A 101,271-nucleotide genomic window follows, 5' to 3' on the forward strand; every position below is an offset into this window, starting at 1 on the left:
TTTAAAGAGATTCTCAAGAACAGTTGCTGCAATCTGTAATGTGTAATCCCTCTATCATCTGATGAGATGAGAAATTTTCGTGAGAGCGACTAGTCAAGAAGTCAATGCTGCATTTTCCACAAAATCATGAGTCATCAAACTTTCTGCATATATTAATAAATTCACATTTCTTTTCCAAACGTGTCCCGTCACTTTCCTATTCCCCTGCTTTTCCAATATACACAGCATATATGCTTTGATACTTCAAACTAGATCTGGGAGCACCGGTATATGCAATGGGATTCAGCCAAACATCGCTCCAGGGCTATTGGTCTAATTTGATCTGAAGTGTTGTAAAGAAAGTTTCAGAGAGGCGCCGGTGTGTGCGCACGTAAACCCTCCACCTTTGAAGTGGTTTCTGAGTACATCAGTCGTGCCACAAATCCATAAAAAGAGAGAAAGAGATTAAAACAACCATAAAAAGTCTTGTATAGACATACAGCAGGAAATGGGACAAGCATAAAGCTGCTTTATTCTACACTGTGCTTTATTACTGGGCTTAAGCGGAAACGCGTCATTCAGTAAAATTACAAAAGAGAGTCTAGGGACCAGAGAAAAGTGTAGTTGAGAACAGGGCAGGAGCTGCGGCAGCAATCCGACTGCTAATACAGCTCAATCTCATTGTGATAGGCTTGGCAAAAATCCACAGATACCACCCAGCACGCTCAACTGTGCTCAAAATGTCTGGATTTGTTTGTTTTTTTTACCCCATTTTACTGCATTGTTTCTGATGAGTTGAAGACAGTTAGTGCTAATGAAGAAAGGCTATCAAACAAAGAGTTGCGGAGAGTCTGATGGATTAGTGCAGTTTTTCTTCCTTTTTTCCAGCGTGTTTGAAAAAGCGGTGAAGCAAATCGTTGTTCTGACAGACGGATGGAATCGCAGAACAGAAGAAAACAGCAGACAGTTCTAACAGGTGCAGCACACCAGTCCTTCATGAGTTCTACATTCTCCATAAAGGTTTACCCTGATTCTGCCAGTTGCATTGTTCCATTGTGTCTCACAATACAAAAACATGTAAAAAATATATTTGAAATAAAAAGCATCGTTTAAATGACAAAAATGATAATCGGTGTGGTTACAAACAGAAAAAAAACAGAAAAAAAAAAATACATATATTAGTATTTTAAAATGAAGCAATAAATAAATAAATGAACAAATGAGTACATAAATAGGCAAATAAATAGCATGTTGGCAGCAGTTCTGAAAGTGACGTGGATTAAATGTGATTGACTCTTCTTATGTTCCGTGATTAAATACCTTACAACCATAATGCATCTCTAAGGACTAGAGTTTACCTGCTTTAATCCAGTTTCGTTTTTTGTCTTTAAATTTTTTTTAGTCATCCAGTCCTTCTAGATAGAAGTAAAAGATTATAAAATATTCAAACCTATATACAGAGGAACAGAGCAAAAAAGAGAAGAAAAAAAAAACACATTTACAGTATATTCAGTAGTTCATGTATATACTTGTATATATTTATAATAAAATTTCTGTTCTGTCTTCTTGGTTTTGTCAACTCTACATTTCCAGATTGCTATGTAAACAGTTGCAGCTGAAACGGTTAACACGGAGGGAGCTTGATGGGCGTGAGACAGAAAGACAGAAAGGGAGAGAAAGACAGGTGACACTGAAATCCAACAGACGGAATGCATTACTTGCAAACGATCCTGGAATACCTGAATGATCATGTGTCGGAAAGATCTAGAAGGCAAAATGCAACATTCTCGGAACCCGTCTGAAGACGCGTCGATTCAGAACTGAATTCCCCTTCGAAATGAGGTGAACTGACTACTGCTTCCCCCCCACCCCCCCACTGTACAGACGCTTTACTCTGCGGTAAAGCAAATTAACCAGCTCTGAAATTATCATATATTTACAATAGTGCCATCTTGTATAATAGAGCAGTTGCAAAGCATAACCAAAATGAAAATCCTCAATTAGCAATAAATACAATGGTAAATTCTCACGTTCCATCCTCGACCCTATCTAGTGGAAAAACTTCCCGCCAATCAGTCAGAACTCCGAAGCTGCGCGTGTGAACGCAATGTGATGCGGATTCTGACGATACTTGTGCAAAACGTACATAATGCCCACTTCATTGTAACCATAAGCAGAACGTCGAGTAGGTGTATCTGTAAATGGCGGTGTCAAGCTGCACAGCACAGGTTTGTCATGTCAACAAATATTAGAAGGCTTCGCTGTTAGCTGTAGCTATAGTAGTTGTCTTTTTTGTTTATTTTTCTTTCTTTTATTTTTATTAAGAAGAAGAGTGTTTCTGTTGTTTTGACATCATCATCATAATAATGAATGGCTGCTAGCGGTGTCGTAGCACAGTGCTGCCAGGTGCAAGGACGCACTGCTGACGATTCGACGGTAAACCGATAAAGCCAGCGCTCGGTTCGAGTGAATAACGTCGTTTGTTTGCGAATGTTTGCAGAGGCGGAGGGCGGATATGTCCGTATTCTGTACTATTTCGTAATGATCCTGATTCTCTTGAAACTCTCAAACGAGAGGAGGCCATTTTGCATTTGTAAGTAGCATATACACATATATACACAAACTGAATCTTTTTTTTCGTTTTTTTTTTTTTTTCGTTTTTTTCTTTGAATGTGTGTGTGTGTGTGTGTGTGTGTTGGCGGATGCGGAACGTTATATCGGATCGAGAGGAATGCCTGCAGATTGCAGCTGCCGATTTGAGATTCTTCCCAGTGGTAAAAGTCTAAAGCAGAGCAGATGTTTCAAACTCTAGCTTAAATCTACAAAAAAATTACAGCTCTACATATTGAATAGCCGGTTTCTATATATACACACATATAAAATATATGCATATAAATACATATATGGGTTTTGGGATTAATATCGTGTATGTATCCATATATATGCTGTACAGGTGCATAAATATGAATACATATTGCTTGAACGTCTGCTATACATATACATATCGTATGTACGTTATATATAAACAGGATTGTTTATCTCAAACCTCTTTAAGATGGTCTCTTAACTACAAGGTCAGGACATAAGATAGAAAAGGTAAGGCTGCATTATGGAACAACCCTTCCCATGCACCCTTTCTCTCACCACAGAGAAAAACTAGAAGAGAAATAAAAATAAATATTCTTCATTTTGAGCAGTAATTGTAAACTAGCGAAGTGAGCGGCCTCGACGGACCATCGGAAATAGTTCTGCCAGTATTCAAAAGCATATCAGCAATCTATATGTATGCATATAGTCATATATGTTCTTTTTATACATATATCTTTTTTAAATACAACTCTAACCGATTGGCACAGCAAGAGATGCAGTGGTCCGATTATGTTACAGATATGAGTCTTTTTTTTTCTCTCTTTTTTTTTCATTTGTGATAAAAAGGTTTGGTCATTTGGTCCCTACACAACTAAGGAATGACAGGTAAGTCTCCCAGCGGACGGAGGCTGCGGTTTGTGGCAGCCGTTGCCCCTGGAAAAGGACAGGCACTCCAAGAAAAAAAGTTGGCCATCCCGAGTCGAAGCAAGTTCGTGTCCTGAATTGTCACTTCCTTCCAAAAAGTTCTGTCTTTCAATTTTTTTTGTTCTTTTTTAATCCGTTTTGTTGGTTTCTAAAACAGTTCTTTAAAAAGTTTTCCCAAAGACGTGTTCAATATTACATGATTTCCATCTAAAAGTCTATCTTAGTTTTAAAAAGTGTTTTTTCCCCCCATACTACTTATTCGTAGATTCAGAGCCTTCTGAGGGCTTACATTGTTTTTCTTTTTTTTTCTTTTTTTATATATATATATTTATATATATATATTTTTGTGTTGGTCTTCAGTAATGTGTCCTGTGGTCCTGCAAAATAAGGGCTTGGGGGTTCAGAGAAGGGAGTACGGTATGGTCCAGTTACACCGCAGCTCCCCTGAGTTAAACACTGAAGTCCAAAAAGGTCCATTGAGCCTGGTGGTGGTGGTGGTATATCACGCGGCTACGTCCTCCTCATGTCCTGCTTCAGCTGTACTGTATCCCCAGCCCCGATGATCTTGATCTTGTTGTTTTCAAATACATTTGGCATGTTATCAACATGTGTTCCAGCTCTACAAAACCTGGGAAGCAAACACAAAAAGAACAGAAGCATTTAAAGTTGGCATGAAATGAAAATTTCCCACCCTATATTTTCAAAAAAAAAAATTGGTAAGCCGTTACACATGGATTTACCTCAAAATACAGAGGAAAAGATCTGTTGCTACTTTTGTTTCAGTGCGGCTTTGAAGACCACTTATTGTGGCTTTTAGTTCATGTCTATTAGCTTTTTGATCCATTGCTGGCGTACTAAAGTTGACGAATCACTTTTTTATTTTTTAAAATGATCAATTATAAATAATGTTAGTAATTATTTATAATAATTATTGATGTTTTATTTGTTAATATTAATGCAATTATTATTTGTATAAATTATATAATTGGTTTAATTATAATTTATCATAATTATATAATATAATTATTTTTCTCTTCAGGGAAAATGGTTCAAAAATAGATACATGCCACATATACATATTTTTGTATAATCACATCATGAATTTGCATTAAGAGCTACTAAACTAAGGCTATTTAAAAAAAAAAAAAAAACACCTTTGGTACATCCGCAACTTCTTGTTTGTTCTTCAAACCATTTGATCACGATTTTATGCACCGCAAAAAATCATTTTCTTAATTGATAAAAATAAATCTAAACAAATCTTACGTCCAGATCCAGATATTCTCTTAAAATGTAGCTTTTTTAAAATTGTTTTAAGGACGTATAGATCTTTTTACCATAAAACAAGATAAAAACACTGATTAGCTAAATGATTTTGGCTGGCTGGAAGAGTTTTAATGTATCAGGTCAGTGTCGAGATGTGCAGGAGCCGTACTGTGTCGTCCACAGAGGCGGAGATGGCTCACTAGCTTTGTAAGTAGGTAATAACTTGGCCCAGTAAAAGGCATCAGCAGGGTAAATTAATGACACATCATTGATTTTCCATCTTCATTTAGATGAGGAGATGTGAGATGATATGAGCTACATGGAGACGACTAATCTTTCCCCCTCTGCCACAGTCCTTTTTAATATCATTTGCTGTTATACTGCAGGCTTAAAGTCAAAATGAAACCACATTCACAAGCCATTTTACTCATGTAATGTGACATTTCAGAGTGAAACTACATATCAGTAAGAAAAAAGACAATTTTATCATTTAAAACTTTATTAAGTAAAATAACTAGCTTCCGGCCAAAAGAACCGTGCAAACGAGCGGATTCCACTTAAGTCTAAAGCGCAACTTATGCGAGTAATGCGACGTACTGCTGATATTTACACTACGCCATGACGCACTACGCTACATCTGACGTCACAAGTTGCGTAAGTTGCACTTTAGGCACTGTGTATGGCCGTTTGGTCGGAAGCTAGAATTTTACTTTGTAACGTGTTAAATATGGATATTTTTCTTACACAAACGCATGGCTTCGCTTCAGAAGGCCTTTATTAACCCACCGGAGTCGTGTGGAGCACTTTTATGATAGATAGATGCACTTTTATTGCCATTATAAAGCTTGGAAGAGCCAGGACATTGTTTAATATAACTCAGATTGTATTCGTCTGAAAGAAGAATGTCATATGAACCAAGGATGACTTGAGGGTGAGTAAATCATGGGCTAATTTTGATTTTTGGGTGAACTATCCCTTTAACTAAACCAATTCATTCACTTGTATAGTATGTGTGTGTCTTTTGGCTCCAAGGTTGATTTGGCTGACCTGTCGTTCCCTGTGCGCAGCGGCGGCCTTCACCCCCAGGGTCAGGGGTGGCTGGGGGGAGGGACGGGGCTAATATGGGCGGTTGGCGTCCTTTGGCCTCTTCAGCTGCACTTTGAGTCTCTTCATGCCGATCTGAAAGCCGTTCATGGACTGGATGGCGGCCTGAGCGCTGCCTGGGTTATCAAAGCTCACAAAGCCTGGAGAATGCAGGGAGAAAGATGGAGACAGAGAGGACGACAGGTTAGCACCAGATGGATGAGAAGGTAATGCAATGGACAGATGGACGTTAGATAGGATTGAGGGAAGGTGGAGTCGGAGGGGGTGTGAGAAATGGGTCACGGTGAGGCCAGAAATGATTTTATGATAAAGAATGAGGTGAGCGTGAAATGAAGGGAGGGAAGGGTATCAAACAAGTTTACTTAAGTCACCGTGACACATATTTACCAGATACATGTTTAACATTCAACATATATGCACAATCAAGTCAATCAATACAATACAACAGCATACATTTGATACACAATAATCAGAAGCACAGAAAACATGCAGAACCTAACACAATATTCATCCACTCCTAGAATTAGCGAGAAGTTAGCCAGGAGTCCTTAACTCTTTCCCCGCCAAAATGTCTGGATTGGATTCAGAACGATGATCAAAAACATAGATTGGGTAGATTGAATCCATCAACAGCCTCAAGGCTTGCATATTCCTATATCTCGTCCTGGGTCGACATTCATTCGGTAACGTTTAGCAGTTTTGATTTATTTAATGTTTAATGCTCGCATGTGTGTAAGCAATGCTTCTATCGCTTGTTTCTTCTTCTTTTTTTCCGCCTGTGTTTTGATCCGGAGATTCTGTACTCTTTCAGAAGATGAGTAATAGCGCACCCTAACGTATAACATGAAACATTGGAAAATTCCTTCAATGGCGGAGAAGCATTGTGTAATTTCCGTCAATGGCAGGGAAAGAGTTAATAACATGCAGCATACAGAAAAACGAACTACATTTTTTTAGAGGCATGAAATTAGTTTAGCTTTGAGCAAAATAGCAGTTTTTTCAGTCATACTTTTTTTATGTTTTATTTTTTTTCAAAATGTCTGTTAGCTTTGAAGCCATCTGTTGCTAATGAATAATTGTCAATTACTAACATATAATTTATTATAATATAATTTATTTTATATATTATATAATATTATTATCTTCTCTTTTGGGAGATTGGTCCCAAAATATTGATAACATCATCTTAGCCTGCTAATATTCAGATATCTCCAAAAGTACTGACATTTGAATGAAAATTGTATTTCTACTACGCAAGCAACAATATCATAAGCTGCTTTTAATAAGTTATATACTTTAAAACCATATTAAACTGCTTGCTTGAGTAGGGATTTACTCCTGTGTTATCATATTCCCTTTTTAAGCAGAAAGTCTGTGTGAGACAAATAACATTTTATAGAACAAAATCTGTGTAGTGAAAAATTAATCGTTCTTATTTTTTCAAAGTGTGCTAGCAGCATATTGATAGTGTTGAAGCTAACAAACATGGACTAAAACAAAGCTTTGATTTTATGGGGTCTTGTAGCTATTTGTTAGTTGTTTGTTAATTGGTAGAGGAGCTTCTTAAAACGGTAGCTTGAATTATGACAAAAATGCATTATTTATTATTATGTATTATATAGTTTTGTAGTTATCATATTTTCCGTTTCTGGCGTATGGTGTAAATCAGCTTCAATCAGCAAAACTCCAGTTAACAAATTATTTCTCATCTATTTTCTCACTCACGTCGCTCTGTCTTGAGGTATTGTGATCATTTCAGCTGGCTCAGCATTTCAGATCATCACGTCTGAGTCTCCGAAACACCTCCTGCTAACTGCGTTTATATTAAGTTGAAATCGAATAGCGGTGTGTTTGTTCATGCATGGGATGCCTCTGATAAGTCAAGGAGCCAGTGAAGCTGCAGATAGCGCTAATTAAAATATAGAGGTTCACATTAGTCACAAGCGGGACACACGAACACGCTTCCGCAGTTTCTCCTTCAGCCTCATGTCCCGTGCTGATTAAAGACATAAAGATGCTACACTACATCTTCTTTTTTTCCCTTTCATTTTCCATTCATTCTTTTTTTCTGTTTTAAGCCAGGTGCACACCGTGTGATTCAGATTAAATGATGTGACTTCAGTGACATTTTAAGTGTAAAATATACAAATTAGCTACTACTTTGCTTGTGTCACCAGTTTACATTGCAGTTTTCACACAAAACATGTAATAACACCAATCTAAAGTGAAAAACTGCATTAACCCCAATTGGAATGCCAAGAGCGTTTTGGACATTATGTTAATGTGACTGAAAGGAACACCAAATACTGAAAGATATTTGGTATATGTTGCAGACAAGGTCAAATCCACAATTTAGATGGTCAGTTCTAGATAACCAAAATGCTAATATTCAGCGTAAAGGTAATATATCGCCCTTTGGTGAACATGTCATACTAAGCGATCTTAATTTAGCCCTACAATTCCTAAAATGTATCTCAGATGGCGAAATAGTAGCGAAAAGCACACAGTGTGCACACGGCTTTATTCGAAAGCTTCGCTGTGGTAGAGAAATGAGGTAAAAATGTTAATAGTGTGAGTAGGAATGAGAATAATCTTCACAGGTGTCTTATCATTTTTACCCACCAAAGCATTTACTTTGGTTTGTCGCCCGATCCACAAACACTTTGGAGGAGATGACATTACCGAAAGGCAGGAACATCTGCATCAGCTCGCCGTCCCCAAACTCCTGAGGAAGGTGATAAATAAACAGGTTACAGCCCTCCGGCCCTGGAGACAGAGAAAGAGAGAGAAAGACAAGAAGGATTGTGGGATACAGAAGATTAGAGAAGCGGTTAGACGGGAGAGAAAAAGAGCAGGTAGCACAGAAAGAATAAATGGAAATGAGGGGAATAAAGAGAGAGAAGGCAAAACAAAGACGCAAATGGCAAATTAGACTTGGCAAAGAAGAAACTATTGAAACAGTTTCTCTTTATTGAGCAGTTGCCCTGGCATTTGAAAGTAGCAATTCGCTCCATAAGTTGTATAGATGAAATAACAGTGTACAAACAAATGCTCGGTGTGACACTTCCAGGTTCTTCAGGCACTCTTGAAAAGGTGTTTTAGATTAGCTCTTCCTTCAAACTGAGCCTTAAATGAACAAAAAGTGCAGCTAAGTGGAGCTAAAATTGGTTTCCAAAAGATTATTGGAGATGTGGGCTTCTTTAAATTGTCATCAGGGTAAAGAAAACTCCTTGATTTGACAAAGAAATATAGTTCACGGGTCACTGTCATCATGATTTTCTCTGCTGAAAGAAGACCTGACTGACCTTGAACATTTCATGAAATCACTGCACTTACTCCCATCATAAAGTTTTGAATTTCTTGAGACAAATAAGGCTCAGTTAGACCACAGACCACCATCCAATGGGAATGACTGCAGCATATACCGGCCGTGCAAGGACATGCAATCAAAAATAACGTGAATTTATTTTGTAGATATAAGTCTGCAATATGTAATTATATAATCAAAATGGTCAGCTATTGAGTTTGATCAATGCCAATTGACTATTATTTACCACTGGAACAAATGTGTAATTAACAAGTGGTATTTTTGCTATTTTACTTTTATATGCATCATTTCTCAGGCTTTAGAAATGTTGTGTAATGTGTTCTAGGGTGCTTTTGTATACCGAATGAACTTAAACTTTTGCTTACGATCTAAAAAGAACCTGTGTAGATCACTGTCTAATAACTTCAACATTAACAAACATTCCAACATTCTATAATGCATAACAGACAATGGGAACTGCAGAAATGAATCACTTTATCTATACGTGCACTGCATTCAAACACGTGCTGTACAGAAGAGAAACTCTACAGTTGGCAAATCATGAACATGGCTGGTTGTTGAAGATGCTTCTGTATAGTTTAATAGCAGCCACTGGAGGGAGACGAAACCACAATCTTGAGTATAAGAACACCAAATTTAACTTAAAAGATTATTCTAGGCTATTTCTTAAACTTAATGTCTGTGGATCTGTAATTTTGGCTTGTCCTGTAGGGTTTGCGAAACTCTTTACTGCTAGGCAAATCTATTTACTGTAAACAGTTTCCAGTTTGTTTACACACAGTGAGAGACGAATCAAAATGATTGTCTGTGGTAATCAATAGCACACCAGAAATGCGATCCATTGATATAATATAATATTCCTACCAGTGTCACATGATCCTTCAGAAATCATTCTAAAATGCTGATTTGGTGCTCAAGAAACATTTATAATTATCAATATCGAAAACGCTTGTGCTGTTTAATATTTTTTTCATGATAATTTAATGAACAGAAAGTTCAAAAGAACAGCATTTATTTGAAATAGAAATCTTTTGTAACATTCTAAATATTATTACTGTCACTTTTGATTAATTGAATGCATCCTTGCGGAACCAAACTTTTGAATGGGAGCATAAGCGGCACATAACAATCAATACATAAAAATCTCACTTTAATAGAACATCTATGAAAAGCCAATTACGGGAAATGTCACAGAGAGTGACCACGTCGAATCTTTCACTCTCACAGGTGACATATCTGGCTGCGACAGACTCACCTTCTCTCTGTTGCTGAGGGATGATGGGAGGCGGCTGGGGAAAAGCCTGGCTGATCTGTCCATATGCAGCGGGGAAGGCTGCTGAGACACACACACACACGCCAATGTGTCAGATAACCCCACACACACACTTCACACCTCTTCTTCAAGCACACGTAGACACAGTGCATGCACTTTTTATTAACTTGGAAGCAGGAAAATCACAAACAGCCTCCTTTTGAGTGACAGACCTGCATATTGTTGGACTCCAGCGTAGGCCTGCTGTAGGGGGTCTGCTGCAGTGGGACTCTGAGCTGTGGAGAGAGAGAGACGAGAGCCGGGGTCACTGAGTGCGTTTGAGTGTGTTCGGGCAGAGCTGTGCGCGGGGAATGAGCTTACCTCACTTCCCTCCCCCTCACCGTTCACCCACAAACAATTAAGCCGTGGCGCTCGCGCGGGACCCTGCCAAGCTTCTCCGCTGCCCGAGATTTGGAAAGACAGCCGGAGAGTGTATGGAGGACAATATAGATCTACAGCTCTACACGGCACATCAATCAGCTGAGAGCTTTCACAGTAATAAAGGCAATTCAGCCCCGGCCCGCGACGCTCCTGTTCTAAACACTGATGCACATACTTACAGCCTGGTAACTTAACGCTGCTAAAACACTTACAGGTAAATACTGCAACATCCACGCTCTGGATTGTGTGTTCGGAGCTCATTTGATGGACATGTGAGTAACTCTTTCCCCGCCATTGGCAGAATTTCCTTACATTTATGAGGGTATGTTTACACGACATTGTTATACTAAAAACTTTTTCGCGTAAACAACAACGTTGTCAAAACGGTCCCTTTTCACATGGATCTGCGAAAATGACTAAAACGCTGTATTATGCTGCCAGGCCAGTAGTTGGCGATGTCACTTTGTAAAGAAAAACTACGCGCATATAGACTGAACACGTAATACAAATGCACGCGACATCACGGTTTTCAAAAATTTCCGTTTTTTTGTTGTTTACACTGGGAGACGATACCCGTTTTCAAAAGCTTGCATTTTCAGACCCCCGAAATGGCGTTGTCATGTAAATGAACTGCCGAAATGCATAAAAAGTTTTCTGTTTTTAGTTGAAAACGGTGTTGTTTAAACAGCCCCTGAGACACTTCCCTGCCATTGACGGAATTTTTTACCGTTTTTTCTTTACGTGTTTTTACTGTTAAACGGTAGGGGTCGCTATTACGCATCTTCTGAAAGAGCAGACAATCTCCGTGTCAAAACAGTAATTAAAACACTGCTTATGCACATTGTATTTTTTGGGAAAAAATGCAATTTTATCAGCTTTTTGTTAAAAATGTTGCTTTTTTTTTATTAAACTTGCACAAATTCAAGTGTTGATAAGAAAAAAAAAGATTGCATAGTGCTAGAACAAAATGTTTTTGTTCTTTTGTGAACATTTTTAAAAAAGTTGGCAGTGGCTGGCAACTTCTTTTTTAAAATGCTGGTGGGGAAAGAGTTAAAAGTGAGGAGAATTCAGCCAAAAATGAACATCCTGTCATCATTTACTCACTCTCATGTTCCAAATAAGTATGAATATAAAAGAAAATGAACACGGCCTAGATTTTCAGTGAATTGCGCTGCTCTGGAAAACCTGATTCTGATTGGTAAATTGCATCATTAAGATGCCATATATTTCCTAATATTCACCATTGTCCATGGCAATGCTATATATCAGACCGCTTATCTGGGTAGCTGAAAGTAATGCAACTTTCACATCTCTCGTATCACACTGTAGACTTGCACACTCTTGTTTTATACAAATGCAACTAACACTATTGTATATTTTAATAATTGAATGTAGTGAAAATGACCTCAGAGAACTTCAGTATTAATATTACTGTAATATTGCAATGTTTGTTTTGTTGCTAGGCTGATTTTTCACTGAATGGACTTTTTTGTGGACATGGAAGCTTTATGAATAATATACAGGCAATATTATAAAACAATTATTGTGTTACATACATGTCACTATATTCTTTTGTTTAATGAAACAGCATGAACAACATGAAAGTGAGGATGATGATGAAATAAAATAATGTTCTTTGGAGAACTATCCCTTTAAGGGGTTCAAGGATAGTTGTTGGTCCTATGGTTTTATGGGCATAGCGGGTTTTTTATTTTATTATTTGAGTAGAAATGTATGTAGGTGAATATGTATAGTTCTTTTGGTGCATATAAATGCATTAAAATCATAAAAAAAAATTAAATCATAAAAATCATAATTTTTTTTTTTACTTCTTACATCAAATATTTTGAATAAGTTTTCTCCAATTGGAAAGGAAACCACAATTTTAAGCCATTTTAGAGCATATACAAAATAAATATGTATGAAATAGCAATTTTAATTTATTATTTATATATGGCCTTTTTGTATAAAAAAGCGTGAACAACATGACGGTGAGAAAACAATGATATAATTAGCAATTATGAACTATCCCTTTAAAGGGAACACAGTTCAATGGGGGTTGTTTTGTAGTGGTAACTAAAAGGTGTAGGACTGAACTCCAGAAGGTGTGAGCTAACACCACCGCGCCCTTGAGTGAGTCACTTTAAATGAAAGCGTCTGCCAAATACAAAGCATGCACATATAACTATAGCCACACTACAACAACAACAACAAGTCACTCTACAAAGCTGACGACACCAAACAAACATGAAGAAACTACTCACGTCTTTCACTCCCTCTGTCTACCGTAAACTGTATGCACACACACACCAAACACACACAGTAATACGACACTAACGTTTGAGGGAGTTCTATACCTTCTGAGAGAGACGACAGGAAGCAGCTTCCCTGAACCCCAAAACAACTTCTCTGTGCCACGCCAAGGCCGCCCTTCTCCGAGTCTTCCCTAAACACCACTTCCTGCAAAACTGGGATACAGCCGGGAGACAGGCATTTGCTTTTCTCTGTGGCACTGGACATGAATACCACTCCACAACACACACAGACTCGAACTGTGACAGCTGACAGCCGACCGCTGGCCATTTCACAACTCCGCATGCACTTTTCAGATAAAGTAGCTTGGAGAAACATTTAATAACATGTTTTTGTGTTTAATAAAAGACTGCTGAGTCATCAAATAGAAGAACACTTATATTGCTAAACACATAAGTAAAATGCTTTATGTGCAAACATAAAACTTGATTATACTGCAAGAAATACTGTAATTCACAAAACCAGAGCTGACATTAATCGTCAGAAAAGGATGATGAAAAATGTTAGTGTTATACTTAGCCATGTATTTTACTGTTGCAAAAAGTTTGCCTATGGAGTTTTTGAAATATAATTTAAGTCGGTTCAACGCTATTAAAATCTGGCAAAATTCTGCTGTATATCTGTGGATGAGAGTGTGTAGTACCTGGGTAAGGATGGATTCCATTGGTGAACATGGCCTCCGCTGGGGCCTGTCCGTTGGCCTGAGGAGGAGGCAGCCCTGTGAAACCGTTCACACTGATTGGAGATGGAATGCTGGTCACCGTGGGAGCCGTGATGCCAGGGGGCGTGCTTCCACCTGGGGGCGGGGCCAAGGAGAGGAGACAATATTTGAAATATTCATAATAAATACGTAATGGCTTTGCTGGGAATAGAGAGTTTTTAAGAATATTTTTATTTTAATTTTTTTTAAGTTTTATTTTTGCATTTTACATTTATTTATTCTTCATTTCATTACGATGATGATTCCACTGATTGGAAATGCCTGAAGCTCAATCAGATTGAAGTTTTAAGTTTTAAATAAATATAATAATAATTAATCATGTGTTATTTATATAATACATTAGTTTCAATTTTACTGAACAGAGCATGCTCTTATAAACCATCTCATCTGTGGCTCTTACCAAACACGACAAAAAAAAAAAAAAAAACTATTTTTTTTTTTACAATGACTCAAGAAGTGAAAAATGCATAAATGATAGCCATGAATAATTAAAAGACTTAAAGGAAAAGTTCACCAAGTTCACTCATTTACTCACTCTCTATTCATTCACCCTGTATTACTTTCTTTCTTCTGCTGAACACAAAAGAAGATCTTTTGAAGAATAAGGGTAACCAACTGTTGATGGAAATATGGACTTCCACAGTATGGAAAAAAATAAAAATACAATGTAAGTCAATGGGGTCCATCAACTGTCTGGTTACCAACATTCTTCAAAATATCTTCTTTTGTGTTCAACAGAAGAAACAAACTCATACAGGTTTGGAACAACATGAGGGTGAGTAAAGAATGACAGAATTTTCATTTTTGGGTGAACTATCCCTTTAAGACCTGTTCACACCAAGGGTGATAAATATAACAATAAAGATATAGATCTAAAAATCGTTCTAAACATAAAAGAATAGCAGAGTCAATACCACAACTATGACAGCTGCACAGAGAAACAATATCAATGAAATCACTTCAGAATGATTTTTTCCAGCTGATGAACGATGAAAACTTTGGCAGCCAATCAGAACCCACCAGACTTTAAAGAGCTCGAGCATTTAAAGCAGCAGACGTAACTGCAGTGTGCGCTTAGTATAAACAGAATGATTCGTCTGCTGGTGTGGACACTAATATAGTTATGGTTATAGTTATTGTTTTTGGTGTGAATGGGCCTTTAGTCTGGGAAAGTCTCTGTGTGTGTGTGTTTCCTCACCTGATGTTGGGGTCATGGGAGCCCCAGGGAGGCCGTTGATGGTGGCCATGTGTTGCATCTGTGCGGCAGCAAAAGCCGCCATAGGGCTGAGATATCCTCCCTGACCCACTGATGCCATCAGCGCTGCCTGCTGCTGAACCTGACGGAGAAAAGCCCACACACACACACACACACTACTTTAACTATATGTAAGATAACATAATCATATAATGATAAAAGCAATGTGTATAACAAGACTTTAGAGTCGACAGATTTTTCCACTGAGATGCTGCAGTTTTGTTGGAAATAGTTTATAATGAGAGAGAGAGAGAAAGAGAGAGAGAGAGAGAGAGAGAGAGAGAGAGAGAGAGAGAGAGAGAGCTCTTGCCTGTGCATAGGCACCGTACGCTCCAAACTGCAGGGCCATCGGATTGAAGATGCCCATCTGACCGGCCATCTGCTGCATGCGTCGAATGGTCCGTTCCTTATCTGTGTCTGCAAACTTCACCACCAGGCTGGAAGAAGCGCCCTATAACACACACACACACACACACACCAATTGAGGATGCTTTGTGCCTTAAACGTGCTAATGATACAAAAGTGCATGATCAGATGTGCTGGCACTCACAGGCATAGTTTGGCTGCCGTGTAAAGCACTAATAGCGGCCTGAGCTTCTGCATGAGTGGAATACTTCACAAACGCACATCCTGAAGAGAGAAAAACAGTCAAAAACACCCTCTTCAACATTTACAGACACTTCTAGACCAACATATTTTATTTTTGGGAGTTTCTCTACCTCAGTCCTGGGACAAGAAGCCGTTTTTTGAACTCCAAAGTTATTTTTGTATTACATATTATTAGTATTTTATATTATGTATAAATTAAAAAACAACAAAAAACTATATGCAGACATTTTAGTTTTTTTTAACTGACCTTTAAAAGTGACTATGTGACCCTGGATCACAAAACCAGTCTCAAGTAGCACGGGTATATTTGTGGCCATAGCCAACAATACATTGTATGGGTCAAAATTATCGATTTTTCTTTTATGCCAAAAATCATTAGGCTATTAAGTAAAGATCATGTTCCATGAAGATATTTTGTAAATTTACTACTGTAAATATATAAAACATTTATTTTTGTGAGTGAATGCAGCACAATCGTAGCCTGGGAAAACCCAGACAACTTCCGGCAAATTCAGATTTGCTCGAGAAGTAGTCTGGCAAAGAGCTCATTCAAGCCCATTTCCATGGCCTAGAAATCGCGCCACCAATCAGAAACGTTGAGGCGGGCTTTACACAATGACGATCGCTCTGATTGGTTTTAGGTCTATCCAATTGCGCCCAGAGGCATTTGAGCGACGTCCGTTCAACTTTTAAATGCATTATTATATTCAAATTGCAAACACATGAGGACAGTCTCCATGAAAGACCCACTGGCAGATGAACGTGCTACTACATTTCTCTCCGAAACGGTAGGAAATTAAATTAGATTTAATAGAGGATTTTAACTGTGACACGATGATTGACAGGGCAGTTTAAGTGACAGGATGCACGCGACAGATCCGTCCGATAAAGATGACAAAGTAGTATGTCCCAAAGCTTGCCTACTTTTTTGCTACACATTCAAAAGTAAATACCTTTTCTTCACAAAAAGAGTACATACTTTTATGGCGTAGTGTAACTTAGGCGAATTGGGACGCAGCATATGGCTTTACACGATGACGATCGCTCTGATTGGTTTTAGGTCTATCCAACTGCGCCCAGAGGTATTTGAGCGACGTCCGTTGGTGACGCCCCTTTGGAAATGATTTGTCTATGGAGCTTTACCAGACCATAACTCAGTTACTACTGAGAATGGTCTGGTTTTAACCAGGCTAGCACAATCGCGAACATAAATGGACAACTTTAAAGGCGATTTTCTCAGTGTTTAGATTTTTTTTGCACCCTCAGATTCCAGATTTTCAAATATATTGTATATTGGCCAAATATTGTCCTATCCTAACAAACCATACATCAATTGAAAGCTTATTTATTCAGCTTTCATTTGATGTATAAATCTCAATTTCATAAAATTGCTCCATGTGACTGGTTTTGTGGTCCAGGGTCACATATATTCTTACAAATGCTTGTGTGTAAATATACATATAAAATATATATGTTGTGGCAGTGAATCATTTCAATATTGAAAATCCATGGCATTTACAGTATATGATAAAAATATAATAATTTAGCCATGATACCATATCACAAAAGCTATAGGAATAGCTTAATGTAAGTTAATAATTTTTTTTAATTATTATTATTTAAAAAATACGAAACATTTTCTTTTGGGAGCAGGTTTTGGGTTAATCTATAATAATTTAATAATATTTGTATTATTATTAAAAAAAAGTAGAAGTCTATGGTATGTCACTGTTTAACTAGATAAATGTATGTGTATTGCATGTTTACTCACTGCCGTATCCAGTTCAATTCCCTCTGCACCCTATAAATATGTGCCTTTTTTTTTTAAACTCTGCCTTGTCTTGAGTTTAAAACATGCAGCAGTGACACATTTTATATATATATATATATATATATATATATATATATATAGAGAGAGAGAGAGAGAGAGAGAGAGAGAGAGAGAGAGAGAGAGAGAGAGAGAAAGAGAATTGGACTGAACCCAATAACCTTTGCTGTTTCCATCAGGACCTCTGAGGATGGTGCACTCCTCAATGCATCCGAAGGACTCAAAAAGGCGCCGCACGTCGTCCTCACATTGCTGCTTATTCAGCATGCCAACAAAAAGTTTTCTGTCTTCTGAAACAAACACAAAGAATTCGTTACATATTATACAGGACAACAACTACAGTACATCTATCTGATGTCTTGCTGCTCATTTCAATAAATCCACACGGATTTTATTCTAGTTTTACTTTATTTTAAATGCTGTTTGCATTTTCCTCAGCATTTGCAATAATTTCAGAGCATTTTATTATTAAAGATGGTAGAATCTTATAATACAAAAAAAAAAAGCATGAGCTAAGTACTGTATGCAAACAAAAAAGCAATTCAAAAATGCAATAAAAAAAATGCAGCAAAAACTTATTAAAAGTCCTAAAATAAATAAAAGCTCTTCAAACACCTTCAACTCAATCAATCCCTTTTTTATCCACCTAATATATCTTTCCTGTGTCTAAATCCAGCAATCCACTAAGATACTTGTTGGTGCTACTGTCTAATGAAATGAGTTTATGAACGAGATATCTGTGGAGAACCTTTCGTCTAGTCGATTCTGCCACCTCAGGAGTCCTTGTTTATTGTTTGTGCTTTTATTTATCAGATTATGTAGACATTATTGAATTACACATCAGCGTGAGGAGAACAAAAGCGGTATTGTTTCAGGGTTTTATTAGGCTGTAATTGCAGTGTCAATGCTGCATGTTTTAAACTCAAGACAAGGCACAGAGTTAAAAAACAAGGCACATATTTATAGGGTGCAGAGGGAATTGAACTGGATACTGGATACATTTATCTTGCTATATAAACAGTGACATACCATAGACCTCTACTGTTTATAACAAAGAATCTAAATATAAAAGTATAATTCAATTATTATATATTAACCCGAAACATGCTCCCAAAAGAAAATGTTTAGCATAAAAAAAAAACAAAAAAACATTAATATTACATTAATAAGCTATTTCTATATGGTATCACAGCTACATTTTTATCATGTACTGTAAATGCCATGGATTTTCAAAATTCCAATGATTCACTGCCACAGCATATATATTTTTAAAGATGATTTGCTAATGATTTAGCAATTTTGTTTGTTTTAATATATTTCTCAGACCTTTTGTGTAGTGCATTCATGTGTAATCACAAGAAAATGTGCTTTAAGCAACTAAACGATCTGTTTAATAATGCTAGGGGGTTTGCATAGGTAAACTTTCTTATATCATTACACATGAAAGTGTATGTGTAATGTATGTGTGTGTTTAAGTATGATGGATGGTGCAGCAGAGATATTAATGAGCACTATTGTGTGTGTTCATGTGTTTGTCCACGCCCTGGTGCTCACTAACATGCTCTGACAGGGTGCCCTTGCCCAGTCAACAAGACTAATCTCCAGTCCAGAATGTTTACAAGTGCGCCGTATATGCGGAATAAGACAAGCACACACACTACATAGGCAATCACAGGCTAAATCAAAGGTATAAAGGTAAAACGAATAATAAATAAAATGGGTGCATTTTACAAATCTAAAGTTTATGATATTTATAAATAAAATAAAATTTTAGCCAACAATAAGCACTTAACTCAAATAAGTATTAAATAGGGATGCACCGATATGAACATTTTGGCCGATACCGATAACCGATATATTGGCCGATAAATCAAAAATGTAAAATTTTAACCTGGTTACAAAAAAAGTCTCACCATTAAAAGCCATGTCCCAAGCACACAATTATAATGTTCTCATTATAATTTTATATAGCCTATATGACAGACTTGCGCTGCACATGTTGCACTGAACCATATTTTCCTTTTTTAAGAGATTCCAATCATATTTCACGCAATTCAAAACCATCATGGCGAACAGTGTGCATCTGAAGTGTCTCAACTGAAGGAAGCAATCCATTATTTATCGGCTTTAATATATCGGCCAATTTTTCTTACTGGGCCGATAAGATTAAAAATGAAAATATATATGCCGATACCGATATGGTGGCCGATATATATCGTGCATCCCTAGTATTAAATAATAAAATAAATAACTAGAGAACTGGCTTGAAAATGCCATCTCATGAAATTTGTACAATGAACATTTGTTCATATTTGACATACAAAGATGGATTGTTAAAATTCTTTACAATTTAAAGGTACACTGTGTTATTTCATCAGTCAATCGTGGAGGTCTGATGATTGATATCTTTTGGCAACATTAATTCTAAGAGTGAAACGAGTTCTAGAGAGAGAGAGCACGTGGAGATTCGCGAGTGCACAGCGCACAGAGCCCTGAGACCACTGTATTAGAGAGTGCGCATCCTGTTTTGTGCGAGAGTGAAGGAAATTCATCTGTGAGTGGAGAGATTTGTGCTCGCACATTACATGAATGCGCTCTCGGGTCATTTGTCGTTAAAATAACGCCATAGAAACTGCCTCAAATTAACTATAAAGATGAGAAGTCATGTTTAAAATGGAGAATGCCCCATGCCACTGCTCTGCGCATTGCCCCCTATAGGAGGCTCCCTGTATTGCCTATGCCAGGATACAGAATTTGAAGAAAAAAAGGCCTTCTTCCACTTGGACAACAAATGAAACCAGCAGTCTGATACCCAAAATATGTAAAAAAAGACACGCTCTCGTGGTAATTCGCACGTATTTTACGAGGTGGCTAATTTGTACGAATTCATACGACCTCACTTGTACGAATTTGTGCGATTTTTGCTAAATCGTACATATTTTACGAGTTACCCAATTCGTATGAATTCGTTCGAATAACCTACCCCTGATCCCGCCCCTAAACTTAACCATCATTGGGGTTTAGACAAATCGTACTAACTCGTATGAATTCGTATGAATTGGTCGTGAGATAACGTTGGATTATCCCAGCTAATAGGGAACATTCTCAGAACTTTGGCTAACGTTTTGGCAAGGTTCTCTAAAAGTTAAAAACTAACATTATTAATAACGTTAATAGAATGTTTGTTCAAAATGATCTGGTCTTTAATAATGTTCTCAAAATGTTAGCACAAAAAAATACAACATTCATGGAATGTTTTTTTCTGAAATGCTTTAACTGGGCATTTGTTCATAGAACATTCAAAAGTAACATTCCCAAAATGTTTGCAGAATTATAAAATGGAATGCTCCCTAAACATGTGTATAAAAACATTTTTAAAAGATTTTAAAAACTGGTCATTTTGATTGTTGAGAAATAACGTTTTCAATGGGAATGTTAGAAAAACATTCATAGAATATATTTTTTTGTAAGCTGGGATGCTCGATTTAAATAAACATGTCCTACGTGTAAATCACACTGTGCACATTTCCAGATAATAGTGAGATGCTGTGGAAAAAAGCTATTTTGTTTAGAAGAACAAGTCTTTCGTTTAGTGTCTCTAACCAGTGTCACCAACTGTTTCTTTTCATTCTCTCTGATATCCATCCTTATTTCGCTCTTATGACCACTCCTGCCTTCTCTTTAACTCTCTTTCTGTCTCTCACTTCCTTTCCTTGTCTTTCCCACTTTGACCTTTAGCTCTCCCTCTCCATCCCGGCGTTTCACTTTAAATGACTAGTGAATGGATCGGTTGGGTACGGCACATCAGTTTTGCCAGTGGAATCAGAGGGCTTTGCAGGGACATATATTGCGTTTTTACAGGGCTAACAGGGGGATAAATTCAGCTGTCCATCACCATGAAGACAATTGATCTGTCGAGTGTGAGTAAAGGAAGACACTCTCAATTAGAGAAAGGAACACATGGCATGAAATGAAAGGAGAGACTGTGAAGGAAGGAGAGGTGCCTCTATGTGTATGTCTCGTTCTCTCTGTGGGTCTATCAATCTTGGTTATCTGGAAAACCTGACCCAAAAAGGAGGAAAAGACGAGCTATCTCTTACCAAACTACTTCCACTCTGTCTGTAAGTGACGCACAGACACTGTCAATGCACAGAAACTCAATCTCACACTCCCATGAACACAAACACACACACACACACTTAAAAATAAAAGCTTAAAAAAATGTCTCGGTTACGTGTGTAACCCCCACGTTACGTCGAACATGACCGACTGAAAGGGAACACGCTTTACAGTCGGATGACAAAGCAGAACATTTTAAATTCTATAAATATTTTAAGCGAATATGATGTCATAGGGGAAATGTAAGTTCTTGTTATGTCGTAAGATACCCTTTTAAATTCTTATGATGTCATAAAGGAACTTTTAAAGTTCTTACATTGTAAAAATAAAAAATGAAAAACAGTAAGTTTTACAAGAAAATACTATTTCAGTCTTTCTATTTCAAAATGTCATATTTGATTAAATATTACTTGCCATTGTTTTTTTTATTTATTATTTATGCATAAATTACAAAAATTATTAAATTTACTAGCAATTTCTAATTGAAATTTTTTCAAAGTAAATGATACACTATATTTTTCAGTGTATATATGATGTCATAGGAAAACCTTTTTAAGTTATTATGATGTCATAGGAGAACCTTTTTAAGTTCTTATGATGTCATTGGATAACCTTTTTAAGCTCTTATGATGTCATAGGAGAGCCTTATGATGTCATGGGAGAGAATTTTTAAGTTCTTATGATGTCATAGGAGAGCCTTATGATGTCATGGGAGAGAATTTTTAAGTTCTTATGATGTCATAGGATAACCTTTTTAAGTTCTTATGATGTCATAGGAGAACCTTTTTAAGTTCTTATGATGTCATAGGAGAGAATTTTTAAGTTCTTATGATGTCATAGGAGAACCTTTTTAAGTTCTTATGATGTCATAGGAGAGAATTTTTAAATTCTTTTGATGTTCTTATGAGTTCTAGTCACTTGATATCTAGTCTCTAGTCAACCTATAATATAACATAAAGAACTCATTAATAAACTCATAACAAATTAATGTATTCTATTATTAATGTAATTTTATTAAAAACATTATTTCGTGTGATAATATTTCTATACCCACAGTCATTGAAAAATGCTAACAAAAATACATTGCCACGATAATCAAAATGATCAAATAATCAAATTTATTTAAAAATAGTTTTCTGATAATTGATATCTTATTATATTCATTTTAACACTGATAATTCTTCTCTCACTGAATGTGTATTTCCCATCACAACACAAAATATCTTTAGTATTATTTTGTTTGCTTCAAAATAATTCATTTTAAATAGCATAATGAAGAGGAAATAACATAATTTGAGTTTTGAGGAGGCATAAATAAAATGACTAAGATTAAATATGATAAACCGTATTCGTTTTGCCATTTACACTTTTAAGAACCATAAAATTCAACAAACTGTCGACATTTTTTGGTCTTTCCTACAACAGTGCATGTCTATACAAAAGTGTCTGTGTGTGCATCAAAAACTGTAAAACTCAGGAAAGTGTTTCTCCCCGCACCTCCGTGGAGGGCAACAATCCGACAAAAGGAGTGACGACACTTATGTAAGGCGTGTGAGGGCCGGCCCAAGATCCTCTGGGGCCTTGTATGACTGTCAGGTCTCATCGAGATGCGTCATTATATGTGACTCTTAAGAAGGGGACATCTACCGGTAATGGTGACACTGATGTAGTGTGACATGAAGGTGGGGAGAGAAATAGAAAAGGAAGAAGAAAAAAGAGGAGTGGAAATCTACCTCCCCTGCTCTCACTGTCAGCTGGCTTCACCTGGATTGGCCTGTTCATCTGTGCAACACAAAGAGAAGAACGAGGGAGGGGGAAAGACAGGACAGACAGAAAGAAGGGGAAAAGACAAGAGAAGACATTAGATTTGTAGCACAAAACTGTGAAGTGCGAAGTGTTCACATTTGCAGGTAGTATCAGTCACTTGTGTCCATATAACATTGGACGAAATGCCCAAAACACAAAAAGCTACTAGTAAGTGTTTTGTGAGCTTAATATGTTAATTCATAAACTTATTTCATGTGATAGTTTTTACATACCCATAGTAATTCTTTAAAAAAAAAAAAGGGTAAAAATACTAAAAGATATAAATATTTTGCCATAAAAACAAAAATAATCAAACGCATATTAAAAAGTTTTCTAATAATAATAAAATTAATTTGAACGACAATTCTTCTTTCCATGAATTTAGATTTTCCCATTACCATTTGCCTCGAAATAATTCATTGTGAATGGCATAATGAAGAGGAAGTGACATAATTTGAGTTTTGAGGAGCCAAGTTCAAAGTTGTTCAGTTGCTCATTTAATATTCATAAATTGTTCTTCTTTTATGCTTGACACAATTTCTCAAGGATAACATATCCACCCTGGCAAATCTCATTTATTTGAAACTTCTATTAATAGAAAAGTAGTTTGAATGCTTAAAAAAGAAGAAAGAAGCCATACAATCACCATAACAGGTGAGCTGGAGCAATTTTGGTTTGAAATGTTCCTCCCAACAGAATATCTCAAAATATAATTTATCTTGAGATGGTGTGAAGCAATTCATTAACTATATAAAAATATTCTTTGTCTGAGAGAATAATGGACTTAAAAAATTCACCATAACAACTGGAAAAGGCAAATGTTTCATAGACTGACTTATTTTTACTGCTTTCCAACAGTGAAAGCCAGAGACACAGAGCAATACAGAACGAAATATTAAAAGAAATGCATGCTACACTCAGCACAATACACCTCATTTATATAAGCACATTTGCATACGCCCGTGTTTATGTGTATGAATGGCACCGGGATGCAAATGTGTGTATCTGTGTGTGTGAGATCTCACTAAAAGACGTTCACAATCATAAAGTGTTTCGTTCTGCTTCCTTCACTCGTGGCAGATTCCCGACTGACTCTGGCTCAATAATACATGTAAGCCATGGAACGGTCTGCGGCAATCAATTTTTAATAATGCCAATTGTCACGCTGCCAGCGGGAAGGAGACGAGAGGACCCGTGCACTGTGGCGGATCCTGGCACGATGGCGTCAGCGCTCTCTGGGGAGACACAGGGCTCTGCCCCCCAAAATAAGACACAGACTCCACTTCTCTATCGCTCACCCGCAGCAGTTTACTCACTATCTGCTTCACGCGCCACTTTAGATGAAAATGAGTTGTGACGTAGTGGGTAACTTTTAATGAGCAGCTCCCTGTGCTTCACTTCCGTGCCTCCTCTCACTTCTGTGTGCTGCATTGAAACAAAAAGGACAAAAAGTCTCTGGCTGCTAAAAGACAAAAATAGAGGAAGCATAATGGCGCCGTACAGTACAGGACAAGTCAGATTTATCAAATCACAAAATAAAATGTTCCTTGGATCCCCATCCACTTGTATGAAATTGCACTTTTACTTGGTTTAATAAAAAAGGCATATTGTTACCACGAGCCATGTGATCACGACTCATTTTAGCTCATTATTTTTTTATTCTATCATTGTGGCCTTTCATTTTTCAATAAAACAGCGATGATGGAAATATAAATGTCGTTTTTATCACTTTTTTGTTCAATAAAGCAGCTTTCATTATTTAACAGAAAAAAGTGACAAAAAATGCAGTTAATGTTTTTCCACAGCCTACACTAACTTCACTGCTAATATTATTGACTCCTTTATCGTGTTTCCCCTCATTTTTCAACGTACTTTGGACAAAAGCATGTGCTAAATTAAATAAATGTGTTGTTCCCCTTTACTTAACATTATTAAAAGTGAAAGTTTGATAACAATAAGCATAACATTTTTATTTTTGTGATGGCAAAGCTGAATTTTCAGCATCATTAGTCCAGTCGTCAGTGCCATATGCTGCTGAAGAAACATTTCTTATTATTATGAATCACGATAACAGCTGTGCTGTTTAATATTTTTGTGGAAACTGATTCATTTTTTTCAGGATTATTTGATAAAAAGATCAAAATGTAATTATTTGAAATAATTTTTTTTCTAATAATACATTTAACTGACCCCTAACTTTTGAAAAGGTATTGTACATTTAAGAAATGAAGGATAATGAATGAATGAATGAAAGAGAAAAGGAAAGCAAGGAGACACAACAAACCTCTGAAAGAGAGTATAAATGTTGCGTGTGCATTTCTGTGCTCGTCCTTGCTTTTGCATATTAATGATAAACTAATTTAATAGCCTGCAATGCCAATTAAACCACCAATTATGTTTATTAAAATCATCTTTCAACTGCATATTTTACTGGACTCAAAATGACTCGTTTACAACATAAAATACCCACAGTGCACCTGGTCAGCGCACCTGTGGCGTCCTGGCTCCGGTCCAGCAGCTCTGGGGCTTCTCACTTCATAAAGTTCACTTCATTTTTTCAGACCTGATCACTCACTCCTTATTTTTCTCCATCCCCAGCATCCTCCTCTTTTATTGGCAGTAAAGCCTGGCTAATGTTTTTAATGTGTTTTGATGCATTATTTATTTTACCATGGCTGCTGATAGTGAGGGCAGAGGGAATAGTGAAAAGAGAGAGAGGGAGATTCGGACATAGATCGGGGAGCAGAGCAAGGTCACACACACACACACACACACACACACACACACACACACACACACACACACACACACACACACACACACACACACACACACACACACACACAGTCTCGGTATCCCAGCAGGCCTCTACTCCACATACATTTTAATGTTTCCCTCCCAACGGCACAAATGGACTCTGCTATGTGTGCTAATTGCGTTTCCCCAAGCAGAATCTCACCACACTCATACAAGTGTTTCTCTCTCACACACACGGAACACACACACACACACACACACACACACACACACACACACACACACACACACACACAAATGCTAGTAAGTTTTTGCAAGCTTAAATATGTTTGTTCTTTTAAAAATATTATTTATATGTGAGGATTTTTACATAAAGTCATCGAAATTCTTTTACAAATGAAAACGCTTAATATGTTAATTAAAAATTAATAAAAAAATATATTAAAATATTATTTATATTTATATTAAATATTATTACAAATATTTTAAAAAAGATGTAAAAAATATATTAATTCAAAATTAATCAAAGTTATTCTATTAAAATATTATTTATATGTGATGATTTTTACGTTTACATCTCATACAGATTCTATTACATATTAGAAGGCTTAAATGTTCTATCAAGAATATTATTTATATTATATTAAACATTATTCAAATATTATTAATATGTGTTGATTTTTACATGCCCATACAATCATCAAAATGTTATTTTACAAATTAAAAAAGCTTAAATATGTTACTTCAAAATTAACCATAAAGTTATTCTATTAAAAATATGATTTATTTAACATTATTAAAATATTATTAATATGTGATGATTCTGACATGTCCATACAGTCATCAAAGTTATTTTCCAAATTTTAAAAAATGAAATATGCAATTCTAATGTTATTCTATTAAAAATATGAGTTGTACGTATTTTTAATATTATTAAAATATGATTAATATGTGATTTTTACATGTCCATAAAGTCACCGAGACTTTTTTTAACAAACGGAAAAAATCTTAAATGTTCATTCAAATGTAATCAAAGTTATTCTGTTAAAAATATAATTAATATTTAGATTAAATACTATTGAAAATATTATAATAGTAACAAAAATCCATTGCCATGATAATCAAAATAAACAAATTTGTCAAAAAGCTTTCAAAAAAAAATTAGATATTAATATTTGGAGAGCGTTTCTGACACACAGATGTCGTTTCTGCATCCCGACAGGGAAACATGAAATGCCCTCACATTCCCAGGGTGAATCTGACGTTCATGTGGAATGAGATCTTGTGCGCATTAAAACTGAACGTGATGGCATGTCATAAAACTGAGCTGAATGAAACATAATGTGGCATTTGGAGACATTTGTCATTGTGCTGCGCCACAGGCTTCCACATTACTTCCGAACTGTGATTTCAAAGGCCCCTAGAGGACTTTCATCCGCCACAGCTAGATGGCAGCATTGAGCAGGACAGTGTCTATCCTCTCTGAGCTCCACATCACACATTCTGAGAGGGCAAAACCTTTTACACAAAGGAACGGCCTCCCGCACACATACGCACAAACACAAGCACGCAAATCCACTCACATACACACTAAATCACTCAGGGTTCCACGAAATTACCTCTTCTTTATAAACAGGCCATAGCAGCACAAAAACACTTTTATCTCTCTTTCTCTCTCTGTACCTCACCTCACCAGAAACCTTCTGTCTCCATCTGTACAGACCTCGCCGTCCGTATCTCCGCCACTGAGCCACAGCATGGCTCGGCCTTATGGTGATGTAACTCTGGCACACACACACACACACACACACACGCTGGGCTAAACGGCCACAGAAACGTACGTGTGGGTGTCACGTCTGCGCTGAGGGAGTATCTTCCACCACGGGGTGCTTTTTTCCTCCTGTTAGCCCATCTAAAGCGCTCCAGAAAGCTACACACCACCTGCATGTCCAATTCTGCATTATAACGCTGCGTCTGATGTTCAAATGGATGTACAGTAATATAGATCCTCTCTGTATGGTTTAGAAAGATAAAGTCTTAGCATGTTTTGGCACCTTGTTAGCCAACCAACACCAAACCCCATTGACTTTCACTGTATGTATAATAAAACAGATGATTTTCAAAATATCTTCTTTTGTATTCCACTGAAGAAAGAAAGACAGGTTTGGAAATGATGACAGAATCAATATTTTTGGGTGAACCACCCCCTTTAAGGCAACTTGTGTTTATGAAGCTTAACTGGTAAGCGACAGGAAAATAGAAATAGCAAAACCAACTTTGGTTATGTAAAATATCCTATCTGACCCTTTCTAGCTGTGTTTAGATGAATGGAAAGCATGCAATGAATAATCTATCACTTTTCCTCTGCTCTCCCGGCGAAAAAATAAGTATGATGAATATCACAGCCTTTATATTCAAATACTAAAGGCTTGGCTGTCTGTAAAATACTGTTACAGTGAGCTTTTAAAAAGCCAGGCTTTTAAATTACAGTCACGTCGCGAGAGCAGAGAGCAAACTTTTCTACAAACTAAGGCAGAAAAAAATTCAAAGTTCATTCTCACAGTAGGAACAATAATATTCCTTTCATTTCCCCACAAAGGGATGAGCGAGCTCTTTCTGGGTTTGTGGAGGAGGAGGTAATTCTTGAAGGATGAGATACCCTGCCTTTGTTGTGCCGGGCTCAGATTGCATTGAGAGTCATTCAAAACACGAGAGCCAGCAAACAAATACTAAATAAAAAAATAAAGATAAATTATAAATCTGAAGTCTTGCACAGAGTACACCGCAGAGTAGCAGACCTCTCTAAGAATGACAAGGTTTCAATACAGCGGGCTCCAAAAGACGGAGACCACAGAAAATCAGGGATTTTTTTTTGTCATTAACCTTAATTTGGATGAAAGTGTCTGCAAAATGAATACATTTAAATGCAAAATAAACAGAGTTTTAATTTTTGATTTTGAGATATCCTGTAAAATAATAATAAAAAATTATATATATATACTGTATGTATATATATATATATATATATATATATATATATATATACACAAAACCAAATTTATATACAATAAAAAAGGCCTTATACAGAAATACATTATACATTTTATTTATTTATATATGTGTATACATATAATTATTATTATTATATAATATAATGTATAATATATTAAATATGAAAATATATTTTAAATTTATAACATGGTCTATCTGAATACGTGATTCTGATTGGCTATATATATATAAATTGTGTTTAGAAAGTTTAATCTAACTTATTAAAATAAAAAATCACTGGTTTTGAAGTAATTAAACTCACAGCTTTATGTTCATAGAGAGAGACGCTGAGCAGACACAGGTAATTCACACACACATCTCTCATCTCTCTTGATAATGAATTCAAATAAATGCTATAATTCATTCATTCAAATAAATGTAATCTTAAGTACTACTTTATCTCTTTGTTTGATTCAAACGCTAGATCTAACAAGCTGTAACTGACAAAAATAAACGTTAATTTTACCCTATACGGTCAAATATTACGCCGCAAAATCAGTAACAGCTTTAAGTTGTCAATTCTGGCAAATGACCATGGTAAAAGCGGGATAACATGACTAACTGTGCATCAAATGACTTAAAGGGATAGTTCACTTTAAAATGAAAATTCTGTCATCATTTACTCACCCTCAAGTTGTTTCAAACCTGTAAGAATTTATTTTTTCTGCTGAACACAAAAGAAGATATTTTGAAAAATGTCTGTAACCCAACAGTTGATGGACCCCATTGACTTCCATAGTAGGAAAAATAAAAAATACTATGGAAGTCAATGGGGTCCATCAACTGTTTGGTTACAGACATTTTTCAAAATATCTTCTTTTGTGTTCAGCAGAAAAAAGAAATTCTTACAGGTTTGAAACAACTTGAGGGTGAGTAAATGATGACAGAATTTTCATTTTTGGCTGAACTATCCCTTTAAATGCGCTCCACGTCGTGCATTAAATTCGTTTAATGCACAGCTAGCCGTGGATTGTCCCTTACATATTGGACATTTAAATAGCTCTCTCTCTATATATATATGTATATGTATATATTAGGGCTGTCAATCGATTAATTTTTTTAATCGCGATTAATCGCATATTGTCATGAGTTAACTCGCGATTAATCGCATTTAATTGCACATTTTTTTAATTGTTCTAAATGTACCTTAAATTAATACTTTTCAAGTTTGTAATACTCTAATCAACGTGGGCATGGATAAATATAGATGCTTTATGCAAATGTATGTTTATTATTGAAACCATAGTCAATATAGAGCATAAGGATGAGATGTTTCAAAGGTCACAGATGTTTTTCAAAGAACTTGTTCATGTCTATTAGACACGTAGAAAGAACAAAAAAAATGGCAGGTTACCATTACTTCTCTTTCTTTGCACTGAGCAATTTACTAACACAAACATGTTTAGATTTTTGCATGACAGGGCAGCTCTTCTGAAAATGCTAAATGTACATTTATTATTTATTAGCCTATTACATTGTAGTTTGTCTCTCTCTGTGCCCATTTTGATGAAGCTAAATTCTCAATAAAACTGTTTGGTATATTTTACTGTTTCTGTTGTCAAACAACGGAATGAATTTGAAATGGTGACTGAAACGCGACCCATTAAGACATAACCAGCTCTCCCTTCCAAGATGTTAAGTTAATCTGCACAAAAATTCTGATAATCGAGCCGTCGTCTGGTGAAATCAAATTCACATAAGATAAAGACAATATCTGTGCTCTGATTTCGGCTATACTTGTAAAAATAGAGAAGCAACATAATATCTGTGCTTAACTGAGATAAAGCGCTGCTCCTCCGCGCGAGACGCAGAGAGAGAGAGAGAGAGGTGCGCGCGCGCGCGTGCTGAGAGAGCAGTACCGGCGGTACCGGTAGATTCTCAGAAACTAAATAAGTTTTGGGCGCTTTGTTGAAGGGAAAAAATCGCTAAAGGGGTCTGCAATGTCGCTAAGTTAGCAACACTGTGTATCTCCATTTCTCCAACTAGGGGTTGGGCCACGGGTCAAACAGAAAATACGCGCTGCGTTAATCGCACGTTAAAAAAATTAGTGCCGTTAATATGATTTTGCGTTAACGCGTTATTAACGCGCTAACTTTGACAGCCCTAGTATATATATATATATATATATATATATATACACCCACTAACACACACATCTCTATCTCTTCAATGAGGAAAGTAATCTGTTGGGAACACGTACAGCAACCTCCACTCAAACACAATTTCCACTTGGCACTCTCCAAATGTAACTTCCTGCTTCTTCCAGGAACCTCTCCTTCCCATTCAGCACAGCCTTATTTCACCCAGAGCACTAGGGGCATCTGCTCAAATTTGGATTTCACTGAATTATTAAACCACCACATTGCCTATAACTCACACTCATTTTCTTTCCCTCTCTCTCTCTCTCTCTCTCTCCCTCCCTCACTGCAGCATGTCCTGAGGTAAGTCTTTAAAGCGCCGGAGTCCCGTGGCGCCTTGTAACCTTCCCAAACGACACGGATGGCTGCCTCTTTAAACCCCTGCCACCGTCCTCCTCTTCTCCAGGCGCCCGGGACGCCCGTAAAAACCCTGCGCGTTTTACACCTCCCGCAAAAGTGCTTTGCACCTCGAGAGCTTCCGAAGGGTTTCATTTAATGATCCAGGAGTGTAAAATAGCGCATGCTTTGGAGGCACGTCTATAAATTGTGTCAAATGAAAATGAGACAACTTTACCGGAGGGGGGGGAGACAGGAAAGTGCTCTTTCAGGGCCCGACCCGGTGTGAATCTGCACAGAAACTTCACCATAACAGGTGCTTTCTGACGCGCCTGGATAATTAAGCAGGAAAGACAACGAGATTTGCGCACTTTATTGTGAAAATGACTAGGAACTTAAACGTAATGTCATGCAATGAAAGACATCAGCTAATCGAACCCAAAAAGACATGAATCTGCCGTCTGCCTGTGAAATATTGACATTCAAGGTTTTTTTTTCCTCTAATCTTTTTAGTTCTGTTTCTGTGTCAATTTTTTCCTTTTCAGTTTGAATGTCATTAAAAATGACACAAAAACAGCATTCCCAACTGATTTAATTTATACAGTGACATTTAACAGAATATTTGTTGGGAAATAATGTAGGGCAGGATTTTATGCACCAGGATTTGATTGGATTATGAAATATGTTAGGCTTTAACATTATTGGTAAATATTATTCATCCCCGCTCATGAGGCCTTGGTTACATCAGCAAAAAAAGGTTTCTCACGAAATCATGCACAATAAGACCAAACATATTATTTAGACTGTAAATAATGCCATATCAATCTAACATTGTTCTCATGTTTATGAATAAGCTGTATTTAAGTGATTTCACTTTGTATTTTTTTCTTTAAAGTTTCTATAATATTGTTCTTGTGCTTCAGACTCCTAATTTCCCCCGTGCAGTAAAGTAACAGAGTTTTATTTTCCCTATTTATAAAGTGCAACAGGAACTTGAGGTGAGACACACTCTAATGGGAATAAAGCTGAAACTGGATTTGAAACGAGAGATCATTCACCTTTGCCTGTGAGGCTGTCTGAAAGTGAATAATGCCTATTTGATTTGTATCCTGTGACATTATAATATATAAACTCAACTTCGAAACACAAACACACGTTTTTGTTATAGACCTCAACCTGATGTATTACTGAATATATTGAAAGTTTTGCACAGCAACAACACATACAGAAAGAATTTCAAGTTAATAAGCTCATTTATTTTTCAAACTTAATTATGCACAATTATATGGTTAATTGATTCTATTTAGATTTTTTTGTTGACCAATATGCAAATATTACGGTACACATATTAGTAACAGACAGTGCTGGGTAGTAACTGATTACATGTAATCTGGATTATGTAATTAGATTCCAAAAATTATACTTGAAATTAGATTATATTAGATTTTAAATTAATAATCAGACTATAGTTAGATTTTTATTAATTTCATGATTACTTAATATTCTCAAAATTCATAATTTATTGATTCTTTTTAAAAATCTTTTTAATGGTCCTTTCTAAAATAGCATATTGCTCATGTATGTTCAGAAAGGCTTCCAGTTCTGTGGAATTACACAAGTCGGGGGCCACACAGCATAACAAATAAAAAATTAATTAATTTCTACCTTTTCATCAATTTATGAACATCAACATCAGATTTAATGTAATTAAAGTAGTCAACTTTTTTTTTTCTCTTTGTACTTTTGTATATTGTATCCTATTCAAATGAGATAAACAAGTAAAGGCTAAAAGTAATCTAAAAGTAATCCAAAAGTAGTCAGATTATATTACCTAAAATGTGTAATGTAATAGATTACATTCCTAATTACAGTTTTCATCATTTAATTTGTATTCAGTAATGGACTACAATTTGTAAGTAATCTACCAACTGGTAACAGATTAACTGTCAATTAATAAAATAAACTTTCAGCTTTTTCCACCTTTTTTAGTACCAGCACCGACCTCTTGCTCTCTCTCTCTTCTGATCCAAGTGTTTCTCCAAGCGTGTGTATCAGTGTGTGTGTGATGAGCTCATTAAAGTTGGGCCTAATCCATTAGAGAGGCAGATTACACATCACAAACACACACTCGCTCTCCCATCACTGCATAATTACACATATGAAAGCAATAAACAGCTGCAATAAGCTGCCTCCGGTCATTATGATAGTGACGATAAAAAGTGAACATTTATTTGACAACACGGGGAAAGAGAGAGACAGACGTAGAGAAAAAGAAAGAATATGTCCCTCTTATTACATTACACCTCCTCCCGCTCTCTCAGTAATGCAAAGCTTTGCGGTGTGTAGCGTAAAGCCTTGGTTGCAAATAAATCCTGCATTCTCTCAGAGAAGAAAACATAAATCACAGCACAACACCCCCTGCCTTCCTTGTATTTGCTTTTACTTATCTAATGAATAAAAAATGAAAAACAAGCCCAAAAACTGTCAAATTGGGGACTCTCTCTCTCTCTATCCTCCTCCTCCTCTTTTTGCATTTCCCAGTTTCTTTTTGTCCTCTCACTACCAAGACACAAAAGTGAAGCCCTAAGTGTACATGCATAATTGCCTAGGGATTATTTATGAGCTTCATACTACTAGGCCACTTGTGGTGTCTTGCTTTTTATATACTCTTTTCTTTCTCTTTCTAAATGCCCTTTGTCTCTTTTCTGCAACTTTCTTCAAAATGAAATCAAATGCACAGTTAGACTGGCGGGCCATTTCCGTTCCTCTAAGTCAGGGTTCACCAATCTCGGTCCTAGAGGGCCGCTGTCCTGCAGAGTTTAGCTCCAACCCCAATTAAACACACCTGAACCAGCTAATCAAGGTCTCACTAGGCATACTAGAAACTTTCAAACAGGGGTGTTGGAGCTGGTTGGAGCTAAACTCTGCAGGACAGCGGCCCTCCAGGACCGAGATTGGTGAACCCTGCTCTAAGTAAAACAACATTTTAAATAATAAGTAATAAATTAAAAATAAAATAAAATTTGCAATGTAGAAGTCACGTGACAAGTCAATCAAATTTAAAAATACATACAAAAATTAAAAGTCCAATGTAGGAGTCATGTGAAGAGTCAATAAAATAAATCAAATCAGAAGCCAGATAAATATAATAGATGTAAAAAAAATAAAAAAATAAAGTGCATTTTGCTGACACATGCAAAACATCAAAAATATATTTTATATAAAAAATATGTGGGGTAAAACCAGTGACTTCCTCACTTCTGCCATAAATGGGTCAAAAGTGGATCATGTGACCCATCAAACCTTGCTGTAAAGGAATAAGAGAGGTTGGGATGGAGTGAAAGCCACCATCTGACCTTGTATTCTCTTTCCAGTGTTGGAAAAGTCAAACGGGTGGAGGATGGGTGGAAACAGAGTTGTAGAAAAGAAAGAATGGGAAAGTGAGAGAATCGCGGCACAACTACTGCAAACGCGACGGAAGACCACAGTCTTATAGAAAGTTGTCAGGACATCACAAGCCACCTCTTCTCTTCTCCTCGTACCGCATAAGCATTTTTCTGAGAGAGAGAGAGAGAGAGAGAGAGAGAGAGAGAGAGAGAGGCCACAGCAAACCCAGTCCTCTGGGACTATTTAGCGCTCCTACAGCAGTAAGCAATCATTACAGCAAAGAACTGCCTCGCTTTAAATGGAGTTAAACACACGGACCGGAGCAGATCATCACCCACACCAACACATACAAACAACAACAATACATGCCCTTTCAATATTCTGACATGCCCAGGCATGAACACACACACACACACACACACACACACACTGGAGGGTCTTTCCATCATCAGACACCCAGTTGTCTTCATTGTCTTGTAAACTTGATTAAAAGTATATTTAACCCAGAAATGAAAAATCTGTCATTATTTACCTGTATGACTTTTTATCTTCTGTGGAACTCAGAAGAAGACTGTAATGGTTCATGCTTCCTATTTAATTCATGTAATGTTAGCTTCAAAAAGGGACACAAAAGCATCATAAAATGACAAAAGCATACATATATCTACCAATTCATTAGAAAGATGATTTGAAACGGACATTATTACAACTCTCATAATGTGCCAGGGAAAGCAGGGTTTCAATGAAATTGTTTCATGACACTAGTTATATTTTCTCTGAGTTGTGAGCTTGCACTCTGAATTAAATACGACGAGAGAGAAAGTTTGAGCAATGAGCATCACAAAATAATAGAAAAACAATAAACCAAAATCCCATCTTTCTTTTTTTTATTGTTCTAGCTGGCTGTAACAATAAACTTTCTAATTCATGAGCAAATGTCTCCTATGAGCAGTTTAAAAAAAAAAGTATACAGTACTTCTAAAGTACTCTGAAAAAATTACATATGTTTTTGAAAAGACAAAAGAAAATAAATGAATACTTTAATTCAGCAAGGATGTATTAAATTGATCAAAAAGTGACAGTAAAGACATTTACAATGTTTCAAAACTTTCTATTCATCAAAGAATCATGAAAAAATGTATAATGGTTTCCACAAAAATATTAAGCTGCACAACTGTCTTCAAAACTGACATAGGATCATGTGACACTCAAGTAATGATGCTGAAAATTCAGCTCTGCATCACAGGAATAAATTACATGGTAAAATATATTGCAATAGAAAAAAGTTATTTTGAATTGTAATAATATTTCACAATTTTACTGTTTTCACTCTATTTTTGATAGAGCATAAGAGAATTCTTAAAAAAACAAAAAACAAAAAAAAACATTCTTACCAACCCTAAACTTTTACATCACAGGTAGCCTATTTCATTACAAGATTAGAGTAGTTACTTGAAAGTGACAGATTCGAAAGCAAATTCTGGCTGGAAACACAGATCACACCAGCCGTGTGTGTGTGTGTGTGGCGGCTGACTGACGTCACATGCTCACTCTCGGAATCTCAGACTCCATCTGTGCTCATTAGAATAGACTCTTGTGCAGATGTGCCCCCATCCGCTCCCTAACAATAAACTCAATAAACTCACATGTACATTATTAGACTATTGCTTTCCAATGAATGCACTTGCTATCTCTTTCTCTCGCTGAATCAGTCAAGCACCCACAGCTCCTCTACACACACACACACACACACACACAGCTGTCATTCATGTGACTAACACCAGAGTGGCGACATTCGCAGGAAAAGGTCAGCAAAGCCCTTCATGATGAGTGCAGAGCACAGCCCGGGTTATTTTGATTCAGTCTCCGAGGGTTTGCGACATCCATCCTCTTCCCATGATCACAGATGTTAGCATGTGTGTACACCTAGCGAAGCTAATCTTATTAGAACCTCGGAGGATTCTCGGTAGCGAAGGCGACAACCTCTAAGGCTTTAAGTGTGACAGCTGGAAGACCTGCCAAAAGTGAAGTGAAACGGATAGATTCCCAATTTAATCCTCTGCATTGATTAAAACCTTTTCAAATCAGCACCAGACCCAAATCCCTCGGAGAACCAGGAACCAGAAATGTTTCAGTTACAATCAGGGACAAGAGAACTGTGGGAGATGGGAATTATAGTGTGGTACTGATTTACAGACAATGCCATTAAAACACAATGTGCCAAAGTTTGATGAAAGTCCAGCAGCAGCAATAAACTGCATGAGTCTTTGGCTGAACAAGACAACTGTCTGCTTAGTAATGTGCTCTACGGGCACTGGAAGAGGTAGTTAAACTATATAATCACCTAAACTAGATTACTGTCACGGCAATTACAGAAACACAGTGATGTTAATGCTAAATTTACTGATCTTCTGATGCCGATCATCGTTTGGGGTTAGTACTTGTTTTTTTTTCTGCGACGTCGCGGCTGGAACGTATGGAAGCTTGTTTCCGCCACAAAATAAAAAAATAAAAAGATAATTGCGACTTTTTATCTCACAATTGCGAGTTTACATCTCGCAATTCTGACTTTATTTCTCAGAATTGCGAGATATAAAGTCAGAATTCTGAGATATAAAGTCAGAATTGCGTGAAATAAAGTCAGAATTCTGAGATATAAAGTCAGAATTGCGAGATATAAAGTCGCAATTGCGTGTTATAAAGTCAGAATTCTGACTTTTTTTCTCGCAATTGCGACTTTATATCACGCAATTCTGACTTTATATCACGCAATTCTGACTTTATATCTCAGAATTCTGACTTTACATCTCAGAATTCTGACTTTATATCACGCAATTGCGAGATATAAAGTCAGAATTGCATGATATAAAGTCGCAATTGCGTGTTATAAAGTCAGAATTCTGACTTTTTTTCTCGCAATTGCGACTTTATATCACGCAATTCTGACTTTATATCTCAGAATTCTGACTTTATATCTCAGAATTCTGACTTTATATCACGCAATTGCGAGATATAAAGTCAGAATTGCATGATATAAAGTCGCAATTGCGTGTTATAAAGTCAGAATTCTGAGATATAAACTATTCTAAGGTAAAAAAAAAAAAAAAGTCCGTCTTTTTTTTTTCCTTAGAATTGGACTTTATATCTCACAATTCTGAGAAAAGATGTCAGAATTGCGAGATATAAACTCGCAATTGCGTGATATAAAGTCAGAATTCTGAGATATAAAGTCAGAATTCTGAGATATAAAGTCAGAATTGCGTGATATAAAGTCGCAATTGCGAGAAAAAAAGTCAGAATTCTGACTTTATAACACGCAATTGCGACTTTATATCTCGCAATTCTGACTTTATATCTCAGAATTCTGACTTTATTTCACGCAATTCTGACTTTATATCTCAGAATTCTGACTTTATATCTCGCAATTCTGAGAAATAAAGTCAGAATTGTGAGATGTAAACTCGCAATTGTGAGATAAAAAGTCGCAATTATCTTTTAATTTTTTTATTTTGTGGCGGAAACAAGCTTCCATAGGAACGACAAACACAAAGTGTGGCAGTGATAATCTCAGGTACTGTTATGTGCTTTATTTAGTGTTAAAAGCGTGTAATGTGACTGAATATCATTAGTGCTCTCAGCTTCGTAGCTGTAAAAGCAACAATGGATAATTCACCTCAGATCTTGAAATTAAATGGAAACAAGAACGTTCAAACTGTGAACAAACAAGTGTATTCTTTGACAAAGACTGTTTTAGTAACTCAATAGCCTATGTACTTTTAATAATGTTTAAATGGTGTAATATTTGTGAATTTGATTATGTAGCCTAATTATCCATTTTCTTGCGATTGCCGTCAAGATTACTCTCTGGTGCTGTGCACTTGCCGCGAGACTCCGCCCACACGCTGTTCTGATTGGCTGTGGGTTTTGATTGATTTCGACGCATCTTGCAGTCTAGTGTGGACAGGCAAATTATTTGTCACTGGAATCTTATCGCATCGCGTCTGGTTAGGACACAGTGTTAGGGTTATTTCTGAAGGATCATGTGACACTGAAGACTGGAGTAATGATGCTGAAAACACAACTTTGATCACAGAAATACATACAAATTTAAATATAATCAAATAGAAAACGGTCATTTTAAATTTGAAATAATGTGTCAGTATTAATTTTACTGTATTTTTTTGTCAAATAAAGGCAGCCTTGGTGAGCAGAAGAAATTTTTAATATGATGATTTGGTGTTCAAGAAACATTTCTTATTGTCATCAATGTTGAAAACAGTTGTGCTGCTTAATATTTTTGCGGAAACCATGAAACATTTTTGAGGCGGCTTTGATGGATAGAAAGTTCCAAAGAACAGCATTTATTTGAAATATAAATCTTTTGTAACATTATAAATGTCTTTACTGTCACTTTTGATCAATTGAATGCATCCCTGCTGAAAAAAAGTATTAATTAATAACAAAACAAAACTGCCCCCAAAACCTCAGGGTAAAACCTTGTTTTACACGGTCTAAAGGCTTTCTGTTTAATTTGGTGGTTCAAGCGGCAATGTGGACCAGACGAGAGACTCCACACACACACACACACGAAAGAAATATGGAGTAAAAAAACTCATTCACCCTCAGAGTGGCAAGGACAGCAGAGAGCAGCAGTCACTTCAAGCACTTTCTAAAGCATAATGGTTCCTGCCTCGGCAGACCCCCTGCCACCCCTCCAAACGACCTGCCCCCTCCCACAGCACCCCCATGCCCCTGCCAGCCAGTCTGCAGCATTTTAGAACAATGATTAAAATCTTTAATAATTTAAAACACGCTCCTCAAAGAGGGAGGGGTGACAAGAGAGAGAATAAGAAAGAAAGAAAGAAAAAGAGGGATGGTGACGGCTGAGAGGAAACACTGTTTCATATTTCCGCTCTTTGAAGAGAAATGAAATCGTGTCCTCTCCCCATGGGGCATAAGAGCAACACAGGAGCTCCTCTTTCTCCTTAATTTACTCCCTTTCATTTGTAGACACCCTCTGCGCAGTCGGGATAGCAGCCAAGACCGCCAGCCCCGGTCCCTGTGCAGCAGGGACATCGCTTTCATTATTAATGCTCACAAATTTCACCCAAATTGTGTCCGTGAATTTCTAATGAAGGCCTGGGTCAGAACTCAGAGTGGGGGGATGGAGATGGGGCGGAAATCTCACTAGCTAGTTTTAATTGTCAGGACAAAGAACATTTGCACTCGACAAAGGACCGCGGTTGCGTGCAAATGGGAGAATCTCAAGTACACTGGCTTTGAAAATCGGAGAACGTTCCAGAAAGTTCTAACGGTTGGCCTGGCAACAAAAACACTAAATATTATGTTTTAACATGACACTGTTCTTGATAAAAGGTATGATACAAATAATTTGCACTGAATGTACCAAACAAATTATGAATAATAAATACTATGGACTGTTGCCATGAAAAAGCAAGACTTTAATGACTTTCAAAGCACACTTCAAGCGGTCCACTCAGACTAAACTCTTAGAGGCTATGGGACTCAATTCAGGAAACAAATTATTATAAACCATTCAAAAAACATTCTTACATAAATGATCACATTCAGTTTATGTAAGAATGGTTTTAGGAACAATTATATATACACAAAAAAAGTACTGCACCAGTTTATGGACTTAGTATAGTTGTTGGCATGAACAAAATATGGACTGACATCAGTAAGAATGTGTTAAAAAATATACCAATTAGTTATGTTTTGCATTGGATGCCATACAGTAGTTTTCCAGCTAAATTAAAGGGGGACTATGCAGTTTTTTTAGCTTAATTTACCTTAACTGAACACCTTCAGAGTAATTGGCTATATAACTTTTTTCGGGTTTTCTCGCTTCCCCCTAGCGCCTTTGAGCGGAAAAAACGCCCTTGCAACTTTGGGCCGGCGGGCAAAGTATCGCGTGTTATCTGGTCTCGCGATGTAACGAATTGCTTTACAGCACTGCACACATTCATTTATATGCTAGCCTTCTGTGTATCATACATACCTCAGTGGACATGGCTCTGTGCGTTCGCCGGCTTCTTTGAAAACAAATGCACATGACCAGAGGGAGAAGATGGGAGAGGGGAGAGTCGCCAACGAGTTTTTATGACAGTGTTGTCAAATATCTATTCCGAAGCTGTAGGGGGAGCTCTATAGAGAAACCTGTGAGCAAAAAGCGAAGAAGAAATTGCCAAAACTGCATAGCGCCGCTTTAATTTATGGGGTAGGATTATAGCTGTATAATTTCCAACAAATTTTCTTTTTGAGCATAAAAACAGTCAACAATTTGTTTTTAAACAACAACAAAAACCCTTAACATTATATGAAAATATAAATATTTATAGCAAATCTAAATCAAAATAAATAAAATGACTTTTATTACATAAATAAATGAATCCAAACCACGCCTAAACCTCATGTTGAAAAATAGTTGTTGTTTTTTTTGGCTGTTGAATTGTTCCTAAAACCACTCTTATGTAAATGGAGTGAGGTAATTTAGCAAACCAAATGAACAAACTGGGTAACAAGATTCATGTTTCATAAATGAGGCCCATAGCCTCTTTCTGAGAGTTTAATTTGAGCAGACATCTGTGGGTACCACTTGAAACATTTGCTAATTTCATTTTTCTTTTCATAGGCTTTTTTTGTTTTGTTTTTACATTTATTTACCACTACGTACATTAAATATCTTCAGTAAAAACCCCTATATATATATATATATATAATTTGTGTGCGTACTTCATTTATTCTTTCAATTTATGCAGACTTTGATCTTCTAATGTTTCATGAGCAAGTCATAACTAAGAACATCATACTAACATACTACTCTTACTTTTCTGCAGGATAGTATGCATGGAATACACAGAGAACAAACTACATTTGCCAAAGTTTCCCACAATGCAATGTGCTCAAACGGACCTTTCTAGTGTGACACATAAACTGGAAGTAATAATAGCAGCGATTCTAGTGACTGACTTTGGAATAGCATACTAGTCTTACTATTTGCCATTAGTTTATATTATTATATGGCAGAAATATTAAGAGTAGTATGCTATTCCAAATCCAGCCTAAATCTCAAATTTGACACATTGTTGGATCTGTTTGCCAAATATATAGAATATAGTGCATACTGGACAGTTTTCAGTAAGTATGCTAGTATTCCATCCGAACACAGCCATTGTTTGATGACTGACTGCTGGCTCACCAACCTTTTTCATAACCTGAAGAAACCGTCCTGATGCGGCGGATCTCTCTCTGAGGTTCCTCTCTCTTTCTCTCGGCAGCCCTGGAGCTCAGTGTGGCCCAGGGGAGGATTGGACTGTCTGTCACAACCAGAAAAAGTCCTGCCTGGCTCTCCCTGCAGAGACCTGGCAAACCACTTACACGGCCAAACAAAAATCAATAGCTTAATGATCCAAAACTGGTAATAGAAAGAGAGAAAATTCCCACACACCTTCTAAAACAATAAAATGTCTTTTGGCAAGTGCAACTCTTTCCTGTTTCTCAGTGTGTGCACACATGTGCGTGCGCTCACGTAGCTTAACGTATTGATTTACTGATTCCCCCATTTTTGTCCAGTTTTCTTCTCTATCCCCAATGAAGTATATGCTACTGCAAAGACTCCGGAGACGGTTAGACTGCAGTGGGACTCTGAGAGCAAAAAAAAAAAAGAAAAAAGGCTTGTGTCTGCAAGAGCTTTCCTCAGCTTATATCATATGGATTTATTAGCACGGGTCACGACCAAATCAAAACCTTGACCCATCTGCTCACTACAATTTATAAGCATCTAACAGCAGCTAGTGACGGTTTGGCAGGGGATACGCGGATCTTTCCGGGCCCGGGCTCCGGTGAATGCCCGTCTTCCGTGGGTAATTTAGCGATTAGAGGACAGCTCATACTTAACGATTTATCCCGGGCCAGGCTCTTGTAAAAGATCACAGGGATCTAGTTGTTAGCTTCTGAAAGAGGGCGTACAGGGCCACCGTACTGCACTGCAGTGGGCTGATATAAAACACCGGGACGCCACATGTCATCAGCAGGACGGGCCTTGAACCGGCCGTAAAGATGATAAGGCTGTTTAGAAACATGACGTAATGGAAGGGGTGACAAAATGGGGTCGCATATACAGATTTGTGACCACCACATGCAGGCAGAGTTATCATTCTCTCTAGCAGAGCGCACATGTGAAATCTAACCTCAAGAAATGAGCTCATCTTTTATATTTTTTGATCTTTCCTCCAAATGAATTCTGGGAAATTTGGAATTTGCTTTGGAATATAGAACATGTATTTAATATAATATAATATAATATAATATAATATAATATAATATAATATAATATAATATAATATAATATAGACAATTGGGGCTTATATATAAATATGAATATATTATACAACACAATATAATATATTATATTGTATTATATTACATTACATTAATGTTATATATATATATATATATATATATATATATATATATATATATATATATATATATATATATATATATATATATATATATATATAAAACTGTAATACTTTTATCGAACTCATGTACAGATGGGCAGATTGTGAATATTGAATAAATATTTAATAATTTAATATCAAACTAATATTTAGTATATAATTATATCATATATTAACAAATGTAATATTTTAATTCTCTCTCTCTCTCTCTCTATATATATATATACTGTATATTGTACATATATTTCTTATTCATAAAAAATCTTCCCCACTGTACAAAATAGATCACATGATCAATGTCGAAAGTTTGTTATTTGATTAGTGACTTAAAAAAAAATTTTTTCTCACTTTACATTATAATTGTAACATTATAATATACATTATCATTTTCTTTCCTTTTGAATTGTAATAGGCCAATTTGAAAACTTTCAGGGTTAAATAGAATTTGGCTTTGGAAAATTGGATTGGAATCCTATATTTTCAGTGTGGACTTTTGCACCCCACATTTATATACATATATGTGCACATACACATATAAACATAAACAAATGTATAAAAACAATTTAAAAAAATAATTCACCCAGGACAGAAAATGAAAAGTCAGAGAGTGCAGAACGAGTCCACAATGTGAGTAGGGTTGTCATGACGACTTGTTATCCCGAGCGCTCCTCGAGGCAGCTGGGAAATCAGGAGGGGAGGGCTACGGGGACCGAGGCTATTCTTAAACACACAGCAACAGGCAAATGCAATTACAGGCACAGGGAGACAGTGGCCTAATCAAATCAGCAGGGAGGGCAGGCGAGGAGAGCTTGGTGCTGTCGGATGCCTGTAGCTCACGCCTGGAAAAGCTCACCCAGATGCAGACCTCTGCTCTCCAAATGGGGGGGTGACATGGTGTGGTGCCCACATACACAGCGGGCTCCTGGTCTGCACGTACACACAAACCAGCTGTAAGAGGCCAAAAGGTTTTTTACAGGTATCAAACCTCCAATGCATTGAATATATATATATATGCACAATAGTTAGCTGTGTTCCTCAAATCTGATTGGTGCAATATCGCACTCCTGGAAGGTCTCTCATCCAGTCTCAGTACTGGGACTGTTCACTGTTTGTATCACTCCGCTTGTCTCTGCGCGTTCTAGACAGGCAGCATTTCTCCCAGCGAAACCGCAATGGACCTTAGTCACGGTAGCGTCACATTTCATTTTTGACAGGAATGAAAACGAGGATGTGAGGGATACAGAATACAGTGCGTTCAATGGATTTTCCTGTTGTTTAACAACAATCCGATTGTTCAGCTGACGAAACGTCTTTCCGAAACCAAAAACTTTCAGTAGACAAAAACACCATAAATCATTTTTAAAAGTTGTGAAAATTACATGATCTAAGACCTTTATACAGTGTGCCATTGTAAAGACTGTACATCTATCCCTCACAGCCTCGTTTTCATCTACATCAAAATCAATAAGTTGTCTAACTATGGTGGAGGAGAAAATCCACTATAATTTTCAAATACTGCTGAGCTTTTCAGACAAGAATTTACTTATAAAGATAATGCCAAGTGAAGAACTGCTTTTTCATCAGCGCACATAGACATGGTAAACTGATTTGTTTTCACCAATTTATGACTTGACCTAGAGAATGAAAGCTATAACAAAGAAAGGTAATTGCACATGCTCTCTGTTTTTCATAATACTATAATACTCTAATACACAAATAACTTCACTGAAGCAGCCCAAGCCGCCATTGCTAGTTCTAAAGTGACGTTTTGGAATTAGTACCGGAAGCTTGTGTGCAAGCAATTACGTTTTTTTTCTTTCTTCATTTTGCTTTGCACTACTCTCATTTTGCACTGTTTAATTGCACACAGCAACACTGCAAATTATATTTGACATGCCGGCCCCATAAAACTGAACTCCCCATTAACAGGTGTGGCAAAAAGATCATTTTGGACCCTGTTCCAGAGCCTCTAAATTGCCTGTACAAGCCTTGCGGCCATTCAGGTGCCTTTATAGTCCACACTTTAAAATGTTGAATTGACCTTTTGGCCTGTACTGCAAAACAAGAAATGTTAGGTTTTGCTCAAATAGGTTAGAGAAAACAGTAACCTTTGCTCATAGCTCTCTAAATGCACTTTCAATGTACTTTCTAAACGTGTTTCTTGCCGTAGTGTGCTTTGTGCTGATAAAGGCCAGGCAAGCACTCAACTTGAGTCGACCTCTGTGAGTCACTGCAATCATTTCTCATAATGCATCTTGATAATGTCAACTAATCAAGTATAATGGTGCGCTGCGCCTTACCAGACGCCTACCTTGTGCTCTCCAGGGCTGGAGAACATCCTTTAACCTTCTTTACTTAGCATGACTGCGTAATAGACTCCTAACTCAGTCCACGCCGACTGCTTTGGCCCCGTCATCCGCAGAGGGCCCAAGTGTGAGAAGCCTGCGATAGTCAGGCCTGTCTGCTTTCCCCTTTGCGTTAATGAGCAGGGTAATTACTGATGGCCTAACCCTGGCCGAGGGAGCAGGCCTGGATATGTATAGAACCACACACACACGCACACGCACACACACACACACACACACACACACACACACACACACACACACACACACACACACACACACACACACACACACCTTTAATTAAAAATACCTCTCAGGGACCAGAAGAGAGACAGATAAAGAGGAAGTGAAAGTACAAGAAAGCAAAAAAAAGAAAGAAAAAGGAACTACATACACACTCACGCGGATTACTTTCCGCACATACGCTGTGGCTGGGCAATATATTTCAAAAATAATATCTCAATATTTCTCATCTTTTTTATTATTATTATTTTTTTATACAGTATAATATTTTGTTTTTATTGTTTTAAAACAATTGTTTTTTGTTTTGTTTTAAATATATTTTTTAAATAAAGGACATAACTCTTTCCAAATCAGCAATTAATCAAACAGCAATTTGCCAAATGCATTTAATCATGTAAGAAATAAAATACAGAATATAAAATAGCAGCAACAGCAACATTTTATATATGTATAAAATGTATATATGTGTGTACATATTAGGGGTGCAACAATATATTGTGTCACAATATATCGCAATACAAAAATGCAACAACATGTATCATGGATAGTTCACCCAAAATAAAAATTACCCTGTGAGAAAAAATTCAAGTTTTCAGAGTCAGTACTACATTAAACTACAATATATAATGTTGAATATAATGTATAATAATGGGGGAATATTAGTGGGTCATCATGATAATGCCAAATGTCTTATGTTACCAGTAAAAGATGGCCTACATTATTTTAAATATATCTAGCCAGTGACGGAGTGCAAGCACATGTGTCTAAAATAATTCTGTATTTTCAGGTTCAGAATCATGAATATTTTTATTCTGGTGTCACCATTGCCCAAGCAATATATATATATATATATATATATATATATATATATATATATATATATATATATATATATATATATATATATATATATATATATTACTTGATGCACATTTATAATAATATATTATATAATTGCTGATATAATAATATCATATTTTAAATAACATATATTGAACATTTATTAATATATTCAATATAGTTAAGATATTCAAAATATTGAACATATCACCCATCCCTAACTGTGTCTGCTGTGAATACAAAACCCTCTAAAATCTTGTAGTGTTTTTTTCTGTTTGCACTGAGATCTGGGGGTGTATATGACAGAAAGGATCAAAACATTCCCCCCCGAGCAAACAGGCTCAGCTGACGGGAACGCAGTCAAACTTTTACTCTCTCTATGATTAAAACATGGCCGCCCCTGTTCGCTCACCCCTCCCGTTATTAATGAGTGAAGTGCTGTGGAACGCACTGGCCTGTGAACACTCGTCCACATCAGAGCCCTGATACATCAGAACACTTCAAACACCACAATCCACAATTAACTGACAAGAGCTGGCAATTAGTACGGAGCACAGCAACCCGCATATGCAGTCTCAGCAGCAGGAACAAGGACCGGTCCCTCAGAGAGGCCACCACGTGTTGTGCTGCTACTTGTTAAGCTAGGGCAGTTTCACAGCTCCGGTAAATCAGAGCCAGAATGCAACGAAGAGCAAAATAACACTGCATTGAGGAGAAAAATGTAGGGTTTCTTTGTACCCTGCTCCTTTCAGTGCGTTTCAGGGCTTTAGACATCATCTCTACAATGAGCAAACGGCACAAATGTGATATGAAATACAGAAAGCCCACGGCATTCAGTCAGCACTAGTTGCATCCATTAGAGTGAAATGCACTTAGACATAATTAGAAAAAAATCAAATATCCGAACTGTCCTTACTCCGACCTCATGGAAAGTTTGCTCGAGATCATAAATTCCAATCAAGGGATTTATAGGACACTCGATAGTTTGATGTGTATAATTCATTACTCAGCTTATTCTAAAACACAAGGTTGCCAAAACACTTCCGCTGTAGGACAAATAAAAAAGAGCATCTGTTTTCTTAATAATCCATAGATGAATGTGAATGAATTTCAAGGGCCTGAATTTGCCCATATTGGTTGAATGGAAATAAGCCTGCAAAGTAAATATCCCATCCTATGTTAAAAAGATCATTCAAAACAAAAATAAATTCTGTCTAACCAGACTTGCATGACTAAAAAACATTTTTTTTTTCCCGGTGGAACACAATTTTCCATGCATGGGGACTCTAGTCTATTCAAAAGCACCATAAAATAATCATAAAACTCATTTATATGACCGATATGATATTACACTCCTTATGAAGTTATACTATAGCTTTGTGTGAGAAAGAGACTGATATTTAACTCTTTCCCCACCAGCGTTAAAAAAAAAAAAAAAAAGTTGCCAGGCAGCGCAAGCGTTTTTGATCATTTTCACAAAAGTTTCATGGCCCCCACAATATTTTGTTGTATGAATATCTGACCATGCAATATATAAATGAATAAAAAGAACATACCCTTTGCTTTTAAACAAAATACTTTTTATTCTAGCTTCATGCATTCATTTTTTATAAACACTTGAATGTGGGTGCAGATTTGAAAGGTGGGTACATATTTTATTTTTTTTACATTTAATACACTTACTCCAAGGATATTCTAGCTGAAGTAACGCAGAGGCAGAAGAATAGTTCACTCATCTCTGTTTGTTTATGATTTTTTTTATTTGAGAATATTTGTGATTTTTTTTCTTTCTGATTTTCTGTAATTTTCCTAGACTGTAGATAAACATATGGCAGCTTTGCGTGAATAAAAGCATAACATTTAAATCCGTATTCACTGAAAATCTTGCGCTAAATTATCATTTATAAACATTCCAATGCCATCAAAAATGAGATTGAGAGCAACTACACAACACATGATTTTACGAATATAAAAGTGTTGTATGGCTTTAGAGAACATGGAATATAATTTTTTTTGGAAATTTTGCAAAAAAGAAAAAAAATCTTTTGTATACCAAAGGACAAAAAGGTGTTGGAACTAAATGACATGACGGTGAGTAAATGATGACAGAATTATAATTTTCATGTGAACTATTTATTCCTTGCACTTTATTTTACAATACGTGTACTTACCTAAGAAAGTACTGGTTAAAATAAGGTAACTACATGGGTTAAGATTAGGGGTAAGTTCAGGGTTAGTACCTAGTTATTGTAATAACTATACATAGCATGTACATGGAGAACAGGACTGTAAAATAAAGTGCTACCCATATCTATCTACCCAGATCTTAACTTGAACCTAAATCCTTTTGGTTACCGGTCCAAATCTCTAAGCCACTCCACCAACGAGACTTCATTTGAAGCATTTAAAATGCTCATAATGGTACATAATCCAAGCAAAACTTCTCAGAAAAGGATGTATTATAAGGGATGCACACACACATACATGTGCAAAGACAGGTGTGCACACACTCCCACACACCAGCAATAAGCTTATAATCGCACACACAATGCATCCGGTCTATTTCTGACAGTTAATATGAACAGATGTGGGCCACCTCCCCTCCTCTCCTCTCTCTCACACCTTATATACACAACACCATTTTTCCCAGCACCTGGTGTGCTGTTCCAGATTGTGTGTAAGCTGTGATTGAGGCGGGTTTCTAAAAGAGGAGGGAATAGGAGTCATTCCAAAGTTTAATCAAAGAAAAAGAGTGTCTTCATAGAGTCGACTACCCTCCTATAAACATCTGGGCCCCTGTACGGCTCCCGACAGCACGCCTGCTGTTTCATATGTGAGCCGAAACTCCCCGCGGTCTGGGTCCTCCATATGAGACAGTACAAACAGATGAATTAAGAGCAGAGAAAAGAAGAGAGAAAGACAAGAAAATGAGACAGAGGCGAGTGGGGAGAAATGCAAGGGATTATGGGAGAGAGAGACTGAGCGAAAGAAAGACAACAAAAGCGAGGGAGAATGAAAGAGAGGCTGGGGCGAGAGCGTGTGTGTGTGCAGGATAGCAGAGCTTGTTTAATTCATCAAAACTGGCTTCATAGAGAGTTGTAGATTTAAACTTTAATGAAAGAGCCCTAAAGTCCTGATGTAACAAGATGAAGAGAGCGGGAAAATAAAACGGGGAACTCAGCAAAACAACTTGGGAAATACTGGAGAGAAACAATTCCTGTCTATGTCATTATTGTGTGCTACACACACACTCTCACACACACAAATTCACTAAAAATTAATTGTGCCCGCTGATAGCGCCATTTATTTGCATGCACTGTCTGCATTGTTTTAGCTTTACTAAAAAAAGTAATTTCTTTCTTTCCATTCATCTATCTGTCTATCCACTCATCCCTCTACCTGTCTATCTATAAAAAGAGATTATGTGGCAAATTCAAAGTTCTTTTTGGTTCAGGTCTCAAAGAAGTTTCTCAGAGTCGAGGTTCCAGGTCAGAAGAATTAACTTTATTGACAAGCAACAAAGTGAGAAGCCGGCTGGCCATCCGGACATCTAAAGTTACATTGGCCAGTGTTCATGTCTTATACTTTTTTCTTATCGCTAGGTGCCCCTCAAATCTATCTCTTCCCCTCTGTCACGCCTGGTGACCCTGACACAGTTAGACATGTCTTCTCTATTGGTCAAACCTCACATAATGGTGCTTTTGTTTCATACAGTATTTTGATACAGTATCATACAGTATATTCTCCAACAGTATCTATTTATCTATCTATCTATCTATCTATCTATCTATCTATCTATCTATCTATCTATCTATCTATCTATCTATCTATCTATCTATCTATCTATCTATCTATCCATCCATCCATCCATCTATCCATCTATCCACCCATCCATAAGAAGAGGTCTGTCTATCTATCCATCCATCCATCCATCCATCCATCCATCCATCCATCCATCTATCTATCTATCTATCTATCTATCTATCTATCTATCTATCTATCTATCTATCTATCTATCTATCTATCTATCTATCTATCTATCTATCTATCTATCTATCTCCATCCATCCATCCATCCATCCATCCATCCATCCATCCTTTACAAAAAAGGAAATGGGTTTATACTGAAAATAATGGCAATGACAATTTAAATGCTCATGGTAAATAGGTGGAACAGGACTGTGGGTAGTTTGCAAAGACTCTTTTTGGTTTTTGTATTGCAATACTACTCAGAAAAGTGGCACAACTGTTTAGAAAATTCCCCCCACAGTCTGTGTCTCTGTGGTTACCAGCTCATCCTGTTTCAGTCATTGTTATGAGTTCAATGTGTCAGCAGAACATGCTCGCCTGCTGTGACCGGGGAACACATCACTTGTGTGTGTGTGTGTGTGTGTGTGTTTTAAGCCAACATGCTTGTGATGGAGGCAGTATGCAAACAATCATTCACACAGTTTTATCTGCATCTCTGCTTATCACTCTGTTTGCAGAGACAGCATTTGTAAATGTGTGTGTGCATTGTCAGTTTTGCACATATTCAATCTGACCTCCAAATGATTTTGTCCATTACTATGCAAAACATAGACACCGCTCCCACATATTCTTGACAAATTACTTTCTCTATGTTACACTTTACAGTAAAAGCTTTTTTTAGTGCTTTTCACCAACATAGCCTGCCATCATTTAGTGCTTTTTTTTTCCAGACCAGGGCAAATGTATTTCTCATTCTCTTTATTTTTGAAAGTTCACTTCTGTACAGTCACAAAACGTAAATTCTTGGATACAAAAATTTTGGCCACTGAAAATTATCAACCGAATGGCATTTTCGGTTTTTGGCCGGAAATATATGCCGCCCAGCCCTGCCCCTCAGTGTTCAGAGCTCTGGTTTGACTCTCGCTCTAACCGTTATCACTGCGCGGTGTGACGCTCCGCTCAACATTCCGCTCTATGTTCTCCGCTCAATCGCTCACAGCCAAAGCGAATGCTCCACTCATGTTCCACTCAAGTTCACCGGAAAAGTAAAGTCTGCTGACAGGAAATTGCTGGTAAAATGATGCTAACCCTCTCATTCACTGATCCGCTTCACGCTACGCTCAGCTCACATGCTCTGATAGTTTTCTAAGACTATGCATTATTTGGATAATTGGCCAAAACAATCAATTGGTTAAATTTGATTCTGTTGCATAAAACTGAATGAAGAATAATACATTGATATTTAATGTTATTTTAATATATTTTAGGTCCCAATTTTGGTGTGTTACTTTAAATAAAAGAGTGGCTATTTTATTTTATTGGCTTGCATTTTTTTTAAATACATATTCTTTTAAATTATTCAATTTAATTAAAAAGTTGAATATTAATACAATTAAACAAAAAAGAAATAATTATATATAAAAAACACATTTTTGGTTTCGGTTTTCGGCCAAATGCATCCACAATTTTCATTTCGGTGCATCACTAATACTGTTCATTCAACACGCTGTCACTTTCCATGACAGCATGCCCAAACAGTAGGGTAAGTATGGGGTAAGTTGTCACAACAGGTCTCGCCATTAATCAGCCTATTATAGGCTTTTTAGAAAAATCTAGCAGCAAAACAATTAAGAGAAAATAAAATAAATATCAAACCACTGTTTAGGCAAGCAAAACCAATTGACGTTACTAACAAACAGCCCTCGTTACAACTAGTGGTCGACCGATATATCGCCGAGGCCGATATATCGGCCGATATTTGGAATTTTTTAGATATCGGCATCGGCCGATAAATCTTTCCGTTTGGCCGATATATTTCAAAACAGTTTGTGACTGTGCATTAGCGCTTTTTTCCACTGACGCGAACAGAGCGAGCGTGAATGAACTGAATACACTCGCTCTGCTCCGCCCAGCACCGTAAAACAAGCCACTCAGAAGTGAAGCAGACATCTGACAGACACAGTAAATAACCATTCGCATTCGCTTTCTAACCTGACGCTACATTGTGTTACACACAAAAACACTCCGGCGTGCAGCAGAGTCTATTCAAACAGTACCGTGATATGTCAGATCCGCAGCCCAGCGGTAGCTCCAGTGGGGGTCACAGATGTGATATAAACGAATTCAAACAAAACTGAAAACATTTTACCTCACAAACAGTCAAAAATCCTGTGACTGGCTGTTCCTCAGATACGCGCGTTGTTCTCGAGTTACATTTAAACTAGACGCTGTTTTCCAACGGACTCGCGTGCACGGAAAAGCTGGGTCAGTCGCGTCGCGTGCATTACAGATCAGTTGGTTGCGTGAGGTGGATGAGAGGAGAACACTATGTAATAATATTACGTTTGAAAATAAATCCTTGAAAATGTTATTCACTATCTACTGTATTTATTTATCCATGATTGGCGTAATATCGTGTGTAGTATACATTTTCATATGTTCATGTATGTCATGCAAATACATGTGACGGCTTGCAACGTTTTAAAGAAACAAACAAGCAAAACTAAACACATAAATCATTATTATTTAAATATACTTGAAGTAAAACAACCTTAAAAAAAGGTTGAACTATTTAAACTATTTTAAAGTAAATAGTGTAAATAAACTATGTGAGATTTATATTTTGTATTGTACATAAAATGTATGTAATTTCACATACTATTTTGTCATTAATTTATGAATATTGTTTCGATTTGTTCATTAATGATAAATGTTATTTGTAGCCTGCAGTAAGCAGCAGTAATTATTTATGTGACTGAAAAAATGACTGTAAATATTAAAGCAGACAAGAAGCTGCACTAAAACTTTATTTATTGAAGTGTTACCTTACCTTTTTGTTTACATTTTAATTTCTTATTAAATATTTTCTATTGCAAAAAGAATTTTGCATAAATAGTATGTACAATAAATGTTCATTTAGTTTCACCAATATTCTTTATGTCTCTCATTTACTGTATTCACATGTATTGTATCGGCCTCATATCGGCCAATCGGCCAGATTGCTTTCTCAATATCGGCATCGGCATCGGCCATTAAAAATCCCATATCGGTCGACCACTAGTTACAACATCCCTGTGTTACGACTTGCCCATGTCTCCCCTAACAGTCATTTTTCAAAATTTCGTTTTAAACCCTCCCTCCATTTTGCTGCCACTCTGCATTCATTAGTCAGTCTAATTTAGCAGCTGTCCTTAGCGTTTTCCACGCAGTATCCAGGCCTGTAATGATGTACAGGTTGCACCATCTGTGTGTCAGAGCCCCCGTGTGGCTATGCCTCTCTGTGACTCATCGGTCTGCGCCATCACTGTTGGAGCTGTCGCACGCATCATCATTCTGCGCCGAGGCCAGCGTGCCAAGACTCCGCCGCATGCCGGCATCTCATACATCTCCGACCATCATTTACTTGGCACCAGGCAATTAGAAGACCCAAAAGCCTCAGTGTGGGGTAGGACTAGGTCTCCCTTTTTAATCACCCTTCTTAATGACTTTCTCTGTTCCGTGTCATAAGCCGGCATCTGTAGCTTCTGCATTTCAATTTTTGCGGCCAGACTTGAACGCAATTGTACGAGCACGGAAAAAGAAAGCCTTTCGGAGTTGGGTTCCTGTCCAAAAACATTACAAGGTTGTCCCATGAGGGGCCAATCCATCAAAGTGATTTTTCTCTCCGCCTCCACTCCAGCCCTCTTCTCCTTTGCAACGTAGTCATTTTCTTCTCACTGGGAGTGACATTGATTCATAAAGTACTCTGCTGCAGGTGCCAAGGCACGCCAGAGTTTTGGTAGTGTCGTTGAGTTTGAGTGTGCGAGCTTGTGAGAGTGTGGTTCTCTCTATCTTCTCCGCTGGAGCCAATAGTGTTTAGCCGTACAGTATCAGCAGGGGATGTGTCATATCACAGGGCCAATAGGTCAAGGCTTGAGGTTCGGAGAGCCGTGACTTGAGTCGCTGTGCTGATGAAGTGAAAGGCTGCCGATGATCCTCCGGCACTGAGGGGACTTAACCAGGTTCCAAGGGTCTGACAGGAGGACAGGTCTAATCAGAGAAACCCAGCTCAGAAGGGTAAGACAGCATAATCCGCTCATAGCTCACTCTGCAGAGACGGTAATAAAGCTACAGGACTGACACATGGTGTAGTGTGAATGGCACATGTGGGTAAGGTCAGCATGGATGGTGAAAGAGAGTTAGGGGTCATGTGACCATGGAGACACATTATCAGATTTGGGTAGAGGGGACGCTCGGGAAGGTTATGGCTACTGTGTGATTGATGCAAGTCATGTCGGACGGGCTGCATTTTCACGACTTGAAACTTGCCAAGGCATCATAAAATGTAAAAATATGCAAATTTTCACAGGCTAGTAATGGATAGAAGAAATTTTTCACACGCACACACACACGTTTACTTAGCTATCTAAATGGAGACATTCCATAGACATAATGGTTTTTATACTGTACAAACTGTATAACTCTATGCCTCATCACACACACACACACACACACACACACACACACACACACACACACACACACACACACACACACACACACACACACACACACACACACACACACACAAGTCTTTACTTACTTTATTTTCATACCAGTTTTACAAATGAAGAGGGAGGTTTTTGGAGATTGTACAAAGTTGTCCCCAAAATATAGTTAAGTACACACACACACACACACACACACACACTCACACACACATATATATCTATAATTATTTTTTCTTATTAATTCATATATACAGGTGCTGGTCATAAAATTAGAATATCATCAAAAAGTTGATTTATTTCAAGAATTCAACTTAACAGGTGAAACTAATATATTATATAGACTCATTACATGCAAAGTGAGATATTTCAAGCCTTTATTTAATATAATTTTGATGATTATGGTTTACAGCTTATGAAACCCACGAAATCAAAATCCCAGAAATTTAGAATATTACATGAAATCACACAGTAATTACACAGTGATACCATGGTCATTGAACCAGGTTTTGGTTATTTTGGCAGTGTGGGCCGGTGCAAATCCTGCTGGAAAATGAAGGAAGCATCTCCATAAAGCTTGTCTGCTGAAGGAAGCATGAAGTGCTCTGAAAATGTCCTGGTAGACGGCTGTGTTGAGTGGACAGCACAGTGGATCAACACCAGCCGATGACATGGCTCCCCAAACCAACACAGACTGTGGAAACTTCACACTGGACTTCAAGCATCTTGGATTGTGTGCCTCTCCATTCTTCCTCCAGACTCTGGGACCTTGGTTTCCAAATGAGATGCAAAATTTGCTCTCATCAGAAAAGAGGACTTTGGTCCACTGTGCTTTATTAAATCCAGAGTCAACGCAGCCATCTACCAGGACATTTTCAGAGCACTTCATGCTTCCTTCATTCTCCAGCAGGATTTGCACCTGCCCACACTGCCAAAAGAACCAAAACCTGGTTCAATGACCATGGTATCACTGTGTAATTACTGTGTGATTTCATGTAATATTCTAATTTTCTGGGATTTTGATTTTGTGGTTTTCACAAGCTGTAAGCCATAATCATCAAAATTATAACAAATAAAGGCTTGAAATATCTCACTTTGCATGTAATGAGTCTATATAATATATTAGTTTCACCTGTTAAGTTGAATTCTTGAAATAAATCAACTTTTTGATGATATTCTAATTTTATGACCAGCACCTGTACATGTATATTGCATATATGTTTACTTATATATATATATATATATATAAAATCATTTTTAATTCTTTATACTCAATGTCTAATACTGTATACTAAAATGTAAAACAGCTTTCCTATTTACTTGTGCCCTTTTTCTGTGGCACACGAGGAATGATGCAATACACACAAAGCATCAGCTAAACCCCAAAGTGGATTTTTTGCTCTTCATTATGCGCTGAAAGCATTCTGTCTTTGTCGGGATGTGAAAAAGAATGCAATTTAAAATTGCCCAACTCATCCAGTTTATTCCGATCAAAATCTCTTGAATGCACATCATCATGACTACATAACCTCCCAGGAGGCCTTGAAGGCAGTAGTAGCTCAGCGATGTTTTTAGCACAAATGCTAATGCTGCATATTAATCAACACTAAGCTAGTGCACCTCTCGACTGCTGATCTGACTAATAATGGACCTGAGAAATCGCTGTCTCTTCGCTGAGGGCTGGACTTCACAAATCAGAATGAGTGTCCACAGAGTATGGGAGTTAAACAAAAGAAAGAGGGGGAAACAGTTAACAGAAGTTGACACATCTGACGTCCAGAGCTGTTAAATCACTTTCGGATAGGAGGAGGGGTGTAAGCAAAGGGTTGTAAGTGACGAGACGAGAGAAAAAGCGAGAGAGGCTGAGTGAGAGAGACATTGTCCTGCCATGCGGAAAGGAGAAGAGTGAAAGAGTGTGCAGGAGAGGAGACCTAGTTTGAGGTGAACTCCACAGAAGAAGCTGAATAGAAGCTGAATATCACACTCCTGATTGTTATTAAATGAACGTGATGTGATATTGATAAGTTATCAATAAAACACACTGCCAGATGTGCACGCAATCATAAAAAACATCAAGTCTAGATTCCACTCACAAACGTGTGCGCACACATACAGGCTTCTGACTGGCTAACCGAGAGGACGCTCGCGGCAGGAAGTCAGAGAAAAAGAGAAGCCTCATTGAGCACAGTCTGGCAGTTTGAACACACAGCATCAAGAGCACACAATCGCAAACAGACCAGAGCTGAATGGGTTACACATTTAAGGCCAGAGACCACTAGAAAACGATGAACTGACGTTTAAACATATTTGGAATGTTCTATAAACTCATAACACAGAACTGTGCAGTACGTTCCGTGCAGATCATTATCAAACAGCACGAAACGCATTACAAACGAGTTACGCGTGAGAAATCAGTTGCCTACTGCCTACCAAGACATCATTTTAAAGCATCATATAGGCACACTTCCAACATGTAAGCTGTTATTAATAAAAGCCTTCTAAGCCTTCATGCTTAATTCTGGGCAAATTCTACAGCAATGCTGTATCCTTTGAAGTCAATCCCAGAATGCATTTCGACAAGCTCAGTAAAAATATTAATCAAGATGGTGAATGAGTCAAGAAAAATGTCTGTAAAAAGATTCAGATCATTATATTTTTTGATTATAAATGTCATCCATCCATCTTTTTAAATATTTTTGAAAGAAGCCGATATTCTTTTAAAGTAAAAACAGTAACGTTGTGAAATATTACAATTTCAAATAACCATTGCCTATTTTACTATATTATTTTTGTGGAAACTGGGATACATTTTCAGGATTCTTTAATGAAGAGAAAGTTCAAAAGAACAGAATTTACTTGGAATAAAATAATTTCGTCACTTTTGATCAATCTTTTTATCTTAATCAATAAATTTTATATATCGTTATTAAAGAACACAAAATCTCTCTCTTACACACACACCACACACCCACACGCACACACGCACACTATAACTATAACTATGTTATTCTTTATGTGACAGGATGCTTCCTTAAAATACAGCTTGTTAAAATCACAACATAGAACAACAGTCCATGAAGCAATGCTCGGGAAGAACATGGCACAACAACGCATGGGATATGAAGCACTGAGCAATCCAAAGTACTGCCTCTGAAATGTGACCCTGGACCGCAAAACCAGTCACATGGCTCAATTTTGAAAGCTGAATGAATAAGCTTTCCATTGATGTATGGTTTGTTAGGATAGGACAATATGTGGCTGAGATACAACTATTTGAAAATCTGGAATCTGAGGGTGCAAAAAAAGCGAAACATTGAGAAAATCGCCTTTAAAGTTGTCCATTTATGTTCGCGATTGTGCTGCATTCACTCACAAAAAGAAATGTTTTATATATTTACGGTAGGAAATTTACAAAATATCTTCATGGAACATGATCTTTACTTAATAGCCTAATGATTTTTGGCATACAAGAAAAATCGATAATTTTGACCCATACAATGTATTGTTGGCTATTGCCACAAATATACCTGTGCGACTTGTGAATGAATAAGTAAGAGACACCCCACATAGAAAAAGAGGACAATATAAAGAAACAGAATAAGCTAAGAGCCAGGAGACATAGAAATGGATGGAGGGATAAAGGAAAAAGGGATGGAGGGAAGAACAAATAGAGCAGGAGGCTTAGATGTCTGCCAAGCTGCCTGGACACACTCTGGCCTGATCTCTCCAAGCCTCTCTCCCTTCACCCCTCCTCTTCTGTGGCCACGAAATCATGATTTAACAAACACTGCTTCCTCCTGCCGTCCATCCCTGGATGACACCATAGCAAAACACACACTGAGACCCACACGTAGTGAGTGTATTTAGAGCATGCAAAATCTACTGTCTCCTCAACTCTCCGGCTTGAAAGAGAGAGAGAGAGAGAGAGAGGGGGAACGAAGTACAGCAGGAGAACAGGAAGAAAGGGACAGGATGACACAGCAAATGTGTGACAGACAGCAAAAGAAATTAAGTGTGGACGGAAGCGATGAGAAAGAACTGGGCAGAGACAAGGGAGCAATGGCAGGTGAAATAACAGTGATAGAGGAGAAAAGAAATGAGAGTAGATTGGCAAGGCCCACAATGATGCTCATGGTGAGTATGCCTGTGTTAACCATTAATAGTTCATTCATTCACTGGAGAAACTCCATAATATAAATATATACACAACCAGAAAAATATATAACATTTACATTCATTCATTTCGTTTTTAATCAAGACGACTGACAATTGAGGAATACAACAAGCGATTAATCTAAAGAGGCAATAAACACTATTAATACAAAGATTCAGTCATCGTAAAAAAGCCATTGTAAAGCAGTCAATATGTACGTGTGGATGCACATCAAATGAGTCTTACAACAGTGGCCATTCTAAGCAGTCTGTGATCAGATTTGCTTTTTTTTTTTTTTTTACATAAGAGATGCCAGCAGTATTCAAACTTTTAGCTGTTTTGTTGATTTTCTGCAGAAAAGTAAACAAGAAATCCATAATGAATGCGAAAAGAAATTTTGCTCTAGTAACGGTAATCAAAGGTCAAAATAAATGAGAAATGCTGTGCAAAAATAATATTTCGCAATCAAAGACATTGCTACTCGGATGAAATGAGATTTACTCAATTTTCACAGAGGTTGTGTCACTATAAAAATAATAAAAATAAATAAATATATAAATCAATTTAGGCAGAAATAAAGTCAAAATAATTAGCCTCCTCAGGTAAAACTAGTCCTGTCATAATAAATGGTTAAATAAGTAATAAGTAAATAATAAGTAATTAATAGGGCTAAATAAATGATTTTTTTTTTAACAGTAGCTCACTTTTGCATAAAGAAATACCTTTTCTTTAAGTGCTGTATGATATTCGCTGCCCACATACAGCAGAAAATTCATTGACTCCTGAAAAGATGAAAGATTTCCAATTGACTAACAGCTTCAAGAATAAAGGCCACCACAGAGGGAACCTGAACAGTGAGAAAACAGGTGAGAAACAAACAGCAGAAAATAGAATGAGTGAGAGAGAGTGAGAGTGAGAGAGAGAGAGAGAGAGTCTGAATCCAGCACCCTGGACAGCACCTATCGATCGTCTCCCAGCACACATCACCACAACTTTCACAGATTGCTATTGAGAAGTGACCTGTAATGCAATTACGGCCCAATGCAGAGCCGAAGTGGCCATCAATAATTAAAAGGCAGCCAAGTCGTGGCCTGCAATTGTGTTTTTATTCCCGCGTCGCCGTTGTTGTTGTGTCCGCTTGCCCCGGCTACCAAACTGTTGTGCCACCGGGGCTCCAATAAGATTTGTGAAAATGCGTCCTTCAATAAAACCAATCACATCGGACAAATGTCCTCCGCTGTAAAGTTTATTATTCCGCCGCCATATGGCTCCGACCACAGCACAGTCGTATTAACCAGCAACAAATCACCACACGCAACTGCTGTCTGCTCGACGAGGCTATTATGAGTGGATATGTCAACGTACCTATTGTCTCATCCGCTCCGGGCGCCCGCACAGTGTTTAGACGAAGTCAGCACGACATCGGCTGCAAAAGGAAATTTGTATTTTTTTTTCCTCCTTCCTGGGCCACTGTGCTGTCACAAGCATTTTTCACACTGAATTCTGGATATAGAGCGTCTCTTCCGTATTACATAATGTTGTAATCAGTACAGCAGGCCCCCACAGTGGAGGCAGCGAGCTCTACAAGTTGAGAAGAAGAGCATCTATTTTTCACGACGACAGACGAGTATCTGTCAAAACGTCTCTCTCAGCAACGGATTCGCAGGTTTAATCACGGTGAGCTGTGAGTGATTACGTAAGGATTGTGAACTCGCAGGTGATTCTGAGCGAGGTTCTCTTCCAAGAAGGAGGTCAATTCAGAAGACGTTTAACCCCAAAATCACAAACAGAAAATACATTTTGCATTAAGAAAATGAAGACCATAATGATATTTGGAATTGTGAAATTTTCATGACAACTGCACACATCAATCTTACTGTATATACAGTATTCCACATACTATATACCACAAGTATGGTTTACATTTTGTATTCAATTATCATAATATGGTAGTACAAGAAACACTGCCATTATTTATAAATATTTTACAATTTAAGCTTTTTTTTCATTACTGCAATGAGGATTGCCTGAAAAAAAAAAAAAAAAAAAACGCTTAATTATCATTTTAAAACGTCACAAGGCAAAATATATTAAAACATCCTAAAAGATTTCTTAAGCAAAATACATTGTTTCAGTCAAAAGTTTAGACACACTTGCCTTTACATTATATTTCTCATGATCATTTATGCTTGAAATTATCTTTGTAAAAAAAAGTCTGTAAGATTTTAAGTCTATTGTGAATTTTATTTTATTTTATTTGAATACATTTTAAAATGTCATTTATTCCTACGATGGCAAAGCAGAATTTTCAGCATTATTACTTCAGTCTTCAGTGTCACATGATCCTTCAGAAATCATTCTAATATGCTGATTTGGTGATAATAATTTCTTATTATTATCAATAACAAGTATTGATAATAAGAATAAGATTTGTATTTTTTTGAGGAAACGGTGATACATCTTTTCAGGATTCTTTGATGAATTTAATCAAATTTAAAATACGCATTTATATGAAAATGAAATTTTGGTAACATTATAAATAAATGGAAGGTCACACTTCAATTTGAGTTATTTTTTTATTTAATTTTGTCACTTACATTATTTTATAATTACTCTAAAATATGAAAGATAGTGGTAATAATAATATTATAGTAATCTTTTACTTGTAATGTAAGATTAACACAGCACGTTTCTGTAAATGAATACAGCAATTACTTTAGTTTAAAACACAACACATTCAAAGGTCTTCACACTCCCTTTTTCCCCGGACCTCTCTTGGGGATCAGGTCAATATTGACCAGTCGGAAGACTTATTGAAAGAGCTGCCACAAAAGTAGGTCACGCGGTTGGTCAATGGTATGGATTTCTAGCATATCACACACACTCGCCAGAGAGAGAGAGCGAGAGAGAGAGAGAGAGAGAGAGAGAGAGTGAGAGAGAGAGAGAGAGAGAGAGAGAGAGAGAGAGAGAGAGAGAGAGAGAGAGAGATGTAAATGAACAGAAATCAGAGCAAAGAGCCTAATTCTGTCCTTCTTTCTTTCTTCCATCCCTTCATGTGTTTCAATCCTCTCTTTCACCCCTCCTCTTTTCCCATTTCATCTCTGTTTCTGGAGGCACGGCACAGGCTCATATCAGAGATCAGAGCTGCTGTAGGTGTGTGTGTGTGTGTGTGTGTGTGTGTGTGTGTGTACACCTTTATGAGTTACAAAATGATGCATTGATCCACATTGTGCTTCCTTATCCACAGACTGTCAGCATGTACTATCATTGGTCAATGGACAGTCCATTTATGTGTTTGAGAGTATAAATGTGTGCTTTAAAGTATTTTTTTTTTTACTGGGTGTCTGCATTTATTTCGTCTCGATATATGTGCGTGTATGTGGGAGGTGAGGTAAGTTTATCTTCGGGTATGTTCAGAATGGAACACTAACTATTTCTGAAAGAAAATAGCATGCAGTGTGTGTACAGTGCATATCAGTCTTCTGAATGTGCGAGTTTCCGAATGATGCAACATTTGCCAGAACGTGCAACCAGAGCGCACTGTGTGAAATACTGAATCCAATAATGCAATGCGATCAACTTGACATTTTACAGCATTCTGACAAATGAACAAGAACAATGTTGTGGTGAGGAGAAGGGCAGGGCCGTGATAGCGATTGTTAAAGACCAGCGCAACACATCAGTCTCGAGTCCCATGGAGGAGCTCCGGAAGGATAAAAGGAGGAGAGATGACAGTGGAAGACGAGAGAGAGTGCCAGGCTTGGGACATTTATGTTGTGTTTTATTATGTTTATGCTGCAGTTGTCAGTGAGGGGCTAACGCTTACTTTCGTTTTGTTGTTTGTTAATTTCGTTATTAAACTTACATTGAATGTTCGCCAGTTCCCGCCTTCTTCTTCTTTCTTTTATTTGTAACAAATATCAACTGAGATCTCTTTTGACTTCATTATTTGATCGACAAAATGGGATTAAAAATGCAAAATAACTGGATTTATTTATAAGATAATAACTGGATGGTGCTTGCTGAATTAAACATGCATGTTAATTAGACAACGATGTAGCTGTTTGAATTGTTCTTTTATAATTATAGCATATACTATGCACAGTATACTAGTAGCATTCCATTTTGAACATAACCATGGTGTATCTGTGAAGCCTTGCCACAACGTTTATTACAGTTTGAGTCTCCTGCAAATATTTTTTACATGAATATTCATCCACATGAATGCGTATTTGTGAACATTTTGCATTTGTGTGCGTTCCAGTGAGTAATAGCTTCCCCGTTTGTACTCGTGCGTGTGTGTGTATTTAAACGTGAGCGAGAGAGCGGCCGTGGGTGTGTACACACACCCTCCTGCTGATGAGGCCCAGTGCCAGAATCAATAGAGTGCTTCTGAGGCATCATACTGTAGTATGAGAGAGAGGCCGGAAGAGATTTTAATAAATACAGTGTGCATGAGAGCATGGCCTGACTTGTCACTGCAATCGCCCCAAATGGGAAAAAAAAAAAAAACTCCCCCTTTTATAATCTATATGTATGAAACACAATATTATAGCTTCAAAAACTTTCATCTTTTAAAATAGTTTTTAGTATTTTCTACAGAATAAAACACTTTTTTTTAAATGTTGTATGTCAGTATAGTTTTTTTTTTACATACTTTCATTGAACCAATTATATTTAAAAATATATTAAGATAGAAAAAGTGTCAGTTTAACATGCCACAAATACCGCAGGAACTGTCATAAATGTCATTTTAAAAGGGCCATAACTTAAAGCTGCAGTCCGTAGTTTTTCCTCTTTGTCGCCATCTCTGTTCGAAATGTGCAATTACAGTTATTTGCGGAATTATCAACTTTACGTGGGTTGTGCCTCGGCACGGCACAGCGCGAATGAATCCAATGTTTTGAGGAGAATGTGCGGCTGTCAGTCGCCGCGCCGGTGTGGATGCTGTCATTCGGAAACACAGATTCTACTTTTTGGGAGTATGACCAACATTAGAATTTTCACCAGAAAATGTCACCTGAACAAGTAAGTAACGTCCACTTTTGTTCTGACCAACTAAGGGAAAAAAGCATTGCATAAATCGCGCCAATTAAATCCAACGATCGCTTATATCACGTCAAACCGTGCAAATTATACTTTGTTCTCAAATTTTTAATGTTAACAACATCAGCATTGCTTGACTACATTTAATGCCTTTCCGATATTTATCCTTGTTTTCGCATGGGCCCGGTTGCAGTCTCTTTTTTTCTGTAGCAACTCCGAAGTCAGAAGTCTTTTGCATTTTTTAACGGGTGAATCTCCAGTTCTGGATCCACCATCAAATTGATAAGTTTAATTATATCAAGTGCTGTGAGAAAAGGTAAAAATCTCCACCTCCAACATCCTCACACGCAATATAGCCTACTAGCCGAGACACCTTCTTTATGTGTACAGGTGTTACGTAATGGCGCAAAGACATGCTCGAATTTCCTGCGGAAATCCACCAGTACCACTGGAATCAAAAACATTACAATCTTACACTTTTGAATCGAGCTAAACCAAGCAGATAGTTTTGAACACTGGCTGGTTATGTACTTGCTCAAAAATTTATTTAGGATCATTTTTAACCTAAAAACGGACTGCAACTTTAAGAAAACAGGATTTTCTTTGTTCTTTTTGATGTACAGTAATACCACTGGCAAAATGTCCTTTCAATAAAACTTGGCAACCTATGCAGTAGAAAGGCAACCAAAAAACAGAAAACAGAGAAAAATGGCTGTTGTCTTCCCTTTTGCCAAATAGGATGGAAACCTGCAACACCCATAATGCAAGTCCAAGGCCACGCCCACCAGTCTGCTATGGATATGCTTATCATCAAATACTGCCTTGCTTTAGTAGAAAATACTTCTTAGCAAACTTTTAGTCACAATGGTGCCGACTTTTATTGTTCCTGGGTGCAATAATGTTTAGTGGGAGCAAGTAATTTTTGGTTTCCAGCAAGTTGCAGTCATTGGCTAAAGGCTGCAAAGAACCGTAAATACGGAGAGAACTCCGAGATGGAAAATCTATCTGAAAGCGGAAAATCATCCAGTTTGAAATGTTGACCATGTTTGTAGTCAATATTTCAAACCGAATGTCTACGCACACAGTGTTTTAGGGCAAACAGAGGGGAAAAACTAAAAGAAAACGCTCAACCCATCAAATTTACAGGTAAGAAAGCTGTTGCCATAGTGTTCTATTTTTACCATAATTCGGTTTAAAGAGTAGACAAAGTATGATACAAATTTCAGCGATACCTACTCTTCCAAGAACTGTTCTGGTAATAACCCTCTGTCGATCCGACAGTCTGTGGGCGGGGATACAAAAATGCGGTATAGTATAATGTGTAGTTTTCACGATAGCCCTGGAGCTGTAAAAATGACTTTTGCTGACAAATGTGAATTTCTCGGTCCAGGTAGCATGAAGAACGAGCAAACACTGTTTATTTACATATACTAACGACACTGTAACAATACAAAGAGGGTTGAAAATCGGTAAAGTTACACTTTAAACTTCGATATGTGCAAATTGTTATTCAAAAAATCATAGCACATTAACATATGATCACCCGTGTTTACTTATAAATGGCTATTTAGTTATCAGCAACTTCATGAATCAATCCTGAGTAATTTACAAATAAAAGTCTTAAAAGAGACAGTACCAAAACAGCTGGTTTATTTGTAAAGGTCAGAAAGGGTGCAAAATTGCTTTTATAAAACTAAATTAAGACCATTAAATAACATTATGCAAAATATAAAAGTGTAGAATATAGCCCAGAAAATATGACAAATGATAATATACCTAAATGTAATAACCCAGAAAAAATATAAGGTGCAAACGGCTGATTTTCTGTATCATACCAGTAGGTAATACACCTTAAACCAAATTACACCTATAAACACTATATTCCGTCCTGCATTTCTTTATAGCTGCAATATTGTGATGTCAAATATGGCAGAAATGCTCGATAAGCACAATATAAATGCTTGTGCAATTTTAGTCGGAGTGGATCCCGCACAAAACAAAAGAAACTGTCACAGAGAGTCGGGCTTTAAGCTAACAGGCGCAAATGTGTTTTTCATCATTCATTTGGAGCGACTGAAGGTCCAAGAACAGCCCACTCTTTTTGGCTCTTTCTATCTCTTCCAGACTTGAACTTGGGAGGCCTTCTTGCACTTGACAGAACTTTCTAACATAAAAACCACTTTCCTAAAAACCATCAAGCTGTCAAGTGAAGTGGAAAAATGAGAGAGATTACTGCATAAAGGCTGAGAAGGGGGGCAAAGAGAAAGAAAGGAAAAGAGATGGAGGATGGCTCAAGATTCTCCTGCAGATAAAACACATAAAAGGTTCCAATGACTTTTTCATCACTTCAGACTTATTTATTCTTCTTTCTCTCTCTGTCTCTCTTTCTTTGTTTACTTAAGCATTTATCATTCACAATAAAAATGTGTTACTCAATTTCGAAGCTTATTCTACAAGAATGTACAAACTATATATTCTATCCACTAAACCTACCTCTGATTTATTTTAACAACGTGACATAATGAGTATTTGTATTTCCTATTGACAGCATTGTTATTTTTTGGGGGTATTTGTAAACATTTTAAGGAACTCTTAATACTAATGTAATTAATGTCTAATAAAGGTCGGTTTAAAGCACTTAATTAAAGTGAGAACTAATTACGGTTAATAAGTTGTTAGCAAAGCATTATCTAACTCTTTATAAATGAGCTAATTAAACAATAATAATTAGTTAATTACAGTGACAATGAACGAAGAACTCACTGTTTGTATATTAATGTATTAACTACAGTTAATTAGTTAACTATTAATTAACTATAAACTAATAGTTTGCACATGATTTTTATAATAAGTATACAGTAATAAAGTATTTTACCAGATCTCAATATGAGCTCAAACATTTCTCATTAAATGATCCCAGCTGTACTATCCACATTCATTTCACATCTTTACTCATACTATACGTCTCATTTACACCTTTTTACATCTATTATGGAAATATAGGAGAAACATCCGAGACAAAGACAACCAAGAACTCTATTAAGTCTCCTGAGCTCTGAATGAGCAAACCGAGCGATAAAATGTTCCTCTGGGTAATTAGTATTCTTATGAAACATTTGTGATAGGCAGAGCCTTCGATTGAATTCATTTGCTGCTGCTGCGTTTGCATTTCGTGCAAATAGATGTGCTCGTAATAAGACGATCAAGGGTTTTTCTTATTACAGTCAACATCTAACATGATGACTTACACGCTCATGGCGGGATGGGGGCGGATGAACGAAACGTGTATGGCTGTGTGCGCGCTTTTACAGAGTGAATATTCTTTGCACTAAGAGAAAGGAAGTGGAACTACAGCAAAGTGACTCCCCTTGCATTCAACATCTATGATGTCATAATCACTCGCATCAAAGGCATTCCGTTCGCCACGGCAACTGTCATTCTCCCTGGAGGCGTCATTAAAACAGAACACACCAAACCGAGCTGAGCAAGAGCTTACGGAGAAACTTCAAAACACACACACACACACACACTGCAACCAAACAATGTTAGAGTGGGACAGCAAGTTTGTACTGAACCTAAAAAGGAGTGACATAGTAAAACATTCACATACACACACACGTGCCTGCAGACATTCATACGGCACGATCGCACACACACACACATGCTCAGAGACACTAAAAGACACTATAAATAGGCCAGCTCTAATGTGGTGCTGTGTAGTTCTTGCCCTTGGGTACAAGGCTCTTCCAGAAAGAGAGAGAGATGAAGAGGAAAAGGAAGGAAGAGTATGAGAAGCGAGGGAACGGGATTGCAAATGCAAGCCAAAAAAGAAGAGTTAGCGCTTTTTGAGGGCTATCTTTTTAAGATATGCGACAAAAAAATACACGGAAATAAATCTTCTAGCCAAACCTGCATACAATGTGTTTAAATGTAAAACGTATTACATATACATTTGGGTAGTTGACACATAGCACTGCACTATTTTTTATTTGATAAAGTACAGTAAAACACTAATATTTTGAAATATTTGTAACACTTTAATTTATAAAATATATAAAATAACAGTTTTTTGTTTTAATAGATTTTAAAATTCATGTAAAAAATACATGTAATTTATTCCTGTAATAACAAAGCTTAATTTTAAACATCATTACTCCAGTCTTCAGTGTGATCCATTGGAAATCATTCTAATATGCTGATTTTTTATTATTATCAATGTTGAAAACATATTTAAACCTACATAGTTAAACATATTTACTGTACTTTTGATCAATTTAATGCATCCTGAATTAATATAAGCTATAAAAATAACACCAAAATGCATATAATAATATGCTATAATAGCATGTCACATGGAAAACTTCCCAAAAGTATTTTATGCCAACTACCCATTTGTTGTAGCGTGCATGTGTTTTTTTTGCATGTTTATGTTTGTGTTTGACCGTGATGACCTACCCCAGGTAGCGTCTTCTGCTCGTGAAGCGCGGTCTGAGCTTTTAGCGCCGATTCTCTTGCACAGTATGTGAGGAAGGCACAGCCTGAGAGAGGAAATAACAGAGACAGAGATAAATTAAAGACAGGTCAGAGAGGTTGAGACACAAGCAGGTGTCCGTTTGAGTGGAGCTGGGCTCTCTACCTTCATATTGTTTTTGCCAAACCAGGAAAGAAACACAACATTATTACATTTGTGTAGCAGACACAGAGACATAAAAGAAAGAAGAGAGATGAAGACGTTCTGAGCACATGCCCAGAGCCATACACACTTATGCTCCCCAGAGAAAGATGGAGAATGTGCGCAAATACAAGTGTGTGTGTGTATGTGGAAGAAAATATGCAGCTTCTTTTAATTTTCTGGCAACACGGCCTTGCTGGTATCAACATTTAACAGTGTATGAATGTGCATGCTTGCTCATTAATTTGACAGACAATAAGGATGCACTGTTTGGGATTTTTTGGCCAATAAAAATAGCTGATCATTATTTTTTGTAAAAAATAGCATTCATACTAGCACTTTTCAGAAAATTACCTTGCTTCAAGTACACTCAGGCTTGAACATTTTTATGTACAAAAACCTGCTTGGTTTGAAACCACAGAGTAAAAAAAAAAAAATTATATATATATATATATATATATATATATATATATATATATATATATATATATATATATATATATATATATATATATATATATATATATATATATATATATACACACATATACAATTGTATGTTATTGCCAGTAAAAAAAAAAAAAAAAAAAAAAAAAAAAAGTATATATATATATATATATATATATATATATATATATATATATATATATTTTTTTTTTTTTTTTTTTTTTTACTGGCAATAACATTTTTATGAAAGCCGCAACAATAAAAAAAAAATGTCTCAACATATTTTAAATGTGTTATAATTATACGATTCATTAATCATTTATCATAACAATTTATTTTAATGAATTAATTACTTTTTTTGTTATATTTGCAAAAACAATTGTAAATCCATGAAAAAAAAAAATTCATAAATATTCATTAGTCATGTGAATGATGCTTCTGGAATTTCAACAAAATACTAGGCAGCTATATAGATAATATTATCTGCCAATTAAATGATCAGAATTCACAACCACAATATTCAATACATTACAGAGCACCAAAAACACATGTACTTGTGTACATCAACAAATGTGAGATTTAAGAGACAATGCAGCACTGGTTCAAAAGGGCAAGAGGCAGTTCCTTAAAAAACAAGATTTGCAAATAGCAGGAGTGAATTAACAAAATGTACTGCATGATGAAAGGATAAGCCAAACAATGACAACAGCAACAACAAAAAGTTATGGAGGAAATCTGTAAGAAGAAAGAATGAGATGGCAAGAAAGTTCATCAGTCTGATGCGATAGGATCTTTTCTCAGCTTTCATGGTCTGCTGCAACTCACGCCTCAGTCTTTAAGTTCAGTGTGACAAGACGACAATCTTCCTGTCCCTCCTCGGAACATCTGCCCTAACGTGCATCAATGTGAGTTTGTGTTAACATCCAGCTCTTCGAACAAGCACTCACTCTCATACGATGCTAATCTCACCCCGCTAAAGTAGTTTGCTAAAAACAACCATGAATCTTTTCAGCGTCAACTTAATCAAAAAATCCCACTGGGATAGGAATTGAGTGGAATAACCACTGAACAAAAGCTGAAACGATTAGCGTCGCATTTGTACATGAGGTAAGCAAATTTGAATATGCAAAAGAATGTTAATGGATGCTAATGTTTATGCTAATCTTGCATTAATATTAAAAAAATGCTAATATATTAATATGCTGAGTAAACATGATAATCTGCCGCTGACATTTCCGCCTGCATGCTAATAGTGTCACAAATGACGATAAGATGGAAAGACTGATTGCTAACCAAAATGGAAAATTAAAACAAATTTATTTTCAAACAAACCCTTGTTGCAGCAAGGTGCTAATCTTTTCTTTTTAACAAAAAAGAAACATAAAACCATTTTGGTGATGAAAGAAAACTAATCAAAATCAAATACAAAAATTTACCATGTTAACCACAGCTTCTGCAGTTATTGTAAAAAAAACTTTTATATGAGATTTTGGTAGCATTTTACAATAAAGTTTCGTTCGTTACCTTTAGTTAAATATAAGAGTTAACATGAACTAAAAATGAAAAATACAGCATTTATTAATCTCAGGCCCTGTTTACGCCTGTTATTAAGATGCATTTTGGCCGATCGGATCGCAAGTAGACGAGGGAGACACATTCTCGTTTACACCTGGTGTTTTAATACGTCATTTGTCCACTTTCAACCACTTCTGTACTGATTTCTTCGAGGGGAGGGTCTATAATGGGCGGGAAAATTATTGTTTTTTTTCAGATCTTTCGATCTAATGCACAAAATAAGCTTGCGCAATTTACATATGAACGAGCCCGGAGACGATGGAAAAACACACAGAGAGCAGAAGCTTTCGTTTCTGCTCGGATAGCCGCGAGTGTTTGAAATCAGGAATGGAGAGAACATTGTACTTGGTACGTTTTTCGTCTGCAAACCAAACTTGGGTCTCAAGCCGACAAAGTTTAATTCCCATCTGGCTATACCTTGCTTCCCATAGTGTTTATGCAATAGGTCAGTTGGCAGTGAGTAGACGGTCTTTTGGGGCTGTTTGAATGCATTCGACCACATGAGCGTCTACAGTACCAAAGCAATTCAGTCAAATGCGTTTTCGACTACCTCTGTAAGTGGTCGAAAGTGTGTGGTCTGATCGACCAAAACGGTTCTTAATACCATGTGTAAACAGGATCCGAGGCTCGAACCTCGGTCGTAGCGCTGCCCACAAGGCTATCGGCTCCATCTAGTAGCTAACTACTTTAGTAGCTATTTTAGTAGATACTAAAAAGAAAAGTGGCCTCAGAAAGGCCGCAGGGATGCTAAACACACACAAGGGACACACGCACTGACGTTCACACACACACACGGGCCTCCTGAGGCTAGAGCATGAATCAGCAATATTCTTCCCCGCTGTCCACTCTGTGTGTTTAACCCTGGCCAGGTTGGGTGAGCGCATGTACGCTTGCGTATATATATGTGTGTGTGTCGATGTGTGTGTCTCCCGCAGTCCTGCCTGGGATTTTTAATTAACTCTGACTCATTAGCGTTGGGGAGAGCTCAGTGTGACAGCTTGGCGTGCTCCTCTGAGGGCCTGTCATGTTATAGAACGGGCTAGAGCTCTCATGGGACACTTGTGCATGCTTCCCTGTCCCACTTGACAAGCACCGGGGCGCACACACAGACGAACGTGCACAAATATACGGGATGAACGGAAAGATAATGGAGAACCTCTATTTGTTTGTCCTCTAAAAGCAATATTGTTTCTTTCCGTCTGGTCAAGACAGCACTTTAAAGACAACAGAGAGAAAATGCAAGAGAGAAAAGAAAATGCAAAAGTACAAAGGGAGCAGGGAAGATAAAACACAACGGTCGGATGGTAATGGAGGGGTTTGTCAGAGGCGTAGGTTTCTTTTGAACATCAGGGCACGTCTCAAAGCACTCTGGAAAAATAAAACAAACAAACAAATAAAAAATGAATTTGAGAAACTTCCAGTGGTTCTAACTTGTTTTTGCTTCAAAATCCAGATTTTATATTAGACATCAAATGGCAACCAAACACAGAGGCAACATTTTTATCTTACAAAACCAAACGGAATGTTCTTGGAATTAAAAAAAAAGAAATAATATTACTATAAAATGCATAAGCCTAAGAATGCAGAAATATGCTAATTTGGTGTTCAAGATTTTTTTTTTATTATCATCTAATTTTTTATGTTGAAAACAGTTGTGCTGTTTAATATTTTTGTGGAAACTGTGATACATTTTCAAGATTCTTTGATGAATAGAAAGTAAAAAACAAAACAAAAAAAAACAGCATTTATTTGAAATGGATAATCTTTGGTAAAATATTTTTTACAAAATTGTAGTGATCCCAAACTGTTGAACTGCAGTGTATATACTTTAACTAGAAAGTTTCATACCAAGTGATGAATTTGCACCAAAATATTTACAAGGCAATTCATACTAAATTCTTGACTTAAATTTATAAAACCAGACAGAAGCATGATTGGGGTGACAATTCACTCCCTCATGCATGCTGTGAAAATTGCAGCACAAGAGAGAAGAAAGAATGAAGGAAAGAAGGAGAAAGGGAAGTAAAGAAAAGAGAAGATCACCAGGATTCCCTTTCAGTCAGTCACTACGAGTTAGGTCAGTGACTGACGAAATGGGGGTTTCGCTAGAGAGCCCTATCATCTTCGAGTATTAGAAAACGAGCCAATGATATGAAAATACCATGGGTCTGCGGAATTTGCATCGCGAACTCTGCCCCACCGCGTTGGTATAAAAGGAGCCGTGAGTGCAATCTCGCATTATGTTTCTGCTTCGGAGCCGAAGTGTTTATGTGCTTTCTTCGTCTTCTACAGCAACGAGTGTATCTCTTCAGTCGGTGTTGGTGTGACGGCGCGTTTCAGCGGGTTCACGGTCCTGCTGCTCGTCTGTGCAGTGACTTTGCACGCGGCTCGTGTTTCCCCCTGGGCGCTTCAGCACTTCTAAAGAGAGCTTTCCTTTTTTCTAAAAGAGCTGCACGGGCACGTCTTTTTAAAGATGGCTTGCCTGCGTGTTTCTGGATGTGGGCGCATGGTCCATCCGCCTGACGGTCACGAGCGCTGCCTAGCGTGTTTGGGCTTTAATAACACTCAGGCAGCGCTCGTGGATGAGTCATGTTCTCATTGTGGGAACATGACCATTGTGGTGATAAGATCAAGACTCCATGACCTCCAAGGAGTTAGGACCTCGCTTCTCGCGGCCCTCGACGGCGCGGCGGCCAAAGGGTACACTGGGGTCCTGATATGCGGGTGGCTGAGAGAACTTGTTTGTTCTATCTGCGCTGCAGAGAGCTCCCTTCGAGCCATTGCACTCAGTCGAGCTAAAGTACCTCTCCATGAAGACGGCGCTCCTGGTTGCTTTGGCCTCCATCAAGACGGTAGGGGACCTGCAGGCATTTTCAGTTGACGCAGCATGCCTGGAATTCAGGCCGGCTAACTCTCACGTCATCTTGAGACCCCGGCCTGGATATGTGCCCAAGGTTCCCACCACTCCCTTCAGAGATCAGGTGGTGAACTTGCAAGCACTGCCCTTGGAGGAGGCAGACCCAGCCTTGGCACTGCTCTGTCCAGTACGCGCCCTTCGTGCTTACATAGACAGAATGCGGTGTTTCAGTACCTCACTCGAGCTCTTTGTCTGTTAAGGTGGGAAGCTGAAGGGAAAGGCTCTCTCCAAGCAGAGAGATAGTGGAATATCTCACTGGATAGTGGACGCCATTGTCTTGGCTTACCAGGCACAGAGCCTGGTTGGCCAGCCCTCGTGATCGGTTATATGCCTCCATGTGCATGGTTCACCGGTTGGGCAACCCCCACACGTGGATTTCCACGGTAAGTCTCCTCCGAGCACGTGTCTTTTTCTCGGCAAGACTCCTCTTGCCATCTCGAGGTTGCATAGCTCAAGAAACTGGAAGACAGCCTTAGTAGCGAGATCAGATTGGAACCCCCATTTCGTCAGTCACTGACGTAACCAGTTGTGACGGACTGAAAGGGAACGTCTCGGTTACGTATGTAACCCTCGTTCCCTGAAGGATGGAACGGAGACGTTACGTCCGCATGCCACTTCCGCTGTACTGCTGAAACGGCCGGAGCGCAGAGTCTCGGCTCCTCAGCAGGTAACATAATGCGAGAGAGCACTCTCGGCTCCTTTTTATACCATTGGCTCGTTTTCTAATACTCAAAGATGATAGGGCTCTCTAGAGAAACCCCCATTATGTCAGTCACTGACGTAACGTCTCCGTTCCCTCCTTCAGGGAACGAGGGTTACATGTAACCGAGATGTTCTGTGAACACTCTGCACTAGTGTCCTACACTAGCGTCTTATCTCTCCTTCTGCACACACCCTTAAGAGATGGACACACACACACACACACACACACACACACACACACAAAGCTGGAGATACAGAAGCAAAGTAAATAAGCATAAAGAATGATAGAGAAACAATTAATCTTAAATGCTCATGATACAAATCATCCGAAGTTAACAAAATGTGGCCAAAGTGTCTTTACTCAACTGTCGCCACCCTGGATGCTTTCAGAAAAGCTTCTTTTTTTTTTTTAGGTCAGCAATTAAATGAATTAGTGTTTCTACCCTATACAATTCAAAATCAGTGAAATATAATCTGGATTAGAAATACATTTAGCCTTATCCTGAAATACAATAATGATGAATTAGTTGTAATAATGTAGCTGTTCGTCATCAAAATAAACCAATATTTTTATGTGCTGGCATCAAGGGATGACTAGTTGGGAGGACTGACTCCCATTCTTGGGGTTACAAGTGCTAACTTTCTGTCTCCACAAGTGTTCCAGTATATATTATTTTAACAACAGACTGAAGGGTTGTGACTTCCATAGACCATATGCTTGACTTAAATGTGCATATTTAGGAGTTGTTTTTGAAAACACCATCCTACGAAGCCCTTTATCAGTTGCACATTACTGGTGACACATATCTTGTGTATTTCAGCACTGCATCCCAGTCACCATGGTGATCACTGGCCCTGACTCTATTCACAGTGCCTTGGTCAGACTTTGTGATGAGCAATTGCAAAAAAAAAAAAAAAAAAGGGATTTCATGAAGGAAATACTCAAGCTATAGGCTACTGCAAACAATTAGTATTATAGTTTAGACAATCTTAGGTTTTAGTCAGTAGTTGCTGTGTCATGGCATTCAGAACATCTCGTGTTCAGTCTCACTGCATGAGAACCAACACATGCATCACGGTTCTTTCAGTTTAAAGATGCAAGAAAGAAGGGGCCGATTCTATATGTGAAATAATGCAGGGCCAATCATAATTGAGCATGTACATATTATAATGACATCATCATTGTTAAATCGATTGCAATGATAATGGAAGCATGGAAACAAAGTTGAAGTGGTTCGGGCTGAATTAATTGTAGAAGAAGAGGAATTTCAATACAGTGTTCACCTTGCAATCACTGTAATAACTTGCATTGCTCAGAATTATAACTTCGCACATCTTTTCATGTAATATTACACAAAAAATATGTTTAACACTTTTAAAGAGAAGTAAACCACATTGCCACATGTTGTTGTTCTACTCCTCTGAATGACTTGGAATTCTTCAGCTTTTTCACAATTTAAAGAATGCTTAGAAAATGTCAATAGCACAAAAACAGTTGTAACCTGTAAACAAATCCCTCCAAATACATACAAATTTTGATCTGTAAATGGAAATATCAATGTTCTGTAACCACAGGCATTGAAATTTAAGTACAGTACATGCACAAAACAGTGTAGGCTATATATCTCGAATCAAAAGTGGTGGTTTCAGTAGCCGTTTTACTATTGAATTAGTATTTCACTAGAAGCCTTCTGGTTTTTATTTGCACAACAGGTTTCGAGAGTAAAGGAGAGGGCAATGGAATAATGCAGGCGTCATTTATAATAATTGGGATTCATGATATGAATAATAAATTATAGCTGCTCCTTCACTTGTTTTTGCTTATTACTGTCATTATTTATACCTGCCACTGCAAATAATCCAATTGATCATCTGGCCAAAGAAGCATTCATCTTCAAAAGTTTCTGTGAGGGCAATAACCCAAGATAGTTTTGACAATAATCACTGGTGCACCAAAAACAACCAAATAACAAACTGGCACAAACACACCAGGTAAGAGGAGACATTTCCAGCTGTGGTTTGTGTGTGCTCAAATCAATATGTGCTGATCAAACATTTATTGTTCCAAAAAAGTGTTTCCAAGCACTGTCATGTTTGTTCACGTCATTTTAGTTGTCGTGCCTGTGTCTGCAATAGTGTGCATCGCTTTTGTGGTGGTAGAGATTGAGCAAAGGTAGTAGTACCAAGTTTTCCCTCCTCCCTTTAACATGAGTATCCCCGTACACCATGGGTAATTTGAATAAACTGTCCTCCAAAAGTCTGAGAGTTCAAGGTCTCCTGAAATACTCCAGGACACCTTTGCGCCGCTCCGCTCCGCCCTGCCCCCACCTCAACAACATGTCTTCTTAAAATATTTAATTGGACGCAGTAACCCCCTGATTAAATAAAAATGCACTTTGAAGACAGCAATATGAGCTCAGAGAGTAATCTGAGAGAGAGAAAGAGAAAGTAAGAGAGAACGAGATCTTCAATTACTGTGCCGAAACCATGTCGAGCTTTTCTTTTTTGATTCAATAAAATAGGCCTTAAATATTCAGGAGCTGTTTCTGGGACTAATGAGTCCTCTCCTTGAGTGACATTATTCCAGTGGAATGAAGTGGTAGTGTGAGGGAATATTTGAGGAGGTCGGTGGATGCATTTCTAATGGGCTTTAATGCTAAACCTGGGTTCCCCTCTGCTGAATCCCTTGCCAGGGAGAAAAAGAAGAACCTTGAGATGGCATATGAGCTGAACTCCCCAATGACATGACATACACTACCATTCAAAATGTAGGGAAAAATGTTACAATTTTCCCAAGATTTTCAGAAAGAAAGAAAGACAGACAGACAGACAGACAGACAGACAGAAAGAAAAGAAGACAAACAGTCAGACAGACAGAAAGAAAGACAGACAGAAAGAAAAGAAGACTGACATACAGACAGACAAACAGAAAGACAGACAAACAGACAGAAATACAGACAAAAAGAAAGACAGGCACAAAGAAAGACAGACAGACAAACAGACAGAAAGAAAGAAAGACATACATACAGACAGACGTACAGACAGAAAGAACTCTATTCACTTTTATTGTCTTTAGAAAAGGAAAAAGAAAGGAAAGACGAGGAGCACGAGGAATGGAGACGAGCGCAGAACGGAGGACAGGAGAAAAGAGGAACGGCTGTAAGTTCTGTGAATCGATTGGTGCAGGAAAAAGCCTGGGCTCTAATGTGTTGCATGTGAAGGATTTACTGTGGAGCAGAGCTACTGAATCAATGGTGTAGAAAACGCATCATTAGGACACAGCCCCCCCCCCCCCCCCCCAACTCCATACTCCCAAAGGACCCAGAGACAGTATGAACACACACTACAGTACATGCAATAAATACAGCTCCACACTCACCCATTCAACACCAGGTGTGTTAACAGTCTCACAAGTAACTCATTTATTTACTTGTTTGTTCACACAGCCACACACATGCATTAACGTACAATACATAGGGACTATAAACACAAACCTACACCTGCACAGACATCCGCTGGGACAGCGGCGCAATTGCATTCATGACACGACAATTTTACATTTATGCTCATGAATACATCTTCACACATCCGATACATACCGTGTAACACTATAAGGCAGGTCTTTCAATTTCTCTCTACCTTCTTTTCTCAAACGCACACACTGCTTAATTCAACCAAGCCTTTTTGAATTGAATTTACATCACCTTTTGGACAGATAATAGAAAATTCAGTCGTGTGGTGTTCAAAAGTGGACAGTCAATTACATCCTGGCTCTGTGGGGCTTCACCGAAGTATCAAGGATAAGCCCGTCTGCCAGGCTCTGAAATACAAGAACTGAAGGTTGCACTAAAAGAGGGTAGAAAATATCTTTGGCTTACCAAATATAGTATTGTTAGAGCAAAGATGTGAGGGAGTGTGTGTTTAATACCGAGAGCTTGTTAGCGAGATGTCATGTAGGAAAGCCGTAAAGTCAAGGTTTACGTAAATGTGCTGCCAAGCCACAGGACTAATCAAAACCAGTAATGTGGCATTTCACAGCGGTTTACAAATCAACGTCCTTCCCACTGGCAGGGTCGGAGAGATGGGCAATGCTACGAGTGGGCTTTAGCCCTGAAAGTTTTCATGCACGACCATTTCTGTCACTAATAAAATCATTCAGAGCTGCAATCTGCTCTATAAATCATCTGTAGAGTAACAAGCCAAACTTTTGACTTTTGGTATATTCTGCAACAAAGTGAAAGCTCATTGAAATGATTGTGTGCACTTTCAGTTCTGCAGACAACCTTTTGACTTTTTGGTCAGATCCATCTAGATGAAGTACTGAATATTTCAAAGGCATAACTCTGATAACAAAGTGGAATGTACAATTGCGCTTGAAGAGTTTGCAAATTCAAGACACGAGACTGACCACTTGAGGTTCTTGCAAGTCTTTTATTAAGACACAATGCCATGAACCTTGCGATATGTGACAAATCCAGAGAATAACCGACATACATTACACTTCAAAACTTTGTCAGTTAAAAAAAAAGAAAGAAATGAATACATTTATTCAGTAAGAATGCATTCAATTGATCAGAAAGTGACAGTAAAAACTGTCTTATGTTACAAAACATTTTTATTTCAAATAAAGAATTGCTGTTCTTTTGAACTTTTCCTGAAAAAAAGTATCAATACTGTATTTAACAGCACAACTGTTTTCAACATGAATTGATTATTAATAATAATAAATGTTTCTTGAGCATTAAATCAGCATATTAGAATGATTTCTGAAGGATCATGTGACACTGAAGACAGAAGTAATGATGCTGAAAATTCAGCTTTGGCATCACAGGAATAAATAAAAAAAATATTAAAATAGAAAACAGATTTTTACAATTGTGATAATATTTCACAATATTACTGCTTTTATATATTTTTAGCAAATAAATGCAGCCTTGGTGAGCATAAGAGACTTCTTTCACAAACATTTAAAAATTGTACTGACTCTAAATGGCAGTTTACTGTAGGCTATATACACAATGTGCGTTGGACTACGGAAAGCTAAATGGGACAGAGTTTTTCTATTTTTTAACAACCATATTTTGAAGTAAACACTTTGAGAGTGTCTGAGACTGAGATTGAAAAGGTGAGTGGGACTTTTTAATTGTAGCCCCACTTATATTTCCAGTATTATCATAAAAATTACAGCTAAGTAGATTTCAATATTTATAAGTATATACAGGTGTTTCAAAAACTACAGCATTTTGTCTCTGAGAAAAATTACTTTTATACCTACACTCATTCGTACATATATAATTATCTAACTATGTCTAACAGCATTCTGTGATGGAAATGGCATTTTAAACATTTTTGGAAAATAATGGCTGACTCTCTTGTTAAGTCTATTTTCATAGCTAACATTTAAGGCTCCTAAATAACCACAATGAAATTGATAAAAAAAATAATAAAATCTATACAAAAAAGACATTTAAAAAGTAGGAAAAAGTAAATGATGTTTTAATGTTACCTTAACATAACAAAATACAGTTGAAATATGTTATTTTTAATAAAAAACATTAAAGTGCCTAAAGTTGAAGAAACACCCAAATATAAAGCATACATTGATGGATACCTTTCTTTAAGTATTACAGACATATGCATCCACAGAGGTCCGGCTTTTGAGACGTACCCAAGATCCACCTGCTAGAGCTGAAGCGCAGACAGACCAGAGAGCAGAGACCGTCCTGCCGAAAGCGAGCGAGTGCATGGCAGGGTGACCGGCCTGTCCGTCTGCACCTCTCACCCTCTCTGTGCTGTCCTTGCATTGACACCAGCAGACACAAACAGCTCCTTAATATTCCCCCACGGTCCTCTTGTCTCATCCCGTCAGTGTCCCGCTGTCCTCCTGGCCGCGTGGACAAAAGGGACGGGACGTTCCGGGTGGAGGACATGAATCATTATGCTTCCTCTTTCCGGGACCGCTCGCATGCCCATTGATTCTACCGACTTAATTGGCTTTATTAGCCAAGACGGGAAGCCGGTGAGGGGCTTCTGCGGCGTCTCCGTCTGCACCCCCCTCTCCTCCTCCATCCTTCCACCCAGTCCTCCTCAGGAGAAACCCAGCGTAATTGTTTTCCCTCTATCTTCTGTGTCATTGTCGGATGGGTCCAGGGGGATTATTAGTAACCCTGGGTCCCTCAATAATTCATCCTAAGCTATTTATACACAAATGGAGAGTCCTTTAAACTCTCCCTCAGTGAGCTTATCTACTGTTCAGATGGAAAGAGAGAGCGAGAGGGAGGGAGAGAATCCAAAGAGATTGTAAAGGGTGCAGAGAGCGAGTGAGAAAGCGAGGGAGAGCGATGTGTACCTTTTTTCAGCAGAGACACAATGACCTGTTTCTCCAGTGTTTTCGAGTTTCAAGGTGACGCTGGCATACTCTCTCCCTTCTCGCCTGCCAACCCCAACAAAAGTGCCATCTCGGGAATACGCTCGCTCACACAACGCTCATTAATGGCTTCTAATCTGCCAGCTTTTCTACCCATTTAACGCAATTAAGACGTTTACTAAAGCTAACATGGACCGGCAATCAACTCCAAGGACACAGCAAACGTGCATAATAGGATTTGTAAACAGACAATGTTTTATCAAACGCACGCTCGATAACGTTTCCAATGTGAGCGCGGCCCAGACAGGAAGTCAAGCTGACTCTCTGCAGGAAACAGAGCATTATGGCTGCTCTCCTAAAATCCTGCACATGCACACAGACGAAGGCCCTCGCGGCTGCTTCACGCTGATACCCATGTTCCTCACTCTTTTAAAAAGAGGACAGCTAAGCTGCTCAGGGTGAGGAGGCCCACGGTTTCTACAATCCTCAAAACTCGTCATATTTATCCGTTTGGCAGAGCAACCCTATGCTATCTTTCTCTCCTTGAATAAGTAGGACTGCAGAGCTTCAATTTCAAGTCTTTTTTTTGTGAATTTAATGCCCTCGGGCAGGGCATCCGAGGTAGTGTAGCAGCGTGCAACTACACGTGGGTATGACATGGGAATTAAAAGAGAGAATACTTTGCATAGACTATAATTTGCCTACTGAAAGGAGCATTGTTAGCCAGTCATCGTTATCAGTGTCATCAAAGCCTGGGACAATATGGTTCTCTACAGAACATTATGGCTTTGTAATAATGTAGTCTGCTACCTCCAGACAGGTCTAAATATGTCTGCATCGACTGGAGGTCTCCAGGGAAAAGTCATAGATTGAAACTAACAAAAGACACTTTCTTAAAAAAGCAAACAAAACAAAAAAAAAATAAGCAAAAGTACACTGTGTTTATTTCTTAAAGATGAAGAGTCTAATATTTATGCCAGTAGAATTGCAAAAATAATTTTTTCCAAACAGAATCAAATATGATTGTAATTTAAAGAAATTCATATAACTGTAACTAGAAAGCCACAGAACGATAGATAGAACGAACGAATGATAGATAGATAGATATATCTATAAGATAGATAGAACAAATGAACAAACAAACGATAGATGGATAGATAGAGCAAATGATAGTTAAATGGATAGAACAAACAAACGACAGATACATGGGTAGAACAAATTAACAAACAAATGATAGATAGATAGATAGATAGAACACCCAATAGATAAATGGATAGAACAAACAAATGACAGATAGATGGATAGAACAAACTACTGATAGATAGATAGATAGATAGATAGATAGATAGATAGATAGAACAAACGAACGAACGAACGACAGTGCGCGTGAACGACCAACCGATATATAGATAGATAGACAGATAGAACTAACAAACAACAGTAGATAGATGGATAGAACAAACAAACGATAAGATAGATGGATAGAACAAACAAATGAATGATAGATAGAACAATATGTAAATAAAATAATAGAACAATATATAGATAGACAACAGATAGAACAATAGAATGATAGAGTGTGGCCACAAATATTTAATTATATTATAGTAGATGTTTTACCGGTAGCAAATTATTTTAAGAACGCTCTTTAAAAAAAAGTCACAAGTGAACTTAATTAACTGAATTAATATTTTATTCTTTTAGATGAACAGGTATTATAGACATCTCTTGGTTCAATCTGAACCCTGCCAAAATAAACAAAAAAGAGCTCTTTTTTTGTGCCACTCTGGTGGACCCCGCTGACCGGGCATCTCGAAAGGGGGAAGGATAGCGCAGTAGATTCACTGGAGATTATTATTATTTAAAACCTCTGCTAATAAGCTTTGCCATGCTGGGAATGGGCTGGTGGGGTGAGGAAAGGGTGATCTCTGGGGCCATTAAATTGCAAATGAGTGATGATGTGCTACAGAGCCCAGCCCCCCCACCGATCACGAGCCACTGCTGCAGACATAAGGGCCTCTCATACACCTCATCCAACAGCAGACCCAGCTGGGTCCACTGGATACACAGCCAAAAGCTGCACAGGGTGTCTAGTCCCCCTACACTTCCCCTTTCCAGTCCTCTATGTTTCAAGCTGAAAGTTATTACCCTGAATGTCATCCACACTCACACTGTATATTTAAAATAAAATCCACATCCTTAAAACAAACAGTGTTTTTAATTAATCGGGCTGGGCTGCGAGAATTCAACAACAAATTCATGTATTCAGTACTGCACTGTCAGATCTGCATGGGTGCGAGTAGGCTCATTTTTAGCTGCCGACCGACTGCGACCCTGCATTAGAAGGTCGTTCTCTGTCCGAGGCCACAAAATAGTGCTTAAATCTTTAAAACCGTCACCTATAAATTACTGCAAAGGACAGCGGGGTCAAAGCTCGGCGTGGAAACCGGCCAAGAGCCATCAATCTGCGGTGAGGGTGACATCTGTCTCAGGGACTCCCCTGTTCTCTCTTTCTGCCCGATTCCTTTCTCTTTTATCCAACCCCCCTCCCTCCCTCGCAATCCATCTTTATCGCGTTCTTTCATGCTTTCTTGCAAATGAAGACCCCCCCCCCCCAATAAACCCAAACATATTAAAATTCATGAGCAAATGTTATGTCGCACATATTTCAACGGAGGGGCTTCTCAAGCACCCAGGCTTTTCGTGGCATCACTTTCAGTGCAGGTTTAATGCCCATTTTGGGCATGAAATACAGATTTTCTGCCTCAGAAAGTGGGCTCTGCACATTTTAAACTGCCACAGAGACTTTCACAGCACGGTTGAAATCCAAGCTGCAACTTTCAGACTTCCATTCTGGAAGAATCTGAAGATTCTTGAGTTTATTCCTAGCAGCATTCTGCAGTCTGACCTCCCCTATTTCTCTCTCTCGCATTCTTATAACTTATTCATATATTCTCCTAATTCCCAAAACAAACCTTAAAAGATGCCTGCAATTGCTCCAGCTTTCTCACATCCAATTGAAATGCAAACTTAAAAAAAAAAAATTCATCCCATGAATTAAAAGTGCATTAACAGCCACTCCGATGACAGTGGATTAAAGAAAAGGTTTGAACTGGACACTGACCCTCATAACATTGATTTTTTTTTTTTTGGTTTTCTGAGACAGGCAAAACAACTTTTTTAATTCTGAACAGTTCTGAACAAAGCTTTCGTAAGGTTTGTTTTAGCCACTTTAATCTTAAAGCTACACTGTGTAGGATTTTCTCCCATCTAGCGGTGAAATTGTATATGACTACCAACTGAATATTACTTTTTAGCCCCTCCCATTCCGAGGGCGTTTTAACTCCTACGGTGGCCGTATTATTTCAAATCTGCCGGCAGACGCGAGTAATCTCTCCCTCGCATTCGTCACAGTGCCACTGAGTGTAAAAATGCGAAACGGCGAAGCTTGAATTTCCAGGTATATCCCTCTTTGGCTAATGTATTTTCAAGATGGAGGCGCAACATGGCTGCCGCCATTCGAGCGACTCGCTCGTATGTATTCTAAATGGCAGATTCTACGCTTACGAGAATACTTGATTAGTTGGTAGAAGTAATTACACATTAATATGCACATATCATTTTGAAAGAACAAAGTGTTTTTTGCTAAGAATCAACTAAAAAAATGACACAGTGTAGCTTTAAGATAACAGCTTTCGGGTTCCGTAGCTCTAAGCTGTAAGAAAACACAGACAAAAAGGTTATTGATGCGCTAGCAGTCCGGTTGGTCTTTAAACGTCTTATGCCGAATGAATTTCAGTCCAATAAATATCATGACATTAAAAACCTATTTACATGCAATAACACTGAGTGGGAAAATCACTAATGAGGATTTATTTATTAACAATGCCTCAATAAAAAAAATCGTATTCCCCTATGAATAACAAATAGACTGTTTCAGTAGACGTCAAGCTAATTATAATCTCATAATGGTTTAATAGGGGGTTGTTCCAGAATCATTACGTGTTTTTCTTGGGGTACATGAGCGCCGTCAAATCACTTTTGTATCAAAGGATGCCGAGAATCAACAACCAAAAGATAAGTAGATACACACAGCTTCCTTTGAATGCTATACATATACACTCACGCATATACTGCCGCATACATAAACATTGCAATCTCCACGCGCTTGAGTCGGCCGGTATCATATCACCATCTTGATCTGCTCCGACTGCAGGCAAAGCATATCCTCCACCCTCATGTATCCCACAATGCCCTCCTGCTTCTCTGAAAACAACTAGTTTCCACACATCCTCTGTTTTATATCAAACCCTGCATGATAAATCTCAAGACAGCTCAGCAAAAGATGGTACATTAGCATAGGTACGAGAACACCTTTTGTATGTATAGACGTACTCTGGTAAGTCCTCCAAATAATCAAAATAAAGATCGATTTTCTGACATGTAGCTCACAAAACAGCAGTTCTTAATGCACTGTTGCTTCTGTCATAAAGAAAAGACAAGTTATGCTTAATATAGCTAATCTATTTGACTATTCAATATGACATAAACAAATGTTGGTTCAGTCATGTATAATAAGATGCAGAGGTGGACAGTAACAAAGTACATTTACTTGAGTACTGTACTTAAGTACACTTTTTGAGTATCTGTACTTTACTTGAGTATTATTTTTTCTGGAAACATTTTACTTTAACTTCACTACATTTGAAAGACAAATATCGTACTTTTTACTCCACTACAATTCTGTCAAGGTCCTTGAGTAGAAAGTAACATCAGTCAGTGGATGATTTTGGTTGCAGGGGTTGCATTTTGGTTGGAAATGAAAGTTCTGATTGACATCAGAACCCGACGTCAGATTGACGTTGGATATTGATTGAAAATAAAAGTCGGGTTGACGTCAGAACCAGACTGATGTTGGTTTCTGACGTCAACCCGATTTTTATTTTCAACCACAATACAACGTCTGTCCTACATTGGAGATCAACGTCAATCTGACATTGGATTCTGACATAAACCTGATTTTCATTTTCAACGTTGGGTTTGGTCTTCTAAATGCGAATTTTGTCACTTTTTTTGGAGCACACTAGCTTATTGATAACAGTAAGGCTAACATATTCATACTAAAAGCAAAAAACTTTAACTAGGGCAGTATTTGAGGGAACAGCCATTTGGGTGTCCGAAACCATTGTGGACGTTATTGAGTGAATTTATTCAATCTCACATTCAATCCCACTACTGGAACTGTGTTCTAGAAATAAATGTGATATTGATATGAGGGTAGGTATGCAGGCATAGATTCAGAGGCATACGGTACTTTAAGTATTACATACAACAATGCAACAATAATAAAACAATGCATTGACATTTACTTTTTACTTTTGATACTTAAGTATTTTTAAAAACGTGTACTTTTACTTAAGTAAAAATAGGTCTTTACAACTTTTACTTGTAACGGAGTAATATTTGACCAGTATCTATACTTTCACTCAAGTAAGGAAGTTGTGTACTTCGTCCACCTCTGATAAGATGAGAAAATATAAAGTACCAGGATGTTTTTAGCTACCACATACGCTTAATACACACGCAGGCTGTTGTTTACAAGGAAATGGTGAGTGAGTGTTGTATAAAGCAAAGACCCATTAAGGGCCCGTAACTCTGCCACACTGTGTGCACTCATGCTATCACTGACCCATGGAAAATTGTTTCATTTGTTCATTGCAGGATTTTAAATACTACTGCTTCCTGCAATGCATGCATGGAAACTCAAGTTCTACACTTTGGATCCATAAGTTTAACGGCTGTTTATTTGTGTGGGAATGGGCTCAGTAGTACACCTCACAGCCAGGTACACACATCTGTGAAAGAGATTTTCACAGAATTGGGACAAACACTATTCACAAAGTTTGTCTACACATCTACTATCCCTTACATAGAAGCTTTTTTGACACTGAGGCTGGATTTTGAAATGTCAAAGCTACTCTTTGTTTGTTTTTTATGATTATGTTAGGTATTTATAAAGGTGCTAAGATGTAATTTGATTCAATATCTCCTTAAAGAAAACCACTAGAAAAAAAAAATTACATTCAAGGAGGGATTTTGGTAACACTTTATTTTAAAGTGACATACTAACACGTTACTACATGTATTTACTATAGTAATAACTGTAAATTATGCATAATTACATGTAACTAACCCTAAACTAAACCCTAACCATAACTCTATAGTAAGTACATGTAGTTAATTAATATTACTTAGTACTTTTGTTTAAATTTGTCTTCCATCGAAAAAGATGTGAACCAGCACTGTAACTGGTGTACACCTCAAAAACAAAAAAATAAAACAAATAAATAATTTGTGTTAAACATCTGGCTAAAGTTCTCATTTGCCAATAAGAGTGTGGTATTCTCAGCTCCATTTATCACATTTACACAGATTTTTCTTAAAACAATCAATGCATATACTGCAAAAAAAGGCTTTCTAAACCTGCTCATAGTCAAACAACCAACAGTTAGTCTAACAACCAGGTTCATTGTAATTGTACATCTTCAGTGTAGCCCTATTTACAATCCGCTATAAAAAGACACAATGATGATTAACAGTACACAGCCTCTTCATTCCTTTCCAAATAGTTTGCTCTCTTTTTCTCCTTCTTATTGCTCGTTTACATCAAAAAGTAATTAAAATGTTGCTTGCTTAAATCAGTCCATACAGTGAAAATGATCTAAGCTATTACCTAGGCTTTTAGTTCTCTACCTCACCATTCTCTGCACACTAATTAATGGAGTTTGAAAACAGCATCATTAGACTAACAAATAGGTAACGCTTCACATAATGAGAAAAAAAGAATTTAAAATAAAGGGCTTAGAAAAAAAGAGCACACTGGTGTATTTTTAACAAGACGGATGCTATGTAGATCCTCAGATCGCATCAGGAACGCTTAATTAAAAAATCATGTTAAATTACAATGACAATGTTTTTTTCATGGAGTGAAAAAGTTTCTGAGGAGAATATAAGCAATCATTGGTCTAAATAGGTTATAGCTTATAAAAACACTGTAATACCTGGAGAAAGTTTACATTCCCCCCAGAATTATGCAACCTGCATTCTGCTTTCTTTGCTCATGGGCAAACACAGAATTTGAACCAATCACATAAGACATAATGTTATGTGACACATCACTCTGGAACCATAGGGAATCTAGCAGTGATAAGCTACTGACGTAGTGATGTGAAATGAAGCAAATGAGAAAAAAAGGTAGTAAATTCACAATTTATTGTTTGCAAAATTGTCAAAAAACAAAAATGTCTATTAATGGAAATATACTGTATCTAACATCAACTGCTCTTTCACATAGATCCATTTTTCATTAGTTGAATCATTAGTGTTAGATTACAGCAAAAAAATGGAAATATACTACATGATAGCCTGCATTTCGAGGCAAAAAAGCTTCTCCAGACGAAACTGAAGCAATTTGACTGACAGCTCTGTTTTCTTTCTGTATTGTGGGCACTTTGACACCTTTTCTTAGTCTTGCCTAGACAGCAGTGCACATATCACTCCTAAACCCTTTAAATATTTAACACACACACACACACACACCACAATAACACTTAGATGATGCAACTAGTTTGAAAACAGAAACTATTAATTTTGCTAGAGTTGTTTTCAGAAACTGCATGGCTTCGGAGGTTCTTAAATCAAAATTGTGATTCACAGGCATGGCGAGATAAAACCAGTGTGCCGCAGAGGGGGGTGTGGCCTCGGGCTTTTCATCCGCGCAGTTTATATGAAATTACAGCTAAACCTTATAAAACTTTTAAGGCTGAACCCAGTTTAGCCCTGCCTTGCTCTTCGAGTCCCGCTATTTAAATATATGAAAACACAACAAGGCCATTACGCCGGACATAAATCTTGCAGGATAAAATTTTAGGAAGCCTGCAAAAGCTGCGCAGCGTAGCATATTTGCATAGTTTTCAATTTAGAAAGTAAATCGCCTCCGCCAAGCGGCATTACTTCCAGTTTAAAAGTTCACACAGCTATCTGACAGAGAGTTATGGTATATAACAGATGAAATTCATGAGATGAGTGTTTTGGGATTAGCTGTTGCGCATAAACACGTCTTCATGCTGTCCGTGCGACTGAAAGAACTGAGATGAGTTTTAAAGTGCCCTGAGGTATGAGAAAATGGCTACGTTTTGGCCCAATTCAGACAACAGGGTCACACTAGCTAATAAGGACCACCGCAAGGTTAGGACTGCTAGACAGGTCCTCTATCCTGTAGAACTCCAAACCTGTGGCCAACACATGCAGCGTATCCTTTTCCCTCTCTTTCATCAGCAAGTCATTGCTCACCTTGAGTAACTATCTTCTCTTTTGATGGCCGACCTCTGTTGCATCGCCTCAAATTACACTGGACAAAAACAGTTTTGCCACCCTCTTGACTGTCTGCCTGAAAAATGGGCCTGCTCTCATGGATGCGTATTTACATGCATGTTCGTGCCACCAGTGCTACTTGTATTCAATGCTGCATATTGAGAAGGCGACCTACGGACAACGGCGACCTACGCAGTGACGCGCCGACTCACTCATAAACAAAACAGGCGCATCGATCACGCGCCGCAGATACCGCAGTCGAAGCGGGAGCTTGTCTGCGATTTCTAGGCAGGGATGAGCAATCGGAGACTAGAGGCTTGAGAGGATTTGGGATGGGCCGAGGCTAGGAACATCTGCAGATCCAAACGAGCTAGAGAGGGGGAAAAAAAGAGAAACGCTGTGTGTGCAGATGATGCAACAGCAATGCAATGGTGAGTCCAGGACGCGAGCTGAATTAACACCAAGCCGCAGGAGGAAAAACCCAGCATTTCTCTTTCTCCGGCAAGGACATCCAATTGTCTTTTGGAAAAATCCTGCCCAGAAACTCAGGTTTAGGTTGGCCAGAAACAGAATTTTCCTCCCCGTTAACACAGACTCTCGATAACACAAAAAAAAACATTCGTACTTGTACATTTTTCAAAGAGAGCTTGTTTGGACCTTCGAAACACAACTGTCTAGAAAATAAAAAGCACCTTACACATTCATTTAGGGTGCAATTCTCACTATTAACTAGTTGCTTACTAGCATGCATATTACTAGGATATTGGCTGTTTATTAGTACTTAAAAAGCACACATTAATACCTTATTCTGCATGACCATATTCTACATCCCTTAATCCTACCCAATACCTAAACTTGACAACTACCTTACTAACCATTAATAAGCATTATTTAGAAGTTTATTGAGGCAAAAGCCATTATTAATAGAGAGAATTGGACCCTAATCTAAAGTGTGACCAAAATCATTATAAATTTTTTTTGTCCATCTGCACCCCTCAAACATGGAAGCTAGCTGTGAGCTACAGCTAAACAAGACAATGCAAACAATCTCAGACTTTGCAAGCTGGGAGTGATAGTCATTCGGTGCATGGCGGCAATATCCCCTACGCTAAAAGGCGTGCAAGGAGAAGATGTTAAAGTCCGCAGCATGTTTCCTGTAGCTGCTGGTGACCAGTACAAATGGCCTCTATTAGCTGTGCTGAGTCACGCAGAGCAGCCAAATGAAAGTGCTGGTGAACGGAGGACTCAAGAACCCCCCCCCCCCCCCAGCTCAGGCCTGCATGCCCCAAGTACCCGGTTTTCTCCATCTAAATCTCTTACACTGTCAACTTCTCTTACTCAGTTTAAAACAGAAGCCCATTCCTGTGCTAAACTCTCTTTTAGTCTGTTTTCATCCATCTTTTTTTGTTTTGTTTCTTCTCTTCTCCTGCTCTCTTTTTCAATCCATCACTCTCCCAATCTCCATCCTTTAGCCAGTGTTGTAGCATTCGGCTCTTCTCACTTTCTCCCGAGAGACAGGAGTCTAAAGACTAGATAACTGATGTACAGAATCATTACTTTGGCTGCTCAGGCATGAGGATGAATGAAGCCCCCTCCGCTCAGTGTCTCATTAGAGTCTACACGTAAAACGCATCAGGCTTTATTCAGTCATCTCTCCAGATGCGTATCAAGCATGGCGAAATCAAATGTATGCCCACACGCCACGTCTGCATATCAAAAACAAAGCTCAAAAAGTAGACCATATGCATGAGAATAATGACTATCAAAAAATAGAATTCAGCAGCATAGTACGAAAATCCAGCGTCTCCTCCTACGTGCTTCTTTATAGCATCAAACGCGTTCCCTCTCCACCTACACTCATCACAACTTCAAACGCTCACGCTTCTCAACGATGTTTGCTTCTGGTGTTTACCTGCACAACGCGGGATCGTTTTCTTGACGATTTTAAGATTCTGCTGAAAATGCACAGCTAGCAATTAAAGGCGTAGTTCCACCAAAAAGGAAAATTCTGTCATCACTTACTCAACTTCATGTCGTTCCAAACCTGTATGACTTACTTTCTTCATTGGAATACAGAAGAAGATATTTTGAAAAACATTGGGATCCAAACAACATTGGACCCCATTGACTTTAAGTGTATGGACATTTTTCGCAACATTCACAAGAAAGAAAGTCAGACAGGTTTAGAACAACAAGAAGTAAGTGAGTAAGTAATGACAATTTTCAGTTTGTGTTTGGATGTGATCTCAACAGCACTGGCTTGCCATGCCGCTCTCTCAGTCTGTCATGTGAATATCTAACCAATTACCTGCAAGAAGCAGAAACTGTCTTTAAGTGACACCGATATTTGCACTGAAAAGCTTGAGGTTCTGGTTCCGTCATCCTAAGACCCCAACTGAGAGCATTCAGGACCTCATCTCAGCGTGGAGTGTAATGGTAAATCTTGAACGATGTGTGTAGGAGGGTAAGTGAGTGAATAAATGGATGACAAAACCCCTTCTAGCCTGTGAATGGAAAGAAAAATCGCATGATTGGAAGAGCAGAGACGGCAGAGACATGCAGCAGGCTGGAGGAGGTGATAACGTGTGAAGAGAGGAAGTGGGTGGAGGTGGTGATGGATGAAGGGCCAAGATGGAGAACTTCCTATAATGATGGAAAACAAAACAATGCGATCATGTTAATGATCAAGGAGGGCAGACTACTGTAGGAATAGGATATTTATGGAGCTTTAAAAAAATAGTAATTTGTTTGAGAGGCACTCTCAGAAAAATAAAGTACTTTTAAGTGTTGCTTGGTAGCTTTTAGTTTGTAACTGAGGCAGATCCTTTAACGTCCCCATGAAACCAAAATTGACAAATCTTACTTTGCAGTGCTTAATTTAAGTGATTATTAACTACGACTTTTGCCTCAAACTCCCAATTACTGCTTATTAATGGTTAGTAAGGTAGTTGTTAAATTTAGGTATTGGGTAGGATTAAGGGATGTAGAATATGATCATGCAGAATAAGGCATTACTGTGTGCTTTATAAGTAATATCTTAATATGCATGCCAATAAGCTGATAGTTTATAGTGAGAATTGGACTCTAAACTAAAGTGTTACCTCATTATTTTTTAAATGCATGTGCCCTTGCAATCTTTAATCAAAAACATTAACGTTCCTTCCTCCTGGCAAAGACATTTCTTCTCTGATGACGTGTTCACCAATGATCCCTCCACTCCAGGAACCTGTCACTCACATGAGATTGCAGCAATTAGCAAGCAATGATCCAATCAAGTCCCGCCCTACATTTTTTGTTTTGTTTGAGAAGCCGTTTCACTATGTCACAACAGGGGAGAAAAGACGACCGCAACTTCTGACTAAAGGGAAAGTTCGCCCAAAATTTTTAATTCTTTCACCATTTATTCACCTCATTTCATTCCAAATCTTTTAGACTTTTTTTCTTCTCTGGAACTCAAAAAAAAACAAAAAAAAAACATTTGGGTCCAAAGTGACCTTCATTTTATGGAGTCAAAATATCTGCTCAACAGAGGAAATAAATGCACACAGGTTTATAACCTCATGAGGGTGAGTAAATGATGGCAGAATTTTTTATTTAAGGTGAACTCTAAGGGTACACATTAGCACTTTTTAAGGGTGCTGCCCTAGTGACAAGGTATTACTGCTGCTGAAAGTGAAGGGAAAGGTCAGTTTTAAAAAACAGCATATTAAGTTCTTGAAGTAAAGAGAGCTCCAAAGCGGACAGGCTCCAGCGTACTGCAGGGTACGGAGAGAACGGCACTGCTGCCAAAGGGAAATAGATTTTGAGAGACACTGACGCCAGTGCTTATGTTGTGGAGAGGGAGTGAACGAGTATCTAAACTCAGTCGTAACATGGAGCCAAGCAGGCCTGACGACCACACTAGTGAATACGAGCCCTGCAGTGGGGGATGGGTACAAAGGACCATATATTGCAAAAAGGAGACAGTTCCTAGAATCAGCCTCCCCATAGTTCACAAGCAACATGATTAACCACTGGATGGGGAGTACTCCAGCGGTGCTATTAATAAAAGATAACCTCCTACCCTCCCCAGATCCGCTTCTCAAAGCCACATTTTTGCTAGGCACATACAGAGGACAGTTTTGTTTACTACAACGGCGGGACTTCATCCCTGGGGCTTGGGTAAGCAGCTTCTTCCCTCGACTCCCAGGGTTGGGTGGGTAAATTAGCCACTGATGTGACCCTAAAGCCAAACAAGGTCCTCTGGGTTGGGGATCAATTAGACAAGCCTGTGAAATAATGACACCCCTGGGAAGATCTTCCTAGGGAGACCCCCTTTGGACCCTTGGCTGAGGGCTTCAGGAATTGATCATTCCGAACACACCACAGGTACAATTCTTCAGCAGTTATTACCACACTGCAGGAGCAAGCGAGCGCACAAATAAGGCACATTTGCGGCTGAACCTAACCGGAGACGCGAGTTGCTGCATATGACACCAACTGGCAAAGAGAAGATAAGCATGCCGGAGGTAATTATAGTTCGGCTGCTGTTACTTCTAGAACACACCACACTGAAATGCTATTGTGTGGACTGGCTGTCACCATAAATTAATATTTTATTGTGAAGCAATACAACAGGAACAATCATGGCTACACGACCCCAATTAAGAGGTTACTGGACAGACCCTTTCAGTACAGATCCCATCCTTGCTCATAATGTTCTCTTTCATTGTCTTGACGGCTGCCATTTACTTTTACTTCTTGCACAATCGTACTTAGACAAAAGACACAAGATAATAGGCTACTTGTCTCAGATAGTATACCAGGGAGTTTTTGTTGTGCACACAACACGATCTCTAAAGAAAACTAATTGGCGGAAATGTTTATAGAGGCTCACACACGCACGAGTAAACACACGCATTCTTTTTTTTTTATTGTGGTGGGGTTCTTTCCATTGTCTCCTATTGTTTTTAAACTGAGCTAACACACACACAGAGAGAGAGAGAGAGAGAGAGAGAGAGAGAGAGAGAGAGAGAGAGATGGAACAAGTCTAAATGGATTTATTTATATATTTTGATGACTAACAAAGTGATGGACTTGTAAGCGAGCTGGACCTCAAGACAGCTTCTACAGAACTCTACAGGGCTTTTAACCCTGGGTTAATGTCTTTTTCAACACTGTGTAAAGACCAGTTTTAACCCTGGGATAAGAACACATTCCACATTTGCCATTTTGGAAGGGGACCCGCTTCACTTTTATCCCTGGGTTATGCTAGCACCGCTTTATCGACACAGTACGACGCTACAACGTTATGTCGAGATGTTTAGCAACAGACACCAATCACAAACTGCCTCAGTGCATAACCTCATTAAATATTCATGCGCTTTGTACAGTCGCTGAAACTTTCACGCTCCGTGTTTAGTCTCCTCGTCTGAGGGGAAACAGTAAAAAATGTCGAACAGCGAGGGCAGACGCGTTAAATGGAGAGATGGAGATTCATTTTGCTCTATAGTGACTTCTCACACAGATGAATAAGCAGTTATTAAACATGTCGCGTGCAATATTTGTAAGGCGTTATTCACCTTAAAAATATTCAAGAACGTTAAGGTTTACAAATGCACAGCGTGGAATCTCAAAACTTGACAACCCAGAATTAACAACTAACTCAGAAAGTATGAACATTGTGAAATAGAATAAGATACGTCAATTTCAAGAGTAAAAAGCCCATACCCATCTATCCCTCCCCCGCCACCCCATCCTCAAAATAGGATCGCGTAAAAACCGCTAAGTAGCCTACCATTTGCCTTCTGTTGCTATTTATCAAAATTCGCTTCGTGTTGGATACGGAGCAATTCTAAATCAATACTTAACTTTCGTAGTAAACCAATTAATGAATTATTCCCTAACATATTTCATGTTAAATTTATGTATGCATAAAATAGCCAGTACATCCAAGCCTGTTGTTCATAGAATTCGATTTTATGATGGAAACGGAGGCAAAGCAAATCAAGACATAGTGACAGGAATAAAATGGGAAACTGCTCTCGCGAGCGAAACGTACCTTTGTGCATGCCAGTGAAGCGGTCTTTCAGGACTGTGAGCTCGTAGATCTTGCCAAATTCCTCGAAGAGCGGCCGGAGGTCCTTCTCGTCCAGGTTGCGGGGTATCTGTCCTATGAATAGTTTGATGGCATCGTGGTCCTTCATGGGAATGGTGGCGCAGCTCGCGGGACTGTGAGTGTGGCTTATTCCGTTCACGAGCCCGTTCGTACTGGCCGCTCCTCCATGCACCGCGGCGTCCACCTGTCCGTTCGTTAAAGTTGCCATGTTCACCGCGAGGACTTTCAGCTGCTACGCCTTCTGAAGTGTTTCAAATGACGGGATGAGACGTCCTACTGTGGTTTTCGCCGAAAATGTACAGATGCAAACACCTACCATTGAACACAAGTCAAATATCAAACGCGTTTGGTCGTCCAGGCGGAGGCGTGTTTCCTTGTATTTGTCCCTTACTACTCAATTCATTCATTCATGTAATAAAAACGAGAGAAAGAGAGAGAGAAAGAGAGAGAGAAAGAGAGAGAGAGACAGACCGTGAGCGTTCGCTTTACCTCCGTTCCCCTCGCCCCTGCTTCTAGCTACCCTTTTATTTTTTGCATTGAGAAGTCGGTATGGGTGTCCTCCCGGTTTAAACCGACAGGGCTGTCTCAAACGCGCTCAGTGCAGTGGGGAGGAAGAGGAGAAAAAGCAGCTCCCTTTATGTCACACGACGCTCTCTCTCCCCCTCTCGTCGTTATATAGTAACATGGTATGTTCCGCCGAAGGAGAGGGACTATAAATAAAGAAAATATCACATTTACACGGCTCTTTGTACGCTGCCTTGTGAATGACGCACCTTCTGAATGACCAATCTGTTTATGTATTTAAAAAAAAACGTGTATGCAATGGTTTTCCAACGCACTCCAATGCATAATGTTCCCCTATGTGCATTTTTCGGGAAAGCATCAAAGGATTCACCCAAATTCGCTGTAAAGCGCAGAGGGAGCTAATGGACAGCGACAGTGCTGAAACGCTCGGAAAGTGCAAGGACAAAAACAGCCTTATGCATGCAGCCTTTGATAAATCCTTTGAATGTTGTTATTATTATAGTTATTATTAGTAGTAGCACTTATTCGTAAAAAATGTATTTCGCTGAATGAGAAGCAATGCCTCTTTTCAAATGCACGAGCCAGAAAGAGGGCTATGAGCTCCTCCGCGCGGTGTGTACGGGCAGGGAGGCGACACGTGTGTGTGTGTGTGTGCGTGTGTGTTCAGGAATGGGGGTTATACAAATACAAATCTGTATCATAGTTGGTTCTCAATGAGGAACCTTTAACCCATTCAGACCCAGTGTCCATTCCAATGAGCATGTTTTGTAAGATTTTGGGTCAATGCATTTTTAGATTGTGCTACATAACATTTTTTTTTCTTGCTCAAAAACTGTATTTTGAAATAAGGTAGAAAAATATGGCATGATTTGAACAAGTATAATATCACACACACGCACACACGTTGTGTTTTCATGTTATATGGGGACTTTCCATAGACAATGATTTTTGTACTGTAAAAACGGTATGTTCTATCCCTTACACTAACCCTACCCCTAAACCTACCCATCACTGAATTTTTACATTTTCAGGAAACATCACTTAGTATGATTTATAAGCTGTTTTCTTCATGGGGACCAAAAATGTCCCCACAAGGACAAGGATTTGGGATATTGCTATCTTTGTGGGAACATTTTGTCCTCAATGTCTATTGTAATGGACAGCATTTGAAACAGCAATTGAAATCTTATCATAAAACTGTTTTTTTATTGATTCTCACTTATGGCTACTGGCTACATTTAGAGTAGAACTGAAGCATAGTCATATTTTTTGTGTCCCTGGAACATAATTCAAGAGCAACGGGTCAATAGCTGACATTGGAAATTCAAAGTACTCTTTAGAGAGATTATGTATAGTTACATCTTTTCACTTAGACCTTACTTTCATTGGATTTCATCAGTTAAAAATGCTGTTGAGAATGACTAACACTTCAACACTTTTGCTTCAACAATAAACTCTCCCTTCTTTTATCTCACAAAAACAAAGTGTCTCTTCAATTTAAATATGAACTCCATCAATGAGTCTATAGAGATCTGCTGTTCTTTCTGATCAGGAAAAACAACCTTGATGTAATGAAGACTGCTTGGAGGTTTGAGTGATGTCTCCAGACATCTAACCTGAGCCCTGAACATCTCTAAAATCCCACTTATCCACGATATGAACCGCTGTTGACAGTCAAAGCGTGTATGCACAAGTGCAAACGTTGCATGCAAGCTTCCAATTTCCACACCAGAGCACACAACCACAGTGTTTTTCACGCTGACAATGACACACCACTGTCGAGACCAAAGCACCTGCTCATAATGATGGGAAATTGTAGGCTGCCTCAGAGTTCCTGCTGAGCACGAGGCCCACGGAGAACAACAGGCGTACATGTGTTCGGCACCGGCACAACGGCAGGTAGGAGCGCTCAAGCGAACTCAAAATGGAGGAAAACAACAAGCCACTTTAGATGAGGCCTTCTGAAGGCACTGAAAAGCCGATGACGTAGCTGTTTAGAACAGTTGTTCTCAATTGGTTTCGCTTCAGAACACACTTGAAGTTGCGATCCAACACAATACTAAACGTAAACGTAACCCATGAAGAACCTTTAAAATTCATGGAACCTTTCCACTGCACAAACGGTTATTTGAAAGAAAAGAAAAGGATCTTAAAAATGCGATTTTTCTTAGTGTGAAAAATCGTATAGTCTAAAGAATATTTTTCATTTCATAGTATTTTTTTTCATGGATGTAAAAAGTTCTCCACCGAGCCATTCATGCTAATTATGCACAATCATGTGATTATTGTATTTCATTATTTGCATTTAGCATTGTTTTTGACCATGGTCTACAAATCACACAAACAGCCATGCAATCTACTTTTGGGTCATATATAAATATATTGGGTCACTGTTATATAAATAAAGAGAATAAAATAAGTTCTTTGAATATTAAAGGTTCTCCATGACATGTGATTGCAAAATCTTTTTTGTTTCTAATTGGAACATTCATTTTTAAGAGTTCATGATAACACAATAAATGCAATGAATTACATCATGCTACGCTTCATAGAAGAGCGACTTCTCTTAATTGCATTCTGGTATCTACACTGCATCCCTTACAGTTCCATGTGCTCTTACCAAAGGTCAACTGGTCAAATATTAAAACACAGTATAACTTCGAATGTGTTTGGCCTTAATGATGCGATTTTAAATATTTGGATGTGGTCCAAAGCAGCATTAAAAAGGAAACAAAATACACTCCGTGGCCCTCTCACCTACCGCACTCAGAGGCTGTAATGGCCCGTTAATGTCATTTCGGACTGTCAGTATAACCCAGCCCAGCTGAGTCAGTCCGCTTTCTTTGGCAGGGCACTGCTCTCGGTTCTGCAAGCATACCCTTGGGGCCACGCTGCCCGAGATCACGCCCGACTTGCCTTGAGCCATATTTATACAAGGACGAAATGTGTTAGCACAAATCATTATAATTATGTTCTGTGCGTAGTATCGCAGCGATTATATAAGTTATGTTGCCATTACTGTTCCCTATAGTCTTTCTCTTCACCCCTCTCTCAACTCTTTTGTGGATTTCAATGTGCCGCAAGCTGACCCAAATGAAAAGCATCTGATGAGCACGTCCATCGTCGTGATAACAATAATAATCATATGCAATTAACAGGTAATTTATGGAGCGATTGGTCTACAGAAGGTGCCCCGTAGGTCACTGGGAGCGTGGTTTGATGCAGCTCAAATGAACCTGGAGTGGAACCGAAAGGCTCCAATCTAAATTTCAGCAGAGGAGTGGTCTCAAGAGGAGAGTGTCACATCTTCATCCTAAAATTTCATCTCAGCGGTATGTCTATGCGAATGAGCCTTACAATCAAATAACAATCATACTTTTTTTTTTTTCTGTCAGGAAATAAATAATAAACCCAAATGTTATTTTCTTCGACAGCAGGCCTGCTGCTAAAAATAAGCACTGGTGTTCCACGCTTCTGCATGGCTGCTGGAATGACATGGCGCCACTGTCCATGGTGCTGAAATAATATCGCCAAGACACAGATAGTCAAAACGCAAAGGTTTCATCATTATATATCGACTAACCCTCTCTAAAAACAGGTTTACTTGAGAGATACTTCTGAAAGTAACAAAAGCCTTTTCTTAACACCTCTCACTTTTTGGCAATAGAGTGCACTGAAATAACTTGTGCCCTTGGAACACTACTTTGAATCGAATCCTGTTCCGGCGGGTTTAATTGTTGAGGAAGGCAAATAAACGAGTGGCAAATGAAATTCTTGCAGGGCAGCTTGCACAAATAGATTGATAATGTGCGCCAGCCGGCGTAAAGTACGTTGAGGATTCGATATTACCTGTTCTGCATATTAATGTCTCTCCTAACCTGTCCTTCATCCAGGACAAAGTTCTAAATCTCAGGGAGCCTTGAGCCTCGGAGGCGGTTCATCATCTCAGTGTAATTTAGGAGGACGAGCAGGGAAAGGGCAGAGAACTCCAAAAAAACTCTGACAGAGCAGTGCTATGAAAAAGACGCAGAGGTGAGCGAATTGGAACCTATAAATGTGAGGAAGAAGAAAGAAAATCAGACATGTGACTCTAATCAAATGCAGATTAGCAAATCAACAACAACTAAATAAGCAAGCATACAAAAGGTGATATTCTCAGATCCACTGAGATTACTGCATGTGCAAGTATGAGAAAGCCTCTCTTGAATCTAAAATTAACAGCTACACTGCTAAAAAGGATCTGATGTTTCTGACAATAAAATAACTATTTGGATTAACACGAAGGGACACATATATGGAAGTTTTCCCTTTAATTATTGTTTACTCTAGAGGAGCTGCTTATCGTGTGAGCGGTGAGAGGTTTTTTTGCATCAGAGGGTGCCGTTGGTTGTTAGTGCAGTATTGAAAAAAGATTAGCGCTTTACCACTTGTCACAGTTGGGCATTTCTTTCAAAATTAAATCCTGATCACAACTCTCAGATGACTCTCAAATTTTCCACCCCATTGTAGAAGATAACACAGCACTGAAACAACATTAGCCCAATTCAGAAGACAAGATGAACTCTCTCAGGGGAAAAGGCCAAAATGCAGAGTTAATATAATATAATACTTGGTAAATTTTGGGGTCCATTCTTTTAATCATGAAAAAAGTATCACAGTTTCCACAAACATATTAAGCAGCAAAAATGTTTTCAACATTGATAATAATAGAAAAGTTTCATGAGCACCAAATCAACATATTAGTATGATTTCCAGAGGATCATGTGACACTGAAGACTGGAGTAATTATTTTTACATTATACAATTCTAATGAGCTTAATATTTT

General features: G+C 37.9%; 2 protein-coding genes across 11 annotated transcripts in view; one reads left to right on the forward strand and one right to left on the reverse strand.

Annotated features, from left to right (window-relative positions):
* Positions 1-176, forward strand: part of kiaa1328 (KIAA1328 ortholog) — a 25,080-nt gene extending 24,904 nt beyond the window's left edge. For both annotated transcript variants that reach the window (XM_079898211.1, XM_079898212.1), the window contains exon 11: positions 1-176. This exon is cut by the window's left edge and continues 466 nt beyond it. The gene's annotated coding sequence lies outside the window, so the exon portion shown is untranslated.
* A 3,662-nt stretch (positions 177-3,838) lies between these two features.
* Positions 3,839-96,671, reverse strand: celf4 (CUGBP, Elav-like family member 4). Of its 9 annotated transcripts, none has more exons than XR_013823991.1 (14): positions 95,865-96,671; positions 69,227-69,309; positions 23,462-23,510; positions 17,771-17,899; positions 15,723-15,802; positions 15,483-15,623; positions 15,116-15,254; positions 13,840-13,992; positions 13,241-13,351; positions 10,676-10,738; positions 10,446-10,526; positions 8,545-8,628; positions 5,806-6,002; positions 3,839-4,120 (listed from the first exon to the last, which is right to left on the reverse strand). XR_013823991.1 is itself a non-coding variant. In XM_079898218.1 (13 exons), the coding sequence occupies exons 1-13, from the start codon at positions 96,127-96,129 to the stop codon at positions 5,875-5,877; spliced, it is 1,563 nt and encodes a 520-aa protein (XP_079754344.1). In that variant the 5' UTR covers positions 96,130-96,671; the 3' UTR covers positions 5,810-5,874. The 9 variants fall into 9 exon arrangements, 7 of the variants coding, with proteins under 7 accessions (XP_079754344.1, XP_079754345.1, XP_079754348.1 ...); XR_013823992.1 differs by having other exon boundaries at positions 8,485-8,628; XM_079898218.1 differs by lacking the exon at positions 3,839-4,120 and having other exon boundaries at positions 5,810-6,002; positions 8,485-8,628; positions 10,446-10,523.
* Between the last annotated feature and the right edge of the window lie 4,600 nt (positions 96,672-101,271).

This window comes from Squalius cephalus (genome assembly GCF_949319135.1).
Source record: "Squalius cephalus genome assembly, chromosome: 17".
In the NCBI taxonomy this organism is placed as follows: Eukaryota; Metazoa; Chordata; class Actinopteri; order Cypriniformes; family Leuciscidae; genus Squalius; species Squalius cephalus.

Bases quoted from the DNA above. Each gene is read 5' to 3' on its own strand.
- celf4 (XM_079898218.1), bottom strand. From the start codon at position 96,129: ATGGCAACTTTAACGAACGGACAGGTGGACGCCGCGGTGCATGGAGGA. The intron at 17,900-23,461 runs GTAGATTTCCAC...TGTTTGTTTCAG, and splicing joins TGACAGTGAGAGCAGGGGAG to AAGACAGAAAACTTTTTGTT. The intron at 10,739-13,240 runs GTATAGAACTCC...CTCTCTCCACAG, and splicing joins CCTGTCGTCTCTCTCAGAAG to CTCAGAGTCCCACTGCAGCA.